At 43.9% G+C, this 142,371-nt stretch overlaps 10 protein-coding genes across 14 annotated transcripts in view; 7 read left to right on the top strand and 3 right to left on the bottom strand.

The window, feature by feature from the left end:
• Positions 1-664, top strand: part of LOC131261123 (uncharacterized) — a 5,779-nt gene extending 5,115 nt beyond the window's left edge. For both annotated transcript variants that reach the window (XM_058263041.1, XM_058263042.1), the window contains one exon: positions 1-664. This exon is cut by the window's left edge and continues 1,803 nt beyond it. The gene's annotated coding sequence lies outside the window, so the exon portion shown is untranslated.
• A 1,511-nt stretch (positions 665-2,175) lies between these two features.
• On the bottom strand, positions 2,176-17,620 carry LOC131271778 (myosin light chain kinase, smooth muscle-like). 4 transcript variants are annotated; one of them, XM_058273349.1, is made up of 9 exons: positions 17,266-17,620; positions 7,792-8,680; positions 7,394-7,721; positions 6,993-7,319; positions 4,106-4,380; positions 3,232-4,027; positions 2,710-3,150; positions 2,515-2,608; positions 2,176-2,430 (listed from the first exon to the last, which is right to left on the bottom strand). In XM_058273349.1, coding segments are annotated over exons 2-9 (3,141 nt in total). In that variant the 5' UTR covers positions 8,670-8,680; positions 17,266-17,620; the 3' UTR covers positions 2,176-2,428. The 4 variants fall into 4 exon arrangements, with proteins under 4 accessions (XP_058129332.1, XP_058129491.1, XP_058129570.1 ...); XM_058273508.1 differs by lacking the exon at positions 17,266-17,620 and adding an exon at positions 16,813-16,816; XM_058273587.1 differs by lacking the exon at positions 17,266-17,620 and adding an exon at positions 15,663-15,695.
• A 6,063-nt stretch (positions 17,621-23,683) lies between these two features.
• Positions 23,684-26,980, top strand: LOC131260435 (hepatocyte nuclear factor 4-gamma). Its single transcript, XM_058262149.1, has 7 exons — positions 23,684-23,801; positions 24,100-24,313; positions 24,395-24,489; positions 24,573-25,115; positions 25,278-25,377; positions 25,451-25,587; positions 25,671-26,980. Exons 1-7 carry the CDS (start codon positions 23,684-23,686, stop codon positions 26,240-26,242), a joined length of 1,779 nt encoding a protein of 592 aa, XP_058118132.1. The 3' UTR covers positions 26,243-26,980.
• Positions 26,981-28,513: 1,533 nt separating this feature from the next.
• LOC131260484 (adipokinetic hormone/corazonin-related peptide receptor variant I-like) lies at positions 28,514-30,725 on the top strand. Its single transcript, XM_058262222.1, has 7 exons — positions 28,514-28,665; positions 28,747-28,870; positions 28,945-29,093; positions 29,159-29,258; positions 29,334-29,541; positions 30,346-30,469; positions 30,533-30,725. Exons 1-7 carry the CDS (start codon positions 28,514-28,516, stop codon positions 30,723-30,725), a joined length of 1,050 nt encoding a protein of 349 aa, XP_058118205.1.
• Positions 30,726-31,066: 341 nt separating this feature from the next.
• Positions 31,067-39,056, bottom strand: LOC131260483 (cartilage oligomeric matrix protein). The gene is made up of 17 exons (XM_058262220.1): positions 38,969-39,056; positions 38,412-38,475; positions 37,530-37,633; positions 37,208-37,419; positions 36,936-37,092; positions 36,729-36,866; positions 36,485-36,661; positions 36,309-36,426; positions 36,107-36,228; positions 34,645-34,745; positions 34,146-34,507; positions 33,859-34,078; positions 33,501-33,788; positions 32,346-32,580; positions 32,038-32,266; positions 31,461-31,969; positions 31,067-31,388 (listed from the first exon to the last, which is right to left on the bottom strand). The coding sequence occupies exons 1-17, from the start codon at positions 39,054-39,056 to the stop codon at positions 31,312-31,314; spliced, it is 3,201 nt and encodes a 1,066-aa protein (XP_058118203.1). The 3' UTR covers positions 31,067-31,311.
• Positions 39,057-59,172: 20,116 nt separating this feature from the next.
• Positions 59,173-69,687, top strand: LOC131260104 (uncharacterized). Its single transcript, XM_058261773.1, has 7 exons — positions 59,173-59,411; positions 62,988-63,199; positions 63,299-63,594; positions 63,671-63,804; positions 63,870-64,010; positions 64,089-65,784; positions 69,634-69,687. Exons 1-7 carry the CDS (start codon positions 59,173-59,175, stop codon positions 69,685-69,687), a joined length of 2,772 nt encoding a protein of 923 aa, XP_058117756.1.
• Positions 69,688-71,323: 1,636 nt separating this feature from the next.
• On the top strand, positions 71,324-73,188 carry LOC131260485 (uncharacterized). The gene is made up of 3 exons (XM_058262223.1): positions 71,324-71,425; positions 71,599-71,799; positions 71,999-73,188. The coding sequence occupies exons 1-3, from the start codon at positions 71,324-71,326 to the stop codon at positions 72,083-72,085; spliced, it is 390 nt and encodes a 129-aa protein (XP_058118206.1). The 3' UTR covers positions 72,086-73,188.
• A 2,816-nt stretch (positions 73,189-76,004) lies between these two features.
• On the top strand, positions 76,005-101,356 carry LOC131259984 (RAC serine/threonine-protein kinase). The gene is made up of 6 exons (XM_058261604.1): positions 76,005-76,404; positions 92,492-93,297; positions 93,378-93,575; positions 93,674-93,825; positions 97,072-97,690; positions 98,500-101,356. The coding sequence occupies exons 2-6, from the start codon at positions 92,743-92,745 to the stop codon at positions 98,644-98,646; spliced, it is 1,671 nt and encodes a 556-aa protein (XP_058117587.1). The 5' UTR covers positions 76,005-76,404; positions 92,492-92,742; the 3' UTR covers positions 98,647-101,356.
• Positions 101,357-103,499: 2,143 nt separating this feature from the next.
• On the bottom strand, positions 103,500-105,513 carry LOC131272835 (zinc finger protein 70-like). Its single transcript, XM_058274701.1, has 3 exons — positions 105,301-105,513; positions 103,928-105,228; positions 103,500-103,848 (listed from the first exon to the last, which is right to left on the bottom strand). The coding sequence occupies exons 1-3, from the start codon at positions 105,451-105,453 to the stop codon at positions 103,656-103,658; spliced, it is 1,647 nt and encodes a 548-aa protein (XP_058130684.1). The 5' UTR covers positions 105,454-105,513; the 3' UTR covers positions 103,500-103,655.
• Positions 105,514-105,906: 393 nt separating this feature from the next.
• On the top strand, positions 105,907-108,448 carry LOC131272675 (dynein regulatory complex protein 9-like). The gene is made up of 5 exons (XM_058274497.1): positions 105,907-106,149; positions 106,208-106,587; positions 106,659-106,929; positions 107,001-107,425; positions 107,505-108,448. The coding sequence occupies exons 2-5, from the start codon at positions 106,509-106,511 to the stop codon at positions 107,870-107,872; spliced, it is 1,143 nt and encodes a 380-aa protein (XP_058130480.1). The 5' UTR covers positions 105,907-106,149; positions 106,208-106,508; the 3' UTR covers positions 107,873-108,448.
• The last annotated feature ends 33,923 nt before the right edge of the window (positions 108,449-142,371 follow it).

Below are 142,371 nucleotides of genomic sequence, written 5' to 3' on the forward strand. Positions count from 1 at the left end.
GCTGGAAACGGGGGAAATTTCCAGTTGGTTTCCTGTATTCTTCGTTTGAATGATTTCAACGTAATTGATTGACCGGCTGGTACGTTATTGTATTCCGTTAACCTTTTCGATGAAGGTTGATTTTTGTATGCAATGATTGTATAGTCTACATTAAATCATTTTATTTGTCACAGTGCCAATAATAACGATTTACAGTGTAGACAGCGGTGACACAAAACCACACACACGTAGCTTATCTTACCACCCAACTCTTATCCTGCAGATCCCGCACAGAAGATCACGCTCTCTTCCCATGTCCCCTGATTCTCGATAGCTCTTCTAACTTGTTATTTCTTTAAGCACTTTTCCCAAGCTTTTCTTTCTTATTGGTTCGATACGCACAATGTTCCACTGAAGGCAAGAATGTTATTTGAAATAGTTCCCCCTCAAAAGAGGCAGCATGTTATTCGCATCGGGGCTTTTGACGAACGAAGGGGCATGAACGTAGGCGACATAAATAGCAAAAATCGAGCAGCGATGCTATAAATCATGCGGGTGTCAGAATTAGGTTCACTTCTCATCGTTTCTCCCCACGGCGTTCCATTCGAACAACTTTTGGTGTAAAATTACCTGTTCCAAAAAAATACAACGGCGTACAAGCGTGTACTATTATTGATTTACCGAACTGATATTTAACGAATATCCATGTCACCCCTAGTTATCGAAATGCTGCAAACGCTCGCTCTATCATTATGAGATCTAAGTAATTTCCTTCGGCTAACCTGCCCACCCCTCGCCAATCAATCCAGCGAGTGAATTTCCCAGGGAATGCCGTAGTCGTGAAATAAACATACTTTTACCTTGTACATATCTGAAATTGTAAAATGGAAAATAAATGCTCCGTCACAGGTTAGAACTAAACGAACGGTGTACGCTTATTTAAGGATACCTCCGAAAAGGATTTCAAATACGGTTGGAAAAGTATTACAGAGATAGTTGTTACGGACGGACGATAGGTCTCGTTCGATTACGCCCGCATTCGAATAAGAATAAGAAAGAATCGAAAAAACTACCATAACAGCCATACGAATGAGGGCAAAACAACCCAAAACATGCGCTCTGGAAGGATTTTAGGTCAAGTACGAGCAATGATCGTACGTAGGATGTTTGTTAGTTTAGGACAACGCGAAGGTTACGAGAATAGCAAGAACGGGTGCGCTTGTAGATCGCAGCAGGCGAGAATATATATATAAACATGAAAAAGAAAAGGATACGACGCTTCGGTACCAAGAGGTTTAGGCAATGCGAGGGAGCGATAAGCAAACTGTAGCGTAACGCCTATATGTACGCAGTTAGCTAAACAAGTTTAACGCGTTAGAAAGGGAAGTAGCAAACGCTAGAAAGGACCCACGTATCGATGCGTACGAACGACAGCGAGATCGGTTAAGATCACAAAATCAACACCATCGGGATTCCTGCAAGGATGCTAGGAAAGCTCAGGAAAATGCTACACTAAAACGAATTGTCCTAGGTGATATCCAGACGCCCATGTAGGGTCGCATTTCTCACAAGGAGAGAGTGAAACGAATAGAAAGAAGAATCGTGTAACAAAGAACAAACATTGCGTAACTCTCCCACGATGCGTATGGAAAATTCTGGATTGGAGATCCTCTATCTCGCTCGCATTCGTTAGAAGATAACATTGAAATTAGTATATAAGCAATAGAAATTTTGAATAAAGCAGACATTCTCGCCAGGACACCTAGAGAATAAGGAATACCCAGCCTTATTATTTAAGCAACGTCCATCCGAAAGTAGGATCGTTTGCTTCAGCCAACGCCTTATTATCGAGATTCCTCCATTCTCGGCCTGGGCCGAAACGGAACTGAACCGTTCTCAAGGTTTTCTTAAGAAAGACTTGTAGTTTCTCAACAAGATTTCCTCCGCCTCCGGCTTAGACCGGGTCGGAACTGAATTTCTCGAGAAAACTCATAACTCTTGGCAAACGTTCCACTTGTGTTTCCTCCGTTGTTGTTTAGTCCTTCGCGGAACTGAACACGGTGGAATCAAGCCTTAGGAAGGTTGAGTCCGAAAGACTTAGAATTCCGTCTCCGGCTTAGACCGGCACGGAACTGAATTCTTCGCGCGATTTCTCAAGCTTAGGAATTGGGAAAGCCTCGCGTGACGGACGACGACGCATGCGCTCGGTCGGATAGCCGGCTCGTTACAATGGGCGATGCGTTTTAACACTAAAATGATCGTTTTATTCGCATAATAATTTCTGTGAGGCGATAGTAGTCGATAGTTTTAACAATTAACATTTGAAATGGGGACGATTACGTATAACATTTGAAGTTTGAATTTGGTATTTAAAACAATTAACAAACTGCAGCGTTCAACGTAACTATCGCAGTGCATCTGCAAAGGTACATCATGATCGTGGGGTCAGCTCTGGAGGGAAGGAGAGAAGAAAGGCACGTGTTAATAGACCTCGGATACGCGGTGCTTGGTGCACCGGGTTTGGCGGACACTTACACTCGGGGTTGCCTTCTCGTGGCACAACCGAGACTCGCCGGGATGCGGATAAGTTTGCCATCCTACCGAGGGCCCGTATGGCATTACCTGTTTTCTGTGGGAGGAAATGTATTATAAATAGTATTAGTTAGACCATGTGTTGAGTTCGGATGGCGATGGCGTGAATTAGGCATCCACCACCGTGGCATTAATTACCTGCCACTTTCTACGGATGATAAACTTCTTCAGCTTATCCGTCCGGATCTGGTTGACGCCGACATTGTCGCCACCCTTCAGCGACAGCCACTCGGACTGCAGGCACTGCTGGGCACTGAGCCGTTCCTCCTGGCGCCCCCGTAGCAGTCCCGCGATGAACTCCTTCGCCTCGTCCGACACCAGATCGAAGGCTTCGTCATCGAAGTCGTACTCGGCCCGCGTAATGTTGCTGAACGTGTCCACGTCGTTGTCGCCCATGAACGGCGACAGCCCGGACAGCAGTACGTAGCAGATCACGCCGATGCTCCACATGTCCGACTGCACGCTGATCGGCTCGTAGTTGATGATTTCCGGTGCGATGAACTCCGGCGTGCCGAAAAGGACACGCGTCGGCGTGGAAGCGCACAGTCGCTGGGCCAAACCGAAATCGATTATTTTGATCTAGGAACGAAGGTGAGAAATGAGGTTATTATCGATGGCGTGACGTTTTGTTCTTGGCTTCCGTCCGCCCCGTATCCCCACCTCATGGCTTGTCTTGGTGGCGCACATGATGTTCTCCGGTTTCAGATCCAGATGGACGATCTGTCGGCTGTGCATATGCTCGACGCCCTGGCAGATCTGCCGCACAAAGATCACGCAGTCCTTCTCGGTGAGCGTAAAATCGTCCGCTACGACGCGCTCGAACAGCTCCCCGCCGGAGATGTACTCCACCACCATGATGATCTCCTTCGGCAGCTCGAACGTCGCGTACAATCGCAGCAGCTTCGGATGCTCCAGCCCCTCCATGATGGCCGTCTCCTGCCAGACGCGTTCCTTATCCTTCTTGCGGATGCACTTCACCTTCTTGGCCGCCATCACCGTTTCGCCCTGGCGAGCGATCACCTTGTACACGACACCGAACCGACCCTTGCCGACCTCCTTCACCACCTCGAACTGCTCGTCGAAATTGCTCCCCGAGGGGAAGTGCATCATCGTGGGCGAAGGTGACGTCAGTGATTCGTCGTACTGTTCCGCGGTCAGCTCCGGCGAACCATACTCGCCGATGCCCTCGCTACTGATGCTGCCCCCGCTCGATGTTCTGCTCGTCGACGGAAGCTCTACCCGACTACCGGAGGTGTTGCCGTTCGCTCGCCTTATCTCGATCAGTGCGATCCGATCGCTCGCCGGCGTTGGTGGACTCGAACCGTGCACATTTTCGGCCCGTATTCGAAACCGATAGTGGTCGCCCTCCTGCAGACCGTCGATAACGCACGAGAAGGAATTCGGCACACGCTTGACGCACACCCAACGCTCATCCTCTCGTTGTTCCATCTCGATCCTTAAAACGAAACAAACGAGACAACATTTATGAGCATGTCAATTGTCAACACTTTCTTCCCGACCGCGTCTTGCTTACACAAATCCAGTTATGGCACTTCCTCCGTCGTACGGTGCAGGATTCCAGGATACGGCTATGGCGGTCGGGTTTGCGACGGCAACGGTGGGCCGCCCGGCCGGTGCTTCCGGTGGAGATTCGACGCGCAAACACATTGACAGTTCCGTCTCCGGGCACGCGTTGTCGAGCTGGACGGTGTACTTGCCACCCTGGGCCGGCTCGACACTCGTCAGCAGTAGACGCGTCCGGCCGGGCAGGTTGGTTGCGGTTGCATTGCTATCGGTGATGGATCGACCCTGACGAAAGTTAGCGAACGAATTCAACGGGGTCGTTAAACAACGGTTTTGGGTTATGGTAATTAAGATAATACAGTTTTTTATCGCATCGACGATACCGACTGTTGCGATCGCCAACGATGGCAATCGAATTGATGAGGTTCATAGATAACGAGAAACGATAGTGAACCCCATTCAGTTTACACTACACACACTGAGGTCGATGAAACAATATCGCATACATAAGAGCGATTATTTCTTATGCTAAAGGCACCGAGCTACAGAGTTCTACTTAACCCACCAAAAAAGTTTTATTAACAACGATTTAAATCAATCTTTTCAAAGGGTATCAATTGTAATTACTGATCAAAAAGTAGCGAAATGGATGGAACTTTTGCGGCACAACCCCGTAGGAGATATTTTAAAAATTAATGGTTAAATGAACAAAATATCTTGTGTAACTAAATAAAGAGTTATGCATTGAATTTGAAGTTATAATCTGATAAAAGTACTCAAAGTTGGAGAACAAATCCTGTATGTGATCAAACCACACAAATTTCGATAAACAAGGTCACCATGATTTTTCGACGATACCTGTCAGTTTTAACGACGCTGTCCCATACAAAAAGTAAACAACACGTTGAAAAAAACGAAAAATGGCTGGCCGTGTCGATATCGATCCAAAACGACGTCACTTAAGCGAGCCGTAGACGTTACATATTAATCTGTACAGATGTTTGACGTCTACAGCTTTTCCTTAGCTCTTTCCAACATCCCTCGAGATATTCGGGATATCTGGAGGGATGTTTGACAGACGATGGGTACGAGAGAACAAAGGAAATCTGTAGACGTCAAAAATCTGCACAGAATAATATGTGACGTCTACGGGCTGCTTTACGCGTCGAGAATCTACGCGGAAACGAAAAGATGCAGCTAGCCATGCTTTCACTTTTTTCAATGTGCTGTTTACCCTTTTGTATGGGACCGTACCGAAAAAACTGACAGATCCTGACGGAAAATCATGATGCCTAAAAAATTAAACACTTTCTAAATTCTTATGGTCTAAAAAAAGGTGATAAATAAATAATGGATCGCAATTTAAAGTGAATTATGTGGATAACAAATCTGAATATATGAATACAATCATAGGTAAAAGAGTAAATGAGGCCCCGGGCTAGATTCTCCTCTTCCTACTGGTTCACATTTAGCGCCTGAAGCTATGCAAAGCGCGACACATGCATTCGTTTCGAATTTTTGAACGCTAACGGTTCGCTTTAAAGACCATAACGGTTTAAACTAATCACGCAGTGGAGGTTGAATGCGGGTTAATATACTTTTACATGTTAAGTTACTAGTAAAAAACTATACCACACATGATGGACAGCATGAAACAATGAGTTTAGCCGAAGAAATGATTTGGAAACGGCGGCGCGCCCGCAGCGAGCGAAGCGAGCGGACTGCGCTAGGTCTACCGAAAAAGAGAGTTTGTTATAGTTTTGAGAAATAAGGGGGGCCCGTGGGCCCCCCTCATACCGCACCCATAGGTTGATTGCGTAGCCGAAATTAACGGTACACACTACGGTTCAAATACTCGTAGGTTGAATTTAACGAATTAATGTATCACCAATTGCATACATTCAGTTTAAACGTCCACAAGAGGTGTAGCCACGATCGAAAACATGGCGGGCGGGGCCTCATTTACTCTTTTACCCAATCATATTACCACATACCAAACTACTGAACAACGAAAGCAGGGGTCGGCATACATTTCCTAAAAAGGGCCAGATGATTAAAAGGAATCCGAAAGCGCCGGTCGGATACCTTAAACCAGGGGTTTCCAAACTTCGGCCCGCAAGACCCTCTCCTCCTTGGGTAAATGTGGCCCAACGCTACGGTTATTCCACCCAATGCGGCCCGCGTTAAAAAAAGTTTGGAGATCCCTGCCTTAAACGATTGTTTCATGTTTTCAAAGTACCCTTTTCAATTGAGTATAGACTTTCTAAACTACATTAAAAAGGGGTAAAAGATAACATATTTGAAATTGTATCGTTAAACTTTTTTAAACATTGTAATACTTTTGTTCATTGAATTTTAAATTTTTTTTCAACAGAAACACGTAGTTCAACAATTTTAATCTTCAATTTTGGGAAGAAAATAAACCTGACATCCTAAACAAATCCGATAAAAATTAAGTTGGATTTTGTTAACGGAGCACTAAAATTATCTTACGGGCCGTATAAAATCAGTTCGCGGGCCGTACTTTGCCGACCCCTGAACTAAATCAATAACCACTACAGTTATGCTCAATTTCATTCATCCCAAAACTAATCAAAAATCCAATGCCGGTAAAAATTATCCAATGTGTTTTAAAATTTAAAAAATCATAATAAAAACTGCACATACACAGGATATAAGCGCAAATTTTTTAATCTAGTCAGTCAGTTGCTAAACACCTCAGTGTCGATAATCGTGTCTGTAAGTAACGCCATTTTGCCCCACTTTACGCTCCCTGTGGTACTGCGTCTTCGCTAACTCGACGGCTGGAATTACATTCCACTTTCCGATATGCAAATTATGCTTTTACCTTACGCAACTACGGAAAAAGTAAAAGTATCCGAAGTGGTGCAACTTACCGACCGCTTCCACCGTGGCTCCAGCGGTGGCTGACCCTGGTAGCAGGCCTCGATAATCACGTCGTCCCCTTGCAGAACCACCTCGTCCTGGAGGCCGTGCAGAAAGCGCAGCTTCCTCTGTCCCAGCCCGTACCGTTCGATTTCCTTCCGCTCCGTCCCACCTTGTGTGGCGTACGCTTTCGGCAGGACGCACAGGTCCGCATAAGCACCGACCTGCCGGATGGATTCGCTGGACGCACAAGGAATGCAACACTTAATCTCGCCGCTCTGCTTGTAGCCGGTGTTGAATATTCGCAGAATGTTGCCACCGTCGTCGCGGGACTCGAGCTAGGGAAATAGTTGGGGGAGGGTCGTGTGGTGAGTGAGAATACACAGGCGATTAACAATGGTCCTAAACTCACCGAGAAACCTTTGGTACCGCTGGTGATTTCCGTTCCGCGTACAAACCATCGAATGCGCGCGTCAGGTGGCTGCACGCAGGCGTAAAACTCCACGTTGTCCCCTTCGAGGGCGATCTGTGGTAGTGGAAAGCGTACGAAGCGTGCGGATATCCGGGAAGAAGCTTCCCCCGGTGGATGCTTCTGATCTTCCAGTTCCAGGACGTCCACATAGCAGCTGGAGGTAAGCTGCTGTTTCGCGGTTTCGATGACACACTCGTACAGGCCGGCATCGTCCATGAATAGATCCTTTAACCGCAGACCAAGCTTACCGTTGCCATGGTCGACGTATCTGTAAGATATAGGGACTAGCGTTAGGGAACAGACTAAAAACGGATGTCTAAAGGCTCGCAAAGGCTTACGCAAAGTCCGCCGAATCCTTCACCGGGCGTCCGTTTCGCTTCCACAGACACTTGAACAGCTCGGAACAGTACACCTCCAGGGCCAGCTCGACCTCCGTACCCTCGGTGACGGTGATCACCTTCGGTAGCTCGCGCACGATCTGCGGCATTTTCTCGATCGGAACGGACCACTTGGGATCCTGCACGTCGATCTCGGCCGACATCACCTTCATGCAGCCGTCGATCGTCTCCAGCACGCACGTGTACGTGCCCGAGTCGCTCGGCTTCGCCTTCTCCAGTATCAGCGACAGGTTGCGCTGGCTGACGCTCCGGTGGAACACCCGTCCATCATCCAGCTCTCGGCCATTGTGGAAACACCGCACGGACGGGATGGACGGTGCGTAGTACTCCGCGTTCAGGATGATGTACTCGCCGACCTGGGGCGCGTAGTCGTTGATGTGCCGGTAGATGCGTATACTACCGACCGCGGGCACACTGTTCCGCTTGATCCGGTTGATCGTACGTATCTTCTCCAGCACTAGCAGCTCGATCGTGCGCTCCACCCGCCCACTGTCGTTCTCGATCACCAGCTGGTACTGGCCCGAGTCCTTCGGCGTGACGTTGTGGATCTTCATCGTGCACAGCGAACCCTTGCTCTGGACGGAGACGGTGCGGGATGGCGTGAGGGGGGCACCGTTGCGCTGCCAGCACATGGCCGGCGCCGGGTAGCCCTCGATGATGCACTGGAAGATGGCCGTCTCGCACTCGTACACCTCGATCTTTTGCGGCACGTAGACGAACTTTAACGACGCCGCCGCCGTCGCCGCCGCACTGCTCTGATCATTACCACTTTTGGCCGGTGGCTTTGTCGCCTGACCGAGCGTCCTGCCCTGGATCATGTTTCTGGATTCTGCAGGGCAAAAGAAAAGTCATGAGAATGGTTGTTGTTTCTACTTCAAGCTGCCCAAACATGGTGTTTGCCTGTAAAGCGCCACTCTGTGTCGTGAAGACCGTACCATTTTTGGAAGGAAAGTACTACAGATACAACTTTCATGATTGTAACCGCTTTTGTACTTTAATGGTTGTAATTTAACAAGTGAGATAAATTATGTTACTTTTGATATTCCAATTGAACCGCTTTATGATTAAATTTAATAGAAGATGTATAACACCAGCGCGTTTCTTTACCCAAAGTCATAAGATAGGCATAAAAAATATCCTTCTTTGTCAACCATTTTATGGTTAGCTTAATAAACAAATCGTTCCATTCAAATTTCGATTAAAATCTTTCATAACAAAATTACGCAACTTAGAAAACGTTTAAGTATAGCCGTTGAAATAAAAATATGAGCAAATGGGTAAGAGTAAAAGGCAAAACGTATAACACTAAAAAAGAGTTTTGGATTTTACACACAGCACAAAATACATACATGCATTTTTGAATTTTGATTTCATTTCCTTAAGCAATGCCGTCATATTATAAGTTATATTATGTTACATGAAATAGAATAAGTTTTAATCAAAAACATAAAAATAGTGTTGTTGAAAATCTCATTCTAAAAAATTACATTGGAATAATTTGTCAAACTCGATTTCATCTTCAATCAAAATTGTGCTTTGAAATTCATCAAATTCTAATCACAATTTCACGGTCGAATATTTCGAATTAACCAATAATATTTTCCAATTTTGTTCCAAGAGTATTTTTTTAAATATATGTTGCTCATGTCAACAAGAAAATTATGTTCAAAATAATACTAGAATAAATAGAATCATCCCAATAGCGCATCAATACTATTGAACTTTTTGCCCTTCTTTTCGATACCGTAATTTGACTTACATTTCTACTCTACATACAAAAGTTTGATTTTTCTGGTTTAACAAGAACGGACGAATGAAAACTGGTTATTTTGCAAACATTATAAGACTAATAAGAGATTATTTAGTAAATTCCATGAAAGTAGATCACGGAGAGACGTTTCGTTTCTACGACGTTCCTACGTTCGTCTTGCATGTTTGAAAACACATTTTAACATTTCTATAAACTGTTAGCTATTACGTGGAATCTTTACACATATCTCACACCGTTAAATCTATAGATATTGCTTCAGGTAATACTTTCTTTTACGGGGACTGTGTCAGATGATAAAACATACAAACAGACTTGTGTGTTCTGCTGGTGCCTCCTCAGTAAATAGAATAATATTGATCGTGAATGCTTTTGAGCAATAGACAAACAACAACAGCGCTGATGATGAGCCGAACCTATCGTTGGATGAGTCACGTTGTTTTAATCATAAAGTGATTCATGTTCGCTAAAGAAAAATAAATGTTTTTATAGTGTTTTCCCCCGGCGGTCAAACGGAAACAGAATAAAACATGCTTCCCAGACCTGACCGCAACCCATTTACATTGTTCATGTTCATGGCGCGGTGCAAAAGAAACGTGTACGCTGTACAGCATCCCCATCGCTCGCCCGTCCGCCCCGAAGTGCCGCGTACCGGGTGCTCTCTGTCCCTGAACGGATATGGGAATGGTGCGCGTCTTGAGCCCCCCATAGACAGTTCACAACACTTTCGCGACATTCGTCGGGCCGCAGAAGAAGGCCGTACTTTATGGTTTGGCTGTCGATGTTGAAGGCGCTAGGCGGGAGAGCATGTCGCCAGGGTCAACGGAACAACAATCCGGCCGTTAATGGGGAAGCGGTACTCTGCGCGGCTTGTCGATCTTATGCCGAGGGGTTAAGACATCTTTGCGTTGTGCGTGTCACGAATGTACATTGGCATTCACTGTTTTTGGAAATAGAATTCTCCGATGTCAATGCCAACGGTGCCATAATTTATTCCGTGGAAACCGATCGGGGTTTTTGATAAAATACGAACGAATTATCTTTTGAATGAAGCTGGGGCCACCATTAAAAGGGGGCTTATCTTGTATCGTTGCCGCTGCGTATAACTTCAAAATTAAGCTCATGTTAAAATATTTTTTTTTGTTCTTTTTTTTATTACTAAACAACCAACATTTTTTTGAACTGAAGTGGCCACACGCCATAAATTCAATGAAATTTGAATAAGCAAAGGGTTTTCATCAACAAAGAAAGTAAAGCAGCAACGTTTCAATTTCTACTCATTTTGAAGAAACACGCTTGGGAACATTTTGTTAGTTGCTTCCTTATGGTGAGGGCATTGGAGTTCACACAGTACTTTGCACCAACCGAAGGTCTGTGCTCCATGACAAAAAGGTAAAGCGAATACGTTACCAATAACGATCACCAACCGTGTCATCATCACGTTGTGACGAAGAAGTTCCGACAGTGACAACGAAGCGAAAACATGACTCAGATGGGTCCAGGGCAAAGTTACCTTCCTTTGTATTGCAGGAGAAAAATTTCAACTATTTCATCACACATAGAAACCCCTACGCAAATGGAACTTCCCGTGCGAATAGAAATTAACATGGGATACAGTTCGAATGTTGTTGTCATGATAAATTGTTTACTTAACCCCTAATGGCAAGTAATGTTGAAACAACATAAACATGATAGCCATTTGATACAAATACAAAGCATTAAACATTGGTAGCTTGTATAATCAATTAGTAATTTCAAACAGTTTTAGTTTTTGTAACATCGATGTTTTTTGTTTGAATGATTTGTTTCTAAAATTGGTTTTTAATTTGCGCGACAGTGCAACATAGTTGTAGGAAAAACAAACATCAAAAACCATCTTTCTGGTTCAACGATTTGTTATACAGTAATACCGCAAGGAAATACAAATTTATATCAGACATAAATTAAAAATGTACTAATCTAAGTCTTAAGTAGTTGGGATGGGATTTCATCGACAACATCGAATCATTTTGACAAATACCAAGCATGAAGGTCTTAAGCTGCGTTTGTGTACATTTAATCGAACTATTTTATAGGAAGAAGAAAGTGAACTAAAATTTCAATGCAAAATTAACTGCTTATTACTTTTGTAATAAAATGAAGAAAAGAAATTCAGAAACGGTTAGGATTGATTATGACAAAGCAAAACATTATAGATAAAATGCCTTTATCATAAACCTTTGTTTTGCACATCATTACAAATAATATTACTAATAGATTAATTCTTTTCAACCATGTACCCAGGACATCCCCATTTTGCATTTTTTTTAACGTTTATGTGCACAAATAATAATTTATCCTAATTACTTTTCATGAATTCTTCTTTTGTGAATTTTATTTTTCAAGAAAATATACATATTTAAAATTGATTTTTCCTAAAATAATATAATCTGGTACTTACAGTGACCGGCAGGGAAAAGTGCCCACTTCGAATTTTGTTGATTTTCGCTCAATATTTTTTTCTCAACCCAACTAAATATACTGCAAGTATTTTTAATAAATTGTTTAACATATTTCATATAAGATCCACTAATGAGTAAGCGAAAACAAACATATTTTGATTTCGAGAAAAAAATAATAAAAAAAAGTATCTAAAAAAACAGTGACATGGAAAAGTGCCCACTTTGAAATTTCGAGTTTTGCATAAACTTTTCCATTGAGGGCCAACCAATTTATTGTGTTTTAATATTTTTTAGGTTTGTTAGCACCATTTCTGATGTTTATACATGAATGATCACGTGTTTAATTCATGTTTGGTTGTTGATATACAATTTGTTAATATCAGGTTTTGGTATCTAATTAATTTAAGTGTTTCAAGAAATTATATTGCATAAAATATGTTTTATGACTCTCATTTACATTAAAGTAATTCACTCAAAGCACGAAATCCACAAGGCAGCGGTAGGAAAAATCACAATGAAATTTTAAACGTAGGCGGATCGCCCTGGTAGGGGAGACATGTGCAAAACAGATGCACGCATGGTCACTAAGATCATTCGTGAGATCAAAAAAATCCAAAAGTAACTGTCAGAGAGGTCATGGAAACACTTCACTCATCAGTTTTCGAAAGAACTATCCGTCGTCGGCTTGTTGCATACGGGTTACAGAGCAGACTTGCTAGGAGGCTTCTTTATACCAATAAGGCCAAGCGTCTTAAGCTCGCTGAGGAACATGCTGCTATGCCTCTAGAGTACTGGAAAACGGTTCTGTGATGTAACCAATCAAAATTTGAACTTTTTAATCGAAGATGGCATGAACGTATACAGCGCAGATCGAAGGAGGCAATGCTGCAGGTTCGCCACATCCAGGGCACAGTATGCCATGAAGGAGGCAATATGGTGTTCTGGGGTTGTTTTTCGTCCGGTGGGGGGGGGGGGGGGGGGGAGCCTTGGGAACATTAACGGTGTTAAAACTGCAGATTACAACATAAACATAAACATCCTGCAACAAAATCTGGAGATTTCACTGATCCTGACGGGCCTTGAAGAGAAGTACGTTTTTCAGCAGGACAACGACCCAAAACATACTGCCAAGAAGACGAAGGCTTTCTTCCGGTCTTGCCGTATAAAACTTTTGGAATGGCCTCAGAGCCCGGATCTTAACCCGATTGAGAATTTGTGGGCAATTCTTGATTCCAGGGTGAACAAGACTGGTGTTTCAAACAAAAATCAATATTTTGAGGCTCTTTTGCGCGCTTGGGATGAATTAAATCCCGTACACCTTAAAAACCTAGTGCAGAGCATGCCAAAGCGCCTTGCACAAGTGCTAAAAGCTAAAGGAGCGCACATTAAATATTAAGATGTATTTATTATTATTTGTTTTTATGTATATTAATAAATAGCCTTAGTGGGCACTTTTCCATGTCACTGTTTTTTTAGATACTTTTTTTTATTATTTTTTTCTCGAAATCAAAATATGTTTGTTTTCGCTTACTCATTAGTGGATCTTATATGAAATATGTTTAACAATTTACGAAAAATACTTGCAGTATATTTAGTTGGGTTGAGAAAAAAATATTGAGCGAAAATCAACAAAATTCGAAGTGGGCACTTTTCCCTGCCGGTCACTGTAAAATCAAATAATTTTGCCTTACACCTTCAAGGGTTAGGGTCTAGATTTTGCAAGGTCATTATTCAGCTGTGACTCACGAGAAGTCAAAGAGTATTTCAACAAAATTAAAGCATTTACGCTCTTCCAAGGGCCGATGCGTTCCTCCCCGGTGTGAAACAGTTTGCGGAAATACACAAATTTCGCTCATTAGCATACAGCTGTTGGCGCGATCTCATTGGAAAAGGAGCAAGGGGTGGGAAAAGAGGGAGGGCGAAACGCGGGAAGCAGCACTCACCACTGACGAAAACGTGCACCGTCGCCGCGGCCATCCCGTGCCCGTTCTCCGCCAGGCAGCGATACGAACCCGTCTGCTCGCGACTGGCGGCCGCGACCTTCAGCGTGGCGACGGTGCCCGTGAAGAGCGCCCGGTAGCAGCCGGCCCCGCCATCGTTGGCCGCCGCTTCGCCGGGGCCCGTTACGCGCGCACCATCTTTCTCCCAGCTGACGCGGGGCGTGGGCGTCCCGCGCACGTCGCATTCCAGCCGGAATTCCTCGCCCACGGCACAGCGCACCGTTCGGTGCAGTTTCGTGACTTGTGGCGGCACTGCAGTCACCGCCGCCCCGGACACATCTCCGGCGACGCTCATGGCGACGGCGGATGACGCGTGTTGCCCCTTTCCGTGTCGTTTCGTTCCGTTCGCTCGCTCGAGCTTCCCGTCGTCGGTTCGGCCCTGGGCGGATCGTGTTTATGCCCTGGAAAGGGAATGATTGAAGGCAACAGTGAAAGCGCTACGATTCGCGATTCCAACTGCGGGCTGGGCCGTCAACTGGTGGCGGAATTTTGCGTTGTGTAAAGTACGCAGAGGGAGAAAAAAAGAACTACAGTAAAGCGGGTGTTGTCTCCCCCCGCTTCGTCTTTAACTCTATAACAACTCTGGTTACTGCGGGAAGGTTGGCGTTTGTTTTGCATGAGTTTATTGCTGCTTACACACACACACACTCTACACTGAGGCTCTTCTTAGACTGGTGGAGCCACCATTTTCCCCCCCTAGAGTATGCGTGTCACAATAACCGCGCAACACAATATACCCCGCGAGCCGAGGAGAATCGGTGAGCCAGCGAAAATTGCTTGCAAACCAACCGCACAAACCACACACCGACCGAAACCAACCAAAGGTCACACGGAGGATCGCCACTCGGATCGATCGGAGCCTTCCGGAGCGAGCCACGGCGCTTGCCACCGTCGGCACCGGAAGCCCCCTACCGGGAGGTCAACTCGATCGTGGCCAGCCGCCCGTTTACACTCTCCCCGATCGGTCGTCCTGACCCGGCCACACACTATGGCCCCGGAAATGGCCACAAACGGGACGGTTTGTAACAGATTGTACTTGTTGCCCTCCCCGAAAACGCGCCACGATGGTGGAGCCACGGCGAGCCTTACTTTTTTCTGTTTGCTTTTCTTCGCCTTACTGCCTCGTAGCCACAGCGGAATCACTAACACACAGCACAACACAGCGAGACACCCGCATCGCAGCGACGCGCAACACAAACTGGAAATCGGTGGCCACCGTCGTCGTTGGAGCCCATTTCACGGATGCTGCGTTCCAGTGCGGGTTGCGATTTTACGCTCTTTCGCCTGGAGTGCACACACACACAAACAAACACACATACACAGCTACGTACGGTGGGGGGAGGCTCTTTTCTCCTGTTGATTCACACTCGAAGATCGCAACGGACGAACGCCTTCCTTTACATATGCTCTTTCCGGTAGCAGCAACACTTTGTACTCTATGCCGTCGGACACTGGTGCTAATTGTTCAATTAATGGTGATCTTCACGTTCTCGTCCGCTTTTGGGCACACACAAGCGCACGCAAACCCCTCGACACCGTTCGCGGTTTGATGGCCCTTTCCCCGCGCGAAAAGATGTGTGGTGAAGCACACAGTCGCCTTACCTAGCACGTTTGCGCGGCAATGGCGCACATCTGGTGTGCAGTGGCGCACTGACGTTCGAGAGCCTGCCTGCTTGCTGCACCGATCGCCGACTGATCGCGATCTCGATCGCCCGTGCTGTCGGTATCTAATCGATCGAAATTGACGTAATGAGCTCAACGGGTTTCGTTCCCCAAACGTTGGCGAGGTGGAGGGGATATGTACAGGGTGAGAGACAGAGGGGAGGGAAAGGTAATGGAAAGCAGGAGAAGGGAACCAGCCCTACCAGCTCCAAAAACGCTTGCCTCATGGAGTACAAGTGCACCGAAGATCTACAGCAGAGGTCGGCACAAAGTTCAACCCGAGAAAAATAAATCTTTTCTGGACAATAGCTAATTGTTTCGCAGTAAATGGAATCGAATTAATGAAGAAATTGGGTAAAGGTTTACTTTTTTTATATATTTTTAAATTTCGTTTTACTTTTTCATCTTTTATTATCTAGTTTCTAACGTCGAGCCTTATTTTGCAGCTGATGCCATTAAAAAAACAAGTTACGTGAGTTTTCCTTCACCTATTAAAAATCGTCCGAAAAATTTCGCTTGGTCCGTATTGAAGTATGATGATGATGATGAGTCCCACCTCTTACCCCAACATAGGTTTGAGAATGACGGAGTTATCTTAAGATATTTGTAAGCAATAACCAAAGCAAATCACGAAGTGGTGGTATGGACATCTGAATTTAGCTGAATTTAACTATCTTCAATCCAGATTAACTTGTCAATTTACTTTTATGGCCTAACTGGGACTCGGTGTTCCTCATTTTCCTCAGCCTTTTGATTGCCGATCGGTGGACAGCTGTTCGCTATACCGGAGGGATGCCAGACTCAAGCTTCGAACGCAAGTAGTCCAGGTGTGTTCTTGTGCTAGCGCTGCGGCCGGGCAATTATTAAATAAAGTTTAAAATAAACAAAACAAATTTAATGAAAGCGCAGGATCAAGAACGGGAAAGCACCATAACATTTTCAGATGAAAATCCAAGTGTCTCTCTCTTTGGCTTGAAGTTTGAAAAAAATGATCCTCCCAATCGGTTATTATCAAATGCACTGTGCCGACCCCTGCATGGCGGCCGTTCAGCACTCTTCTTCGATATAATGATCGAAAACGCGATCGTACCCCCACTAACGGCTGTGAGATGCTGCGACACGATCGAGTGCTCGTTCAGTGTGTCACTTGATATCCCCAAGATTCAATTGGAGCTATCGCGGTTGCCACAATTCGCTACATCCGCTTTCGAGGGCTGGTCAGGACTGGACCACACGCGCACACACGTTCACAAAGTAGCGCACCACAATTAACAGCATCGTTTCGGCCATCGATTTTAATCATGAACTAGCCATCAGTTACCAACAGTCTGTTTGCGGTTTTCCACGCAAAAAAAAGCATACAGTAGACCCCTAAGGTCTCTCCTTTTTGCCTAAAGTTGGTAAATGACACGGACAACCGGATGGAGAATGTGTGGAGTTCGTGTGTGACGAGTGCGTTTCGCAACACTGCGTACCGCCCCGTGTGCATAGAGAATCATAAGCATTTTGTGTGACATACTCTATCATTCCAGTGAACACCTACCAATATCAGGTGGCAAATAATTTACACGCACTCGCCAGCCAGTCTAATCAGCAGTTGCACCTATAACTAACCAAGACCAGCCAAGAGTCGGACAACCCCGCGGGGGGCCAGGCGTTTGGGGTGCTCTAGAGGGACCCGCCACAGAAAACTGGTCTACAGTTTTCGACACTTTAACACTTCCACTAGAGCGCGGCTGGCCGGCTGTAGAAAAACGATAAATAGCGTACCGCAAATGGTAAACACCAGTCCCGCGATCGTCACCGCGACCTTCAATGTCGGCAGTAGGCGAAGTGCATGTTGCTCGGCGTGTTTAACTTCTCCGTTCCACGGCGCCTTAGGTTCACTTGCCCTCTTTAACGCCGCTGCTTCACGAATTTCTTTGTGTTCTTTTTCTATCACTCACTTCAGGTAAATTATATTACTGTTTAACGATGCTTAATGTTACGACAAGTAAAAAAAACGATGCAAGGCGCGTGTCGTGGCGCCTGGCCCTTAATGGTTACTACCTACAAACCAACGCGAGCCACAGACGAACAACGAATGCCACCCGATGGAGGCGCCACCTCCGCAGGGAGCACAGCATTAATGCACACACTCAACCTCACAGCTACACGAGCATTGTATGTCTCTATCCCACCGGTTCCTTCATTCTTTGTCGGTGCGCTTTTCTCTCGCTTTTTCTTGAGCAAGCAGATCGATGTTTGGGAAGGATCTCCGCGGGGGCCGACATTATAGGCTGGTGTGGGTGCACGAAGATCATCCGACGTTCAGTCATCGCTTTCATTGGGGAGTAGGTGGAAATGTGGTGTAATCCGTAACGAAGGGAGGGTAGAAAGCACTGGAAATGAACATGGAAAAACAATTTAAAAATGGCTCAGTTGTTAAACTAGTATATGGTATACAAATTTTGTGCCAGTAGAAATATTAATGCACACGTATTCAACCATCTGCTAGGATGTAAGATTTCCAACCATGATCACCTTTTCAAAACCAGTTCGCATGTTCCGTATCATGCTGCGAAACATCCGTTTTTGTTCGCGTTTGCTTGCTTATGTTAATTTCTTGCACAAACCCATTAACATGACTAAAATGATCGAATGAATTCAACCAGTTATTACACAACTCGGTTTCCGTTTTTGAATTCGTTTCTTTTGATAATCCTTGTTTTTAAACATTTATCTTACTTTACACCGGATATCAGAACGATGTGAAGGTTTTTAAATTTCATTAATCGATTCATTTCCCTTCTGAAGGATTTTCGGTTGACCGTCATGCATATCCCGGAAAGACAAAAAAAGTGAAACAAATGTGTGGGAATGGGCAAATTCAGCGTTTTTTAATGTTTCTTTTGTTTCTTGAAAATGCGAAATTTTAATCCAAAATGAATGCGTACAATCCGTTTCATCCAAAATAAATGGGTTACAAAAAAATTTTAAAACCAATTTTATTTTAAACTTTCCCATGGTCGATAAGCAAACTAAATGAAACTAAATGAAGGAACAAACAAATGAAATCAGATACACTAAACCCTAACCTATGTAAAACTAAAAAACAAGAAGGACAAATTGAATGAAATAAGTAACATTGAAGAACAAAGTTATATTATTTGAAACATTTAATTTATTTATTTATCTTTGCAATCAATGTGTCAATTGTTTGGACGTACTTTAAAAAACCTACGATATTTTTAGTTTTTCACGTTATTGTGATAGATACTGTTACCTATTTTCAATGATGTAATGAAAAATAGCATTTTGGTTCAAAAATGGACCGATTCCGATATTCACCTCATAAAGCATGTTTGAATTCACCACAAATGGAACAGCATGTTTTAACCAAGGTGGGTACTACGAGAGGTAAGCTCAAAGGCTTGATGGTGGCAGCCATATTGAAATTGATTTCTGACAATCGTTTCTAGTTTTGTTTAACAATTACAACTCACAACAACAATGCGTAAGCAAGTTACCTGAAATAGTTTAAACGATTATTCTCACTGTTAAGTTATCTTAAATGTGGTCGTGGTATCACTTACGATAATCTGATGATGCGAGGCAATCGTATGCCTCGCACGTCCAAACGACCAACGGCCTCAATTGATCTTCTGGAAATTGATATAAAGTAACATTGATCACACGTTTTTTCCATATTCTACGCACTACTAGGGGAAAAAATAGCTAAACATGGTATAAACAGCAGTATCATTATTATTAAAAATAACAACAAATTTAGAAAATAAAAACTGACGAATTAAATACTCAAAAAACACAGGGAACGATTGTCAAAAATTTCCCTTATTTCTCTTATAAAATCAAGGCGATTTGTTCGGGATGAACCTACCTGGATAGTAATGAATTTAACAACCGTGAAATTTGAACCGGTTGAATAAATTTTGCACTAGGATTGGTGAGTCTTCATATTCGCCGATCGGTGTTTCGACTTTTCACACACACTGTGGCATCACTGATAGTGTATACACCACATGAAACCTACGATGACGTCACATGAACCGGTTTAAACGGTTATAGAGCATCTGATGGGGAGCCTCGTTGGCAATTAAACGGTTTTTGACAACCTTACTTTTGACAATAGTTTTGCGCAGCTGTACGACACGCAGTTGTGTAGAATGTCAAGTTAAGCCAGTGCATCGGAGAGACGTTTGTGATGTCGGTTGTTTTATGTAATTGCTTGTAAATATTCCTAGTGCAATCCTAGTGCAGTGTTGAGTGATTGCGTTAAACTGGAAGGTAAATGTCCCCCCACGTCAGTCGCCATGGAATTAGCTGCAGCAGCAGTTCCTAGATTTGCCTCGGGTGCCGTAGGGTCCGTGGAGCAGAGATCGTCGTCGTTGTGTACTGTCGCGTTGCGTCACTGATGAGCCCAATCTTCCACTCGATCCCTTTCCGTTTGTCCGATTCCGGAACGAACCACTTGTCGTGCCCAGCAGCGCGGTGTGGTATCTTTCCGTCGTAGCAAAAGAGGTTGAGACGTAGGAGAGAGGGAGCACTGATAAGGCAAATTGTTTAAACCCCAAGAACGAAACGGTGCAGAGCAGCGTTCGGAACCGGAACGCAGTGTCCCAGTTGGTGTGTCCGTGTGTGAGGTGTCGTGCGGTCAATCCGCCTGTCGATAGTTCGAAGCACCCTTGAGAGCAGGGAATACGTTCCGGGATCAACACTCGGGGCATTAAGCGTTGTTGACGGAGGGCTCACGGCATGGGTAAAGCCTTGCGTCGCGATCTCGGGATGTTCGCGCATAGAAAGCTGTTTCTTTCGTTAGTGTTGTGGCTGTTCGTGTGTGTTTGTGTAGTGTGTTGTGCTATTTTTCTGCAGGAATCAATCGAGTACAGTTGTTGTGTGACTATTTTCGCACTGTGTTGCTTCCGGTGGCTGTTGCTTGTAAACAATTAGCTGTGATCGATGGTGGATCTGTGGTGTATAAATTGATCCCATCACCCATACGATTTAATTCTTTAATAATTCCTACCCCAGTCTTAACTTCTTACTAAACTGTTTGAAAGACCCTTGCTCTGCAAATTAATAAGAAAAATATGAAACTCGGATCACGTAGATAATCACCGCAACGAGTGGGAGTCTTATTATGATTAGTTTGTTAATCAAAACAATGATTAAATCTCGCAGATTTCTGTGCCATCCAGTCCTCCAGCGGAATGGGAACGTAATTATCCTCGAAGCGGCGGGTGCTGTCGACAAGCAAAAATCAGCAAGAAGAAGCATGACGAGCCACTCCACCAACCTCCCGGCAGCGGGAAGTATGGCGAGGAAATGATCATGAACAGAACTACGGCTCCAACTTGATGTGCTTGTTTGCACAACCTTTTTTGTATTTTCTTTTAAAGAATAAATTGCCACTAGATGGAGAGGCCTTATGTGCACATGTACGTGCGGTTTGGTACCAATGCTAGTGTTTCATACGGTCGAAGCAACAGGAGGACCACTGCGTGACTCGCGTTGTTTTCCGAGCAAATACAATTACGCCAACTCAGCAGGCGCAAAATATGTAAAGAGCAAATGCAAACGACCGGCAACGATGGTCCGATCCGCGTCGTACGAGCTCAAATTTATGCTTTTTTGGACGGTCGATCCTCAAAAACGCGGATCCGATGATCGTGTCGTTTTACACCGGGTGGATTATGGCCGTACAGATAAAACGTAGCCACACGCGGCAATTTGAGCAGGGCGGCGAAGCTGACGACGAATGTGCGCTCGTCGATAATTACCGATAGCACCGGTAACGGCACCGCACCCCACGGTCATTGCTACCCCCGGCCTGAGGGTGGGCTTAGGTTTGCTTGATTCCTCTATCTGGAGGTCGACTTGTGCGAATCCTGTGTGCTTATTATATTATTTCCCGCTTGCACACGCCTCGAGTTTCCATGTGAGACGCCGGTCTGAAACCCTGGAAACACAACAAAAAAAAAACTTCCCAATCTTCCTAGGCTTTTTATTTGCACCATATCGCAATTGCTCATCATCGGCAAAATTTGCAAACGCTGAATGAACAGTCACAGCCATACAATGGGGTGGCTTCGTGCACCAGTCGACCAGCTCATTCGCACATACTATGCGCTTCACGCCCATCAACGCCGAAGATGGACAATTTTTCAATGAAACAAATGATCCAAGTTGGCCCACGCTTGCTCCAGGCTTTGTCTACGATTCTCGCGTTGTTCGCGAATGCTAGGAAATCATCGGCGCAAAGGGCCCGGGGATGAGGAATGGCGCTGATGACAACAATCCCCACCACGATCACGTTCCTTATTGCCGTTCTCAATTGGACAGAGATAAAGGAACGGATGGGCGGGTGGAGTGAAGCACTGGGGCAATGAGTATGTAATGGAAAATTTAAAGAATTTCCAACGGATGCGCAGAGCCTGAATACATATAGGCTTAGTGTATCAAGCATTGACATTGATGTAAAGGAAATGGCGTATGCTAAATTACGATTATTGTACTAATCATTGCCGAATCAACTATTTACTAAAATGATGATTAAATTATTATCCTTATTTCAAATATTTTCCAAAAAATATGATTGAAACATAGTTACAAAAACACGTAGCTTTTGAGTCCATTTTCCTTGAATAATAAAAATAGCTTTACTAATAGTGTCGTCTTGTCGTATCATGTCTCAAGGAAACTTGTTGAAAACGCACTTGCTTATTGATCCACAAGGATTTTTTGAATTTGTGATCCAGTCGTTTGAATTACCTCTCACCATAAGTAGATGATGGGTAGCGTGTAGTTTGAGTAATGTTCCGATAAGGAACTCATTTGTCTAAACCTGGGGAAATTATTGTAAACTTCCATTTATTTTTCCAGCATTTTCCGATTTTCGCAAAATAATCCTCGGAACTAAACAGGTTGGATGGAAATTATTCTATACAAAAAATATTAAGTTTTGCTAGCTTTGGGGATTAAAATAACCTGAAGCAAGTTTCACTATTCTAACGCTATTTTTTACTAGTCTGTGAGCCGTTTATTATTAGCGATCGTTGTTATTACCATTTTCTAATATTACCATAACCGAATTGTCGAGGCGGCTTAACACATAATGCATAGGAAAGTATGGCCGGCTTATCTCTGCATCCTGGTTGATGTGATTAAGGATTGGTAGGAAAAGCAAAATGTACTCAATTCCAAAAACTAAAAAAAACAGAACGTTACATAAACGATGCAAGCACACCTACTGGTCAGGCAGCACACGACCGCCACATATGGAATGCGTGAGAAATTGACCAATGAAGAGACGGGAGGGAGCAAAAAACAAAAAAATAATCCACTTCCATCTCGCTCCCGAAAAGATAAGAGATAAGCCAGAAGAAGTATGGCGCTATGATTCTCGAAACGGCGTCGAGATGAAGCGAAAGAGTTTCACAACCAGCCAGTAGGTGGGGGCCTAGTAGGTAGCTGTGGGGAAGGGGGGTCGGGCAAATCAGTTGTCGCACTCGCCCATTAACCGTGCGACGTACTAGTTCGGGCCCGCGGCCACACTGATTAACATCCACGAGCCGGACGGACGGACAGTATTGATCCGCGCAGGCTGCGAGCCGTTCGTTTGGTTGGGTGGCTTCTCGGTTGTTTGATTGTTTGGTCGGCTGCCAATATATAGTAATCTCGAAGCCGCGCGGGCAGGTCGGGCCCCATAATAATCACCCTGGGTGTGTGACCCGTCGTCTTACCACGCTTACAAGCACAGCAGGGAGCGATCGGTCGTGTGTGCAAACACACACACACACACACATACGAAGACACACAACAACAGCAACAACGACGACGACAAGGAACCTGTTGCCTGTGCTACACCCGGCCGAAAGGGTCCGCGGGAAGTGCCGACCCGAGCTCGGCAGACGATAGATTACTCTCAATCGCGGAAGGTTGCTTGTGTTCCGTTTGTGGTGATGATGATGCAGTTTTTGCCTCTTACAGAATGTGTACCACTCCTCGCGAGCCAATATGCTACTACCAAAATGTCTAACACCGGAATAGAATACAACGAGCTGAACGACGGGACGCGAGGTAAGCGGCAACGTCTCAATGGCAAGTATCGCCGAATAAGGAGGTGTCTAGAAGTGGGGGAAAAAGTGCACAAAATGAATCGAAAACACCGTGGCCACCGATAGGAACCCGTTCCTTTCAAGGAACCACGACACACCGTGGCTGCATTGTGGCTTCGACTCATTTTGGCGGCAAGCTATTTTTCGATTTCCTCCGAGATCGAAGCAACCCGGCTTGGCAACAAACTTCCCACGCCAAGCATTATCCTTTATCTTACTGTGTCTTTTTCTCCCTCTTTCTTTCTCCCTGCTCTACACAGAAAGCCACGACAGTCCGAGCCATACGTCCGATACGGCGTATGAGTCATGCCTTAGCCCCTTGCACCCCGGTGATAGCGGGAGCTTCAGTGCAACCAACTCGTGCGCAATCTGCTGCGATCGGGCCACAGGCAAACACTATGGGGCCGCGTCTTGCGATGGATGTAAGGGTTTTTTTCGGCGTAGTGTTAGGAAAAATCATACATATTCCTGTAGGTAAGTCGTCCCGCGCCCATCGGTTGTGAGGTCACTGTGGAGCTAATGGCCAATTAAATGTCCGTTTACGTGTTCCTGTAGATTCTCACGAAATTGCGTGGTGGACAAAGACAAACGCAACCAGTGTCGGTACTGTAGACTGAAAAAATGTTTCAAGGCTGGTATGAAAAAAGAAGGTATGCATCGTCTCGTACAAGAGTCGTTGTTGCAAGGGTCAGCAATGTGTCATAATAACGACCGGTAATGTTGTGCTTTATAGCTGTCCAGAATGAGCGAGATCGGATCAGCTGCCGCAAACCGAGCACGGATGATAAGAACACCATCAACGGACTGTCGGTGAAGTTTCTGCTGCGGGCGGAAAACTTTAGCCGCCACTTCGGGGCCGCCCTGGACGATACGAATGATGCCGACGAGGGCGACCTGTCGTCAAAGCGATTCGCCAGCATCAACGACGTGTGCGATTCGATGAAGCAGCAGCTGCTGATATTAGTAGAGTGGGCCAAATCCATTCCGGTCTTCGCCGAGCTGCAGCTGGACGATCAGGTAGCGTTGCTGCGGGCGCACGCCGGTGAGCACTTGCTGCTGGGCCTATCGCGCCGCTCGATGCACCTGCAGGACATGTTGCTGCTCGGGAACAACTGCATCATCACGAAGCAGTGCCCGGACGCAAACCTGTCGCCGAATCTGGACATATCCCGCATCGGGGCGCGTATCATCGACGAGCTAGTGAGTGCCATGAAGGAAATACACATCGACGACTCGGAGCTGGCCTGCGTTAAGGCGCTAGTTTTCTTCGATCCAAGTAAGTTTTAAATCATACACAGATCAGGAGGGCTGCTTGGATGGATTAGATTGCATGAACAAACTTGAATGCTTTGTTCTGTTGAGATTGTGCAAAAGAAAGAACGCACACCACGCACCGAAACGAAAAACATTACCCATACCTGATTTATCTAACCACCAGGTGCTAAAGGACTGAACGAACCCGCCAAAATTAAATCGCTAAGGCACCAGGTACTGAACAACCTCGAGGATTACATATCGGATAAGTTATACGAGTCAAGGTAAGGAGGGGAATAATGTGCGAACCATTGTGTCCCGCGTACAAACGACATTCCCCATTCTTTTCTCTCTCAGGGGTCGCTTCGGAGAGATTTTGCTACTACTCCCAGTGTTGCAGTCGATCACGTGGCAGATGATCCAGCAAATTGAACTTGCCAAAATGTTCGGTGTGGCACACATCGATAGCTTGCTACAGGAGATGCTGTTGGGAGGTAGGCCAGCGCTACTCATTCGCGCGAATAAAGTGATCACTCAAGTTGTCCACGATGTTTCAACCCGATTCAATTGTCTTTAGGTGACGCAATAGACACCTCGTCGACGATAACGTCGCCCGTCAACATCATGAACACCAACAACAGTCCGTCGGACTCGTGCGACACAACGCAGCTGGCGTCGATGGGCACGACGGTGGCCGAGCACGAACCACAAGACCCTCTGGTAGAATTGTACAAAGATGACAACGACATCTTGCTCATGTCCTCGATGGACGCCGTATCCGGCACGGTATCAGCCAATGGCTACTGCCATCGCAAAGGTCCCGACCCGGCGACCGATTCGCTAGGTACGCAAATGCATCCCTCAACGGTCGAGACTGGAGGATCGGGAGAATACATGCAGCAGCAGCAGCAGCAGCAGCCGCAGCACCATCCGGTTCAGCGACACTTCAATGTTAGTGCGAGCGATTCCACCGTGAACGATATCTACTTCCACGCGCCGACCAGCGTCGGTGCGTCATCACTGCAGCTCGACTCGGACGTCACCATGTACAACAACAATAACCTAAGCTGCTGCCCGAGCGAGTTAACCACCGGAAAGGGCTGCGAGACGGTGAAGATTGAGGCGAAACGTGAACCAGAGAACGCATGATTCCAAATCTCTACACCATTCACACTAAGCTAGCGGACCGTGCTGTGCAACATGCATGCGCAGCCGTTGTCATAGTAACGCAAAGGGAAACACTACTGATATTTACGGTGCAAGAGGTACTATACAGGCTACTACTAGGATAGTTTTTTTCCCCCCGATTTGAGTTTGCGTTAGGTTTTCCTTTTCTTTATTTTTTTGTTGTTATGGTATTTTTTGTTTTCGTTACTTTCGGTCTCTTTGGTTATGGGGCAAATTATCGCAATATTTGACAAGATAAGTCCACGATAAGAACGCGAGAAGCGAAATGATAATTGAAGATAATACAACGGCCGTATATTTTTCTCGGCCGTTTTTGCGAGTTTGGCGGGTTTGTGGCCAAAATGTTGCTGTTGTTTTAGGGTGCGGAGTAGTAGGGAGGAGTAAAAAACCGTTAGGTAGTAATTAAACATTAGGCGTAAAACGTAAAGTCAAACTCATTCTGTGAGGCAGGATTTTTTTTATGTACATACAGGTGCATCGGGAGGTGATTGTTATACTCTTTTCTTAGGTAAGGTTTTCCCCTTCACGCTAACGTAAAGGAAGGTACCATAGACTTGTTTTTCTTCTGTGTTTTTTTTCCTGGGACGAAAAGTGCAAATAAAACGACTGTTATTTCTGTTTCTGTTTCGGCCTATGATAAATGCCAAAAAAGACAACTATGTGTGTTTTTATTGCTTTCAATAAAATGGACTGGTATAAGATGAACAGGTTGTTTTTGTAATTATAATCATTGGAATAACCAATTTTGAATGAAACATGTCTAATACATTTGCATAAATGAAAAAAAAAAATGAAACATAACAAGAAATTCAACAAAATAATCATAAATTCAACAAATACTATATGTATATGCTTTACTATAGGAACATTTAAAGCAAATTACAGTAACCACCACCACCACTGTGGTAACTTTGAACGGTGAAAATGCTTCTTCGGATGTATGTACAGTTCGGAACCGTAGTGTACATTTCATCCCGACTGCCCTTACTTATACGGATGGCTCTGTTTAGCTCTTGCTGTGCTCTCGTAGCCGTGTAAGCAACGCGGAGGAGAACGTTGATAACCGTCGATCGCGACCCGGCTGCGACAGAGACCGATCGCCTGCAGTCGGTAGATGCTAGCCTTAGGAGGTAGCCTATCTTGCTTCCATCTACTCGTCAGTGTGGACAGGCTCGTTGTAGTCACCGATTCACTAAGGCACGATAGGGATTGTTTTCCCATTTTTTATTCACAGCGGAAAGAAATATAGTTTGTCAGATTGTAATAACAATATTCCTAGTTCCAACTGTTCGGTAGTGGAGCCGTAAGTGTAGCAATTACCCCTGAACATATGGACTAGGAGCGAGCTTCTTGCCAACGGTGCTATAGCTTGTTAAGCTCAATTGCTCGAGTGATTTAACGGTTGATCAACCAAAGGACTCGGAAAGCCAAAAGTGGAAACCTGTATCAGTGATATCCTTTTGCCGAGCATACCGAATGATTCGACTTGCTTCAAAATCCCTCGGGTGAGCCTTGCCTTCCTCAGACCTTGCCGACGACCATCACGGTAAGTTTTGTCTGACACTGGACTCTGACTTCTTCGGCACGCGTTGAGTGAGTGTTCGTCCTCTATCGCACAACAACAAACTGCTTAGCGGAACGATCGTCGTGATCAGAACCGTGTCCGGGTTTTTGCTGATCACCATTCCGCCCCCTCCCTTCTGCCAGTGGTCCTTCAGTTCTATCTCTATACTTTACGCTCCACACATACGTGTGCCTGGTTTTCTGGTGTGAAACAAGCGTGTGTTCGTGCATTGTAGTGATTGAGGTTGTTTATGATCTACGGGTATACCGAGCTGGTATCAATAAGATAATCAATTATTTTGCCTTAGGATCAATGTTACTTCTTTAAAAAATACTATCATTCTGTAAAGTAACCATATTTTACTGAACTCATCATAATATAAAGAATGGAAATCGTGTGGAGTATCTGCAATCTTTTCCGTGAAGAACACGTTGTCTTCCCTCGCTGAGGTGCGTGTTGTATAAAGCAGTGGGGATAGAAATCGTACAACAAATTGGTAGTAATACTTCGGTTTAAAGACATGCGTGAGAGAACCGTAATCGTAGTCGAAGCTTCAACGAACCTAGTAAAAGAATTCTTTTACAAGTGCAGTGTAGTGGATCGTTACGAGTAAGGTATGAAATGAAACTCTGGCACCGCTCAACGCCTCAACAAAGTGCACGAAAATAATGGCCGACGCTCAAGTGAACCAGCAAATTGAGGACCATCGGAACCTTCCCGACTGGTCGGTTTATGTCGGTAACTCGTCGGACGAGTACTTCCCGCTGACAATCGATATGCGTTTCAACTCGGGCCACTTCCTATCGATTATGGTCTACAGGTGAGTGGAAAGAAATGGATCAACATCCGGCGGAGGAGTCCAGTGAAAATCGGTAAAGTGGCGCATGTTTTTCAATTCCAGCACATTGATGGTATTCTCGGCTACCGGAAACTTCACGGTACTCAGCATCCTGGCGCAACGGAAGGTTCGCGCCTCGTCCAGGATCAACATAATGCTAGCCCATCTGGCAATAGCGGATCTACTGGTATGATACTTGTGGGGCAGCCAGAACTAGTCCGAACTGACTCCTTGCCAATCCCTGTCATTCCTGCCAAACAGGTTACATTTCTTATGATGCCACTGGAGATCGGTTGGGCGTACACTGTGCGGTGGAATGCCGGGGACCTGCTGTGCCGCGTGATGGCGTTCTTTCGCACGTTCGGGCTGTACCTATCTAGCTTCATCCTGATCTGCATTTCGGTTGATAGGTGAGTGCCTTGTTTGTGACCATTGTTTCAGTGGATCATGTAACGACTGGCTCCTTCTTCGGTAGATACTTCGCCGTGCTGAAGCCACTGAAAGTGCACGACAATCGGGCCCATTTAATGATTATAGCCGCTTGGGTTGCGTCCGGCCTGTGCAGTTTACCACAGGTAAAGATACTACATAGCACGATCATGATGTCGAACCGCTGTAAACCGTTGCGTACTATTTCGCTTTGCTTAAAGGCCTACATCTTCCACTTGGAACAACATCCCAACATCACCAACTACAAGCAGTGCGTAACGTATCATGCATTCGAAACGGAAGTGTACGAAATAATCTACAACGTACTGGGTATGTGCCTCATGTACACGTTCCCGCTGATAGTGATCCTTTTCTGCTACGGGTCGATATACTATGAAATCTTTAGCCGTACCAATCCAAAGAATTTAGGTCAGTAACTTGGAATGCTTCATTGGTGGTTGGCAAATTACTCTAAGCGTATCTCCATTTGCTTATTTATTGTGATAATTGTTTGAATGTTCGATCAATGCTATGTATCAATGTTTGCTTAACTTTGTTCGGTTGAACTATTTTTGATGATAAAGGGGTTGCATATAAGATCGTCAAATTTAACGCCGGTTAGAAAATCGGCCCATGAGCGCCGAGGCTCACCCCCGCGACGCCGCGGGTTCGAATCCCAACCGAGACCGGACCCTCCCCTGTACGAGAGGACTGACTATCCATGTACAACAGGGAAACAAGTCTCGTAAGCCCTTAACGGGCAGGCATGACTGAGAGGTCGTTACGCCAAGAAGAAGAAGAAGAAGAAGGAAGACCAGCCGCAGCAATTGACGCAATTTTTAGGTCCTTTGTAACTTATTTATCTTTTTTATTTTTCAAACAGCATTTGAAAGGTAATTTTGGGCTCTTTCAAATGATGTTTTAGTTTAGCTTCTACGACGAAAGGACACATAATCAGCTTGTTAATTTAAATAGTTTTGAAACTCCCGAAGAAAAAATATTCGATCAGAAAGTAACTGAGAGCTGCAAAGCTGGTATTAAACCGGTTGTTTTAAATGATATTTATACATGTTTGAAAATACCTTGGATATATTTTAAATTTTGCACTAGCGGATAGTGCTTTAAAAAGCAAAGTAGGATGGCGCTTATGAGTATTGTTAACCTTTGTATTTTTGAGCAACCGAGTATAGCGTAATTATTCATACCAAGCAATTAAAATTCCACCCTTTGCAGAAAGTTTTCGCCGGTCAAGCATAGACGTTCTCGGCAGGGCGAAGAGAAAAACTCTACGCATGACTATCACGATCGTGATCGTATTTGTCGTTTGCTGGACACCGTACTACGTTATGTCGCTTTGGTGAATAATTTATTGTTTGAAGCATATATTTCCTAAGAAAGACTAATCGACGCTTCTTGCCAGGTACTGGTTGGACAAGGAATCGGCCAAGAACGTGGACCAGCGGATACAGAAAGGATTGTTTCTGTTCGCCTGCACGAACAGCTGCATGAACCCGGTCGTGTACGGTATCTACAACGTACGGAAGAAACGCACCGCAAGCCCCTTGAAGCAACAGGAGAAATCTTGCGGAAGTCACACAAACGTAAAAGCGTGATTTTGCAAAATAGCGTTTAGGTTATAGGAGTATCGAAAACAGGAAAACGATTACGATTACATAGTGGGGCCTGAAGAGCCAATAATTTGGGTCGCATCTTTCCTACTGCCAGAAGTTCATCAAAATTTCATGAATTACATTTCATTTCAAAATATTACATCCCTCCACAACCACATGGAATTGTACACAAGACAAACGTTTACAATGCAAATAAAAACTTATTAAGATCCTCTAAAACAAATTCTCCACATACAGTCGAATCTTTCTTCTATTTTGATGATGAAAACGACAATTTAACGTTTGCACTTCTATATCGTTTATTTTAATTTTTTTCTGTAACATAAGTTCACACTAAAAAGTATTGTGAAACGGGACAAAGAAAATCGTCACTCTACCGGATGTCAACGAGTGCGTTCCGAGAGCTTCTGGAAAGCGGAAAACGCTGAGGTAGCAGCAGATGCGGAGTGATACGATAGCCCGAAGTAGGTAGCTGTGGAAGCGGTTGTGTAAATACGCGTACTTTAGAGGCTACTTTTAGTTGTACGTTGTTTGATTAGATTGGCTGAGGTTGAACCAGGCGGGCGCTTCAGGTTCGGTGATCCACCTGGACTTCCCGCTGTAGGCGTGGTGGCAGTTCTCGATAAATCGCCTCCGGTACGTTATCTGGAAGAAGATTAAACGGTTCGAGTATGGTTAAAAGTGGCTTTCAAAGACGGGTTCATCAGCGGGTCTTACCATTGCATCGATAAACCAGATCGGACCAAATGATCATCTCCTGCGAGAAACAGAACACACCCAATCGACCGCCCTTGAGCGTGGTGTCGAAAATGTTGCCCGAATCGGCCACCATCTGATCACCGTCGAAAATTCGCAACCGGATCAGTCCGATCTTGGGACGGTGGAGCAGCAACCACCGGTAGGCGGTACGCTCCGTCCAGCCAACGTTGCGCGGATCCTTCCAGAGCAGCTTCACCTGGTCCTTGGTGTCACCGGTGTGCCAGAGGCTGTTGCGCAGCATCTCACCCGGGCCAGTGTTGCTGTTGATCAGCTTCAGTTGGATGCCGGGCTCGGCCGAAGCACGGAACGGTGTCGCCTGCCAGTACGTTTGGATGTTTTTCTTCCACATCACCGCGTAGAACTTGTGGTTGTCCTGGTAGCTGAAGATGAACCCGACGTAGTCGTCGTCTATTTCCGTGTCGACGAAGAAGGTACCCTCGAAGTCCACCCCACCGAAGGCATCGTAACTGAAATCGGTACCGGTTCCAAGTTAGGCTTAAGGGCCCGCATGCTTTCTCACGCCAATCACCCTTACCCGACGGCAAGTCCCGGATCACTGTTTTGCGTTTGTACAATTTCCGCGCCCTTGTTGTAGATCACCCAGTTGGGATCGATCTGAGAATCACCCTCCGGATCGAGCACCACCGTCTGGTACGTGCGGAAGTCAGTCGAAAAGATCTTCGAATTGTTCGGACAGTTGTCCAGGTAGTTAGGAATGAGATCCAGATCGAAGTCCTCCTCGCAGATATCACCAATACCGTCGTCTGCAACAGACCGTTAGTAAGCATTAGAATCCCCGGTTTTGGAGAAAGATACTAATGAGTATGGCTCCCATTCGCTTACTATTTGCGTCCGTCTGGTCCGGGTTGAAGACGATCGGGCAGTTGTCCTCGTGGTTTAGGATGCCGTCGTTGTCCGCATCCGTGTCACACAGATCGCCCCGACCGTCACCATCCGAGTCGAGCTGGTCCGAGTTGGCTAGCTTCGGGCAGTTGTCCCGGCTATCCTGTATGCCATCCCGGTCGCGATCGACATCACTATCGCATGCGTCGCCGATAAGATCATTATCGGAGTCCAGCTGTTGAAGGTTAAGCATGTTTGTTTATTTCGATAACTGTGGTATTTCTTGCAGCTTATCGAATATGACGGGCGAGATAATAAATCATAAATCATTAAATATATTTAAGCGAGTGCTACCATATGTGTGCACATCGAATATTTTCACTTACTATTGCAGGTTAATTGTATGAAAGGTTTTTAGGATAGTATCAGATGAAACAAATACTACTGTATCAACAATACGTTAGAAAGTGTTGCAGTAAGATTTCGGGTCCAGTGCATGAAAGCCAGATGCGGATCATAGGGTAAGCAGACTAAGCAACTGCTTGGGACTCCGAGCTATCCAGGACTCCGTGGTTTTCACATTTTTTTTAAGGAAATCCTATTCATTATTTTGCAAAAGGGGTTTTTACTTGTCTTATCAAACACTTGATTTGATTTTTGATTGACTTTCGAAATAATTTTAAAAGGTAGAGAATGCAGCAACAGATCTATGTAGAATTTGATGGATTTTTATGATGAAAATTGTCATTAATTATACCACAAGCGAAAGTTCTAAAATGAAATGAAATAATTTTACAAGAAAAATTTCAGTGTTCACCTAAAACAAAGTGCGCAAAACTAGAGATCAATTCTAGAATCTTGTTATTTGTTTTAGGAGAAGCTCAATACACTAACGTAAATTGGAGATAACACTTTTGAGAAGTCATGAAAGAAGAGGAAATTTCACAGAATGGATCAAGGATTAGCAAAATTCCTTGTACATTTTGAAACTTGGACATAAATCTCAACGATTAATTTTAAACGCTTCAGAGAAATTGTAGCACTGGCTATTCACGTACACAAAGAGAAAAAGTATTCACCAATGACGGTCGTAGGGGGTGTCCAAGAAGAAGAAGCTCTTGATAATCCGCCTCGCGGGATCATCTCATATCTTACCTGATTGGGATTCGGGATCATTGGGCAGTTATCGCACACGTCGCCAACACGATCGCCGTCCGTATCGAGCTGATTATGGTTGCTCACTTTCGGACAGTTATCGTCCTCGTTCCGAATACCATCGTTATCGATGTCTGGATCGCAGGCATCACCCAGGCCATCCTTGTCCACGTCGTTCTGATCTACGTTCGAGACGGTCGGGCAGTTGTCACAAGCATCACCCTGCTTATCTCCACCGTCGACGTCGCTATCCATCTGATCCGGATTGTGCACCAGAGGGCAGTTATCCTGTGGAGAACAGACAGTCAAAGTTCACGTTTATAACCACTGACGACAATCACTCGCGATTGAGTTGTACCGGATTGTTCAGGATTCCGTCGTTGTCCGCGTCGGGATCGCAAGCATCACCGATGCCGTCGCGATCGGCGTCCTCCTGGCCGGAGTTGGGAATGTTGACGCAGTTGTCCGCACGACACTTTTCATCGCTGCAGAGCAGGTTGGTGTCCGGCCAGCCGTCGAGATCCTTGTCCGAACCGCAAAGGAATCCATCTCCAGCCCATCCTACCTTACACTTGCACCTGAAGAAGACGCATGGTATTTGACAAGATCCCAATCGCGCGAATAGATGTGGGAGATATACCATACCTGTACTTGTTGTTACCGGCGTGCTTGCAAACCGCATTCGTGTCGCAGATCGTACCATCCAAACACATGCGGTCTGATGGTAGACACTCGTGCGACGAATTCCGGATGAATCCCGCCTTACACTGACACTCGTACGAGCCCTCCGTGTTGTGACAGATCGTGCTCACGCCACAGCGAGCCGTCCCATCGGCACACTCGTTCCGATCCGTGCACCTTTGCCGCTGCATCGAACCATCGAACCCTGCCGCCGAGAGGCCTTCATAGTGGATGCCCACGTATCCAGCCGGGCACGGATCGCAGCGGAACCCAGGCGATGTGTTGGTACAGCGGACGCGCACATCACACGGCTCCATCAGATCACACTTGTAGAGGGTACCGGAGAGCGAAAAAAGAGCCATCAGAACCATGGAACATGTGCGTCGAATCTCTGGCTCAACTGGCAACCAAGGCTTCCGATCTGTTGCGATCCCGGAGCACATACAGTCGCACCACTACCTACCTCGTCCACGTCGTGACAGGCAGTACCGTTGCCAGTGAAACCGGCCGGACAGGCACCGCAGCGGAAGAACGGATGCTGATCTAACCTACTGCAATGTACACCTTCATGGGGAACGTTCGGAAGAGTGGGCGAGGGGTGTAAACGATGGGGTCAGACATATAATTTTGCAAAATGGTTAAGGTTTTGGTTTTGTGATTCACTCTTCGAAGTAGTTGACGGTGCGATCTTTTGTGATCCAAGATCGGATATGATCTTTTTTATTCACTAGGATTTCTTATTGCATGAATTATAGAGATTTGAAAAACACTGGTTTTGGAACCAGAAGAAATTATATTTCTGATCAAAGTTAAACATCATACGCAGGAAGGATACAAATTGCAACAGATAAAAGCAGCAAATATGCATTGATGTTAACTCCTTTCAAGATTTAAGCAAAACCATAGATTATTTGTAAATGGTTTATATCGTATTTGATCATCAAATCTTGTTCGACATAATCGAGTCTGAATGTCTGAATCGTCTCTTTTATGATATGCAACTCGCGAGGCGCTTCGCTTTGAGAAATACTATTTCAACAGTCTGTTAACATATCCAGTAATGTCGACAGATCTTAACTCGTTAAGCGCTATGCGCAAATTGCACTGCTTTCCGTTCTGCCAACGATTCGTAGAAACGCTGGCCTACCTAACGGGCTCTGTCGGTCCAAGCAGAACGACGCCGGCTTACGAGAAAGAACACTGTCGGCCCCACGGGACCGACGTAGCGCTTTACGTGTTAACCAAGTATTGACTGTTTACCGTATGCTAAAGAATCCGTGAATACTGATCCATTGAGCGGCTTTATAGAAACTGCTTCAAATATCATTTGTCACAGAGGAACGATGCATGCAAGGAGTTGGATGATTAAGCAGGTTTCGGAACAAAGCTGTTAAAAGTGACTACAAAACTACGAGAAACAAAAAAAAAACAAGTATAATAGACCAACCCATTAACCAAAGTTGATGAACGACGATCGGTTTATTCTCGGGATTTCGTAAATATTGTGGGTAGTAAAGCTTAAGGTTAAGTACATTTAGCGTCGCCGGCTAAAATTAAGGTAAACAAAATAGTATTATGCGTATAAAAAGTTCATGACAATATTTGTAGTATTTGTAAGTCGCCTGCATGTTCAGGGGGAGGGAATATAAATCGACGCAACGTTTCGGACACTGTTGTCCGCCGAAGTATTGGGAAAGAACACAACACCTTTTCCACATTCACAACAGCGCAACTTGCGCAACGGATGAGTTTGCATGGGATGAATTGGGATGTACGTGAAACTGTTTCGTGAGAAGCCCACAGCTCGTGTCGCTTGCTTAGGGATCTCCTCGACGGCAGTCTCCGTACGGTTTGTTCAGGTTGGTCAACGTTGGTTAGGAGGTTCAATCAATGGCAATGACTGGGATTTGACTATTACTTCCTACCTGGCGCGCACGGCTTGTCTTCGCAGGCGTCCCGAAACCGGCAGTGCTTACCGTCACCCTCGTACCCGGCCGGGCAGGGTCCACACTGTGCACCCTCGACCGTGTCATAGCACTGGACACCACTAGAGGAAAGGAACGAGCAACCAGAATTTATAGGTCCAATACCGAGAGTCTGCTAGAGTTGATCGATCGAACCACTTACTTGAAGCATGGCTGGTCCGCACAGGTTTGACCGGGGCGACAGCTGCGACCATCACCGACGTACCCCCGTGGACAGTGGCCACAGCGCATGCCGGTGGACGTATCGTAGCACTGCACGCCTGCAAGACGATCACCACGTGAGTACTCATGGCTTAGTAGGTCCTCGTAACTGCTTACCTGGGAAGCACGGATTGCTGTACTGACAGTTTTCGCGCAGCGGCTGAGCCTGCTGACAGCCGGCACAATTCTCAATCAGGCCGCGCAGGTAGGTGATCTCATGCCGTTGACCCTTTACTTCCTCCTTCAGTTCTTTTACCAGCTTCAGAAGCTCGCCCAAAAGCTTCAGGATGTTCTCTGTCAATCACAATATTATCAATCATACCATCGCGACTTCGAGCAGCTCACGCCAAGCCAAACCTACCGTCACAGTCTCCATGAATGATGGGAATGTCCCCACGGTTCGACGAGAAGTCGGTGTGGATCTCTTGCTTGTACTTTTCCGACGTGTGATGCCAATTGCGGATGTCACGTTTCTTGTTGCGCTCCGGAGCAACTTCCCCTAGATTTACGTCCGGTATTATTAAATCATGTGCAATCTGAACGTTTGAACTGATGTTCCATTTCTTACCTTGCGCCTTATTCTTCAGCATCTTCTCCACCGTTTGCTTCTGGCGCGGGTGGATACTGTTGTTGCCATTGCGACGCAAAATCTTCTGACAGCTGGCCCGGCTCAGCGCCTTTTCCAGCTCCGAGTCCAAAAACAGGGGATACTTACGCTCGCGGAACTACGCGACGGAGCGGGAAATGCGTGAAAAGTAAAACAATCGATCAGTGGTGCCATTAGGAAGCATCGCCCGATTTGAGCCGCGATTATGATGAATTCGCGTAGCAATTAGTTACCAGCTTCACGGTCGGCTCGTCAGCGCTGGTGAACAGCTTGGACAGATTGACGTCCAACTCTTCCGTGGACGATTGTTTACAGTTCATGTAAACGGTGATCGAGCTCTGGTGGAACGCGAACGCAAGCGATTTGATCGTTGTTGACTCGTTCAGGTCGTTCAGGATGAGATTTTTTGAGTACACCTTCGCGTGGGTGTTGATGTCGATGGTCACTACGGATACGGGGCAAAAGGCGATGAAGAATGGCTGACGCGGGGTGATAAATCAATCCCGGTGGAGTTCGAGGGATCGGAGGTGGGAAATAGAGCGTGCGCCCACTTACCTCGCTTATTTTTGCGATCCAAATAGAAGGAGAATTTGTTCTTCGACTCGGGGAAATCGATCATGAAAAGTGCCTCGATCGTTATCCTAAACTTTCGGCGCGGTCTGCAAACACATTAACGTTGATGAGTTTTTGAGGTGAAATTCTATGTAAACAGTTTATGGTTCTCTTCATTATAACGACATGGCGTTATTTAAATTTTGAGTATAAAACACTGGCTTATGTGATACAAATTGTGAAGATTTCTTCCAAACGAATCTTATGGTATGTTATGTTTTATTTAACAAAATCTTAAATTATCTTAAAAACATGAAAATCATTATAGATGAATGGCTTACGGAAGAGTGTTTTGTTTATTTTTATGATAATTTATGTTATGTTAGGGTTTATTTGTAATTCAGATCCGTCGAATAATCCTCGATCATATCTTTGTGAATTGTGTGTGACAACATTTGTTAAAAGAATATGGGGTCTATTCTGATAGTCGAGTCGATCACCACTTTGCCGACTGAGTCGATTTCAAATTCAAAGGATCACCGAGGCCGAAGGCATCTGAGATAAATTTGTCAAATCTATAGAGAGTGGGTTTTTTGCGGTTTCGTGGTAATCGAAATCGAGACGTCGTCTACCGCAATAAGATTTTCGATTTTACTCGATACACCACTCAGTGTTGCCCACTGCTCGACTTAATTATCAGAATAGGTTCCTATGTATCCAAATCGGTTTAAGGATATTAACTAATTTCAAGATATGTTTCCAATAAATCTCCAGATTATTGAAGAAACTTGCGAATAAGTGATCAAAATATAAAAAGTGTTATAAATTAACGTACTATCTTAGCGTATTTTTAGACATAAATTTTCCAATGTAACAGAAACTTACCTAATATGTCTCAGAGATATAAGAAAATCATCCTTAATATACTCTTCCAATTCGGTTGAAGCGACTAATGACACGGGGACCGAGTTGAGAGAAACAGAGACATAAATGGGCGGTTAGTTGGATGTACAGTACAGATCGTATGAATGCACACGCTTTTCTGTGGTCATTAACAAATATGGAAATATGGAAATTTCATATATGGTTTTGCAGTATGAGTATTAAGATTCCGTTTCAATTCCCCAGCAAAACCCCCAGTGGCGCTCCAAATAAGAATTGAATTTTCATAAATCAATCAATACCACTTTGTGATCTCACTGGCGAACCGTACGGGTGGGAAGTATTGTTTCAAATGTGGGCGCACACGTAGGTTTGAAGTGCGTGGATTTTTGAAACATTATTCAATCGCCATTACGCGGAATGGCTGGACTGGTGACGCCGTGAGGCGCCATGGATCGGTAAATCGATCTTCCGGGTCGATCAGCACTGGAGTTCGGTTTGGACTGCGCCCCCATTGTGTTTTGTCACTTAAATTGTGTGCAGCTGAGTTGTACACTTACCGGGGTCAAGAGATAGTGGTTGCACTTGCTGGACGATTGCGCAGAGCGCCAGCAGCAGCAACAGCCCCGCTGCCAGGGATGATTTCATTTTGCTCGTTTATACTGGAAAATGGGAAAGATGGAAACCGATAGGAAAACAAATTCTCACTTTAGGTCACTCGGGGCGATTTTTAAATCGTGCTGGTATATATGTTTTATCCACACTTGTAGAAGTATCTTGTTTTACTGGCTAATAGTTTCAAAAGCAATCTCACTTAATCGCCTTGGCATCATTTTCACTGTCGAGTTATTGTAAACCCATGAAGGGCACGTTTTGAAAGCAACCGTTACATTACGAACTAATTGACACATGTTCTCGAATCGGCACACATGTTCGGCGGTGCGCCACACCACCGTCATTACCGCCACGGCATCCGAAGGTGTTCCCGTTTCATGATAAATGAATGCTGAACGTCGTTTTTATATCTCCAGGTTTTTGCTTTTTTTTTTCTTTCCTGGTGCCACAGAAAGGATCACTTTTTCGGGTTTTCGTTCGTTCTCCTTTGCGCTGTTCGATGCGTTTCGTTTTTCTGAGCCTTTTATTTCCTCCGATATCTTCGGCGTCGAGCAGCTCTTCCTTGCCGCCGTATCATTTGCATGGCCGTTCGGGCACTGTCTGGTTTTATTTTATTAATTGTTTGATGTTGTGATTCCATTTTAATTTCCAACCACGGGTAGCTTCGGCACTTGGGCCGTCGCCGTCCCACATGTCCGCGCACATGGTGGGCTGCGAACCTGAACCGATCGGGCGCCCTGTCACCGATGTCGTCGTCGTCGTCGTCGTCGGGCCGTCGGCGGGATTCCGGGGCGACAAAATAGGTGACTCTTGAGTGACATCGTAAATGGCGTCTCCCGATAGCGAGGCGGGTCGTCGTCGTCGGCTGCGCAGGTAGACACAAGCGACAGGCCTTTGGCGTGCAGGGATACACCTATAAGAAGGTGTGGAACGCCACGGCCGAGCGCGGCGAAAAAACAGGAATTTCCGACCGAACAGAAATGTGAAATAAATAAAGTGGAAGGAAAAAAGCGGGTCCGTACGCACGTCCGCCAGGCAAGGCGGGTGTTCGGGCCGGGGACGCGATCAGAAGCAATCAAAACCGAACGGCGACGATCCGAACGGAAAGGAGCGTAACCTGGACTGGAGCAGCCGGCCAGCAGCGGTTGGCGGCGGTGTGTTGTTAGCCCGGAGCTTCGGAATTGTGGCGCGTAGGCGTTTTGAAAGAGAAGAGTGGAGTAGTAGGAAAAAAAAAAAAAAAATGTGTGGGCAGCCCTCGCCGTGGAGGCTGCCTCGCGGCGCAGCACATACGGACACACACAGACACACACACAAACACACACACACATAGAGACCGCGTGGAGGAGCGGTGGAAATCGTCTCGGTTCTTCCAGCTTCGCGAGCCCCATGGAGTCTCGACATCCGCTGCAACACCGCGTTGCAGAGCTTGCATTCCGCTGTTGCCTCTCCCCGGTACCCACCCGGTCTATTTCCATTCCCGACCTGCCCACACCACCCTGTGCTGTGCCGTGCGTGTGTGTGCGGCAGCGCGCGCGCCAAACCCCCAACCACGACGGGGAGAGCCCGCGAAACAGATGGGATTTCGAGCGTCAATTTGCCAATTTCGGAAGCGGTCTGGGCGAAAATGGACATGCGGTCCGGTCGCGATGGGCCCGAAATTACCGGACGGCGTGAAAACCCGGTCCCGAACCGTTACCGCGAACGATCGAACTGGTGCACTTCGGTGCACTTTCGGCGATCGATCTGGTTCATCGCACTTCCACACATCACTCTCGACTTTGTTCTGGTCTGGGTACTGGAGCTTTTTGGAGGATCAGACTATTGTTCACCAGTTGTTGCTGAACGGGGAATTGCGATTTATCCTAAAATCCTGCCGAACGATTCTCAAGCGTGTTTTGTACAAGTGTCACTCTATGGTTCAATTTTTCCGTTACACAATTTCCACCGAGGGTAGCACAAAACAGGTCACTAACATTCGACACACCAATAAACCCCGATTCGTCCTTCGGTTCTTCGCACGAACCGGAACTTCCACGCGCAGAACCTCTGGCACGTACTCCGAAAAGGTCCTTTCGGCTACAGACGATTGCGACCACGACTCACCAACTTCTTATGCGCGCCAGCAGCAGCTCCTCAGCTCCGGATACAAACGACAATCCAGCGACGACGAAGCCCACGAAGCGGCGGGTGAACAAATATCGACCAAACGCTGTGGGATCTCACAGCAGACTAAGCCGCTGCACGTACCACCGACGTCTAGACGCGAGATCGCGAGAGATCCAAGTCGCGGTCCACGGACTGCCTTGTGCCCGCCGTTTGCCTGCTTTACGAGCTTCCTAGGTGGGCGGTGTTGCGATGAGGGCTGTGTGCGTGTTTCGTATGTGCGCATCCGTTTTGTGGGTGGGGTGGAGAAGGGCCCAGGGAGGCGGTCTCGCGCATCTCGCGAGGCGAAGGTGACGATCACGGATGCTGGCCCGCTTGTGAAACAGATTATGATTGCCGAAGAAGGGGCTTTCCCGTCCCGCCCCGGGTGTTTGGAAGTGGTTGCGAGGGGAGAAGAGGGGAAGCACGGATACCCGCAGACGGGAGTGGCCAGTGGACGTTCCGGTGGACATCTGAAAATCTCTCTAAACGCCTCTCCAAGCGTCCGGCTGCCAGGTCGGAAATAAAAATGTCACAAAACGCTGGTATGGCAAAATCAGCTGGCCTCCAAAGCCGGGAGGTTACGACGGTGCGGTTCCACAATGGTCATTACCATCTAATGGGTTGACTAATAAAATCAAAAAACGTCCACTGACGTCCGGGACGGCGGGGGAAGCAGGGGAAATCAAGTGGTGCGAGCAAAGGGACATAAGCATAACACCAGCGGACCGAATAAAAAAAACCTGTCCAACCCCCGCGCATTGAAATGGTTGAGAAGCTAAGAGGGCTGCCCTGACTTTGGCTTGAAAAAAAATAAAGAAAAGATATACACACACACAGATTACCACCTAGCCCGCCGGTAATGACGATGACTTGCTGCGTTGATCGTTGGTATGGCGATCGGGCCGTGAAAACATGCTGATCGCGTTGCGTATCATCGTTGGGATTGGTACTTTATGAACCACATTATCAAAGCATCACGCGGCGATGGGGTGAAGAGGAGGGTGGATGTGCCATCCAATGCGTGGTAGAGCATCGGCGGGACGATCTTAGTCGATCACAATGTTTTTCTCATTAATGTGAGGAGCGTTGCAGGATGCCGACAGCGACGGCGGAACGAGTGAGTTGGTATTCTCTTTTTGCAAGAAAATTAAATGGAAAAACGTGGGCCGAGTGACGGGGATACGGGTTTTGCATGCCGTTGGTCGAGGCAGACAGCAGCAGCCGAGGCAGGATTTGCATATGTCGCAGATGTCATTCAAATCCTCCGCTACGCCCAGCTCGTGGCAGATGATCTCAAAACCAAAAGTCCACCGAAAGCTGCAAGGGAAAAAGGACGAGCTGGGCTGGAAACGGGCGCCATAAGTTCGTGGTAACGTCTTTATTTGGTGCCTAAACGTTGGCTTAATTGATGTGCCGTTCCGAGTCTACGGGATACCCGATCCGGTCGGCTGCATGTTTACGATCTCTGGCCCATAGATTCGCAGCGGCCATCGAAGCTTATGGCAAAAGCGCATGAGAAAAACGGTTTTCTTTTTGAACTCTGAAAATTCCTTTGACGTATTAAAATTCATAAAATGAAGCTTTCTATCGTTTGCGATATGAGTTCATATCTTACTTGTTCGAACTATGCAGGTTCTTAATCCTTCTTTAAAAAAACAATAATTTTGTCAATCAAAGCATACAACCCATTATTCAATGAACGAATAAGCAAAATATCCAAAAAGGTGGAAATAGCCCGCACTTGCAGTAAATTGTGTTCATTAATATGTCTGAAATATGAGTCATATTTGATGATTCTTTGAACGATTCTTAGTTAAAGTATAACTGAGAAAACGAAATAAAGAAGAATTGTGTTTACAATCATATTCGATTTTATTGCCGTTTGTTTTGTTTTATTTAAGTAAATACACAGTATGTTGAAACACTGATAGAGGAGGTAATCCTGCTGCCGGTTTTTATTAAGAACATTAGTATGTTACTTAACACATACTACAAACAATTAAATCCATAATTCTTAAATTATTTTTGTGGAATCTATAGCTCGAATAACATGCTAATGAATTTTCGATATATTATATCGAAAGCGCATATTGAAATTTATGATGAAAAATTCATTACATCCAAACGAGTGTTTGTTTGGCATTGTTAATACATTTGATTAAATTATTTGTGTTATTAAATACCATTTAACACACAAAGATACTTCAAACATGCCGACACTTTTAAAATAGTTAGTTTTATGATCATCATTCTTTACCTCTCCCGCAAACCTACACAATACATTATTTCTAAGCGATCTAGCAAAAGAAATCAAAGAAACATCAAATCGTGCTTAAAAACATAATACATAAACTCTTCAACTCTCATAGTTACTTCATGAATTGGTTTATCATTGTTTACAGCTGGACCTCGATTATCTGTTGTTCTGGTCCAACTGTGCACAGTTTTTCTCTACTTTCAATTTATTAATTTTAAGTAGTTACACTAAGGTGTAAACATAGTTAGAAACGCCAAAATTATATTAACATAGTTTCGTCGACTAAAGGTCAAACTAAAAAATAGCATTTTTAGCAAATAGAAAAATTTAAGATTGTAAAACTCAATATTCCGAATGAAAACACTCTTTCGTTTGAAAATTCTTTCTACCCAGATGAAATCAGCGTAATCAGCTAGTGCACCATAAAATTGAGGCATAATGCTCCATTACATTGAGGCAATGCCACAAAATGGAAGAACAATCCACAAATAGCCAATTTTGCATGAACCAAAAAGTTAAAGAATTTCCTGTTTCTGGAAATAAATGAAATTCAAGAAATCAATGCTTTCATTCATCATATTTATAACTAGGGTAAGTGCACCCATAGTGGCGCTAGTACCAATAGTGGTTGTAGTGGAATAAAATCCTAGCTCTACGCCGATATATGTACAATGGAGTTATTTGTTCTTCTATGAAATGTTCTTTGATCTTCTGCGGAGTGTTAAAACGATGAACCATCTCATTCCGTAATATATAAGCTCCAAAATTCATATTTTCTAAACAGGTTGTCCCAACATGCTGCATTCCTTAAAAATCTATAACGGATATCATGATTTCCTTAAGGCCATAAATCACTGCAAAATCATTAAAACTATATGATTTCGCTACTGACATACCCCAATATAATTGGTTTATACGAATTTAGTGCATTTTAGCATAATTTTATTATATTTTCATAGCTTTAACTATAGTGCCACTATAGGCACAAAAACCCAAGTTGTTCCTATAGTAGCCATAGATTTTTTCACAAGTATATTTTAGTTTTATTCCGGTTTTGGCCAATATAATCAGGTAAATTTAGTGATTTTATTCTGTTTCTACAAAATAAACAAAGCGGAACTGGAGAGAAGGCTCAGCAGAAGAAGCAGAGGAAAGAAAAAAGAAAGCGGACGAAGGATACGCTATAAAGCATATACTATAGTTTTATCTGTAATATTCAGAGCATTTTTTATTAATTGAAATTGGACATATTTCGGTAAAACAATACAGTTTTTTCAATGACAACGCATTGGTCAAGGAGTATTTTACCGTTTTGTTTGAAATATGCTTCAAAAATAAGTCATAGTCTAAATATATTCAAGTTTTTCGTACTACCACCACTATAGGAACACAATACCACAACTATAGGAACCATACCACCATAATAGGAGCAACCGACTAGGAAGAAAAATACGCTTTTTTTCGTGTATTTTGTATGGTTTACGGTGAAAATAGATGTTTGTCAGAAGAAAAGCCATGTTTCGATCATAATTGATTCAAATATGTAGAATATTGTGTTCTTAACACTCCTAAATTACACCTATTTGGTATTTACAGTACTAAGTGCACCACTATTGGTACAGTTACCCTATATATTCTTATCAATCATATTGATAAGAGTTCTTTTCAGTTTGTTTACAAACTGATGCATTTTGCCCCGACCTTCAAGAGAAGGTGCATTAAACCCCAACTATAAGTTGAACACATTTTTAATTAAAATACGAGTAAATCTGCATACTTACAAAAATTTTCATAAAAAGTTTGAAGCTCTTATTATTAAGAATATATAAAAATAGTCTCATATATAAAAACAACAATTTTTGTACTATTTATTCCTTAGCGGAGTGTTCAGCAAAATTACATCAGAACCTGTCCGAAGCAGTGATGTGTTTGTTTTATATCGCGTTTCCGTTGATTTAGAGCTACCAAACTCGCAGGGTGACCTTATTCACTCTTGCAGGGCGACTACAGTTTTCGCGACCAAACAAGCGTTTTCCATAAGAAATTGGAAAGGGTACGTTTTGCCTCAGGAATGTATATCGCTCAAGTCACCCCTATCTATTGCGATTTACAAAGTTGTTTAGATAATTTTTAGTACCTAAAAAAAGATAAAAAGATAAACAATGTTGCACTGACTGTGAGAAATCAATTTTTTTCACTTAAGTGACGCGTATTGCCCCACCTTACTTTAATGGCAACTAAATTGAATTACTATAATGTCAACTAAATTAAACTAAAAAATCACAATCCAGTTTCCCAAAGTCATGTGACAGAGAAAAACCACTGATGGAAAGAGATGTAAAGTTCTGGCCCCAGATGGTCACCGATAGCAAAATAACCACCACCAGCACAGCCTCGATGCTGCGGGCGAAAATGGAAATCGCTTTACGACAACCTCCAAAAACCTGTACCGATAGCCCTTGCTCCCCACAGACTCTCGATCCGGCCTTCAGATGGCGGACCGTCGCAGGGGTTAAGTCGCGGTCTTTGTCTTCTTCATTTCGCTCGAAGGCTTTCGCGGTCCTACCGAGTCTGATGATATGCAGCCGTCCATCAATCCCGTTTTCCAGTAGATGCCGTTGCAACGATTAATTGCAAAGGCTTCGAACGGCGATAACTCGAGTGGCACGGCAAGTCTTTTTAAAGGCGAAAGTCAAGCCAGTGACCTTGGGCGATTGAACCATGAACCGAAGGTGTAGCAAGCATGAGACTGAGTGAGTTCAAATAATAATTAGTTTAAAATACTCGTATGTAAGTTTTCTATGCATCTTGCTTTTAGATGTTGATTGAAAAGTTGGTTTACTATTTTAGTATTTAAGGTTCAGGTATGTATCAATACCATATGGCTTTAAGTACTCACCAGATTCTGAAGACCAGATGTTTATGTAAAGGCACCAGGAAGCGATAACATCTTCCTGGCTTTTCTAAGAGGTCTGCGACAGCTGAGTGGTAACGCTGCCTACAAAATCGCTGAGGTTGTATACTGATATACAAGTAAGCTACAGTCATTATAAACATATATCCTTTGGGTAGCTTAGTCTGGGCTTGGTTTCCAAAAAATGTTGGTTTAATAAATTGGTAAGCTGACCGTCCCCTGGCTGTATCTTCTTCTTCTTCCTCTGGACGTAATGACTATCTTGGTCATGCCTGCCCCCATTAAGGGCTTACAAGACTTTATCCCTTTATGTACGTGGATAGTCAGTCCTCTCGTACAGGGAAGATTCCGGTCTCGGTTGGGATTAGAACCCACGCCGCCGAGGTGGTGAGCCTGGCTGTATATTTTGTACTAAATAAAAAAAATAGAATGTCCGAAACAGTTTAACTTTGTATAATCAGATAAAATTTGATTATAAAACAAATGGTAAGATTTGCTTTTTATTAAATTATAAATAGAATAAATTTCGCTCAATTTACAATTTCAATTCACAAAATCTACTACTCATGAGTTTCGTGGCAAGTCCCGAATTGTCTGTCATCCACTATGCGGGTCATTGACGACGTGTTAATGTATTTCATGAACTGTGATAAGTTTTAATACATTTTATCCACGAGATCGTTTCAATACCTTTGAAGTCGTTGTCAGTCTGTAACCTTTTATAATGAATTAAAAACATTTTTGTTATTCTGGAAATGGGAAGCAAATATACCAATCATAATATCATTTCAATCGATTTTTTTCTTTAATTACAGTCGAGTTTAGTAAACTTTAAAAACTTTGTCGTGTTCCCTTAGCATCAGCAATATAAAATGGACATTTTTATGGTTCACAAGGTGCCCCAACCGGGTTGTAAGTTTACCAGTCAGAAGACAAAGTTCTAGTATGCCTCCATAAACCGTATGTGGCCACTTATTTGCAAGGCACTGTGTGATGTCATCCCCCCAACATTTGTGGAGCGGGGGCATCAAAATACGTTGGTGTTGGCGACCGTGGGTCGGTGTGTTTACATTCCGAGAGCGGTTCTTATGTTGCAACTGTCAGAGTACGTTCTCTCGTTTTCCCTCCGAAGCGCCAGCAAGCGCATCATAGAGCAGTGCTATTTAGCCACCTGTGTCGCAATGTTGGATCTTCGCGATGTTGACGCCCCTTGCCGTCGAAGCTCCACGGATCTGGCCGCAAAGTGGATAGCTAGATAGTCAGCCCCCGGCGAACACACTCCATTGCGGTACAGTGTGCTGGGACTGTAACCCTCGGAAGCGGGGGAGGGCTGAGATGCTGGTGGAATGGTACGGCAGAAGATGTTCAGCTAAGTGACCGAACGAGAGACCTGGAGCATATGAACGGGGGGCCGACGCCTGCGCGAATACGTGCGTTGAAGCGTGTGTTTGACATTTGTCATATGATGTGTGTAAACAAAATGTAACTCACGCACGGGCACGATGGCCGCAGGATGGCGTGACGTTTCGCTGCCAGGTGTGCGCGCGAGTTTGTAATAGTAGCGGAACGCTATACCCGTCCCGTCCTTAGTGGCGACCGAACAGCTGGTCCCATTTACATACTCCATGCTGTTCGATACTCGCACACCAAAACCGTTGATGTGATCTCCATCCATTTCAACGCGATCCCGTTGACTCACAGTCTTTCGGCTGCGTCGTTCCATTGCACATTTTACTTTCGAATATAAGTGGTCGCCAAAAAAACATGTTTCCAACTGTCAAACGAGTGCATTGTTCGACAGACTCGGACCGAAAAAAAGAATACCGACAATACAGAAACAACGGCCAGCAGCACAAAATGTCATTCGGCAGCGAAACGGCGGCCCATTCTCAAGGAAAATGGTCTAATTTTACTAACTCACGACGCGCCCTGTACGCTGCCCGAGCGGTGTATCTGATTTCCTGCCCGGCTGCGTAATATTGTACGATCAGAATCCGTGCTCTTTGCGTGGCGAGCCGAAAGATCATAGTACTATTTCGGCAAAAGGGTAGTAGGTCTGGGTCTTGCGGGGGCCCATAATGGCGGCGTTCCTGGTGCCGTTTAGTTTACGACCTGCTCGGTACAGTTTAGGTTTGTCACTTTGTCCTTTTTGGTTTCATACAGGAGTTGTTTCTCATTTTTATTTGACGAGCAAGTATTTTTCCTTTTCATTGTAGCCATTACTCACCGCGGCTCGATGACCAATGGCAGTATTTTTACGCCATGCGCCACCGGGAACGCGTTGCGGGGGCGTTTCTGTGTAGCCGGAAACGATGAAACATCCCATTTTAAGTAAACGCCCGACGGCGGCGGCGGTGAGTAAACACCACCTCTAGGCTCATTTCTTATTCATCGATCGATTCGAGCAGTTGCTTCCGCCGATGACGATCGAGTGGGGGTGATCGTTTTGAATGGCCCGTTTCAATCGGAAGCGACGATTTAAATAACAGGTTGCGGCGTGGTTTATGAAACTTTTTCCCGACAAGGGGGTCACGTTAGACGCCCATCTGTTCATATTTCTACGCTACGGTTCAACAGTTCTTGGGGAACCCCATACCACGAGCGGACGGAACGATTTCGTCTAGCATATGTCATCATAGTTCACCGGGGGATCAATTTCCCTGAAGTGTGTTTTCTAATCCGTGGACTAAAGCGAAAAGAACGGTGAAAGAAGGAGGAACACCGAAAGAGAGCAATTGGAAACGGGGTGGAATCCCTTTTCCCCTCATTCGTTTCTTTCCCTCTGCTATCCCTTATTGAAAGGTGAGCAAAGGAATTCCCACCGTCGGAATGTGGCATATGGTGAAATATGATTTCAGTATCGTACTTTTCTTCCTCGTTAATGCTATTCCACCCAACGCATACTGCGGCCCTCAATGGGATTCTTCTTCTTTCTCACACGTGAGGCAAACTGCTTTCACCGCCCCTTCTACCCCCCACCAAAAAAGGGGGCTCGATTCGATCGTAGCCGTCCTGCGGATATCTCTAGGGGGTTATTCCGTCCCTATGATGAATTTACCCCCTTTTCCGAGCCACGATGTGCTAGCGAAGAGCAGTAAAGTGAGTAACCATTTCCCTCGGAATTTTTCTCCGAATTTCTCGTGGCATTTTCCACCATCGCCTCTCTGTCGGGACTCTGTTTGCTATCTTTATTTTTCCCGCTGTACATTCGACCCCCTCATGGTTTGCTTTCCTGCTCGATGGGATTTTCTTTCGCACACTCTGTCGTCAGGTTTACTCTCTTCTTTACGAATTTTCTCACTTCCATCGCGGATTATTGGGAGCACAATAATGCTCTCGTGGCAGGATTATCTTCGTCTCACTCTGCCCACCGTCTATGCTATCCCATTTTAGCACCCGTACGCGCACACATTCACACATACACGTGTCCTTTCTCTCCGGTACTTTCGCTCGCGCTGCTCTCGCCGTTTTTCCGGCCGCTCGCAACGGGTTTTCCCGTGCCGCGCGAGCGGTTTTCACACGTACCGCCGACCGGACGAGCATGGGCGATTTTTCTCGGCGGGCGATTCTTTCTTTTTTGACAGCGGCCCATCGACGAAACGGTCCCTCATTGTGTCTCCGTGTGCGCGGACAGGACAGACAGTCGCTCCCGTTTGATGGTTTTTATATATTTCCGATTTCACAATACAGTTTGTGTGTGTCCTCCACCATCCAGCGAGCCGTCTTTGCTTGCGAGGATTTTTCCCTGGTAGCGAAGGCAATGTGGCTGGCGCTGGTGGGGAGTGAGTCCTGACCGAAACCTCTCTCCAGATTGGCCCACGGAGGGCAACCGAAAGGTGGGTGGACTAAGGAGCAACGGGCAGAAACGAAAACGGCAAAGGTTGGAAAATATCCCAAATAAGATCAAAGTGACGAACATCAGTGGCACTCTCCTCTCCGCCATCATACGTGTGTACTTCGACGTTGTCCGTGTGACCCTGTGCGAGCGTGTGCATGTGTGTGAGTCTGTGGACAGGTGGAATGTGTGTGTGTGGCTGTGTGTCCGTGTCCCGTATGTTTGCGAAGTGAATGAAGTGGACGAATCTCGGCAGTGTCGAGCAACGTTTCGTTCCGCAGTCACGGGAAAAATCGTTCGATTGAGCCAAAGAGAAAAGGAAAAAAGGGGAAAAGGTTGCCCGCACCAAGACGAAACGAAACGACGAGCAAACTAATAGTAACGAAACGACGAAACTATTTTAACGAATCCAGTGCAAGTTCGAGCGGATGGGATTTTGGCTTTTCCGAAACCGACCAGCTCCGCAAACCGAGAAAGCAATCATCAGCGGCCGCGCAGCAGGCTGTCCCCAACGACGACGAAGAAAAGTGGTAGATCGAAGTGCAGAGCAAAGGAAAGCGTTGGGAAAATTGTGAAGCAAGCAGCACCCTCCCCGCAACTTGGGTCCGGCAAGGTCGTAACCGAGTGGAAGGTAGATGAATCTACGCAACGTATGTACAGTGTCATTGTAGTGCGAGGCAGTGGAAACTCGGTTCTGCTCCTCCATCGATCCCGTGTGCGCGATTGTGGTGGTGGTCAAGAGAAGCGAAAAGTCGGTGCGGTGGATGAGGGACAGGCCCACCAGAAGCCAGCTGCAATACGTACGCGTACCTCATCTTTGCGTGCATGTGCGGATAGATAGAAACGGTAGATATAGCTACAACGGTTTAGAAAGATAACGAAAAGCTTCAACTTCATCCGTCACCATCCCCCAAAACGACACCGCAAAACCTTCCTGCATAGCAAAAGTGTGCGGAGATCCGTGGCTGGCGTGCACCTGGCACCTTTTGTTGGCTCCATCCGTCCATCTATTCGTCCCAATCCGTTCACGAAACACGGTACGGAAAACCCTAATCCCGGTAGTAGTGTTTAGTAGCGACAACGACGACGACGACGACGACGACGACGTTTGACAGCGTTGACAGTATTGCTGTTTCCACTGTGTTGCCGTGGGAGAAAGTAGGCCAAGCGAAGCCATCCATCCCCGTCATCTGCATCGCACGCACTACTGCGATTGTGTTTTGGGACGGAAGTGTTCGAACGACGGCGGATGAGGTGCTGCCGCACGGTTCGCCGCAGTCCTTCCGTCACATGCATTTCCCCACCAGCATGGGAACCTTCTTTTTTTCTTGTATTAATTGAAAACAAACGAGCAACATAAACACACAACCCTTTAGTACACAGCCGTTCGTCTAGCTTCCGGAAGCCATTGTTCGATTGCGTGCAGCGCATGGTCCTGTCCGTTTTTTAGTGTGTTCCTTTGTTCGTGTGTTTGTGAGTTTGATAGTGTGTGTGTTTATGTTATTGTTCCTCTTCAACTCATTCGCCGCTATCCGTCCCGCTGTCGGTGCTCCAAACGACAACCGCATCTGTAGCAGATTATCCTTAAAATATGCTCTTTGTTAGTATACTAACCGTGGCCCATCTTATCATCATCCATCAGCGTCCTAAAAGGTGGCACATTGTTGTAATGTGGTCCGTCGGATATTGGGCAATTTATTAACCTTGAGCAGTATCACACGCATACCACAGGAAGGTATCATCATCGATACGTTTTTTTTTCTAACCGTAGTGGTGCTTGTGCATGTGAACAGTGGAGTGGACAACGTACGTGTTTCAAGTGGTTTGAAAAGTCTTAGTCTGCTTAGTAGAAACATTGGCCTCACCGTGGTCCGAGCATCCGGAAATACCTCCAGCGGGGGGTGATGCTTCTGTTCACGCTGCTCGAAACTGCTCGAAACAAAAACATCGTCGATCGAGCAGCGCTCGGATGGCAGGTGGTGCTAATGGGTGCTGCAATATTTCGATTATAGTAAACAGAATGTGCTTAGGCGTATAGAATTGCACGCCTGTCCAAATTGTGGACCTGAGGCCAATAATCAATGTCTGACTGATCGATTTTCTTACGAAATGTTGAAAGTATCCTAGTGGTATGTCCTTGTGTGGTTCGGTAGTGGTTCGATGGTATGCGGGTCTAGGTCCCATGCTGGTGGTGTATAAGGCGACAAAGTTGATCGGTCAGCTCGCTGCCAACATCTCCCATGTACTCTGGGTCGACCGAGACGTTCATGACCAATTCGATTGTATTACTTTGTATAGCGCGCGCGGTGTGGCGACCGTTGGTGGTGAAGTCCGCAAACGTCAATCGCAGGCCGTATTTTCGACGGCGGCTACGATGACGACCATCGACAACCTGTCATGCATATGCAGCTCCCAATACCATCGGACGCGTAAAAGCATTCCACACCACGAAAGCGCACCCAGAGCCAACCAAACGTACCCATCACACATCCATTTAATGTTCGGTGTGCTTTTGCGGAAAACAATGAATATCCCTGCTCTCAACGGACGTCACGAGCCATACTAAATTGGTGCCGAATCCCGAGCGGGTGCGTGACCGTTGTGTAGTGTATTCCTTTTTTTCGTTTTTGTCCGTAATTCTCGCTGGCAACCAAGTGTCCCAACGTGCACTGTTCGTATGTACACTGTTAGCAGTCCCTGGAGCACCGTTAATCTCGTACCATGCGTCTCCACTACCATCTTTCTTTTCGTTCCCCCTTTGTTGGGGCCAGGTGTTTTAGTAGGTCGTTCGCACACCAGGGGGCAGTTTGTGAGATGCACTTCAAGTGTTACCGTGTGCCGGTGCCCCATATTGACCTTCCTCGACGCGTGCCACTAAAACGCATTATCCTCGTCTCATCCTGGTATATGGAAGCCGTTCATCATTCCATTCATCGGTTTATGCGACTAAGAATGGCTCGAAAACCGTTGGGTTGGCCGCGATAGCGGATGTACTAAACATGTCACGTTGTGGTACGCAAAACAAGGATTATGCATGAGACGCATTTTGTGGCTCTTGAGCGCAGTCAGCGAAAAAGGTCGTGAACTTGGGCGACCACTAAGTACGACATTTGCACCGGGCAAACATGGTGTGCAAGGCGCTTGAATGGGACCGAAAAAGGATCTCGGCAAGACAAAGAAAGGTTGATGAAAAGCAAATGAGAAAGTGCAGGATTTTTTTTTTTTTTTGGTACAGGAAAACTTGTGCTGGTGCGGGCAGTAGAATTGACAGCATTTGTCGCTGCTGTTGGGAATGTGACAGATAGAGTAGCAGCATAGTTAAAAGTGATCGTCATTCTTTGTGGTCGGTGACGTTAGAGTACGAATTTGGGCCTCGAAGAGAGAAGAAGCGGCGAACTGAGGAGGTAAAAGAAGCGGATTGTATTAGTAGCATCCTTCCGTCTACTGTTGTTCCAACTGGTCCGACGGCCGTAAGCGGTCGTAGCGGTTGCCGCGGGGCTAGCTGTTTCCTAAAATACTGCCACTCTGGGACCGCGTGAGAGCATATATCGAGGAAATTTTTAAAACGTATAGTACGCTCCGTTTTTCTGTCTCTTCTCACCTATACCAATGCCCCGTGCAAGTTCTCCCGTACGCACACCTCGTGAATTGTTCACGTATTTCCACCATTCGATCGCTTTTTGATCGTGAACAGGTCCGCAATGGCTGGGCATGGCCAAACAACGGTCGTGCAGACGTTCCAAGTTGTCTATAGGACAGGGACGGGACGTGTTGATTTTCCAGCCAATAGTCTGCGTTGTACCATTAACACGTTTAACACGTTGAATGCCAGGTCGCCCACTAATATAGATGTAAGCTACAGTAATTACAAACATATACTAAGCGATACTTAGTCTGCCAATGACTCACTTAGTTATCATTTTTGATAGCCAGCTTTCGTTCATCCTAAAAAGTTTTTTTTCCCCCATAAAAAATCAAAATCCAACTATATTTATACTGAAAATTAATTCTGGGAAGCTCATTCTTAGCTAGGTCTTTAAAAACCGTCGGTTTAATAAATTGTATAAACAACTTTCATAAAAAAAATATTCTACCAAAATGTTTTAAAACCGCCTGGCAGTCAATATTTTAACACAATCAAAATACAACATAATCAGCCTTAGCACGGCTTTCGATCGAATGGATGTACTCATCATTAGGTCTAGTAAATTATGTTGTTTTAGGAACTCATACGAAGAGGATGATGTTCTCATCAATCCATGTGAAAGTAGACAAATTTTAATGAGAATCATTTCTATCTAAATTCCACTAGTTACTTCTTCTTCTTCTTGGCGCAACAACGACCTCTTGGTCATGGCTGCCCGTTAAGGGCTTACGAGACTTGTTTCCCTGTCGTACGTGGATATTCAGTCCTCTCGTACAGGGGAGATTCCGGTCTCGGTTGGGATTCGAACCCACGCCGTCGAGGTGGTGAGCCCCGGTGCTCATGGGCCGATTTTCTAACCGGCGCTACCGCTCGGCTATCGCGGGCCCCCAGTTCATACTAGTCATGCCAATATTTTTATAACAAACGTTATGCATAATTGAACAAAAGAAAAATACTTGTCATTTTCTTTTGTTTTTTTTTTTAACGGGTCCCAGGCCTATTGAATATGCTCAATTACCTTGGTGTTCCAGTTATTTGTGCGGATTAATTTTTGGCTGTTCAATTTCCATTGTACGGCATTTCGCGAAAAAACATAGTACAGATCTGAAACATTCACAACTTGATTGTTACTATTTACTAATACTACTAAAAATTTTAGTTTCCGGATGACGCCACTAGAGCCGCCACAGTAGCGCGCTTTCCTTGGTTCAATTTAATTACGGTCATGCTTTAGGTCATCCCTGCCTGATTAGAGGTTTTCTAGACTTTTTTCCTTTGCGAACGTGGATACTTAGTCCTCTTGTACAGGGTAGGGTACTCACTCTGTTGGGGTTCGAACCCACGCCGCTCACACAGAGTCCTTTAGCTCATTTGGGCGTTTCGGGGGTTTCCCAACATGAGGTGATTTTAGTACAACTATTGTTTTCGTAAAATTGTTTTTACACGTTGTCTGCCAATGACCCACATAGTGAGTGACAGGCGATGCGGCACTTGCTACGAAACTCATGAAGTATTGAACTAATATAGTAGTAGGGTGTAGAAGCTATAAATAATTTGTCTATTTGTAATGGAATAAAAAACAAGTCTTAGCATTAACAAAATTTCATCAAAAATTATTGTGCTAAAAAATGTTCTAAACCATTTTTTATCACGTAAAAATGTATTAACACGTCGACTGGCACGCTGTTTTAGTACAGCAGACGATGTACCTAAAGACAAACCTTTTGGCAATGGGTGATACAAATACCATTGTGTGAACCATTTAAATTAGATGTCTTTTTGGCAGTTCCAGTTCGGCATTGCATCAGAGCGGATCGTTAGCAGTGCACGGGGTTCCTGAAATTGGTAGCGAAAAGTAAGGTTATCTTACGGTACGGCCGCATGATGACGCCGAGCTGGAGCTCAAGTCAGATAAATCCTAGCTGCCCCACATCTCGTGCTGTTTGAGTCACTCAAGCGGACCACCAGTTTTTGTGTCCTGACAAATGGAAGGAATTATCCCTCCCGTGGACGGCGGGTGGACATATGGCTATTATAGCCGGTCCCAAAGGACGAGCCCCTTCATAAGAGTTCAGACAGAGACTGAAATTTGTTTGACTTATCGTAGGAGGATATACCCCGACTCATATAACGAAAGAAGAAGAAGAAGATGTCTTGTTATACAAAATATTATGGTTAGACTGGATGGACAACTTGAACTCCATCATGCATTCCTTGCATATGTTTATATAAATTTGGTTGCGCAATCCATCTAAGAGTGCGATATGATGAAGGGAGCCCCCAGACCTACCAGGCAAAGGCTTAGATGACCAATAGTGAATTCATTGTAGTCATTTTTTATTTTTGGTGTAAATCCATTGCAGAGCTCATGCCAGTCCAACGCGTTAGTGGCTTGGACAGTGATCCGTTGAGGGAAAACTTCAAGAAATCATTCCAATCAATGATAGTAACCCCGATCTAGTGCGTCACCTGCATGAACCACGTTGTTTTCTTGGTACCATACCACTCTCCTAAAAAGGACCAAGGGAAAGTATTCGAAACTGTCGTGTGGCGCTTTTCACCACGCTGCTGTCAACACCCCCGTCGAACACCGTTTCCGACCTTGACGCTATTGTTTTTCATTCCATTTGTTTGTACCAGGGCTTCCTTGGTGGTGCTGTTTTCCTTCACGCACTGTAGTCGCCTATCAGGCAGTACACTACCATCTGGCTGTAACGCACTAAGGTTGCTCTCTCTCTCTCTTTCTCCCTCTCATTCGTGTTTGTCCTCTCTCCAACTCTCAAGCTTTCTCTCTCCTGCTCTCGCAAACTCCCGCGGTGCGTGAGTCCTCGCCGTGAGGTAATCGACGAAGGGAACAAACGCAGCTCCTGTCAAAGTCGCTTGGGTACAATTTATACACACAGTTTAGTAGTCCGTGAATAGGCTAGCCTACAACTCACCCCAAAGTCGTAGTCGATTCCGTTAGTGTCCCCGTGTACCGACGGTGTCCCTTCGTGTGTCGGTTCCCTCCGGTATCCCTTTGCGGTTTGCGTAGCCCTTGGGCACCCCGCCACCACCGCTGCCACCACCTTCCTCCACCAGGTGGCTCATCTTCGTCCACTAGGAACCCGGTGTGGTGGCCACTAGCGGTCCACCCTGTCGGACAGTGGGGCGGCAATGCATGTGTATACGTAAACGCTACCAGTTGGGTTTCTGCGTGTGTGTTTGTTGCTTGTGGTTATTATTTTATTTCCTATCCCGCACATATCAGTATTGAACGAATCCGCATGCATGCATGTGTTGACGAGCATTTTGTGCGTGTGTGTGTTTGTCCGTCCGTGTGAGTTGGTTTGTCGAATTTTTGGTTCAACGGTGGTGCTATTTTTAAGACTAAGCTTACTGAGACTCGGGCCTATCTTCTACGCTGGTCTTTACTCTTTACTTCACTCGTAAAAATAAGACGTGCATGTGGTTGCCTGGCTACCGGACCCCGTCCCTTGGGCTGCTCGTCCCAACTGGGTGATGGACGGTACCCCCCGACCATATGGAAATGCTAATTGTGTTCGCATACACAATGGCCACCGTCCGCTAGCTCGGTGCTAGTGTACCGAGCCATTTCGCCTAGCCCGACGTCCTTAGGACTAGCGGGGATCGCTAACCACCTTCACCCGCCCGGTGCGATTTGAGTGAAAACGCAACACGCGCGGAGTGGAACGCAAAGGACTCCGTGCGTCCGTCCGTTTCGCACAGAAAGGAAACCGCACACCGAGTGATCGATAAATGGAAAAACCCACGGTTTGTCGTGCCCCAAAGGGAACATAATTTGATGGTCACGAAATGGCAATATTTAAGGAGTTACTCCCTGGAAACCCTACTCTCATCATGCAGCCTGAAGCATATCGGGCGGACGAATTGATGGGATCTATTCGGTTCTGGTCCGCCACCTGGTCCGCGAAGATGGACGGAAGCAAAACAGGGAACGGCCCGAAAAGCCCCGTAATAAAACTGGGAGCGGTGAAACGCACGGGGAAAACCTGCAAACCCCTATCGAAATTAGTGTAAACGGCGAGAATAGCCCGCACGACGCAGTAATGCTCGAATGCTTTAATTGCTCGAATTTTCACTTTCTTTACTCCCGAGATATCGTCTCCATTTCCACCCGTGTTCTGTGCGCGTCCCCTGCTTGCACGTTCCTTCCCTGCGCTCCACCCTGTGCGAGGAAAGTGGTGAATTTTCCTTCCGCGCAACATGATACGATACGATCGTCAGCATCATTATTAATACCATCGATCATCATGCAAACTATTGTACTACCACCACCACTGAGACGGGTGAAAATTAAAGACCACAGGAAAAAAAAACCACGCAGAACAAGGAACGCTTACGTAGTGCTGCCGTACTGCCAACCATTACGCATCGCCGAAGCGCCTGGTCCGAACTCGATCTCGAGAAACACCTCTCTCATGCATGCCTTGCGCGAGTTTTCCTTGCCTCTGTCCCATAAACGCGCATCCGATTTCCCACAGTTTTCCCAACCCAAGCTGCTATTATGCTCCCGAACACACGGGCCAGGCTAGGAGTTTTCACAGTTTTTCTCTTTCTCTTTCTCTCCTTTCTCTCTTTCTCTCTCGTTCTCTCTCGTGGGGTCTCTCGGTCTCTCTTTGGCTTTCTCTTACCAATTTTCGCTCCATCGCTGATCGTGTTCTGTGTACATCCGCGGGATCGTCTGTGCCGCGCACATAGATACGCACACCGAGCACCGCGAGGCCTCGTGATCTAGGTTAGGTTTTCGGCAGCAAGCGCAGCGAATCGGATCGGGAACCACCCAGCAAAACCAGCGACACCGACCGGACACCGTTGTGCAAGTTGGGAAAGTTGGGATTGTGTGTATCGGGCGTACGAGAACGCCACCAACGGTGTTGTGTTTGATGTGTGCATAGTGTGTACAGTGCGTGTGTGCCGATATTCCCTCCGTGTGCGCTTAGTGTTTCCGTCCGGCTGTTCGCTATGATCCTGGGCGATCGGCTCCGCGTCATCCGCCGTCGCGTCCCGGTCCAGCTAATGCGATGAGTCGGCCAGATCTGGTCCTACTGCACCATTTCGACGACGACGCCGACGACGACGACGACGAGGAAGAAGAAGACGACGACGGGGACCAAGGGGGCGAAGGACGACGCGAGGGTCGCGACGCGGGGCACGAGCAGGAAGCGGAAGCTCACGGTTCCAGTCCAGTGCCGATCGACGGCGACCTGCCGACACGGGCACCATCTATTGCTTATTCCCGCTACGACGACTATTGCGCCGATTATCAGTGCCAGTGGCGGCCGGGAGCGAGCCGCGTGGTGGACTACTGCTAGTGACGAGAAATGAAAGATGGCGCACACGGCGGCAATGCAGGCGGGCGGCAGTTCGGCCGCGGCGGCCGCTCGTGCCGATAGTACGCACATCAGCGGCGGTCGGTACGACTTCGAAGATGGCGGAACGTTCTGTGGCGGCTGGGAGGACAACAAGGCCCACGGCCACGGAGTTTGTACGGGTCCAAAGAACAAGGGTGCTTATTCCGGAGCATGGCATTACGGTTTCGAAGTATCGGGGATATATTGTTGGCCAAGGTAAGTAAAGCGCGGGGCTTTTACTTGTACCGCTTGCATCAAAGAGTGTGCACAAATCCAAACAAATCTTACTAAAAATAAAACCAGAAAAATCTTTAGGATCTACTAATCTTTAGTACAGCTTGTAGTCTCCATCAATCAATGAGTCATATCTTACAAAATTATCACATTGAATATATGAAATACAATATAGTATTGATATGTGACACTTTCTACTATCACTATCAGTTGGACAATCAATAGTTTTCATAGTTGAAACAGATTAGTTTATTTTGTTATATTGCTCATATTTATCCGGCTTCAATTTGATCAATACATCGATCGATTGAAACTAAAATTATTGTTGATCTTTAGAATTAATACTCTGATCGCGTTTAGATAAGGATTTAGATTTTGTATACTTTAAACTATTCAAATAGTTATCTGAGTCCTCAACAGCCGAACGGTTACGCCAGTTAGACATTCGACCCACGAAGCACGTAGGTTCAAATTCCAGCTGATTCTGGACCACGTTCTAAAGGGAAAAGTATGGTAGGGGTATGCATACGTTACGCCTAGGAAGAAGAGAAATCCTAATAGAATATCCCAATAGAACCAATAAGAGCACTATCTGTACAACGTCTTCCCAACAACATTAATTGTTTGAATAAGGCGATATTATTGGAAAATAACATATGATATAATAAGATTGAATATTACCAGAGGCCCCCGATCATTAGAAAACACTTGGATTTGGCATTTGGCAAGCAATTGTTTTGAACATTTAATGTCATGCAATACTCCCTTTTATCTGACTTAATTTTGAACTTAATCTGACTGCTGGCTTATGTAGTACGCAGATAAGGCATTTCTTGTGTTAAGCAGCTAGCAGACTTCACTGCAATGAAATAAAATCTGGCACTTATGCTGAAAATGACACTCATTGCAATTCGTCAAATTTTATGTTATTGCAGTGAAACATTGGATTCGTCCTTCTAGCAGCTTTCAATTTAGTTTTTCCAATATTAGACGTACAGCTAACGAACGATCAAGATCATTAGGCCAAACATTTAGGCTCCCAAATTCTTAGCTCAGGTGGTAGAAGCTGTTTTTCTGTCGATTTCTGGAAATAAAAATGTGTGGAATAAATATAGCAGAAATTCTTTGCACCCGTTCTTGACCCTTTGCGAAGTTTAAAAAAAATCTTTTAAAGAGTATAGATAAAGTTTCTTATATTCTTAAAAAAAACATTCAGAAATAATATGTTCGTCGATTTCCGCCCTTCCATTGGTTTCTACAACACTCAAAATTAACTTTCACTGTTTACCCCCTCCGTTGGATGTTGGGCGCACAACGTGTGTTTGGGGTAAAAATTAGAAGCTATGGCTGTCGATTCTTTTTCTAGCGCTTATTGCTCGAATTACAAATCGCGCCGTACGCCGGCCCAAACCGAAACCGAATTTCCCAACAGGGTCGGCCGTGCACGGACCGAGTGCGCCGATTAAAGACCAACGTGCAGTGGTAGTGAATGCGCTGCCAGAATAAAACACTTTCACGACCGATGACGCCACCGTGCTGGCGCCACGGGCAACCCGAAGGCGGCCCCACCGTGTTTATTGCGCGAACAATTCGGTCCTCGAACCGTCCGTTACTCACCGCACTTTTCGAACGCACACGCAACAGGCATACGCGAACCACCGGCATCTTTTTCCACCGGTCTGACCGCCCCATTTATTGAAACAATCGTGCAAATATTTGACTCCGGCCATCCAGGGCAGAGAGGGTTCCGGTGGTGGCGGAATACGACCGTTTTTCCGCTAGTTTACTCCAGCCACACTCGAGTCCTTGCTTGCCATCCGTAATGATCATATTTTGAGTGCAGGGCAATATTTCATCGCGCTTCGTTTTGTTCGTTTCCGGTTGGGGTTTTTTTACCCCTACTTCCCAATTGGGGCGGGGGCCTGGTTTTTGGCCATCGGAAGTGTGACTTTTTTTCAGGCTAAACGAAACGAGCGGCAAGATCAGTGCCGAACTGCTTTTGCGTGCCCCGATGACTAATGGAGGATTATTAGGATATATCAACAAAGATCGATGATGAACTTGACTTTATTAACTTGACCGGCAAAATCAAACAAACATTTTTACACGCAGTAATTTATCACGCTTGTGAGCGCCGTGTTCTGTGAATTTTTAATTACATCGGCTTCTTTATGAATCCAACTCAGTATATTATAAAATTTAATTGTGAATTAGGAGGGAAACCATAAAAATGGAAACTGCTAAGATCACAATTTCCGCTTCGAATGGTTGTTTTACAACTTAAAAATCAGGGAGTGTATTATTTATCTAACATAGGGATATTTGAAAAATTATTTGTTCCACTTTTTAAATATACATCCAATGCATCGTTCCAAAAGAAAATATCCCTAGAGGGATAAATATTTAAACTTAACATTTTGAATATTAAACTCATGATCGACATATCAAAAGCAGGAAATTTATTTTAAGCTTTGAGCAATGTTGACTGAAAAATCTCCTTTCTTAGCGAAACGACCGTCTTCGGTCATGCCTACCTTTAGCGGGTTTACTAGACTCTTTTATATTTCTATTCTTGGAGATTTATTTATTGAATTGTATAACTTTTCTAACACGTGGCTTGAGGTCAGTTCATTTGCGCTTTGAATATGGCCCTTGTTGTTCCCAATCATTTAAAGATGTATAAATTGAATACTTAATTCCATCTAATAGTTATTTGTATTGATTGTATTTATTTATATTACGTGAAAACTATGCACCCATGAAATTGTTTCTTGTTAACTGTTCTTCACAGTTATAGACAAAATACAAGAGTTGTACAGTTTAACTTATTTTTATTTCTAAAATTTTCTTCCTTCTAAAGTACATTATTTGATAAGAAATTGTGCTGGAGAATAACATGTTACATAAAAATCAATGTTTCTTTATCTATTCTTTGTTCAACTCTTTGATGAATGAAGTAAAGCTACACAACAGATTCTAAATGTTCTAAACCTTATCGAAAGACAATAGAGATGGCAATTAGATGATGATTTCCACATCCAAATGTTCATCTTATCAGAATTTATATACTCGTGGCTGTTTTTATTTAATACCCAAACATTCACATGAAAGTGTGGATCGTGGAAAGGCATGAGAAAGGAACGACATGGATAATCATAATTTTCATTTAATCTGACTTCATTCGAATACATTGAAATATTGCATAACTACAACGTGCAATATGATTAAAGGTGTTAGAACGTTATTTAAAAAAAAACCAGCGTTAGAATTGGATGTTTTATTTAGCATAATTTTATTTCAACAAAATTAAAACCATCATAATATGAGCAATCTTTCGGAACTCCTTTCAAAATGGTTTAATTCAACATTCGCATGAATAATGAGCTAACCAAGGGCAATGAGATAGCGCAATGTAGTTTCATCGTTATTAGTTAAAGTTTGGAAAATATAATATAATCTTTATTATATTTTGCTTCCTTTATTTATGCACTAATTGAATATTGTTATTGTAAATATATAGATAGTAAAACGGTTGTATCTTTATCTCTTCCATTGCAGTGGATCCACGTACGAGGGACATTGGCAAAATGGTAAAAGACATGGGCTGGGTATTGAAGTTAGAGGCAGATGGGTGTACAGGGGCGAATGGACGCAAGGTTTCAAGGGCCGCTACGGTGTGCGACAAAGTGCATCGTCGACGGCCCGATACGAGGGCACATGGGCCAACGGTCTACAGGATGGCTACGGCTCGGAGACATACGCCGACGGAGGTACGAGTTTATACTCCGGCTCCGAGTTGACAAGCGGATCGGGGAAAATCCTTGCTGCGAACTAACCGTTGCCTTTCTTCTCCGGTTTTCCGGGAACAGGAAGCTACCAGGGACAGTGGCAGCGTGGCATGCGGCACGGATACGGCGTCCGCACGTCGGCACCGTTCGGGATGGCGGCCCGGTTTCGGCCAAAGTCGGTCCGCGTGTCGATGACGTCGCTGCGCAGCACCGACGGTGCCGGTGGCAACAATCAGGCTCCGACGCCGGATCCGGGCGAAAAGCGCAGCCACCGGATCGACGATGCCCGCGGTGGCTTCGTGCTGAAGGCCAAATCCGACGAGACCCCGGTCCGGCGGAACAGTTTAGTAGAGAAGACGAAAAAAGGACTTTTATCGGTGAGGACTCGTTGCAACGGGAGACCGGGTGAACTACTTTCTCGCTAACCGTTCGCTTCCTTTCTTTCCTTTTCAGGGACTCAAAATTAGGAAACAAAAAAGTACAGGTGACTTGGAGAAACGAGGCACGGGCACGGGTAGTATTCGGTCCACGGCATCGACAGCATCCTGGTTGAGTACGGAATCATCACAATCGGGAATGACAAATAAGTGAGTAGCACCCACTAAACCCTTCGACCTGTCCCTCCTCAACTCTTGTCACCTCTCGTTCCCAGGACAATGCACACGGATTCCAACGCAAGCTTTATAGTAGAGGACGAGCAGCTGGACGCGAGCGTCGTAGAAACGTACATGGGCGAGTGGAAGAATGACAAACGGTGTGGATACGGTATTTCGGAGCGTAGCGATGGATTAAAGTGAGTAAAGCTTGAACGAAGGAGAATGGTTCCGGCGGCCGTGGCTAACGGGTTTCGCTTCCGGTTATTCGTTTACAGGTACGAAGGCGAGTGGTATGCGAATAAGAAGTACGGTTACGGTGTGACTACGTTTAAGGATGGCACCAAGGAGGAGGGCAAATACAAGAACAACGTGCTGATCACGAGCCAGAAGAAGAAGCACCTGTTCCTGATCCGCTCGGCCAAGTTCCGGGAGCGGATAGACGCGGCGGTCGACTCAGCCCAGCGCTCCTCGAAGTACGCGCTCCAGAAGGCCGACATTGCGATATCCCGCACGGCGACCGCCCGCGGAAAGGCGGAGCTGGCGGACGCGGCCGCGGACGAGGCGCGAGCCGAGTCGGACCTGGCGATCCGGATCGCGCGCGATTTCGCGCCCGACTTCAATCCGTCCCTGCTGGAGCGGTTCGATCGCTTGCGGCGTACCAACCGGGCTTACCCACTGCCGGACAGTGCGAAGCTGACCATGGGCCCGATGGGCGCCGGCCAGGACGAGTACGGTGCGCACCACCAGCTGAACCACAGTGGCGCCAAGAAGGACGTCGAGCTGGCGAACATGAAGAACGCGCTCAACAGCCCGTTCTCGATGGGGCACATGAACGCGACGAACCAGCGCATGTCGGGCTACTACGACCAGAAGGGACCAAACGGACCGGGGGCCAACAACATGCAGCAGTCCCAGATGGGACCGTACGGGTCGTCGATGGGAGCGCAGGGTCCGCACGATATGCACTCGGCGGGCTCGCGGCTAATAGACGATGGCATGCAGTCGATGTACAGCAAGCCGGGCCAGGGTGGCCCCGGTCAGTACGGTAGCTCGGCCGCGGCCTACTATGGCTCGAGCGCGCCAGCGAAGGGCCCCGCCAATCTGCCCGGTGGGATGATGTCGAACGCGAAACTTTCCTACGAACAGAGCTTACAGGCACGGGACGAGATGGCGGGTGGCATGGGTGGCATGGGTGGCATGGGCACGAGTCCCAGGAGAAACTCGACGCTACAGTCGGCGCAGTCCTCGGGCATGTACGGTGAGCCACCGAAGATGGCGAACGCATCCCGCACGGCTCCGTCGCTCGGAGCCATCGGCAGCCAGTCGTCGATAGACTATTTTGACCACTACAAGCGACCCCCTAGCAGAGACGGCTCGGTCGATCGATACACGCGGGCGGCCAGTAAGCTTGGCGGTGCCGGTTCGTCGCGCCAACCCTCGGTGGAAAAGACGACGGGCATTGGCAGCTACGGCATGGGAAACTCGACCGGTCTCGACCGTGGCGTCGATGGAGCGGAAGTGGCCGAGCGGGTTAGCACACTGCGCCGTGGTTCGCAGCTGATGTCGGGTGGTGGTGCGAACGGATCCGTCCCGTCGGCGTCCGGTATGGGTAATGGTAGTGTCCGGCCCGGCTCCCGAGCGACCACTCCGCTGCACCAACTCCACAGTGCGGACATGGGACAGCAACAGCAGCAGCAGCAGCCGTTTGAAGATGTGCTGCTGCGGCAGCGCACTCTTGGACAGGACATCATCCCATCGATGACGCAGCCGAAACGCACCGAAAGCCTTTACCTGTCGAAACCGGCCATCAACAGTGTGCCATTGGGTGGTGCAGGTGGTGGTGGCTTTGGTGGAGGAGGTGGTGGTGGTGGTGGTGGTGGCGGCGGCGGAGGCGGAGGCGGTGGCATGCGGTCCAGAGGTGGTGGCGGTGGCGGAGGTGGAAACGGAATGGCGTTTAGTAGGGAGCCTAAGGTATGTAGTGAAGATTTTACATGTTGTGTATTTTGTAGAGCTGTGTAATTCTGATTCAGATTCTTGAATGTGAATTGCATCGTTTTAAATTCATAAAACTTTTAATTAGTGATTCAAGAATCCCAAAGAATCATTCCAGTTAACAAAACAGAAAACTAAACACCAAACAAATGGGTAGATAGACCCCCATTGTGTTTTGGTCGCATGATCGATGCCGAAGAAAGAATCATGAAGATTCGTGGAAGTTCCATGAAAGATTCATGATGATTCATTATGTTTTCGAAATGTTAATCAACATTTGAAGATTCGAATCCCAAAAGATTCATGAATCAATCTGAAAGAATCAAAGGGGAAAGATTCATATGAATGAATCTCGCCTAAAGATTCATAAGGCAATTTGTATTCTTCGTGAAGAAGGTCTATTTCGTAAGTTACATATTATTCATCAATGCATGCGTTGATTAACACTAGAATCCAAATTGGAGTCATTTTGACCCCAACGCAGTTTTCGATTTTAATATCTCGAAAACGGTTGAATATTTTTACAAAAAAAAACCCCTACTGACCCCTAAAAAAAAAAACCCCCCCCTTGACCCCTACTTGTAAAACGCTATAATTTCAGTATTTTTGAAAATTTTTCAAATCCGTAAACTGTTACTTTTTAGTATATTTTGTTGACTATCTTTTGCTGTTTTTGGATTTTCGATGCATTTCTTCATCATTCCGCTAGCTCAGTGTATAGCAAAAACGGTCGAAATTGCGTTTTTTTAGCAATTATTTATTCAAAATCTGTAATGTAAATCTAGAAAAAAAATGTGTGCTAGAAAGTTAGTATGTTGAGCAACATTTCAAAAATAAAATCATATTTTATCCATTATAAATGACTCCATAAATTGGCCTCAAAGATTAAAAATAACGCTAATTTCCATAGTAACGCATCGCGCATAACGCTTCGAAACGCTCGCGTACGGAATAACGGAACAAAGCGCAGAACGGAAACAACCTATGGAAAATGTTAAAATCAACATCTTCAAGATCAATTTGTGGCGTTATTTGTTAATTTAAAAATATGAAATTATTTTTCAAAGGTGGCCTAATTTATAAACATCATAGCGCCCACTTTTTTTTCTGAATTTTCATGATAAATTTTGAAAGAATAAAAGTTGAAAAGGATTAAAATTCAACTCATGTCGATCTTTTTTGCTATACACCGAGCTAGCGGAATGGTGAAGTGGTACATCAAAAAATTAAAAACGCCAAAAGATAGTCAATAAATATACTAAAACGTAACAGTTTACGGATTTGAAAAATCTTCAAAAATAGTGAAGTTATAGCGTTTTCAAAATAGGGGTCAAAAAGACCCCTAAAAAGCATTCGGGCAAGTTTCCAAAGCAATGTATTCTAGTGTTAAACACAGGTTCACTTCATTCTGCATTGACTAACAGAATTGGGCTTGTCTTTACAGTGCCAGACATTTTGAATCGGATGTCGGGCTAGTCTTAACTTTGTGAACTGCTTAATATCCTTTTTTTATTAAAGAACCCATGTACTCGAGAATATTTAGTAGTATCTAACGCGTGGTTACCGTTCCATCCACGCAAAAAAGTTGTTTGTTCTTCCATTAACGTTTCTTCAACGTTTTAAAATTAAAATGTCAATCAGCTACCGAAAGGGATGGTCCTTCTGGACAGCCTACAAGGACTTTACGGGCTGAGTCCTCTTCGCATATTAGGCCAAAACCCTCACCTGAGCATTTTTCAGCACGGTTAAAAGGGCTTCGTCAGATTTGGACAGAGTCCATATCTCGGAGACGTATGTGAGCACTGGAACTATAGATGGCTGATATAGTCCCAGCTTCAGCTGCCTCGACAGGTATCGTGAGTGAAAGAGGTGTCTCAGAGTACCTTAGAGTAAGGTACTCTTACTACCTTATAGCACCTTAGCGCGAATTCTCCAACATTGTTGTCGTCACTGGCTTTTGACCCAAGATAGGTGAAATTTTAGCCGGCTTCAAACATGTGTTCATCCACTTGTAAGTAACCCCCGTTTCACCTCAGCCATATGAGACACAAATAAATTTAATAATTCAGAAATTCGAGTTGGTGATAGAACCACGGATAATCTGCAACATGTTCAAAAGATCAACAAAACCATACAAATCAGCTTTTGGTAAACAACGATAGAAGATCCGTAGAACCGTTATATTCTTTTGTTTTAATAAGACTGCTTTAAGAACTAAACTAGTGCTATGACAACGTACGGGTTTAGAAAATTAGTTTAGGTTCTAGGTTCAAGGAGACATTTCAATGTCCGGCACATATTGTCCGTTGACTTCTGGGTAGAACGTCTATAAAATTTGTTTTCGTTTTGCTTAATTCAAAATGGATTTGAATAGAAGCTTACCAGCGGATTTTCATTTCGATTCACTAGAACTTGTCAATGTACAGAGAAATGTACTCCAAATATATCTGTTTATGTAATGATATTTAAGAATACATATTAAATGTGTTTAGATAATAGATATCAAATTTCAATTCAATCGAATTCTTATAACCCACTCCTATGCCGGACGATGGAGTGATGAATCCATATTTTCTCGAGCAAGTGGTACTTAGTAACATTGTAATAGCGATCGCGATCGCCCCTCGGAATGTGCTGCGTAACCATACAGCACGTAAGGAGTTGCGAATGGTGGTCCCCATATCTGCTTGCCCGTTCGGAAAAGGGGCTCAACAAGGGAAGGTTCCCAAATTTTCTATTTTCATTTAATAGCCATACAAACAATTACGCAGTCGAATGAGGGTGTGCGACTCTTCTAGCCCGTTCGGCAATGGTGCAAGGGGAGAACCACGGGGAAAACAAACATGGCTGCCGCTGGGAAATCGATAGACCACCGTAGGATTTGTTCGCTCTTACTGTTTCTCATGTGCTCTCTGCCGCACTCTCCGGGGTTTGCTTGCACAGGAGAAGCAATCTCTGCCGTGCTCCGGCAACGAAAAACAGAACACCATTCGACCTGCGTTGTTCTCGGTCGACGGAAAATTTGTTCGCTTACACGGCTGACACTGATCGTGAAACTCGGCACGCCACGGTCCGAGGGTGAGCTATGCACAGCTCGCTTGGCAGACCCGAATTGACCACCCGCCTGCCCGGTGCGATACCAGTTGTGCCAGTGCACTCGATGCCCTCGGCGCACTGTCGGTGTGTCATTTGCCAGATGCCGCTTTCGGGCCACACTGCGCTCTTCTCATCTCCTCCCTCCTGACTGCCCTTGCCGGACGACCGGGCATCTCAGTCCCAGGGCAAACCACCAACACACTCGCTGGTGCACCTCGTCGGTGTCCGTGGAACGCAGGCGCAAGTTGAGTCATGCGCTGAAGTTTTCCGACGGGGGTGAATTTTCTTACTACATCCACCATTCGCACATCCCGATCGAGGGGTGTATTGGTGTTTGCCATTACGATCACCTACACTGACACCGATCGCTAGTGTGCGCGAGGAGGCGGACCTGTTGACGCCTTCGCGGAAAAAAAATCCGCAGCTTAAGCCCCGGGAAAATCGATAGAAGACCAACCAACGCAATGGGGGGGGGGGGGAAGGTTTGCAGCACATGTTTTGCTTGCACGAGTGTTGGTTTGAAAAATACCACGATGGTCTTTGGTGGTCACGCTTTGGGGTGAAGAATTTTCCTTTTCCCCGCCCGCAGGATGTTTCGAATTTTCTTGGCCGAAATCCTAGGCGAGAAACAGGAGAGAGGCAATATCCGAGACTGAGACATATAGAGGAGAAGAGAGATAAATCGTGTAGAAAAAATAGAACTCTAATGATGTCTCTGTTATTGTCCTATAGGACAATGGGAAGGCACCACCGCGATCTTTCGAGAATCGAACTGGTTTCGGGTGACGCGGAACCACAAGGCAACGACAAAACAATCGGAGCATTAAGAGTCTCTGAACTCGGTTTTGGCAAACGTATGGTGTCCTTGGCGGGAACTCGACACAATCTTACCCTTTCTCTTCTTCCGGGGAGGAGGGGGGCACTAAGGATGAAGGATTCTTTCGGGTTCGCTTTCCTCTCGTCCGTAGCCGTTGCTTCTTCGAATGTGACACTCTCCGCGAGGAGAATCCCACCCGGGAACCTCAACCACAACCATCGAGGTGATGGTCGTGTCTTTTGGTGGCGGCTCTCTCCCGCCGCACCGAACGATCCACAAATAGCATTTTCTACTCAGCTGCGGACGGTGGCTTCCTTTGACTTAGTACATTTTTAGAACTCAAGACAACACGGTGGTTAACACGGGTACCGTCAAAAACCGTGGGATCCGTCTGCTCTTGTTCGCTCGTTTCAGCTCGTCGGATCGCGGGATAGGTTAGGATCTTGCGGTGCACTGAGCCGGCGGACGGATGCGGACACGTCTGTGGGGATACGCAGGGATAGCCACGGTTCGCACCAGCGCCCCAGCGAGTAGTGTTTTAGACATTGTTCGATGGAAACATTGTTATTCTATGCTACCCCCTCGGTAGCGGACACCCCAAAAACTGTGGGGAATGTTTCTTTGATGTGATGTGTGACCGTAGCCACTGTCAACCGATGCTCGCTCGTCCGTCCGCCGATGTCTATCGGCTCGCCCAAAACCCTTCCCCTTTCGCCGTCGATTCCGCCCCCCTTTTGGCGAACCGTTTGACTCTCGGCGTCGGCCACGGTCGGAACCTAACGCGATTTTAATTCTCCTCTCTTCGGTTAGGGGCTACACATTTTTTCCTCTTGCTGTCGGAGTACGGCGACACATTAGGGCGACCCGTTTTTGGGGACGGCCCCATCGTACGGGCGTGTGTGAACCCCGTGTCGTCGCCGTCCGGCAGCCAGTGGTAGTTCATTCATCGACCGTGGGAGATCCCGCAGGGCCATCGCGAAGAAGTGCGTCGCTAGTACGACGGCGAGTCATCTGAGTCGTGAGAGTGACGATCGATCAGCAGGGCGCCGTTCGGGGTTGATAAAGTTGGGCTCCCCCGGAGACAAACAGTATTAGCGGTAGTGGAGTTGGTGGTGTTGGTGGTGGTGGTGGTGGTTGTGGTGGAGGTGGTGGTACCGGGACCGCAGCATCAAAAGGGGAGCATATGATTTTATCCCTCCCTGGACCGAGTTTCCACCACTCGGTGCCGTCGTGTACTCAGTGCCAGTTCCTGCGCCGCTATAAATAGGTTTGCGCCCTGGACCTTGCGCGCAGCTTATGCGATCGAACACTGCACACCGACATACGGGGGGTACAGCACCGTACGCACACGGACACAGGACACGCGCCGATCGTGCTCGATCGTGGCCTTTTAGCGAATTAGTCCATCTTGCGATCGTCGAACATAACAGACCGGTAGTATTGTTTATGTGAAGCGAACAAGTGGAGATCGTGTGGGTGTGTTTGCGTGTGTGAAAGAGAAGGAGGAAGAGTAGAGAAGGTTTCCGGTCAAGAGAGAGAGAGAGAGTTTATTGAGAATCGAGTGAAGCGGGGTTAAGTAAACACACACACAGTTAAGGCGGAAGGATGCAGTGGCAACAGGAAGTGGACGATGAGGACCTCATGTACTCTCCGGCTCTGCTGGCCCGGCGAGCGTCCGAGAGCTGGATAGAGTTCCCTCCAGTAGAGGTGCTGTATGATAATCTGCCTTTTTATTATTATTCTCGTTCGCTCGATCTGATTGATCTACATTCTATGTTTTCCCGCTTGTCGGATGTGTTTTTTTCCGACCCGAGCACCGCATCGCAACCACCTGTTTTTCGAGAGTGTCTCTAACCACCGGCTGCTTCCGTCCTCCACAGAGTATTCCAGTCAATGCAACTCTACAGAGGAAGAAATCATTACCAGATGTACAACAGCTACCGCGCACGACCGGGGCCATGAGCCGGGAGGAGGTCTCGCTCCTTGGTTCGGCCCGCCGCGAGGAAGTCCGGCGACTGAAGGACGAGCAGGAGCGCTTACGAGTTAATCCATTGTTGTATCTGGTCAGTCCACAAGTGAAGGTAAGTGCGGGACGCATTTTGCGGGTTTCCAAAGTAAAAGTTTTCCTAGTTCCTCCGCACCACGGCGAACGATCCTTTTTGATCGGTATTATTTTTAAGTTCGTCTATAGGAAGTGGCTTACTATTTAATTACTTCTTTTGAAGAAACCGTCCACTTCCGCTCACTTACAAAACCGTTTCTGTTTCCGTCTATTCGCAGGATTGGTTCTCGCGCCAGCAACTGGTCATGCTAGTGCTGATCGTTAATATTGCCTTGGCTATTTTATTCTTTAAAATACTCACATAGCGTTGGCTCAGTCCGTGTTTGCATTTCAGCATGTTTCTAAGAAAGGTGACACTTTAGAATAGCCGACAGCAGAAATGAAGATAACATTTAAACGAACATTATGGGATAACTCTTGTCGCAGCGGCGGTATCCACAAGCGCACCCGCAGCCCGCTTTTCCGCCTCGGTGCGCCTCCCTCCGGGCACCGTGTGACCACTTTTGATGGCGGAAAATGGCAACAGAAAAAAAACAACAACAACAACAACAAACAAACCAAACCAAACCAAACCAGACGCCAGAGGCAGAACCAACACGTTAACTACTAGCAGGAGCAGAGGATGACAAATATTTCGAGATAAGCAACAACCCAAGTGAACAGTGAGGCAATCAATTAGTGTGCATGTTTGTGTGCGCGTGTGTGAGTGTGCGTGTGTGCGTGTGCGTGCGTGCGGTGTGTGCGTGTGTAGGTGTGCGTGTGGAGGGGGTGCGTGCGCCTAGCTGGCCACAGCAACCAGCCACCATCACCCACGACGCCCCACACAACACCACAGCGGCATGAGAATGGAGAGAAATCAATAAAATTGTTTAACTTTGTGCATTCAATCATCAATCTTCGCAATTACGATCCATCCTTTACCTACGTAAAAAAATATGAAACAAGTTATAAATAAACGTGTAACACCGATAGTTGTGGGGAAGCAAGGGGAGCAGCAAATTCGTAACACAAACACAAATGAGATGGAGGGTAAAAAGAGGTAAACGCTAGAAAAAATAAAAACTTTGAATGCAAATCAATGAACCAAAACATTTCAAGTTCTTAACAAAAAGTAAAAAAAAAACACAAATAAAACAAGCATGAAATGCTAGTAAGGGATTAGGAAAATTTCGAAAAATCGAACGATACACGTGGAAGAGATAGCAACAAGATGAAACATATAGAACGAGAGCAAATTATAGGAAAGTTATACAACCGAAGCAAAGAAGCAAAAAAAAATAGATAAAAAGAGATACATTAAATTATAATGCGGAAGAACCATGTGCAGATAATGCGAAAGCCAAATCTTACGAAAAAAAAACTTTGTTAACATAATTTTTAGCAGATCGTCTAAAAACGTAAGGAAGAAGGAAGGGAGAGGAGAAGAAAACCAAATCCAGTTTAATTATTTCTTTCTTTTTTCCAGACCACAGGACTATTCACATTTGCTTAAGGTCAAACTCTTAAGATTCTAATAAACAAAAAGTATGTTGAATTTTTTCCACCACGTGTGTTACTTTCTCCGAAATACCGCCAAACGTATGTTCACAATGGCAATGGGAAAGAAATGAAATGTGACAAGTGTTAATGCTATAGAAGGTGTCGTCTGCGGGTAAGTGTTATAGAATAACTAACCGATTTCGTGTTATCATCTAGGAAGATTAAATTCTACAGACGAACAAGTCCTACCATTCAACTTGTTATGGAATGAAAGGATATCCACATAGTAAACACATCTTTCTGAGAAAGTTCAATTTGCACATTGGAAGCACGGTGATTCTTTTTACCATTAGTGATCCTCCTTATGGGGATGAAATTTTGTTCCATGATGTGTACCTATTTAAATAGCGTGTGTACATATGATTGTGAAATTTCTCCTATGATCGTTCGTCATTTGTCATTTGCATTGACCTACCATTTTCGGTAGACCTAGCACAGTTGTTGGATTATGCTGTCCATCTTGTCTAATTTAACCGATTAGTTCAAACCAATGCAGCTTCTACTGGAAATACAACTTTTGAAAGATACAAACTGATTTGATGTTCCACCTATTGCATAACCCTCAGGCGCCAATGTAGAAAAATATGGCGATGGCGCGACAAGCAGGGAGCCTCATTTGGTATTTTACCACTCTTTTGCCGTTGATTGTCTTTAAAAATTTTTTAGATTCAATCGCTGCAATCTGTTCAGGGATTACAAAATTTTAAACAATTTGCTAATTCAACCATTATTTCAAATTGTTACCAAGGTACTTAAGGTTTGTTCAACTAACCTTGACCACGGGGAAAAGTTTTTATTTTGCAGGCAACGCTGCTGTCAGTGTTTCATTCCGTCTAGTGATGAAAAATCCAAATCTAGTGGTGTAAAATATAAAATCCTTTTCAGGAATCAATTCTATTGGGACCTAAATGCTCAAAACTAAGTCCCAATTCATCACCACGTGACTACACTAAACCAATGTTAGTCCTACTTACCTCAATGCTATGTTCCGTTCTGCTCGGCTGCTAAGTTCAGATGGAGTCAAGCAATTTTCGGTTACAATAGATATGATACAAACTTTATCTCCTAACCCTGCTTCTATGATATATGCAGTGTAGTCTTATAATCGATTTAAGTTAGAGTTAAATCGAGTTCAAAACGAAGAGAATCAAAATCAATTGAGCTCGAAACGGGTAGAATCCGTCAAATACGATCCAATCCGATTGATTCTGCAAAGGGATCGAGTCTTCGAATCTTCAGTCAACACTAGTTCATTCCTTCCCCGACATGTTTGACAACTTTGCTCAGACATAAATTGGACAGTCGTGCGTGAAGAGCGTCTTTAGCGTTGGGAAGAAAATATTTTGCCTTGCCGTGCTTAAACAGTGTGTTTGCCAGTGAAAATTTTAACGAAAATACTATAATTTCAACACCTAAAGAAGGTATTTATCAATGGTCTGCGATACATGATAGGAAGTTTGCAAACGACGGTCGAAAGCACGTACAAGAATGGCGGCAGCATAAAGTTACATAGTGCGTGAAGTTGGGAAGAAAAATGAAATAAGATTGTCTGGCATCCGGTTCTGCGTGCCCCGTGGCGTTTGCCTTGCACGATTCATTTGCGTTGCTGACAAAAGTTCGACCCATCTTTTAGGTTTGTGGAGTGGTTTTGCTCGGTGAAAAGTGTGGCTGGCGTTGCTTCTCTTTTGCGTCTTTCTTTTTTTATGCGTTTTACCCACGAGGGTCGTTGGTCCAGCAGCAGCCCCGGAGCAGGAGCAAAAGTAGAAGCAGAAGCAGACGTCGGGGAACAGTGCGACGACGGAAAACGAAACCCGTCCGCGGCGCTTCAGACAGTGCGTGAAACGTTCGTCTGGCTGTAAATGGCGCTCGAGCGAAACGAAAAATAAGACGAACCTGCGAAGAACGGCGATGGCCTACACGGCCAGGTAATAACAATCGACAGAAGGGGCGAAGAAACGAATCTCGCAAGAGCAATACGATCGCGTGTGGCGCAACGTGTGCAATGGGAAAAGGAAGGCAGCGAAGAGAAGGAAAAAGTCGTCGAAGGAACGTTCCAAGAAAAGAACGTCGGAGAAAAGACGAAAACAACCACCAGCTCGCGACGGTAGAATGAAGAATATCCGGCAGTAACGGAGGATAACTCGCCAGCGCAATGGCTTCGCCGATGGCGTGTGTTGATTTTCTGTTTTCGTTACGTTTTTACCTGCGATGATTTAGTACTGACATCCGAAGGACAAACACACAGTGGCTACCCGTTTCCCGTAGTCGTTTGTATTGTGACTGCGGTTTGTAAATTTGTGCAACTTGACATGCTACATCTCAGTATATTCATTTCGCTACGCGGATTTGCATCATTATGGGCTGTAACTGGAATTGAAATAGTACTTGTTAGTTTTTACAACACTGAGTTGTCAACTAGTAAAACACGTACCGGGGTCAACACAAACTCTTGAAGCTAAATTTTATCGTATATCTTTTTGCATATAACTTTTTAAATTGTTTCTCAATCCTGTACACTAATTCACTGCGTTATATAACTTCATTTCAGTGTGGTATAGAGATTTGTTGATAAGAAGTCCGTAATAAGATAAGAGTATTGTTGATAACAAGTCCTACATGTTTCAAATCCGCTAAACTTGTTCCATTTGTTTTTTTTGGTTAACCTTTCACAACATAGTAGTCTACAAAAACATGAAAGCAAGTGGTGTAGTGTATGTGTTCCAAAATTAAAAGTGTCAAGTGTATGTGTAGATGGGTGTTCGATGTGTGTGTGTGTGCTACGGTGATCGAATGGTCTCCGTAATATCATAAAATACCAGATTGTTGGTAGCTAAAAATTCAACTACGCAATCAAAACTAGGTAGCAGAAATTATTCCGTGCAGTGTTGGAATCTCGTCGAGCGAGAATAGTTAAATCAACGTATAGCTGGATCCCTGGCCTACGGTGGACCTGCGTTGGTGTTACCAGTTTGTGTGTTTGTCTAGCCGCTCTGGCGAAGAGAGTGTACTATTGCGGTTGCTGCCGCAAGACGGAGTCCTAGGCGGTGCGAAACGGCGGAAGTGACTGGGCAGTATTTCGTTGGAGGTAAGATGTCGGAAGGGGAACGCGCGGTTGGGCTAGGCAGGTTTGAACGTTATTTGGTCAGCTTTCCAGGGTGTTTCCGGGTGAAAGAGTTTGGACTGGAAGGATTAAACATTATTTCCCGAATATGGATTTAAATGATGCTATTCTCGGTTCTGCTTAATCCTGTGAATATTGTATAAAACTCTTGGAATTATTTTACGCAATATCTATTGTTTACGATAGTTTTGAAGTGGCAGAGAAAGAAACAAGCTAAGTTTAATCTTGAGTTTAGTTCACCATACCTTTTTTACGGTCTTCAACGTTGTTTTGTTATTTCTAATGACCTTCTTTGTGTAGCAATGTAAGAACTATAAAAAACAAACAAAGCTATTAGACCATGATTTTAGTCGAAATGTGCATAAATCAATGTTATTTCATTGGCAACTGATATTCCCAATAATAAAAGAAATACTTTAAATATGCATTTCTCGTACACCAACCTAATTATTGGTACCCAAATATCAAAAGAACATGATTCTGCTCCACAAAAATGCTTACAAGCTGTTCTAAAACTGTTAAAAATACTAAATTAAAAGCGGATAAGCTATAAGATCACGAGCATACTAGCAGAAAATATGTTTGATTGCTCTTTCAGTGTGAATATCCTGTCTAAAGAGCGACTTGGTTGCACTCAGTTTTCACCCAATACTTTCCGGCGATCAGTTAGATATTGATAAAAAAATATGTTCAGCATTGTTTTTCTTAGATTTTCCACCTTAGTGTATTCTTTTTTCTTAATTTCGTTACTGTTTTTAAAGTGATTTGATGTAAATAGACCGAAATTACCAATAGATTGTACCAGAATGTTTTCGAAAGATACACATATCCCCCGGCCCCATCGGCGCAGGTGGGTGGTGAAGAAAAAGGCCCACCCACCCACCCGCACGTGGGTGAGCGTGTGTGCGCAGGATCGCGGTTGTTTTGGGTCGATTTTACCCTCTGCTGCTAGCTGCTCCGGTTTGTAACTGTTTCATTTTTTTTTTGTTCGGTTCACAAATTTCTCCACGTGACGACGTTTGACAGCCTATTGGTGGTCGTCTGGCTGTCAAATTGGGGGAAAATAGGTCAAGGGTGTCTCGTCTTTTCGGAAACACATTGTTCGTGTGTGCGCGCGTGTCTGCTGATGGCCCCGCAATTGGATCGAAAGTCCATGTTCGCAATGAAATTAAATAAACAAAACCGGAAAAAATGTTTCGAACCGAACAAAACCGGGCAAACGCCAACCGTGTACAAGTCCACCGGCCCAGAATTGCGCAACAGTTGTGAAAATAATTACACCACGTCGCTGGGGTCCACTTGGTAACAGAATCAAAATCGGTCCGGTTGTCACACGCCGAACGAACGGTGCACGCGAGGTCGTCTATCTGAGTATCGTCGTGGCGAGGCACGGTAAGAAGAAATTAAACGCACCGGATCGCCGAAGACACTGTGTGCCGATGGTGCCGCAGTCTGCGAAGCCAGTCTTCTTTGCAACAAAAGTGTCCCATGTCTGCCTCCGTTTTGCTAGGAGTGTTTGTTTTTGTGTGCTGCTGTTGTTGTTGTTGTTGTCTGTGCCAGACGCGGTCGAAGATCATGTCGCACTTCTTCCTCCCGTCGAGGTCGATTCCCCACCAGAAGTTCCCTTTGGGTTCGGTGCGTCGAAGATGTCTATGCCCTCGATTCGATGGTAGTTGTTCGTTTTCTTCTGTTTCTGCCCCGTGCGAAGCGCGTAAACAAATGTCACAACAGGGTTAAGTCGGGCGGTAAGGGATACCACTACGTTCCCACACACCCCACACCACCATTCGTGGCGAGCATGATCGTGGCGCGTGTTACCCGGTGCCCGAGGTTGTTCTTCGTATTTCCCTGATAAAGCAAAACAAACGCCCTGTTTTTTTATGTTTGTTCGGTGTTAGCTTGAGAAGAAAGCGCTCCTTTCGACGTGGTTAAAAAAATGGTAAAACACCGAAGAGTCACAACACTCTTGGGTTTCCATTCTACCCGTCGCACAACGCAGGAAAAACACAACAATATCCGAATAAAATCTAGTTGAATCCGATTGTGACCGCTAACGGTCGGGATCGCACCGCCACCCTCGAGGATTTCACTGGCGCATTCTCTCTTGCCACGATCGTTGACGGGCGCCAATGCCCCTAATGAAGGGGAAAGCGCAAAAAGATTTGCAAATTAAAAAATAGAAACAAAAACCCCCCGATGGGAGGGTGAAGTGGTCCGGGGAGAGAACATGCAGTGCTACAGAAATAACAACCGCCCAGAGGCTGTGACCATCGTGGCCACGACGGTGATTATCGTATGGGGCCAAAAAACAACAACACCGATCGGCCATCGAAAGGAGCAGCAGAAGAGTAGAGGGCTGGTAGGGTGGGGTCTAGCTTTGCATAGGATGAACGGAGGGGGATGTGCGGAGGAAGTGATGATGGGGACGCCGCCATGCTATGAATACATCGTCTGCGAATGTTTTGGCGTCGCGCCGCCATTGGGGCAGAGTTCTAATTTTGAACCCACAGGTATCCCGCACACCTCCGGCAAGGTGAAGTGGTGGTGTGTATGTGTGTGTGTGTGTATATATGTGACGGTAGAAGGGAGGTATTACATTCAGCACCCCGTTGGGAGACCGGCAAGCTCCCGGCTCGCGACTAAACATTAGTATCCCATTCTGAATCACTTGAACCGGGGCGGGCAGTCGTTAGGATTCCTTTGCGATCAGTTTTTTGCTAGAGAAATTGTTTGGTCGAATAAAAATAAAACTACCCAGACACAGCATTTCGAAGAGAAGTAAAGATTTTTTTATTGCAAAGTGTTTACTTTTGATTTTAATAATTTATTCGTCATGAAAATATCTTTATGATGTGTGATACTTTTCTACAGGCATATGTATTGTTATTGGAATTAATTTAGAATGAAGATGAGTTATTATTCAGGAATTGAAGTGTCAAATAATAACTCAGGTTAATATTAGAGCTGTGTACTGGAGATTTAGCTTTGATTGATTTTGAACGAAAGATTTATGAATCACAAAGATTTGTTGATTGATGTTTGAAGAACAGATGGGAAAGAATCACCTAGATTCATTAGATTCATGAAAGTTTCAAATGATTCATCAATGTTTTGGTGGATCTTCGGTGAAAAGTTCATATGAATGAATCTCGTCAAAAGATTAATAAGTCACAAGTCTAGTTGATCCCCCTGGTCTACTTTCAAAAAGATTGGTACAAATATTTCGTAGACCATAAGTTTATTTTTCTTGATCTTCACATTTTTGTTTCTTCAATAATACTTGTTTTCAATATTAATTCGTGGTCTAGTAATACTGTAATACTTGTTTTTTTGCATTCAGTGCCGCTTCAACATTGCATAGGCTGTAATATTCGTACAGCCTGTAAAATTCATCGTATTTGTAGTTAAGACTAAATTAAAAATCATAAGAAAAACCAAACGCCGCTTGGGAAAAAAGAGATACTCTACTATTACATGAACGGTTTTGATCGATATTCTACGCATGATGAATTGCTGTCTGGAGCATCGTTGATGTTGATTTCGAAAATGGATTTTTCACGTACGCCTTCGTTTGGGAAATGAATTGCTCTAAGCGCGCCATGGTTCGTGCTAAAAATAGTGGAAAACGGGTGCGCACAAACACAACCGTACGGCGCCCGTATTTATCGTACCCGGTCTTGTTTATTCTGGCCAGTTGAATGAACCTTTCGGGAGCGATAATCCCCCGGCTGAAACAATACAACATCTCCGTTATGAAATAAAAAATGGTGACCTAGCACGAGGCGGAAACATTATGTTTGTTATTAAAGACATGCCGAAATCACTTTTTGCCGATTGATAAAGTTGTGAAGCAAACGGATGTTGGATTTCGTGGAACTTCACCAGATAATGGGCGAACAAGTTCAGTGGTGCTTCAATGGGGTCCGGTTCTTAGAACCATGGACCATGTTGTGTCGAAATTTAGCGGCAACAAAACAAGACATTTTGCAATTGTCTGCGTGGACCGAAAGTATAGCAGTGGACACACGATTCGATTGAGAAAATGAAGAAACCCCCGATTCGTTGTGAAATGCGCATCAATTTTTTGTACCGCTCATGAATCGTCACGGCGCTTCCGTGGGCTTCCTAGCGCTGCCATCGTTTTGATATGACCTTTGACCGCTACGTAGTATGTCTATATTGTTTCGGTTTTTAAGGTGCGAGCTTTGAAAGTGTTGTTTTTGTCGCCTACTTTGACCATCTACACTTTACACGTCCGTCCGATCGTCAATATCGCGTACTGTTCCCATGTAGTGTTGATGATCGCGGCGCGGTTTCCGTTCTGTGCCCGGCATTCGCTGTGGCGCCACGAATACACACCCATCTCGCCTCGACCTTAGTGTACATACACCAACAACGGCAACGATGACGCGGCCAGTTTCTGCTCTTCACACGTTGCAATCTACGACTTGGCGCCACCTGTCGCGGCCGCCGCCGCTGCCGTCGCTTTCGACATTAATACGTTTTGACGCACGCGAATGCAAGCGAGAGATGGACCCCGGGGTGGTGGGCAGTGAAAAGGATGGGTTTGCACGTTACCTCACACTCTCTCTTCCTCTTCCCTCCCGGGACGGGAGATAAGCAGTTTTTTCACCACAAAAAAAAATTCGCTAGCAGCACCTACCGTCGTGTTCTGTCCGTGTTGTGGCCGGATCGAAAGCAAAACAAACCCCTCCACGAACCGAGCACTCGGGATGTAGCACTTTGTTGCAATTGCGCTTCAGATATGTTTGCCGTAAGGTGTCCGAACAAAATGTAGCGTTCGGATGCGTACGTTACGGGAAAGCGGGGTACTATGAGAGACAGAGTGTAACTGTGTCAGGAGTTTCTTAGTTTTATGAATGGAATTTATAAAGTTGAAATTTATGGGAGTCCGGGAATCCGAGCCGGTTAAAAAATAACTCACGAGTGTCGAACCCAGCCGAAACCATACCCTCTCCTGTACGAAAAGACTGACAATTCACACTGAGTTTTTCTGACAGGGAAAAACTCTAGTAAGCCCATTGCCACTGTTCTCGGATCCTCGTCAAGAACTCTCTGTTGCTTCGAGTCAGCCGCGAACTCAATACAAACTTTAGTGGCATAATGCACATTTCCAATCTACTTCAACACAGGTTTACATGTTGATTATTTTACTTTATATTTTCATTTAGTTAGAGCTTAGTTTAATTTGGATCCTATCCGACCATACAATCTTCTGAGCAAAATTTCGATTGATGAGCAAACTTAATTTATTATTATGTTTAACTCGACAGCCATTTTTAATCAAATCTGTCTGGCTAGCCTCGGTGCCGTCCACACGCAGAAGCTAAGTTATATTTATATTACACCTTTGTTTTAAATCTCCTTGAATATGCAAGCAAAATGAATTAAACAAACACTTTGCTAAAATTAGACAAAGAAAGCTTAACGATCCAGCTGAATCTTTTTTCTCTAGACAAAATTATATTATGATATTTTGGTATCGATAGTTCTCTGTTTTGGCATATATCATTTCGAATAACTTAGCAGAACAAAGTTAGTTATGATGTTAAAAACTTCATCCGAAACCGGATAAATTTGGTACATTCACTTAAAACGTCATAAGCTGGACCAGGAACTTTTTTATATCCTAAAAATTGCCAGCTCTTTGTAAAACGTGCGTTTTGCGAGTGTGTTTCGTTTCATATTGTACCCTGGTTCCCTTTGTGTTTCGAATATTAGATTAGACCATAACAGTACAACATTTTAAACGTTTCGGCAAAACGAACTACACGGGCGCTCAGCAAACGTTATTTATGACCGTATTTACATAGCTTTGATTCGAACACGTTACCAACGAATAATCATTATGCCACAAACATCTTCTTAATGTTTCCCGTTTTGTTTTCGCCCGGTTTGGAAAGAAATTTGGCGATAGCCTATCACCTTGTTTTTGGCATATGCCAAGCGGTGCGGTCAGATCGGAGCTCTAATCTTTCTGCTTGCAGAAATGTAGCGTTAGATCATAGATTAATATTTTCGAGCGCGATCCGCTAATCAATTGTGTAGAGTTTGTTGTATTTTTTGTCGAACGCGTTCTTTCGATTATGTTAAAGCCTGGTTTTGGCAGCAGTCGTTAGGTTGATATTTGCACAACTAATTTCTATGAGTGATTTTGTTTTGTATGTTTCATGTAGTTGTCCTGTATATTTTGGTATTACTGTAATTTTGGCCTTTTTCTCTAGATTATTTCTTATTATTACCGATACCGGAACCGATACCGATTTATTGATGCTCTCATTCACCTCGTGCACCATGTGTTGTTTATTCACATAATTAGTGCGCCATAAGGAACGCAAGGTTATCGACGTGAGAACGCATGGCCGCGGTGTGCAGTTGATGCCCTTCAGCATCGCTAACGGACTCACAAAACGTGCCACATTCCCGACGAATGTTGTCAACATGTTCACAGCCTGCAGCCGCGACACGTGTCTTGTCACTGCTTGTTTATCAATTGCGCTGCGTCAAACGTACAATCCGTTCCGGTTTATGGCGCATCGAGTGTGTGTGTGTGAGAAAACCTGATGGCGCAAAGTGAACAGTTATCAGCAGGCTGATAGCGGCGCCTAGATGAGCCTCTCCATTTTTACAGATAGCGTTTCTGGTATGAACCAACGCAATATGTTTGTACTTTTTTTTTGTTTGGCTATCATTGCCTTCAAAACGGATAATCGAACAGCTGGATCTCGTCGAGTGTAAATCAATTGGTGTTAATTTCGTATCCTTGGGATAATATTTGACGTAGCAGTGTACGTTGGTCATAAGTTATCGCTACGGGGTACTTATTTTCTAAATGTTCTCGTCGCCGGAGTATCGTCATAGGGCTTAACTGGATATTAATAGAATAAGCAAAGACCAAGCTACACTAATTATTGGCTGGACATCTTGTTTGCGTCGAATCTGTTGTTAATAAAATTCAATTGGGCTGTAATCAATCAATTGAGTTGCGATCAAATGAACCAATCGCCAATCAAAACTAACCTATCTTTTTGGTTTCTATGTAGCTCAGATTGGAGAACTCGTATTTTTACAACGTATTTTATAACTGAAGTGTAAAAGTACTAGTCTAATCCTCCGCCCCAATGATTGTTTTTGTTGAATGCACAATCTATCACACAGTTGAAACACCATGACTGTGGCTCTTACCAGGGGTCGGCAAAGTCGGGCCCACGGGCCAAATCCGGCCAACCAACTGATTTTATCCGGCCCGTAAGAAAATGTTAGTGCCTCATGCCTTAATTTTTGTCGCATTTGTTTCTTGTCACGAAATCATTTTTGTTTTTTCCTAAAAATTTAAATTACAATTGTTCACCGAGGTGTTCAATACCAAGTGAATTCCTCCTACACTTTTTAATAGACTTTGATTTGATGATGATGAGTATTTGCATTATTGATCGTGCTAAAATTTCCTACTCTCGTGAATTTTATCCAAAATCCGAAGGCAAAAATTCATTTACTTTGTATACAAAATAGCTTCAAATCATACATCAACAAATACAGTTTGTATTCTCATTACGATGTAAAATAAGACTCGCAACATTGAAAAAATGCTCGTAGCTGAGTTATTTTCACTACTAAGAGTAAGCCAGCAAAACAAAAAGAAAAATAATTTGTTTTCGTTGAATTTTGATCGTTTTTTAACAAATACATTTTGTTTAAAAAAGTTTAATGGAGATTTTTTTAAATGTTTTTCTTACGTCACTTTTTAATGTAGCTTTACTATTTAAAAAGTTGATACTCTATTCAAAAGGGTTAAGTATTACTTTGAAAATATGAAATCATCATTTAAGGTATCAGGCCCGTGATATCAGTTTCTTTTTAATCATCAGGCCCTTTTTAGGAAATGTATGCCGACCGCTGCTCTTAAGGTTCGTTTTTTGTATCGTCGCATATTGTTCTGCGCACATGTTTCATAAGTTTTTATTGGGATAATTTTTTTTAACTTCCCGCCAATCTATATTTACTCTAGCACTAACTGTGCTTTAATTCGAAACTAGCAAACATTATGCCTCCACCTCTCGGAGCACTTTTGCCCTAAAACAAGCCCAACCATCGGATTTTCCTGTTGTTGCGTCATAGTTTTCGGCGCGTTCCGTCCTAGTCTGGTTTTTTTTCTTATTTGCTAGGCTACTTTATCGAAAGGTTCGCTTCAAGCTGCAGCATCGATTTTTTGTTATATTCTTTGAGGAATTCCCCATGCGCTAGAATGTCTCTCTAAAGCAGGGATCGGCACACGTTTTTCAAAAAGGGCCAGATGATTAAAGAGAAACCGAAGGCGCGGGCCGGATACTTTAAACGATGCTTCAATATTTTAAAAGTAATACCCTTTGTAATGGAAAGTGGAACTTTCTAAATAGCAAAGTTGCATAAAAGGTGGTAAAAGATAAAATATTTAAAATGTTATCGATAAACATGTAACAGAAACACCTCGTTAAACAATTATCATCTTCATTTTTGGGAAGAAAATAAACCTGACATCGTGAACAAATTCGATAAAAATTGGGATGGGTTTTTAGTATGAAGCACTTAAATATTCTTACGGGCCGGATAAAATCATTTGGCGGGCCGGATTTGGCCCGCGGTCCGCACTTTGCCGACCCCTGCTCTAAAGCGACGATGGGGTTTTCCTTTTATTTATTTTTTTGTTATTTTTTAAATGTTCGAATCCATCGCCCCGCGCATGGCAGATGATGGTTTGTGATGGTGGGATGGTGGGAAAAAAAGGTTATGCTCGCGTTACACCCACATTTGGTCATAAGAGTATGGAGGCGGAAAACACGCCAGCGAGTGGATGCTGGAAGTATCGGAGACCGAAGAGTCGAGAACGTAGGAGCGGTATTTATTTCATCCTGACCTGACCCAAATCGTTTCGTTGTGGCTCGTAATGTTCAATCGACAAGCTTTTAAAATATTCCTCTTACCGGTTGAAGGTATGAAATGTTTTTAAATAATGAATATTGGAATATATTTTTACGAAATCACACTGCGGTACTGACAGCATTTTAATGTGTCATTAAAGTTCTATCATGTTAAACAATTACTTATCCATTACTTGTTTCAAGATAAAATATTACTTTTTTTTTAAATAAAGAAACCAACCCATTTATTAACATAATTATTTATGTGTACGGTAGAGGAAACACAGTAAAACATACTATTATTTATAACCGCAACCGCTTATCCTTAATGCGTTGCGTCATACGTCGTTCGATGAATCAAGCGCTGTTTTAAGTCGACCATAATAATAAAGTCTTGCTCAGCATAAGAAACGTCGTGAAACAATCCAACCGTGGGAGTACCACCAGTGCGTGGTGGTGGCTTCGTCATCGTCTCGACAGCATTTTATCATCGTATTGGACATTTTCTGTACTCCGCGCCCGTACGGACTAAAGACCAAAGACACAAACTGCACATGCATTTATGATCGCACAAGCTGTGGTGCATAAGGCAACCGAATTCACCCCACTCACCCCAAGGCCGAGTGAGGAAAAGAGTAGGAAAGGAAGGAAGCAAGAGGTCCGCGTTTCGTCCGGGCGGTCGCGTGTTCCGTCGAAACGAGATTCGCCTTCGGGACTCCCGGCCGGGGCCGTTCCTCTTCCTGTACGCAACGAGAATGACGTTCGGTTAGGTCAGGGTTTTGCTACTCGGTAAACCGCCGTCAGACGTATTTCTCCAGCTCCTCTCATTCTCTTTCTCTCTCTCTCTCTCACACACACTTTCTCGAATTGTTGGGTGTGGTTCGGGCTCCATTCTGCACCATGGCGTGGCTTTTTCTTCCCATTTGGTTTCCCTGTTCTTCGCGGTTCTACAATTTTCCTCCCGTGCGCTTCCCGTAGAAAAACCACGCTTGGTTTGGCGCTTTGCGGTTCTGATTGGCCTCGGAAAAACCTCAAATATCCGCTGGCGGGCGACCAGCAGTACCGCGAGTCAGCCGGACCGATGTGCGAGTGGAAGATTGATGAATGAAGTTTGCTGTGGACGAGAGGAAACCACCACCGTTCGGGTTGGTTCGCTGCGAAAAAGACCGTCTGGTTCGAAGTCAATTTGCCACGCCACATGCCGTGACATGAACCTGGTTGGGGGTGGGGGTGGGATGCCTGTGTGACGGGGGGATAGTTGGCGTAGTGCGGACCGTCATCGTATCGTATCGCTGCTGCACACCGAGAGCATGGCATGGCACATTTTACGCTCACTTCTAATGAATGAATGAACGTACCTTTTCCGTTTGGGGGGTTGCAAGTTGAGGGCTTTTTTTTTTAACTGCCATTTTTCTACAACGACCAAGGGAAGGGCTCGCAAACACACCGCAAAAGCCCCGACCGTGGAAGCAACAATGTAGCATTTTGTATACTTTGCAATAGCCCGGAGTGTTTCAAGTACTGTTTGTTTCGTTTGGGAAGTTATTTATAAGCTGTGCTTTTTTATCCTCAATGCATTCTGGTTGCAGGCAATATTTTGCTTCAGCAGTTATGCCACTTCTCATATTCTTTTTATGAGTGTGTTCATACCGAATTCATCTTTCTATACATGTTGCATTCGTGAGAGAAAACCTAATAGTCTCAATTTGTCAATGCAGCTTTTATATATTAATGTGTTTGTTCAGCTTTTATATATTAATTTACGTAATATAGATACGCAGTCGCCAATTTTTTAAGTGGAATAGCAGATTTCTGCAAACATTAAAAGATTCTTATGCCAAAAACTGACTATTAGTACCAATTGGTCTACATTGGAATTATCATGATTTTCTGTTCTAAATATTCTACATCGGTACAATTTTATCCAGGCAAGCAATATTATACACTATTATAATGTTTGCAAAAGCTTTTAAAGGGGTAAATCGAAATCGTCATCTACTCATTACTTTCATTTTTAATTAATCTAAACTGAACCCACCAATGGTTTAACGCAGCGGTCGGCAAAGTCCCGCTCGCCAACTAATTTAATCCGGTTTGGAAGTAAATTTTGGTGCTTTATACAAAAAACCCATCTCAATTTTTATCGGATTTGTTCACCATGTCAGGTTTGTTTTTTAGCCAAACATGAAGATTTTAATTGCTGAACGAAGTATTCAATACCAGGTGACCTCCTCGTATACTTTTTGTTAGGCTTTTTCTAATGTATTTGCGTTATCGATGGTTCTTAAGTTTAATAATCTCTTAAATTTAATAGACTCATGCGTCTAAATTCCGGCGGCAATCACTCGTTTACTTTGTAGCAGAGGTTATTTTCACTACCGAGAGGAAGCCAGCAAAACCAAAATACTTTAAGATGATTTGAGAAGAGAAAAAATTAAAGAAAATAATCAGCAGCACATAGAACCAAATGTTTTACAAAATTTAATAATTAATTTTTTTATGTGTTATCTTACACCACTTGTTAATGTAACTTAACTATTTTAAAAGTTGATACACTGTTCATAAGGGTTAAGTATTGCTTTGAAAACAATAAATCATCATTTAAGGTATCCGGCCCGCGCTTTCGGCTTTAAGCCGTTGACGATGCCGTCACCTTAACGATTTGAATTACGATATTACCATTGACAATATTATAAATTTAAGTTACTAAACTAACATGACTTTTACACTAATTCTGCAAATATATTGTAGAACCTAAAGTGCGCACAGAAAAGGAACCACGGATTCTTCCCCGGGAAATTGATATAAAAACCATACAGTTACCATTTACAATGTTTCCTGTAATTGCGTACAGTTTTTTTTCTTCCTTCCGTCAACTTCTTGCTTGCAGCGTTGGTAAACAAAAGGCTTCTCAGGTCAAGTTTTGTTTACACCCTCACACATTACACTACGGGGGTGTAAGCCACCACCCATCTGGGCCCACGATGTTGAGGTGCTGTGCTAGCCGTGTGTAGGTAGTTCCAATGGCCTAGTTTCTAGTTTTTCACGCCGAACAGAGAATGCCGACCCGAGCGCACCAGAGGGAAGCATGGAAAAGCGGCGTAATGGCTGGCACAAGATGTAAACAAATAACAACCACATCACGGAGCACGGGGGTAGTGAAGGAGGGTGGGTTCGGTTTGGTTTTGTTGGTGGGAACTGGTGCCAGGGACACATGAGGCGAAAGCGCTTAGATTTTGCAGTTTTCTTTCGCCCTTTTTCCGATACATTAGCTAAACGTAATATCCTGGAAATTATTTAAAAATAAGCCAATTTTTCACAACCCACAATGTTGAAATGCACCCATAATAAGTTCCTTTTTTGCAAGTAAGCTCGGCCAAGGTTTAAAGAAAATATCGCCATTTTCTTAGTATTTCGTCATTTGCTGCAGATTCAAAAATCTTCTCATTTGGTAGGGATTCGAAGGGGGAACTCGGAGGAAGCCCGACGGTCAACTTGAACAGGCATTAATATGGGGTATGCCAGCAACGTGTGCATGCGTAATAAAATCAGGTGGGAGTCTCGTGAGGAGGCGCGCAGATTAGATACGCCCGGTGGTCCGTGGGTTCAGCGAACGACCACGACTACGCCGACGAATGATTTTTATTGCGCAGTAATTTGTCCCATGTTGCCCCTCACTTCCAGCGAAAACAACAACCCACCCTCGACTTCGATCCGGGAGCGATGGAACCAGGCTTTTCCGAGTGTTTGCTCTCGCTCTTTTCATCACCCACGCGCGAGATATCGCGAAAATCACTGCCTCAAGTGTTGATCGGCAATGGTTGTGAACTGGATTTTCCCGGGATCGATCATCATCGTAAGCGAGCGGCAGAGGTGATGCACCGAGTCGCCGACAACAACATCTCGCAGCGCATTGTTTATGTATGCTAATGGACATACGGTTTGTTTGGTGGCGGAGGCGTCTACCGTCCGGGCTGCCGCTAATCGCAGTTTGCTGGAACCCATTACGTTTCAAAACACCCCCTTCCCGTTGGCATTTGTTTTCCTTGAAACTTAGCGGGACCATAAAATGGTGTCTGGAATGACCGCACGTGCAACCCATTGGCTACTACAATGTAACGGAATGAGTTGCAGCGTGGACAGATGGGTATGACGGTATCACAAGCCTTTTTAGTTTTTACTTTTATTTTATATTATTACCAACCCGATATCTACGATGTTATACCGGTGTGAATTCACTTCAAATATTTGTTTTGATATTCACTGAAATGGTAAAGAGCATGAGCCGAAGCCTCAAACATGCCTTACTCTTCCATCTCAAAATAGAAGCAAACTATGTATAGAGGAACAATTTTATCTTTGGAGGTATTTTAATGCTATTTCGGTTTAAATCTTGGTTATTCAATAAATGTTAATACTCAAAACGTTGTTGTAATCCTTCAGCATAATTTATTCGTAATTAGATCGATAAAACGATCATCAAACGTTTGAAAACAACGTAATGAGTTTATCTTTTCTTATGCAATCTTATTTTTTTTTTATTCAACCTTAAAAACTTATTTTATTTCTGCTTATGATATTTAATAGCAAAAATTATTGAGTAGATATACATTTGTTATTGCACCTCTCCCATTGTGATGCTATGAACCAGGGGTCGTCATACATTTCCTAAAAAGGGCCAGATGATTAAAAACAAAACCGAAAGCGAGGGTCGGATACCTTAAATGATGATTTGATGTTTTCAAAGTAATACTTAACCCTCTTAAATAGAGTATAAACTTTTTCAATAGTAAAGTTACATTAAAAAGTGGTGATAGATAAAATAAAAAACATTTCTTCATTAAACTGTTTTGAATAAAATATATTTGTTAAAAAACGATCAAAATTCAACGAAAACAAATGATCTTTCTTTTTGTTTTGGTTTTGCTGGCTTCCTCTCAGTAGTGAAAATAACTCAGCTACGATAGTTTTTCTATGTTGTGGTTCTTATTTTACATCGTAATGAGTATTAAAACTGTATATGTTTTGTATACAAAGTAAACGAGTTTTTGCCTTCGGATTTTTGATTAGATTCCTGAGACTAGGAAATTTTAATACGTTCAATAATCTTCTTCTTCTTCTTCTTGGCGTAACGACCTCTTGGTCATGGTCATGCCTGCCCGTTAAGGGCTTACGAGACTTGTTTCCCTGTTGTACGTGGATAGTCAGTCCTCTCGTACAGGGGAGGGTCCGGTCTCGGTTGGGATTCGAACCCACGCCGTCGAGGTGGTGAGCCCCGGCGCTCATGGGCCGATTTTCTAACCGGCGCTACCGCTCGGCTGTCGCGGATCCCGGAATGCAAATACGATAGAATTATTAAAAAGTATAGAAGGAACTCACTTGGTGTTGAACAATTGATCCTCGTTTAACAATTGTAATTTTCATTTTTGGAAAAAAAACAAAAGTGATATCGTGACATGAAACAAATCCGATAAAAATTGAGATGGGTTTTTGTATGAAGGACTAACATTTTCTTACGCTATAAACGATCGAGAGTGGTTCAAGTGTTGAAAGTCCCATCATTTTGATTAATTATTCAAGTTTTATAACTTTTTTTTCTTTGAATATTTCGGATGAGATTTATATTTTGAAATTCTGCGTTAGACACTACAAGGCATCGTTTGACGTACGTAAACACCCATTTAACGTTTTCGCTCAACTGCGAAGAGAGAAAACTGCGGCTTGCTAGCCGTTGCTGACAGTCACATCGGTTTGAGCGAAAACGTTAAATGGGTGTTCGCGTACGTCAGACGATGCCTTTTAGTGTACTTTACACTTTTGCTGTCTGAATACTACTAATGCATGTTACTTGAATGTTTCTTGTAAGATTAATTTCAGTATTCTTTCAGTATTTGGAAGCTCATGGTAAAAATATTGAATACATCTTTCTATAGTTGTAGTAGCAAAGATATGTATTAAGTTAAGTTTTTTTTTAGTAATTTTGCTAACTTAAATATTTTTCACATAACAACTTGATAGATAACGTTCTATGTGGCTAGACAATGAGGTATATTTTTCTTCAGAAATTGTAGTTGAGAGATAGTAAAGATCATATTTAACTAAAAGTTAAAAGTCGAAAATGATTGATGATTAGCACCGTCGCTGATAACGGCTTTTGCGAAATGTGTTCATTATAATTTCCCGATAACATATTCCTGTGATAACCTTTACAATTTCATTTTTTTGTTAGATCATTTTCATTACACGAACATTCTTAGTAAATTTTCTTTAGGATGGTTAACATAAGCTAGCGGCATATAAATTATTGAACGATGCATTTTGTTTGAACTAACCATCAATATTTTTCAATGCAAGCAATCAAAGCTATGACATGTTTGTGGCCCAATGATGAGCATTCCAAACGATTGACTTTCCTATCCTACGGCGCCGTTATGTTTAGTGGATCTTCCCATTTTCAACGCGTCTGAAAACGTGTTCCATTTGTTACTTCCGAGGTGTAAATGTTGCCAAACACTTAGCATACTGGCCCGGATCAAACCAGTCACTGAGCTGGGACGCACGCAAAATGTCCTACGGGCTTATATGAACTCGGGGCACGCGCGTATTGCGTACGCATCTTCGTTCCGCAAGTTCGTCGGTGACGTAGCGCATGTCGCGTGCCAGTATCAATCGTTTATTTGCTTGTCTAGTGATTCGGGTAGTTGATTGCGAGGGAGTTATCTCAACGTCGGATGTACTGTTTGCTGTCCTCATTTACATGCATCCGTTGCCGGTCTCTTACCGTAGTTTGTCGCACAAATTAACGAAAATGTCGTGTCTCTGTTTCGCTGTGAACTTTGGGCTTCCTGTGTAATAAAAAATTGGAAAATTTTACTCAACGCAAAATCTTCCACTGGCAACTTGTATTATTCTCCGCTTTCTTCTATCATTAGGATTGTCATGAAAAATTTGTTTTGTTTGATTTCTGTGACCTATCACTGACAGAACGGAAGTGCAATTGTGGTTTTGATAAGGGCTCGTTGCTTCTTGTTTATCATTCTATTACTCTTTTCATGTCCGGGGTGCTTAAGTCCGTCCAGTGTCATAACAACCATTCACTAATCAGTGTGCCATTTGTTGCACCTTTCTTGCAGGTTTCGATAAGGGACGTGAAAAATTACACCGAAGAAAGAGAACAGAAAGTTGTGAACGCATCGGTGCTTTGTTGGATCACTCAAGACGTTATACGATAGTGTTCAATCATCAGCCGAAATTGTGAGGACAAACGTTGTACACCAACGATAAACGTTGCATCTCCTCGCTACACAGCCGGTAGGCCACTTGACAGAGCTTCCGTGGAGTGGACTTTAAACAAAAATTTACCCAAAACACACAACACAACATCATGTCCAAAACGGTACCAAATTTGCACGCGATCGCAATCCAAACGCCATCGTCGCTGAAGGCCGAGATCATGCCGGCCCCGGCCACGACCGCCACGGTGGTGAAGGAGGGCTGGCTTTACAAACGGGGCGAACATATCAAGACATGGCGCTCGCGGTACTTCATCCTGAAGAGCGACGGCACGCTCGATGGCTACAAGACCCGGCCGGACCTGAAAACGTTGGCCGAGAAGTCGAACGAGTTCACCGTGCGTGGCTGCCAGATTATGTCGATCGACCGACCGCGACCGTTCACGTTCATCATACGCGGGCTCCAGTGGACGACAGTGATCGAGCGGATGTTCCACGTGGACGACGAGGAGGAGCGCAAGGGATGGGTCGATGCGATCCGTAGCGTCGCGAACAAGCTGAACGAGGAGGAAATGTACCAGACGGACCCGCCCATGCCACCGGACGACGACTGCGAGATGGGCTCAATCGCTGAGGACGAGCTGCTGAGCGAACGGACCACGGTGTTCGGAACGTCCACGGATCGCGTCAGCGGCAGAATGAAGGTGGTAAGTATTTGGCGAAAACATTCCGTCACATGCGAGACATTTTCTAACGTGTGTTTCTCCGAACTGTTGATGCTTGATAGACATTGGAGAATTTCGAGTTCCTCAAAGTGCTCGGTAAGGGTACGTTCGGAAAGGTGATTCTGTGCCGCGAAAAAAGCACCGCCAAGCTGTACGCTATCAAAATCCTGAAGAAGGACGTCATCATCCAAAAGGACGAGGTCGCCCACACGATGGCCGAAAATCGTGTACTGAAAACCACAAACCATCCGTTCCTGATTGTAAGTACTTGACGGCCACGCGTGGTGTCAAACACCCGAGAATAGGAGGAGGAGCGCACAGTGTATTTAATTACCTTTCATTACTGTTTCTTTTACAGTCGTTGAAATATTCGTTTCAAACCGTCGATCGTCTGTGCTTCGTGATGCAGTACGTCAATGGGGGTGAACTATTCTTCCATCTAAGCCGCGAGCGAATTTTCCCCGAAGATCGTACCCGGTTCTACGCGGCAGAAATCATCTCTGCGCTTGGGTAGGTGGCTTTTTGAAACAAACATTTCACTAACCGAACGAAAGCTGCAGTATTTCTCTCGAACATAAATTGTAGGTTTATGCAGATGGTTTTGTGTACCGACGAATTAACACTTTTCGAAATATTATGTCCTTATTGAAGTCCGCGTTTTGTTTGTGAAAGTTTTTGTTTATCGCGGGAAGGCACGCCTTAGCCTGGATATTTCATTACGCAAGGGCGACAACCTTATTTTCCACACCCGGTTCTGTACACTTCAACAACGGACTTGTTGTTTTTCTGTAAGCCTTTATTATGCAACGCGCTCACAAATTTCAATAACAACATTTGCCAAATGGAGCGAATTACCAGCAAAACAGAAGGAAAGGAACAAATAAGCCGCAACACAGAAGTACTGACTCAGTACTGTTTTGCTAACTTTTAGCTGTGTGATCCATTAAACATGGAAAAAAAAATGAAAAACAGGTTAGGTTACCCCATTTCGTGGCAAATCGGTTATCAGGGTTGCTGTTATCAGCAGTATCAACAAAATGCATTAAAACACTGGAACACCAGGAGGGAGCGGGACGTAATAGATTGTTTTTGCAATAATTGCAACACCCAATATGCAATAATTTTCGCGTAGGCTTGCACAATGTGTGCAGGTGATCCCCTACACACTGCTCCCACACCTTCATGCTACCACCACCACCCTGTGCGATAGGATCTATCCTCGGGGCTTTCCAGGAGTTTAAAGAACTGCATACAAATGATGCGGCAAGGCTTTGGAGGCATGTATGGAACAAACAGAGCATCCGAGGCGCCACTCTTGTAACCACTTTGGCATGGAATGAAAATAATAACTTTTACTGAGAAAAAAAAAGAAAACATCCAACGTGATACGCCTCTACCGCGTGAAACCCATTTGTGTTGGCAATCGTTGCAAATGTGATCCGGTTACGTTCCCACATTTCTGGACTGGTTGAGCAATAATTGCCTTAAAGGCGGAACAAGTTTGTTGCAACCGAGCGGTGTTGTTGTTTTCCAATCGCATATAAAGTCGTTGTGAAACATTTCAAGAAGAGATTTGTTCAATCGTTTCTTCAACAGTACAATAATGACTCAAACTCCAACAGTACAACATGCGAAGATAACATTTCGCTTAAAATTATATGGAGTGTTCTAATACATCCTGTTCGAGTCGTACAGGAGATGCTGCACCGTATACACTTTCTATAATGTTTATAACATTGCACTATCTTTATGGATTTCAGCTATCTGTTTCGTTTGATTATTGTCATTGAGTTTTTTTTCTAATTTAAGGGATTATTTTTTTTATGTGGCACGACATCCCCAAGTGGGACAAGGTCTCTCTCCGAAGAGAGTTTTCGGTGACCAAAAGACGGTATATTATAGATCGGTGGTCAGCCGTTCGTAATACCGGGAGGTGCCAGACTCGAGATTCAATTCCACAGGGTGGATTATAATCAAGTAATAATACATCTTTGGGAACCACAGCGCTCAAGTGTTTTTTCCAATTGTTTCAAGAACCACCTAGTAAAACGTGGAACTTTTCTCATGCCTCGGAAGAGATCCGGTCCAAGGACTGTCGAGAGTAAATAACCAAAATGTGTCCTCCTTGTCTGATTTTTGTAATTTGCTCGATTGTCTGATTTTTTCTAATTTGTAATAATTGAATAACATTTGCAGGTGGTAAACAAATCTCTTATTCACATTTTGCGTTCTTTTATCTAAAAATATTTATATGCTGTCATTTATCAATGTAAAATTGCTAATTGTTGAACTTTTGTGATTATATTGGACACTGTTTGGACTTTCTGAAATACTTTCTATGTATCCATGTAATAAGAAAAAATAAGGCAAAACTAAATAATAAATGTAACAGGGTTTATTTTTATCATTTGCCTTATACTTCTCAGATTGAATCAACTTTCAATCGATCTGCATAGGTGACTTATTTATTGATAATTTACATATTTTACTTCAACATCGATGATGATTGTGGGATTTTTACGCATATTAGAATAGGGTAAACTTGTCTGGATTGGCAGGGTGACCAGGTACTATGCAGCATCACGTGGCTGCAATGGGAACCTGTGTGCCATTGCGTTAAGTGGTAGGGACGGGAAAGTGTATGACCTAAAGAAAGAGTTGGTGAGTTGTTGTTGCGATGATACAAACAACATCGTCAAAACAAATGAATCAGCCAAAGGGGGAGGGGTTTTGGAAAGCTAGAAATAAAAAAATGTGTGAAAATGTGTGAAAAATGTGTGAGTTTGTAACAAACAAACAAAGTGCTGAATGCTTAAAAACAAAGTAAATGTCTCACAAAAGGCATAATAAGTTAGATGAATAAGACAATAGCAATAAAAAAATTATGCGCAATTTTAACATGCTTTTTTCTTGTTTGAAGGAAAAAAATGTAGTACAAATATTTTAACGAAATGCACGTTAAACCCTTTGGTATCATTCATTTTTCATCCGACCATCTATGAATCCACATGTTTGCCAGTTTGCCTGCGCTAGAAGCATTCTCGTTCAAATTATTTGTTGTATTTCACGAGTATGACTCAATGCGCCAACTATTTCCATCTTTGGATTCGTGTTACCATCCACCCCCGGGCGTGGGGGACAATGGCAACTAATATTGTATTCAACCAGCTCTCTCTCTCTATCTGTCCCTCGAGAAAAGAGGAAGGCCATCGGTGGGGCATTGTTGTTCAGTGTCAAGTACACCCAGCCACCAGGTCCCTGCGAACTGCGTCAGAGACCCGTTTGTTTGCCCCGTATTTCCGGTACGGATAGTGGAATGGAAAGCCAACCGATTCATTCATGAAAACTTGGCAGTCCCGCTCGTGGGAGTATGCGGTAGACTAAGGGAAAGAACGAACCGGGCGGTATCGCTTGAGGTTGTTTATTTGCTGCGCTGAAGTCTGCAAGCGTGCTGGCAGTGAATCCGTACCGTACGGACAAGCAGAGGCGTCCTCTCCGAGCGAAAAGGGTATTGACAAACAGTATTGACGTCAATGGTGGGACCAAGTATGTGTCGTTATTTGTGGTCGCCGGCACGCGTGACGATTAAAACTTGTGCTTGTTTTGATGCACACAAATATGGGAGGCAGAAGAAATGACATCATCTGATTAATTGGCTTACGCTCTGGATTGTCCGTTGTTTAAATGTGTAAAAGTAACATTCATATTTGCTTCATTTTTTAAAGAATGTTGTCGTTTTGCTTTTTTTTACTTCAGGTATCTACACTCGCACGGCATAATCTATCGAGATTTGAAGCTAGAAAACCTACTGCTGGACAAGGATGGCCACATCAAGATCGCCGATTTCGGCCTGTGCAAAGAGGACATCACGTACGGCCGGACGACGAAAACGTTCTGCGGTACGCCGGAGTACCTCGCGCCGGAGGTGCTGGAAGACAACGACTATGGGCACGCGGTCGACTGGTGGGGTACCGGTGTAGTCATGTACGAGATGATTTGCGGCCGGCTACCGTTCTACAATCGCGATCACGACATCCTGTTCACGCTGATCCTGATGGAAGAGGTTAAGTTCCCGCGAAACATCAGCCCGAACGCGCGCAGTCTGCTGAGTGGGCTGTTGGTGAAGAATCCGAAACAGCGGCTCGGTGGTGGTCCGGATGACGCGAAGGAGATTATGGCCCATCCGTTCTTCGCCAGCATCAACTGGATGGATCTGGTGCACAAGCGCATCACGCCGCCGTTCAAGCCGCAGGTCACGAGCGACACCGACACGCGCTATTTCGACAAGGAGTTTACGGGCGAAAGCGTTGAGCTGACCCCGTCGGACAATAATGGACCGCTGGGTGCAATTCAGGAGGAGCCGCATTTTTCAGAGGTATGAGTCGTTGCAATGGCAACATTTTAAATTTATTTCAGAACGCTTTATTTGCTCTACGTGAGATTGGAAGCAACATTTGCGTATAACGTTTGTATCAAAAAAAAGGTCAATGATTTTCAACGGGGGGTCCGCGACAGCCGAGCGGTAGCGCCAGTTAGAAAATCGCCCCATGAGCGCTTTGGATCACCACCACGACCGCGATGGTTCGAATCCCAACCGAGACCGGACCCTCTCATGTACGAGAGGACTGACTATCCACGTACAACAGGGAAACAAGTCTCGTAAGCCCTTAACGGGCAGGCATGACCAAGAAATAGGTCGTTACGCCAAGAAGAAGAAGAAGAAGAAGTTTTTCAACGATTTTAATACAACAACGAAAAACGCTAGCAACTTGCTACTGAAAGCATTATCGAAATTTGCATTTCTTTTATGTGCAGAAAAAGTTTGACGGCGTTATAACTTATAACTGCCAAACAAGAACTGAAAAACATACCTTCATAAACAGTACTGTCGGCTATGGGTTATCCGACCAACTACCGTTATGATTATTTTTTTAAATTACCCTACTGATATAAAATTACGTTCACTCCATTCAATTATCTCACATAATTTTTTTCCTACCGTTGATGAAAGTTTGACCATGTTTTTTTAATGCTAACGTTACAACCACTGCAGTACACATGAGCAAGTGGATTTTTTTATCTTTATTTTAACGTTAAATGATTAAAGTTGAATGATTAATAAGCAGAGAAAGTATCTTCGTTACTAACTTTTTCCCCAATGATTCATTCCCTTCTACATTACAGTTCAGCTACCAGGACATGGCGTCCACGATGAACACGCCTAGCTTTATCAACTCGAACTATTCGCACCATTCGAGCAACTCGAACCATTCGAACCACTCGAACCATTCGCACCACTCCGGTACCGACCGATATCCTCCGATGCAGTGAGAGACTACGATGGCAGAGCGACCCACATCCAGTGGATGGGTGTAACGTGAACTATTTGTCGCAGAGTAAAACCAGCAGGACATCACGGAGGATGAAGTCCGCATTCCGGCCCGCTCCTCCGTCCTTGCTTTCCCGGACCTAAGAGATACTGTGGGGGAGAAATCGATCCTAATGAGAAAAAAAGAGCGAGACGAAAGAGGAAGAAAGAGAGGGAGAGAGAGAGAGAGAAACAAAGAAAAAGAGAGACAGAAAGAAAGAGAGAGAAAGAAGGAGAAGAGCAACGGACGGAGCAACCGCAAGCAGATGACCGTTAAGTTATAATTGCGTTCCATAGTGTCCAGTTTTGTGTCGCGTACCGTTACGCTTACTGTTCCATCACCTACTGTCGGCCGACGTCCGGTACGCCGGGAACTGAGCAAAGCGGGGCAAGCTCCGGTTTTCCAGGATGAGGAATTGATTTCCGTCAGCCAAATGACGATGGTGACAAAATATCGTCATGGCAAACCGGGTGGTGCGAAGCTTCCCGCAGGAAGGTGCAACACAACACTCTACCATGATCCCCTTGGAGTGTGGATCTGCGTCTCCTTTCGCAGGAGGAAAGCCGAAATGGCTTGCAACGGCTTAGCGATGCGAAGCATCTGCAGCAGGTATGGGCAGGGGAGGCGCGCTGGCAGAAGTCACGTCCCCCTCTCCATCACCACTCATTCACAATCTCCCCAAACCCCCCCATCATCAGCAAACATACCATGCATCCTAGCATCCACAGACTCGACAAGTTTTACATCGACCACAAAATATCTACCTATAACCACCGTGCCAATTTTTGCCATAGCCGCCAACCAGCGTGTATTGATCTCAGAACGAATAATATGTAGCTACAATGCAAAACAGAACAGGAAACACCGAACAAGACAAACGAACTCACACATTTAACAAAAACAAAAAAAAGCATTGCAATAGGTCATCAATGACGAAGAAAAAAAAGACATAGAATAGCAGAAACTAGGAACACGAAAGAATAGTCCTGTCCCCCGTATAACCTATTCCGTAGAACAAACAGCAAACCGAGCAACTCTCGTTGTCATCAATCCCGCATGCATCCGGTTTAACTGCTGCGTTTCGTTGAAGAACAGTTGGGGAGGAGGAGAATGTAGGGAAGGTTGCAAAGGATCAGTACGCGACATGTATAAGAAAAAAAAGTACAGAAAACTGGGTATAGGGACAAAATTTCTACAAAAGGAAATGCGTTGATTTTGGATTATTTTAGTGTTACAATTAAGCTTAGACTTATGGGTATTGGCATATACTGTAGTAGTGCGTGTTGCAGGGGAAGCGGAGGGACCGAGCGCGAAAGAAGGAGGAACAACAGTGCAGGAGAATGAGAAGAACACGAAAACGGAGATTGACGACGAAACGGCGCACTATCGTTTTTATCATGTGTTTCTAGGCAGACTCGTTAGAGTAATTTAATATTTTGTTCTACGTGGGGTTGTACGAAAGTATATTCAACCGACTTTACCCTTCTTGTGGCGTACCATGCTTTTATAGACACACTGTTATTGTGAGCTCTCGATATTCTGCATAAAGTTGTCCACTTTTCACTGCCACTTGCAAACTTTTCAATTAAAATTGACAATTCTTTGTCTATCGTTTTCCAGTGGTCAGTATAGTTTCATGTGAAAGTACGATAGTTGAAATCCGACTACGCATTCTTCTGGCGAACCATAAGTTACTTCTTCCTAACGGTTTTTGGTAATAACAAAATATTGTCAATTTAAGAAATCTTGTTGTCATTTACCGATATCTGGTGGGGGAATCGACTCAGTATCGTATTGTTTTAACTGTGTTAACTCCCGTCTTTCTGGCTTGCAAAAGTAGAAAAAATGTTAAGTCACTTAAAAATTTGATAAAAGCAAAAGAGGTTTGCCACAGATACAGTAAGAAATTTCTTTTCCAATACCACAGAGGGGGATAAGGCGTGGTAGGCATAAACTATGGTTGGAAAATGGCGTTCAATTAAATTGCCAGTAAAGAATATTACGTTAATCGAGAGTTTGGCAAGCGACCATAGGTGATGTCCGAGGATGCTTCTGACCAGGCTAATGTCGCTATTGTAGCTGGCTAAGCAACGTAAAGGGTGGTCGTTTTTTGTTAGTTTGGACGAGATAAAATTAAACCGAACGATAAGAATATGTACGACGCCTGCTGCGAGCGAGCCTTACGTTAAGTACTTACGCACTCTCTGAGAAGGTGCCGGACATATTTTTATCGTTGTGGATTTCAAATATTTTTTCAAGTCTGTTTTTTTCCTTTTTCGTAGATATTTTCGTATCCGTTTCGATACGATTTAGAAGTTTCTTCCGAAGGTTTACAGAGCATACAAGTAAACAATATAAAACGTAAAATGAGATAAGTGAAGATGACGAATGGATGAAATAAAAGATGCAAAGAAGAAAAATCACGAGGATAAAAAAACCCTCTTTATACATATATATTGAGCCGATTTTCGTGAAAGTTCCCGGAAGGAATCTTTAACATAAACAGTTAAACGCAAAGTGCATAAGCATGGGAGAAAGCAACGGGCTGTGATAGAAAGAAGTTTATAATACTTGTAAGTAGTACATAGCTGTACCAATACAATTAGCAGTAACATTAAAGCATGTATCAAGAAATAGTTCCATAAGAGCAAGAGGTAAAGAAAAAAAAACAACACGTTACTGCATCCATCGCATCTATCCATAATGTTACGAAACGACGCACTAGGGTCGATAGAAGGATGGTGCGTGCAGTAGTCCCGGGAATTACACTGCAAAGCGAATGTGGGGGAAAAACTTGCAGAACAAATGTTGCAGAGCGAATGTAAGAAATTGACCATAAATTCATTAATATTTGCGACGATTTAAATGAACGGAATTACATCGTTGCCTCGTAAAAGCCGAATTGAAACGATAGTAACTGTCACTAAATGCCGCCTAAAACGAAACCAGCACTTATAAACTCAAGTAACCATGGCAACGTGAAACGTTTCATTCGTTACCAAGGCAATTAGGATTTACAATTGCTAGTTTTGTGATGGAGAAAGCGTCATCTTTAAGTGCAAGTTGCTATCGTTTTCCATGTGTTTGGTGGTCCTTCGGTGAGCACAAAACGAATACGATTGTATTTTTCTTTTGTTTACAACTTCTTTCGAATTGCGCTGAAAAACAAATAACCGTTGCTTTAAAACATACGCGTGTTCCTTTGTAGTGTAGTTAAGTTAAGTTACTTTATGTTTGGATTGTTATTGTCAGAGTGTAGAGAATGTAGTGGCAAAACTGGATAGAAAATACAACATTTCCTAGGTTTGTTACGAGGCCTACCGCTACCGGAGAGAGTGCTAACGGAAGAAAAAAAAAAAGGGTCACATAAAACAGATGCAACCACTGTCACGGATACATACTTGTACATCCCGTCTCTTATGTGAGGGTCTGAGCGCTTCCACGTTCCTGTTTTTTTTTTATGCCGCATCATTACTAACTAACCATAAGCACGACAGGGCCCGTTATTGCCTCTGTTTTCACAAATGTTCATTAAACAAGATGAAGAGTAACGGCAGCACACATCCCCCCCTGCCAGTTACTTTTTAGTATACTACATAAAACTATTCTACCAAGTAGCAGATAAATAGCGTAGCTAAACAGAGGAGATGTAAAACGAACTTGCAGGAGCAGCTGCTGCCGTTGCGGCGCATTGTGGAGGACTATTTGACCCTACTAAACGAGAAAATATCACTGCCTTAGCTAATGAGATATATCGGTAAAAAAGTGCAACACTAGATATAGAGAGGCGTAACACAATACTGTGAAAAAAGAACGATGCATAGAAGAGGTTTAAACATTACAATATAATCTAACAGCTGCGATTCTCATAATTCAAGAGGGGCATGTCGATTCGCTGATCGATACGTGCTGAAACTAAGTAGGCGAGGAGCGACGTACACGGCATTACCCGATGTTGACTCGTTCCGGACTCGGAATCGATGTTCCTTCGGTGGACCTGTATCTTTGGAAGTAATGAAATAGAACCGTACGACAACACCGTACGATAACAAATCCCTACAGCTAATGAATGTAACTTTGGCTTGCATATGATAATGGTGCTACGGAATCAAGTTGATGGCGTAAAATTTTCCCGCGCATGTCACGCTACAGTTTTACATGGAAAGCTTATCGTAGCGCTCAGCGGTCCTCCCGCGTGGGCCGTTACATGGAAATTTAATAAACATACAAACGCTACCGGAAGGGAAACATTCAGCAAATGAGAAGAGGACGATAATAATGCGAAAGCCTGCAGTCCTTCGGTAGTGTGTAACATAAAAGGGAAATTCAAACGAACCCTTCTGCGTATCACAGTTCAACTATATATGGATGACGACGGCCACAATAGCGTTTAATGTAATCACTAAAACATATTAGATAAATTTAATAAAAAAAGAATATTCAGAACGAAGTAAAATGTAATGCATTTGTTATTGTATTGATAAGTTACGGAAGAAAATAAAATGCAACGGGTAAGGACTATATTACAGGAAATTTAAACTACAACTTTGGACAAATTCCTCCTGCTTGAGTGCCATATGGTCGCATAACAACAATTGTTTGGTATGCGATTATTTCTTTGAATTCTTGCGTTGGTGATAACCACGGAAATTCATTCATGGACTGTTTTTCACACATTCACACATTCACATTTCAATTTTACTACAAAGGACTGTAGTAGTTGAATAGACTAGTTGCATTTAAATAATATAATATAAAACATATTTGTATTTTACTACATCGAAAAGAAGAATGGTAAACGATAGTTCGTATTATTAACAACAACAGAATGTAGAAAGTGTTTTAGTTCTTATGTGTATATTTATCCCTATTCCATGTGAGAAAAGGATAATCTACAACTGGCATGAACTGCTAAACATTCCATGTCTGAAGATGGTTTGCTAAGCATAATGCTTGTTACACTTTATTTGATCAACTTTCGCCGCTCCCACATCGCCGTATTCGGTGGTTTCGAAGCGTTCCCGCCGACCGGAAACTGTCCCCACACACGGGACAGAGATATGGTTTTTCGTTTGTATGCGTCCGAAGGTGCGTCTTGAGGGTGCCCTTTTGCGTGAAACGTCGCTGGCAGTGGTCGCATTGGTACGGTTTGATGCCCTCGTGCCTGTTGATGGGAGAGATTGAAGGTATGTTATACAAGAGCTCATTTACCGCATGAAGACACGTCGGTGTACCGCTATTACCTTAGCTTGTGTCGTCTAAGTGTGATACCCTGGGAAAATCTCCTACCGCACACATCACACTCGTGGTGTACCGATTTCCTACCATCAATTAATATCTGTTGCTCTTCGGTAGTGTGTTCCGCTTCGAGGTGGGTTTCCAGCTGGGTACGCGTCCCGAATTGCCGCTTGCATATCGCACAACGGATGAAGAAAGTACCAGCTTCCGTAGATTGTTTGTTACATTTGTAATTAGCATGGTATGTTGCGGCCGTCTGTGAGTATAGCATTTTGCCACAGTGCTCGCAAGCGTAGGGCTCGAAAAATTTTGCCACCTGATCGTGTTGCTTGAGTTTATGAATTTTAAGACTTTTTAATGTTTTAAAACGCACCGAACACACATCACACCTATTATTGGCCATTTCGTTGTGCTGTGCAATGTGGTTCCTTAAATCGTGTTTTGTGGGAAACGTTTTTGGGCACAACTTACAACCGTAGGGCTTCTCCTTTGAATGGGTAAGTTCGTGCCTTTTCTGGTGGTGTTGGTACCGGAACGATTGCGAGCAAAACCTGCATACGTACAGGCTGTACGATTGGTGTATAGGGAGGTGTTGTATGTACGTTTTTCTGGATTTAAAATTACGCTGGCAGATGGTACAGTGGAGTTGATTATCGGCTTTTCTCATGCAGTGGCTCTCAAGAAAATGGTGCCGTAATGTTGGCATGTGGTGCCTACTCTGCACACAGCTGGCACATGGCTCTGCTTGGACGGTAGCAATGTTTCTTTGTTCTTTGTCGGCCTCAGTTTTATCATCCGGCCAATCCTCATGTGGTTCGATATTGTCGATATGGGAATCTGTACCTCCCGTTTCGGAGTATGTAGATGAACATTTCTCCGGATTCCATTGCTGATTGTTGATGTTATGCTCTAATTCATCCGATTCAACTAGATATTCCTCCTCGAATGTTTCTTCGTTACACGTCCCATGTACCAATGGGTCGGATTCGGTTTCTTCGAGTACCTCAAGGCAATTAGTTCCATATGCATCTTGAATTTGGTGGCCAATGTTTCCGTCTTCTGGTGCTCCTTCAACACAAGCTAGATGAACGATTTCGCTATTGAACTCCACGATTGTTCCATCAATATTTGGTTCGTTTTCTGATGTCGAGGAAACGATAGTATTTTTGCACATAAATGAGATGTCTAGCAAATGTTTAGCCGACTTTATGGCTTGTTGTTGAAATACGTAGCACGTATTGAGCTTAGTGAAGCAAATAAGACACAGTTTGAGATCATTGCGACTGATGTTTCCGATTGCATCGTCCTGTGAAGAAGGAGAATTTTTGTGATGAATAAAAAATAGGGAGCTCTCTCGGTGCGAACAAAATCACCGTACTTCCAATCCGATAAATCTTTTGTACATAACGCCACAATAAATTTGAGTTCCCTCCACGTCGATCGGTGTGGTAAATGACAACGTTGTCGATGGAGAACACAAACAAATTACACATTTTATCTTTTCTCGAGATTTCTCTACAGGTTCGTTCATGTTATAAGCACTAATGTTAAATTTATTTATCAGTAAATTACTAGAAACTCGTTTCACTGTGCAACTGTTTGGTTTTCGATAGAGGAATGAAATGTAAACATAAACAAACGACCAGCTGTTTCATTTTTGGAATACACTGCGTTCACACCTGACGCTTCGTTAAAATTTGATTCAAGAAGATTAATTGCTGCACATTTTCGAATATTTTTGAGAAACGAAATAGTATTATGGTAAGTACGAGAATATAGTATTTCTTTTGCAACGGTTACGGAAAGTATTTTTCTGGTAGCTATAGCTACCTACTATAGTAGGATTTTAGATTTAACTTTTTTGAAATATTTCACTTGCTATCGGACATGTGTGGACCGTCATTATAACGACTTCCAAACGTCAAAACTGCATCTACCTTGCCTTGGGTCTCTTTGGTAATCTACGTCAAAAATCGACGCGCCGGTTTGTTAAGTCGGAAGCAATCCGCTATGGATTTTGAGCCAAAAGAAATGGCGAATGGTGAAACTTTGCTGGCGGAAGTAAGCAAAAATGGGTCCACTCAATCGTTCGACCTGGTTTTACGTGGCAATAAAATAAGTGACCTTATAGAGGACCTGAAAGCTGTGAAAGAGCAAACCAACGAGTTGTTGACAAAGTTCGTAGATGAACACTCGAAGCAAAGTGTTGTACGAAAAGCCGTGAATGGTAAGATGAGGATAAATTGTGGGTCGAATTATGGTTGATTTTGTACGATTTTTTTAAGACCCTGCCGATGACGATGATGAAAGTGATGAACCGGAGGAAAAAGATTCTACCGAAGCGAAACGTCTCAAATCGTAATCGGAATCGTTTCGAGGAACTGAACAACTGGCAAACGTGATTGGTGCGCATATTCGAACGGCAAAATAAGGTTATAAGGCGTTGCTAGGATAGCATACAATTGCTAAACGATAACAAAAGAACTTCACTGTCGGAGTACGGCGTCTTTGCAATTGTCTATTGTCTAATTGTCTGGTCTATGGAAATAAATCATACTGCAAGCTCGTTGCAGTTTTGTTTCTGAAATGTGTGATCTTTCGATGCCGAATTTTCACTCAACGGAATCGTCCGAAAGTGAAGATGTTAGCGAGACAACTACACGAGGTACGCATGCCAGCATTATCAGGAGTTTTCTTTTGTCGAAACTAAACTACGCTTTCCGTTGCTATTTCTAGCTTCTACGGCGGAGTCGCACAGCCACTTCGAGGGACCGAAGGCGATGTTCAACGAGATGGAAAGTGCTATGATCAATATCATAATTGAGGAGGCCACGTACAAACTGATTGTCATCAATCGCGATGGCGACAAAACGAGTGCCCCGATCGTCCGGAAACCGCCAATGCACGTACGCTTCGATCCCTCGTACAAAAATCAGCTGCTGAGCGAAAACATGGTCGTCGATTTGGCGATGGGGAAAATGATTCTAGTTAAGTTGCAGAACGATATGTAAGTACCTAGGGGCGCAAAGCATTGTTCTGCCGATGAAAGCATGTCTGATCAATCGTTTCTACTTGCAGCTCAAATTTAAGGAAGCTGCTCTCGGATACCCATTCGGAAATGGCGGAATTCGGTACCTTCGAGACGTTGCAAACGTTCATGGATAACGATATCCAAAGCGAGCAGGAGGAGCTAATTCTCATTCGCGATAGTATACTGAACGATAAGAAGCTGAAACACCTGCAGACCCAACTGGAAGGCGTCAATCGGGAGTGTAAGAACGTGCTGAAGCACCTTGATGATGAGATATTCGATCTCGAAACGAAGGTTAAGGATGCCCGCATCGAGAACGACGTCAAAAGCAAGCTCGTCCATCAGTGGGAACGTACCCGGCATGAGCAGGCCCGTATCATCATACAGGGCAAGGAAAATGAACTGCTCCAAACGTCGGAGCAAACGAAGGCTAACATCGAGCGCGAGTTGCGGTTGAAGAGTGAAATCGACGGTAAGGCATGCTCGGATATTTTATGGTTTCTCGGAAAAATTCAACACCGGGTGCTTTTTGTTACAATTTTATTTTTCAGTGTACATTAACTACTGCATCGATCAGATCAGCGAAAAGATCGCATTCTGGGCCGACAAGTATCAGCGCGAAATCAAAGCGCTGGACGCGCAGATCGCCGAGCACAAGGACAAGATCGTCAATCTGAAGGTACAGTTCGAGGAGATGACAATTCTGTTTAAACATCGGGAGAAGGATTTGAAAATCTGTGCGGAATTCATGAAGGAACGGGAGCAGCAGCTCGCGATCGCCAACAAGCAGATGCGCTCAGCGATTAAAATTCAGGCTTGGTGGCGAGGCACGATGGTCCGCAAAGGGTTGGGTCAGTTCAAGCGGAAGAAAAAGCAAAAACCACAGAAAGCCCCGAAAAAGGGTAAGAAAGCAAAATAATTTGCCTGCCTTTCTTTTGGTTGCTCGTGTAAGGCACTTGGATCACATCCTTGAGTCTTATTTTGTTGCATATGGCATTCTGGCTCGTAGTGTCTAGTTTTGCTAAGTGATCGGCCTTTTCATTGCCAGGAATACCGATATGACTTGGGATCGATTGAATTTTCGCGTAGAATTCCAAGCAAGTGTGAGTGATGTTGCTTATGATCATAAGCTCGAGTTCGTCCATGAAGAGATCTTCACTAGCTTCCAGAAGTATATGACAAGAAGACAGACTATCAGTGCAAATGATACGCCCCTTAAGGCTTCTTAGCTTGGAATCTCGGAAGCAATTGCCATCAAGGTATTTATCGGTGTGGTTTTGGAGCAACCTGTGACCTTTCTTAGGGATTGGTTAATTACGGTGTTGACAGATGCGATTTTATTCTTGTTTGCTCTACTGGTGCAGGCGATGCCATATTCTAGGGTGCCTCCAATAAGTGCTCTGTGAAGTCGCAAGGCTTTTTCCGGATGGATCGAATGATTTTTATTGCTTAGGCACTTTATGATGTTCAGTCGCTTACTTGCTTTTTGCTTAAGAGCTTCAATGTGTTCGTGGAACTTCAATTTTTGATCGAACACCATGTCGTGATCTCCACGAAACATTTCTATATTTTTATTTTAAACTCCAAATTCGACAATATTATTCTTGCTTCTTTTCTTTCTAAACCTCATCCGCTCAATTCAACTTCTATCACAAGAGTAGTAGTAGTAAATATATTTTATAGAGGCTTTGAGCCGGGTGGCCTCTTTCACCTCTTTGGAAACGGGACTCGAACACGGGTTTAACAAGAGCGAAGCCGTAGTCTTGCCGAGGAACCATAGCACAAGTTTTCTATCACAAGACTGCTCTTCGTTTGTTCTCGTTTCAGTATATATATACTTTTTCTTCCTTTGATCCAAACGCAGATCTATCTCCGTTCAAGTAGGCTATAGTTCCAAATTATCATTGCCATCTAGCTTGCGAATAATTTCACTCATTCATTTGTATGTTTCGATCAATTATTTAATTTCTCTCTTATGTCGGCTCAATCCCTACACACCACACCCAGAATCTTGTGCTGGGTGTTAATTTGCACCGCTGCATTGTTTATTTTAATTCTCAGGCCAGGATCGTACTTTTGGGAAAACCATAGCACAGCATTTGTCTATGTTGACCTGTTGTCAATGTTTATGTTTAGCTCGTCTAGGTGGTCCTTGAGCCTGTCGACCGATGCCTGTAGTTTCGTTGTTACCGCTTGTATCGATTGGCCTGAGTGGATAATAGCAAAATCGTCAGCGAATTGGATTACTTCTTCATTTGGAGAGTAGCATTGGCTTGTGTTGATATTAAAAAGCGTTGGGGACATGATGTCTCCCTGGGGAAGACCGACGGACACAGTTCTTCTCAGGGTTTATTCCATTGACGCACATTTCAATTGTCCGGTTCAGAAGGAAGGCTCTAATCCATCGCACTGCCTCTGGAGGGATCAAGTAGGCTTGGAGGATTCGGAGTAGCTTGCTTATTGCGACACTGTTGTATGCATTTTTAAGGTCAATAAAAATGATACCAGTGATTTTTCTTTTGGCGTTGTTAAAGCATTAAGATTTGGTTTACTAGGATGTTGGTAGCCAAAGTAGTCGCGCAGTTTCTCCGGAATCCCACGGAAGTGTTCGGGAAAAAACGGTATTTCGCCATTGTCTCCAAGATGATTTTGTGCACTTTCGTGTTTGCCTCCTTAATTATTGTGGGGAGTAGCGAAATGGGTCTTAGATTTCGGACGTCTTTGGGGTCTTTCCCAGGCTTGGGGATGGCCACGATCTTGATTGTCCTTAATACCTTGGGAATCCTGCCCTGTGCCCACATTCTGTTGAGGTCCTTTATGAGCATCAGGGTGGTGTCGTCGTTTAATTGCCTCAGAATCTCATAGCTTATTTTATCGTAGCCAGGCGCGGTGTTTTTCTTTTTTGTCACAATGAGGCGCCATTTCTTCAGGTTTAGGAATTCTCCCGCTCCCGTAGAGTTCGAGTTGACCTACCTCGCTCAGGATTTTGCTCTTTTAATAGGGGTTTCAATCGTAATTGCCCTGTGATCGCTCATGCCGATGTGTAAATCCTCCACCCTTCTGGTGGTATAGGGCAGGATGTTGCACGAACACGCCATCACGTAGATTGCCGTATTCCGTTGGCTGGTGTTGGTAGGGATGTATGTGGCCTCCTTGTTGGTCACTATGGCAAGGTCTGTTGTTAGTGGAACTTTTAGAGAAGCACGTGGGTTGCGCTTGAAGAAAATACTATACACGTCAGCTTTGTTCGGAAGGCACTACCCGACTGCCGACTCTTTATTCAATTCAATCCATGTCAAAAAGGCAGTGTTGCCCGAAAGACAAAATGGTATGGAACGTTATTATTATTCCAACACCCCAACTCGGACCATACCATGTAAATCTTTTATTGGGAAGCGCACATCCTGAAGCTCTCTGTACAAAATTTCATTTTTGTTCCGTTTACTCCCTTGGTTAATCCGTCTGCAATATTATTCGCGGATGGAATGTATTCGAGATGTACTAAGCCGTTACTAACATATTCACGAATAAAATGGTAGCTGACATCGATATTCTTTTCTCTAGGACTGTAAGCTTCTCTACTAGCCATTATCATAGCGCTTTGATTACCGCAATACAGTTTAATCATCTTTTGCTCCTCGAACTGATTCACAAAACGAAGTAACCATATCGCTTCTTTCGTTGCGTGGGCCATTGCTACGTATTCTGCTTCAGTGGTGGAAACTGCGACGGATGTCTGCCGTTTACACAACCACGACACAGCTCCTTCTGGGTAGCCATTACAATCAATAGGCGTAGCGAGCCATAACGAACTACTGGGGAAAATGTTTCAACATAATCAACGCCGTACTGTTGACTGCATCCTTTGGCAACTAGGCGTGCTTTATGTCTGACTACACTGCCATCTTCTGCGCGCTTTCTTTTAAATACCCATTTCGTTTTAATGGCCTTGCGCCCTTGAGGAAGGACCACTAATGTCCTGGTCTGATTGTTCTGGAACGAAGATAACTCTTCAGTCATTGCCCTTTCCCAGAGTTTCGCCTCATGCGTACTCAACGCGTCATTTCGATCTTTCGGGTCCTCTGGATTACAATCTCTGGTGAAATATGAAACATAATCATTCAATCGTTTGGGTAGTATTCCTCTTGTCTTTCGTTTTGCCGAGTGATTTTTAGTTGCATCGCTTTCCTTGGAGAAACTAGTGTCTTCGTTGCCATTGACAACATTACAAATTGTTTTGTAGCTATCGTCACTTTCTGTTCTTCACAGTTCTCCAACTGTGCATCTTCCAGCATGTACATCCCCATCTCTTTTAGGTATCTGTTTTTTCGTTCCGCGATACCGTGTTGTTGCGGGGAGTACGGTGACGTGAATTGACTCATTATGCCTTTTTGCGTTAAGAATGTTTGTAGTACATTGCTTATGTATTCGCCTCCTCCAGCAGAGCGCAAGATTTTTTGTGTCTTTCTTAGTTGGGTGGCATAGAACGAAACAAATTCTCTTACTTTAACAGCGGCTTCCGATTTGTTTTGTAATAAGTAGACAAACGCCATTCTGGTGTAGTCATCAATGAACGTCATGTAATATTTGTTACCACTAGGGGTACGTTCAAAAGGGCCACTTAAATCGGTATTTACCAGGTGTCTAGTTTGGAGGTTGAATTCACTCTGAATTTTATTCTGCTTCCTCTCCACAAAACGTCAACCTGACATTAAACGACAGTGCTGCCAGGAACACAGAAAGTGCAATGTATTGGAATACTAACACTCCTCCTCAATACATTGCTGGATAACGCTCTAGTTCGTCAAATTCATGGCTTCAACAAATCTTTTTTGTTTAACGTGCCCTAACGGTTTCGTAAGGATGTCCGCAATCATGTGTTCTGACGCACAGTGACGTAAAACTGCTTCACCTTTCTCACACATATCTTTCGTAAAACACAAACGTATGTCGATGTGTTTCGATCGTCGTGACAGCCGCTCTATCGCCACGAAGTTTATGCATCCTACGTTGTCTTCATATACAACCGTAGCATCATCCTGTTTTTCGTTAGCCACTTCCAGTAGAAGTCTTATCCAGAAAAGCTCTCGGCACGCTTCCGATAGCGCCACGTATTCCGCTTCCATACTTGACAAAGAAACGCACGATTGCTTCCTACTTGCCCAGCAAACTGTAGCTTTGCCAAGCTGGAACAAGAAACCAGAATTAGATTTTCTGTCTGACGTGTCACCACCCCAGTCTGCATCACTTAGACCACAAAGCTTCAATGGTTCACTACGATTTGATGCCAACGTCAGCTTGTAGTTACTGGTCTTCAACAGATATCTGACCACACGCTTCAATTCCACCATGTCTGCTTCGGTTGGGTTGCTGACCTGTCTGCTCAGTATGGATAAACTCACAGCTATGTCGGGTCGAGTGTTCACGGCTATGTACAGTAGCGCTCCTACCATACTATGATACTGCTCATTATCTGCCAACTTTCTGCTTCCTTCGCGAACGCGATAGTAGCCGGTATCCATTGGAATGCTTGAGCCCTTAGCCTTCTCAAGTCCAAATCTGCTGGCAACCTTCTTGATAAACGTTTCCTGGTCCAAAGAAAAGAATTCTTCTTTGTCTTTGGTCACTCGGATTCCCAGGAAATGGTTCACTTCTCCAAGTGATGATAGCTCGATGTGTTTCTGTAGCTCTTTCTCTACTTTCGTAATTTCACTATCACTAATGCTGGCTACCAACATGTTGTCAACGTAGATCAATAAATAAACACGTACTCCTCCTGGCAACGTCTTTACATACAAACAAGGATCGGATCTGGATCTTCTGAAACTCATTCCGGTTAGAATTGCGCCAAGAGTGTTATGCCATACTCTGGCTGCGGGGTTTCAAGCCATACAAGCTACGTTCCAGTTTGCACACAAGCTTTTCCGTACCAGGCTTAATGAAAGGCTTAATGAATTGTTTCATGTAGATGTCTTCTTCTAGTCGACCATGCAAATACGCTGATTTAACATCAATATGCCGCACTGACATTCGTTTATGTCCTGCAATTGTCAACAGGATTCTCAGCGTTGTTTGTGTAGCCACTGGCGCAAACACGGCATCATAATCTTCACCATAACGTTGTGAAAAACCTTGCGCTACAAGGCGAGCTTTGAAACGAATCACATTTCCATCGCTATCTTCCTTTTTCTTGAATACCCATTTGCTACCAATAGGTATCCGTCCTGATGGTAATTCTACTAGAGACCAAGTTCTGTTCTTTTCTAGCGATTGATATTCTTCAGCCATCGCTGCTTTCCATAATTCTTCTTCTGCACCACTAATAGCTTCTTCATAGCTGGCGGGTTCATCATTCATAGCAACTGCTAAATTCACCTCATAATCCTTCAGATATCGAGGACGAACTCCTCTGGTGCTTCGCTTAGAACCTTGTTCAATTGTCTCATTAGTCTGTTCATCATTTCGTGGAGATTCATCTTCTGCACTCTCCCATTCACCATCATCAGTGCTATCTACTTCGTTAAGCCTTCTTCTTTGTGTATTAGCTGCCCCGTTGGGCTCCGATTCAACTGCATCGTTCGACTCCTCCTATCAATGTCATCTTGTTGGCTGGTGTTGAGGTTAATACAATCATTGACCTCTGGGGTAGGCGTCGTATCATGTTCTGTCGACATATCCCTCATCTCCAAAAAACGAGCGTCTCTACTGATAGTTATTCGATCGGTTTCAGTATCTAGAAATCGATATGCTTTTCGGTCGCTACAATATCCCACAAATATCAGCTTACGAGCCTTTTTGTCAAAACTGCGTCTATTTATATCTGGGATGTGTACGTATGCTATGCTCCCAAAAACACGCAAATAATCTAGAGCTGGCTTACTTCCAAACCACAATTCAAATGGTGTTCGATTTACTGAACGCGTCGGCAGTCTGTTCTGCAGGTAACTCGCGTTCATTATTGCCTCACCCCAATACTTTTTATCAAGCCCTGCATCGAGTAACATGCACGTGGTCATTTCTTTCAATGAACGGTTTTTGCGCTCTGCCACGCCATTCTGTTGAGGAGAGTAAGACGCGGTGTACTGAGGCTGTATGCCCTCTGCTTCATAAAATGCCTGAAGCTCACGGTTTACATATTCACCGCCTCCATCTGAGCGGATCGCAACCGGTTTTCTCCCAAATCGGGTCTTTACATGAGCTACATAATGTTTGATACAACTCACCACATCGGACTTTTGTCTCAAAAGGAATATTACAGTGTATCGGCTGTAGTCATCAACCATCGTCATAAAGTACTTGTAACCACTGGGAGTTATATTGGGCATCGGCCCACATACATCGGTATGGATTACGTCGAGGATGCGTCTGGAACGGTTTTGAGCTGTTTTGGGAAAACTTGATGTGGTCATTTTTCCACTCAAACAATACTCACATACTTCCGTTATTCCGCAGTCTTCAATGGTGAATCCTTTACCAAGTCCTTCCGTCTTGATGCGTTGCAGCACATCCGGATGTCGGTGCTCCATGCGTCGATGCCAGGTATGCTCGCAGTTGACCAAATGACGTGACTCCACGATCATTTTAACGCTTTCTGCAGTTTTCAGTGCATACAGATTTCCGCATAACTCGGCAATAGCTGCTACTCGCCCGTTAAAAGTCGTGATGTTACACTGCGTCTCATGGAATACGACTTTCAAGCCCTTTTGTGTTAGCTTGCGCACTGACAGCAAACCGCCATCCAAATCTGGAACATACAAAACTTCTTTCACGGGAATGTTGTTCAGGTTACCACCATCATCGTAGCATTCTAAAATGCCCTCTCCGATGCCCGCTGATGTCGTAGAAGCTCCGTTCGCCAACCACACCTTTACGCGCACACTATCGTCAAACTTTCGGAAGAACCCACGATCGTTTGTCATGTGGCTTGAAGAACCGCTGGCGACGCATCACACATTCTTGGAACCGATCCTAGCCTTAAAGCACACTGCACCGCATTGTTCTTCGTTTGCTTGGCGCGCTTCAGCAGGCTTTCGATTTTCTTCCTTCACTTTGTCATTCTTGAACTTAAAACAGTTTCGCTTGACATGACCACTTTTCCGACAATAGTTACACGTGAAGTCTTTCTTGTGCTGTTTTTGGTTTCGGCTAAACATCGCCTTTTCACTAATTGCCTTCCCTCCGTCTCGCTCAGTTAACCTGTTGCTTTCGTCAACGATGCGCAGTTTGGCTGCTTCTATTGTTAACTCACCGGGTGCATTGTCTAATGCCGTCACCAAACCATCGTATTGAACCGGCAAACTTCTGAGAAGCATACATACTTTTGTTTCTTGGTCCAGTTGCGTACCCGCGGCATCAAGTTTGTCGAATAATCCTCGGAACACATCCAAATGATTTTGGGCGTCACCGCTTGATGTTAGATTTGTTGAGCACAATTTTTTCAATAATGAAACTCGCACGGACCTAGTTGCTTTCTCGTGATGGTTTGTTAATGTTAGAAACACGTCTCGCGCATGCACACAGTCCTTAACGAGAGAAAGCTGGCTGTCCTCTATCATCAGGACTATCGTTGCTTTTGCCCTGTTATCCGCCTTTCTCCAGGTCACTTTTTCCCTTTCCTCGACGGACGGCAACTCACTCGACACTACTTCCCATAAGTCATCACGAATGAGAAGCATTTCGATTCTAACCTTCCACTGCGCCCAATTGGCGTTATTCAGTTTCGTAATGGCGAATCGGTCAGTCATTTTCTTTCACGCATACGCTTTGCGGATTACTGCTATCACACACGCTTCGCGCTTCTTTTAACGCTTGACACAAGTACGGCGAATTATTGTTCGTTCTGCAATGGCACTGGGAGCTGGGCCCATAACCTGTTGGAGTGATATCTCTTCGGAGTAGTGAACGAACACACGCGTCTAGTTTGAAGGTTGAATTCACTCTGAATTGTATTCTGCTTCCTCTCTACAAAACAAAACCTGACATTAAACGACAGTGCTGCCAGGAACACAGAAAGTGCAATGTATTGGAATACTAACAGTACCCGTTTAGCTTCTGACCATTCGCAATTGGTTGGGTTCTCGACTTTTCTGCACAATAGCGATGTGCTGACGCAGATATCCGGGCGAGTGTTCACCGCGACATACAACAAACTTCCGACCAATGAACGGTATGATGCATTCGTGTCGAGAACTTTCTCCTCCTTTTGTTTGATGTAGCCGGGGTCAATCGGGATTTTTGAGGGTTTGGCATCCTCATGCCCGAACTTGCGTGTTACCTTCTCAATGTACGTCTCCTGATCCAAAGTGTAATGACCATTTACTTTTTCGATGTGGATCCCAAGAAATTGGCGCAAGTTTCCCAGGTCAGACAATTTGAATTGGTTCTTCAGCGCGTCTCTGCTGTTTTCGAACTCTCTTTCCGAGTTGCAGAAGACTACCATATCGTCGACATATATGAAGCACTGCTTGCCTCCCTCATCTTTGATATAGAGGCACGAATCAGCTTTGTCGGGCTGGAACCGCATGTTCTTAAAAACACCGTCGATCTTCTTGTTCCAGACCCGCGCGGACTGCTTCAATCCGTAGAGACTTCGTTTAAGTCGGCATACCAAGTTATAACCCTGGAGGCTGCTTCATATATATTTCCTCATCCAGGTCTGCGTACAAGTATGCGCTTTTTATGTATGTATTTTTTTTCTGGATGCTACTGTCAATAAAGTCCGAAGAGTGGTCTGCTTGGCAACTGGGGCGAACACTTCGTCATAGTCGGTGCCGTACCGTTGGTTGAATCCTTGTGCGACTAATCTCGCCTTGTAGCGCACGACTTCACCTTTCTCATTTTCCTTCTTTTTGTACGTCCATTTGCACCCTACAACTTTTCTTCCAGGGGGAAGCGGTACCAGCTCCCATGTGTTGTTCTCCTTTAGCGAACTGATCTCCTCCTCCATGGCTGCCTGCCAATTGGTCTTATCTGCGGACTGCTTTGCCTCCGAGTAGCACCGAGGCTCGCTTACGTCTTGCTTTACCATCCCGGTCATTTCAGAATAGCGTTTTGGAGCGATTTCTTTCGTGGGACGTTCTGATCTTCTTGACACCTTCTCAATACCTGGTTTTATAGACGGAGTTCTTTGACTGGAAACTACATCTTCGTCTTTCGATTCGTTTGATTCATCGTCCTCGCTGTTAGCCGAATCAAAACAATCATCTCCGCTTTCACAGGGGGTTGTTTCCGAACGCGTTACAGACTTCTTCGGCATGAATTCGATTTCAATCTCTTTTCCAACAGCTTCTTTCGTGGCTTCAGTTCCTTTTCTTCCTATTGAGCAGCCTGGATCTTCTATGAAACGAGCGTCTCGGCTGATGGTTATCTGTCGTGTCTCTTGATCTAGGAACCTGTAGGCTTTGTGTTCCGACGAATACCCGACGAACGTGAGTTGTTTCGCTGTGTCGGATAGTTTCTTGCGTTTTTCCTTCGGCACGTGAACAAACGCATGGCATCCAAAGACCCTCAGATGCTTCACATCTGGCTTTACTTTATGCCATATTTCGAATGGCGAGAGTTTCACTGCTTTTGTTGGTAAAATGTTTTGCAGATAAACAGCGGTATTTAATGCTTCTGCCCAATAGCATTGGTGCAAGTTGGCGTCGGAGAGCAGGCATCTCGTCATCTCTACGAGGTAGCGGTTCTTCCGCTCCGCTACTCCATTCTGCTGAGGACTGTATCCCGCCGTGAATTGCGCCTGGATACCTTCTCGTTTGTAAAAGTCCCTCAACTTTTGCCCTCGGAACTCTCCTCCTTGGTCCTAGCGGATTACTTTCGACTTGCGATCGAACATGTTCTGCACCATGCGTACATATTCTTCGATTTTGTTGGCAACTTCCGAATTTTGCTTAAGGAGGTACGTTACGCAATATCGAGAGTGATCGTCGATCATGGTCATGAAATATCGGTATTCTGAGACCGTGCGACCGAGGATACCGGTCAGAGCTTGTTGTGACCCGCCTTGTTGCACTGATAGCATAGGAGAAGCTTCCTCTGCTACTGGCGCTTGTACCCGGCGCCAACCTTGAGCACTGAGTAGTTGCTCGTTTCCTGATGCTTGTCGACCTCATCCAGCAACTTCCGTTTCACCAACTCCATCGTGAGATCCACTTCGGCGCGAGTCTCCAGTGCGGTGGTGAGCGTGTCGAACGAGCTCGGTAGGCTTCGCAGAATCATCGCGACTCTGAGATTTTCTGCCAACTCTTGTCTGGCGTTCAGCAGGTGGTCGAACAGTTCTTCCATCGCGAACAGATGCTCGGCCATGTCGTCTCCTTCGGTGTATCGTTTGTCGCATATTCTTTTCAACAGAGACACCTTTGAGGTTAGGGTCGTCTTCCGGTGATGGCTTTGTAGCGACAACCACGCCTCTCGTGCTGTCTTCGAAGATCGTATTAATGCGTGTTGGTTGTCCTCGATCAGCAGGCCGATTGTCGCTCGAGCCTTCGCAACACCGGCGTCCCAAGCAGCTTCCGTTTCTGCTACCGGCTTAACACCCGGATCTACGTAGCGCCAGAGCTCCTTCCGGACGAGTAGCAGTTCCACCTTGAAGCGCCAACTATTGTAGTTGCTGTTGTTCAGCTTTGTCATGCTGAATCGGCCTTCCATTATGGATATGGGATGACACGGTCGACGCGAACACAAATTAACACCAGGAAATCTTTTTCGCACTCCGTCCTGGGCCCATAACCTGTTGGCGGGACTTAATTAGTGGAAAAAGATAGAAATGGGGACGTTGGAGAAACACGTGCTTTCTTGTGAACGAGGTGACAGTTACTTTATTTAGTTCTGACAGATTTACATGACATTTGAAGGGTGGTCGAGAAAGAAGGTTGGATCGCATGACGTTAGCTGTCATTAGTCTTCGTTGCGCACAGGGTGATGGGCAACACGAATGACGTTAACTGTCTTCGTTGCGCACAGGGTGATACCCAACAGCTCTGTCTCGACGAACGAAAAATCTCGCGGATGTTTGGGAAGCACAAAATTCGCATAACATTCATGTTCCGAAGTGCCTAGCTTTCGCAGTAGCACCCTAACTTTGGCGGAATCCTCTACGTGTGAAGCATCTTTCTCAAAAAGCTCCTCGTACCTTGAACACCACGCGGCAAACGTCTTGCACTCTTCTTTATCGTAATGGTACTCACTCAATGTTCTTGCAATGAAATCCAGGCTCGGTGATTTGGCACTCGGGTTTGGTGCAAAACGCTGCATTAACTGCATTAAAACTTCCTTCCGCTGTGCCAATTGTGTCTGCATAAGCTGCATCATTTGCAAAATGGTGGCGTTGTCGCTCGGGTTGGGCGCGGTAGTGGTTGGTTGAAAAATATTACCAGCGTTGAAAATATTTGAAGCGCTAGGTACGGCTTACTCCCTTTTGGTGGCGACTTCCGCTAGGAAGCGGCGTCGGTTTCGTCGGATGATCGGCGATGACGGCTTCCGCTAGGACGCGGCGTCGGTTTCGTCGGATGATCGGCGATGGCGGCTTCTGCTGGGACGCGGCGTCGATTTTCTTCTTTTTTAAATCCTCGTCGCCAGTTGTTACGTTCGGGGCTCCGGGTAAGGTGGCCAGTTTCTCAAGGTTTTGTTCTATCCCTGAACACGGTGGTAGCCCGTTAGCGTATGGTTAAAATACACTTAACTTTATTTAACACTTTAAAACGAAAAGGACGAGACGTGAACACTTTAAAACAAAGAGGACGTGACGTACGGCATGCGTTGCCGGCACGTCTGTCCCTGGCCGATGCTGAACCCGAAGTCCCCCTGATAAGCTTGGGACTATCGTTGCGCACGATAAGCGCTGCGGCCGACCCCGAACCGGTAACCGATTGAACCCCGGTCCCAAGGCCGTCTTCCTTACACGCACACGTCTGCATGTTCCTCGCAATGCTGTGAGGAACCCAGAGTGCCTGGTCGTGCGACGCAGCCCGCGTACGCAACAGGTGGCATAACGAAACAAATTCTGGTAAAAACAAAGTATGATGTCCCCCCCCTCTCACGAGAGCGGCGCTGAGTGACTTCGAGCAGAATTCGAGCTGGAAGCGAGCGACATTATTAAATAGCCGCATTGTATGCAAAGCTGTGTCTTTGATGAATCGGTTATTGCTAAATTAGCCGCGCATTCACTTGCGCACGCCACTAGATGGCAGTGACAAGGATTTTCAAATTGACCGTGTTGGTAATGACGTATTCTAACCTAGCTTGGCTAATATATTTTATTTGTTTTAAGTTGGGTAAATGTGGTATAAGTTTAAGTAAAATAAATTTTGATGTTCTTTTTTTAACTCTCAGTCCTTTCCATAAATGCCTTAGAATGGTTACATGCGTATATTATTAATGTGCAAATTAATAATGGATTGGTCGTATTCATTATACGATCAATCCATGAATGTTTCAATTTTCGTCTTAAATTATTGACGAGATTGTATCCATATATGTTTTTGTATTATTTATGTTACTCAAAGCCAACATGAATATATTTAAATTCTTTTTATTATACAACGAAACTCATTACCCAAACTCAAAAGTATTTATAATCTGATTTACAAGGATTTGTTGGTATAGCTACTATCAGCTTAGCATTTCCTTTCAGTCAGCATATATGAATCTGACTACGAAAATTTCACATAGTTTAATATATTAACCGCCATGTATAGGACGACTAACAGTTTACAGTAAATATTCCGTTCAAGTCGAACCATTCCCTGGTAATACTTGAACGAAAAATTTAATTTATGTCATTTCAAAATGTCGCAATAAAACTTAATGTCATTTAAGATTTAAAATATTTTACGTTGATATTATACTGATCACATTATTTTCAATAAGTTTGTTATGGCTTAGGTCTTGACTGATGTGAATACTTTTAGAAACTGGTAAACAAGAAGCTTCCATACAATATGCATTTAAAAGAATATTATATTCATTTTTTTTAAGCAAACACGTTGTTGATGGTAAAGTTAAAACCGGCTTTATTATCGGTATTCTACTATAAGAATTAGTTTGTTGAACAGTCTCGTTCTATAAAGGATTCAAATGTCTGCCTAAATTGTACTATGGCTGGCTGGCACAAAACGGCACAAAACGGCACAAAACGGCACCACTTACGCGTCGAGACTCTGCGCGAAAACAAAACGACGAGGCTAGTCATGTTTTCCCTATTTTCAAAGTGTTGTTTTCCTATTGTACGGGACACCGTCGAGAAAACTGACAGTTCCCGACGGAATAATCATGCTGATGCCAACTATCTGGAAAATGTTTGCACTTGGAGGCTCAAAATCTGCATATCGTGAACTTTGTGAAACTTGTGCAGGACCAATGTATTAAATCGAAAAAAAAAACAAAAACGTAAAAATGTTTCGATTGTCATCCCAGTTATTGTTCAGGTTTCTTGTACATGAACTATTTGCAGATATGAAGTTCATTAGCCATTTTACACAAATAAAATATTTTGTTTCGTCAAATGTTTTCGGCAATGGTATCTGTTGGTTGTGATATTTGAAATATGTTTTGTCGGAGCTTTCTGGTGAAAGAACCACAAAATTAGTGCTTTTATTCCGACCTAATTATCACGCCAACTTATCGCGAAGAGCCCTTATGATGGCTTGCGCAGCCCTTTTATCCCCTTCGTGGTCTAAGCCCCATCGCTGCTGCATGAGTCGCGGCTACTGTCACATTGACTGCTGGTGCAGCTGACAGCGACGGTGTTGTGATAAATCTTATCGCAACAGTATCAATAATTCATTTGCGTCTATCTCAAAGTATTCAGTTGGATCATTCCAAACGTTTTGATGAACATAGATCAGAAAAGTGTGGCATGGTGTTTGCATAACTCCTAATTTACACCTAAGATTCATTGAATATCAATATGTAGATCTCACAAATTCTTGCCATGACTGATCAGCAGGTCAAATACAGTTGAACTTGAATAATTGTTACCCGTGAAAAGCCATCATCTATTTTGGCATGGCTTCACACAGCTTTTCACTATTTGTTTGATGATGTTTTATCTTCACCAATTTACTGTTGGGATCATAATATTATACCATTCCAAGAATAGAAGAACACGGAACTGATGTAACGTATGCATTAAAAAAAAATAGACATATTTTCATTGTCGATAAGAAAAAAGTTAACCAAGCTAATTAAATGAAGTAAACTTTGTTGTAAAGTTTGATCTTTTAGCTACTTTCAAAAAATATTTTGACGCCCACTAAGCCAGCCTTACGGTCCTTGGCTGAAACTTTAGCCATAGCCAACAAAATCATTCATGTAGAAGTTTTTTCAGCTGTTGTGTGGCATTCACGATCAAATGCTACTCCGTTTGGACTTCAGAATGTTGGAATAGGTCCCACATTTGAATGCTGTACATGTTTTTTCGATTGGTTGTAGTTGAGAGGCATGCGGAGGGTTAGCAGTGTTGGGTATTTCGATTATTTTTGACCCGTTTAATACTTCCGATGCTCTTTGCGCAGGTTTACTGTGGCCAGGTATGTCCAAACCACTGAATCATACTCTTTATTTCTGATAAAGTTGCTTAATTCCGGAAGGAACTACACACTATACACTTCTCCAAACGCTGCAAGTCTTGCCAGGAAAAACAACGACTTTGTGCATAGTCTTCTCGCTGGTATTCAGCCACGATATAGCGTTCTATGGGACTTAAGTGACCCCAAAACATTTAAAATATACTGTAACAAGCTTCAAAAGGAACATAAAGTACCAGGGATTTTTCCCACTTGTCGTCGTCTGGCTTTAAATAATATTTGGTCACGTGGCCCACGATAAAGCTGGATGTTTTAACATATAATCAAATGTAGTTGGTTTACTGTTTTGTCCACGACGGATTCAATTTAAATGACACATGTTGTCATACTTGTACTGAATTTAAAAGAAATGCTACGCTTTATTTTTGTTTAGTTTTATTGTACGCCCTCACCTTTTTTCTGCACTTTATTTTGCTTTCAACAGAAAGTTGCTAGCGTATTCCGGTTTTACATGAATAGTCGTTGAAATTTGTCTATTTTGGTTAATGCAAACTTTATTCCTCGGATCTACCGAGTATTGAATGCAAACGTCATAAGAAAATTTTAAGCTGTGATCCAATGAAAATATGAAAATGGAATGCTAAATGAAGTTATAAAAAATATGTTTACCGCATGATGAAACCGTGTCATACGTACAAAATTAAGAAACGTGTTTTTGAAACATAGAATGACATATGCTTCAATGGGAAGCAAGGTTTGAAATGAGTTGAATCGTATTATATTGGTGTGTCTTCAGCATAATATCATTTTGTTTTTAAAATAAAAATTTAATATAACATCTAGAAATCTCATGATGGAATGCAATTCTAAAATCAAAAGAAAATGTTTCAAATGCTTACTTTATGCGTTGATCATAAAACATGATCCCTGTCGGTGGTAGCAAATCGTAAACATATGGCATGTGTGACGTCATTTTGCAGCCGCCGTAGCAAAACGCAGCCGCTGCTCGAGAAAGGTAAGCGGCCAAGTTAACACCGCGATGTATGCAACAGTCCTAAGTTAACTCCGCAAAGTATGCAACCAGACGAACCTTCCGCACTAGCCCGTACGCTAGAGCAGGACAGAAAATTGTGTACAACACAAGCAGCTTTTATGAAAGTTAAACCAAGGCGGCCAGTTTTCACATTCCGCAAGAAAACTGCTTCAACCGGTCAGATCGGTTCAGTTTAAAAAAACTCATTGGTTTGAACATAACGGTCATACTAAACCATGCGCCTCCTACTTTGTGTTGATAAAACGTTGATGATGTTTTGAATGGGAAACTAATGAAAAACATAATGTAAAAGAACAAAAGAAGAATAGATTAAATAAGAAAATAATTACGTAAAAGTCTTTGTAAATAATAGTTCGGCATGCAAAAGTGCCGGACGTTTTACGAATTTTCTGCTAGCAAGGGCGTTCTTACTGCTATGTCAAATAAGGTTCGTAAATGTGTCCATCATTCTTATTGCTGCATATATGAGCTATTGTTTCAGGAATATTTTAGTCATGTTAGAAACACTTTTCGTTTCTAACACCTCCTTCCTCAATTTGGCTCAGAAAATACCGATCGGCATGGCCGATAACGCAAACACCAAAAACTGGATCTTTAGTGATCACCTGGCTGCTTACTGGGATCGTAAAGATTAATTATTTGTGAGGTCGTCCATCGACACCGAACTGAATTTGTAAATGGTCGTGAAGTTTGGAAAAAAAACAAATAAAAGAACTAGAATTTTTGTTCGCTCTAGCTATCGTTCCTAACTATTTTCTGTTGATTACATTTTTTCACGCTCGTTACGGCGAGTCGTAGAAATGGTAATGATCAATTCGTCGACCGAACACAAAAATCGAGTAAACTACTTTAGCAATGTTTTTATCAAAACGAAGAAGAATTCAATTTTTAGTGTGCATGCATTAAATTAGTTTCCTCTCCTTGATTCGTTTATATTCCGTTATTCATATATGGATGCGGGGCTTCTCTCGTTGCTAACTTGGCGCATCTCTTATCGCGCATTCGCGAAGAATATGTTGAAATCGGCCAGGGTTGTATAATTGAAACGAAGGAATGCCTTTCATCATTCGTTGATTATTGAGGCAGCTTCCTCCTTTGTGCCACCTCCAAATCAATTCTCCACTCCTCCATCCTCCAGTACATTCGCTCGTACATTTCTCCGACCCAACATGGTTTTATGATTCAACCAATGACGGATCATAGGGTACGCAAACTAAGCAGCTGTTTCCGAATGTGTTTGTGAATTTACTTTTGGATAAAATAAAATGAAAAATATGAAAATGCGTGAATGATTCAAATTATCCTAATTATGCTTTGATGCATAAAAGTGGTTTTTGGATAAAAATATATGATTGGCGCCTTAACGTAAATTAAGAGATCATTGTAAAGATATGTTTGTTTGTTGTTTGTTAAACAAGAGGAAAATTCTCAAAACAGTTTGAGGATGTTGGAAATGAATTAACAAAAGAAATGTCCAGCACATTTAAAAAAATAATAACTTTTCTTAGCATATTTTTGTACCCTTCGTTCAAGTAACATTTTTTGGTGTGCCATACTGTGGTACCACACACAGTTCGTTGTGCTGTGCATTCGTGGTAGCACAGTAAAGTATCATACAACATCTTTATTTATTCAGCAACACCTTTTCAATTAAATAGTGTGTGCAATGTGTTTGATTCAACAAGCACACCCTTGTTTTTGACCCACCCCACATTTCACATCCATGTTACTCTGCGCGCAAAAAAAAATGTACGCGCATCACAAAAGTGTGTAAAAATATCCAAGAATTGAACTGCAGAAACTTACCATGATAAGAATGTACAATTTGGGTTACCAGAAGAAACAAAAGAATAACACAGTGTTAACACAGTTTTAGTTTGAATTACGTTTGTGACTTTTCTTCTTGGATTAGAACCGTTCCTTTCGAACTTCAATCAGTGCCTTTTATTCCATGCTTTTCGTATGGTGCCAGTTTTTTTTATACTAATGATAATGACAAAATTATCGTTTTGAAGTTAGACATTCATTGGAAAAGGTGACACCTCATTGGTCTTTTAATATGAGCAAAGAAATCAAATATCTATTTCTTTTTTCAATTGTTAGATCAAATAATTTAATCACCAGTTTTAGATCAAGTATGAACAAAGACAGTTAGCTCTAAAACGAGATTAAAATAGAGATACATGTAGCAACATCAAAGAATGTTAATCATAAATGTAAACCTAGTAAACGGTAGCTAGTGGGCAAGGTTGGGCGAGGCAGCATATCCGCTCACCAGACATGACGGTACTTATATCTACCGTTGCTATCGTAAGGAGACCAAGAGATGATCGATCGGTAGATTTTCGGTCGGCATAGGTTGACCCGACTGACTTTATTACTACTTTAAAATATATAGAAAGAGAAAATGATACAAGTGAATTCTTCCTCGATTCTGCGCGGAGAAAGTCTTTCAGCCTCAGCATGGACTTCAATCGAATTAATCCGAGCTATCAATTTTAATTCATCTAACGTCAATGGAAACGAATTGTAACAAGTGATTCGTTGAAACGCCGGCCTACTAAACCGGCTCTGTCGGTCCGAGCGAACCGGCACCGACATGCGGGAAAGAACGCTGTCGGTCCCACGGGATTTTACCTCATGCATTTTTTTCCAATATATGCATTAAAAGACATATTGCAGTAGAATAGCGACAAGCTTGGGTAGTGGAGTGAAATGAAAACTAAATTATTGACGAATTGAAACTCATACTGCCTGCTTATTCAAACCAGCTTAACATAGCAAATGAAAACATTTATTTCAATGTCGATTGTACTTGTATCTACTTTATTATCTCCGGTTATTTGGAGTAAAAAACAAAATTTCTCTTCATTGGCAATCAATCATAATTGGTCGTGGGAACAAAATGGCAGTGGTACCAAGCGATAAGCCAATTACAGCGCTAGAAACATAACAAAAAGGAAGTGCGATAAGCTTAATTTTAAAAATAAACTTTCAACGTTAAAAGTTCAACCGGTTGGTATTAGCGCCATCTATAGGTAGCCTTTTGTGTATCGGCTAGATGATAAGTTGGCCGCTTGATGTGTCGAAGCGCTCACGCACGCGCCCCTTTTTCCACGGGTGTGAGGGAGAAATGAAGAGCATCTCCGTTTATATAGCCGCCGCACTGGAGGCTAAAAATCATTGTTTACTTTTGTACGGCGGCTAGATGCGCTACATGTTTATGCACAAATTCCATTTCTTTTTTAATTATTTACGCATTAGTTGTTTTTATGCCGAATAAAGGTAACTAAAATATATCAACGTTTAGTGTACGACAGGCAGGTCAGCATTTGTTACCTCCTTTCTTTTAAAAATCGGGAGTTCTGAGCAAAAATGTTCTAATGTTCTGCTAAAGAAAACCAGAAGCTGCACCGAAAAATGAAATGAAATATAGAAGATTGTACGGTTGCGAATCATCAATCTCGATCCGATGTCGTCGCTATACACTGAATTTACGTGTGGTAAAAAATATGCTGCTTTGGTATTTGTATCAACAACTGTTGTGGGAAATCGTTCCTTTATGAATGAAAATTGTAAATTTTGCATTCAGCACTGCTTTCATGTATTGTGACAAATTAAGATCATATAAAAAAACATGTTTTATGTGTGCTCTGGATCTTAAGTGCTTCAATATGGGGTTGGAACAGGATTTGTTGGACAAAACTCTTTATGTTTAAACTGTTCATTTTGCATTTTTTTTTTGTCTCAGTATTACTATTTAGATTGAAGCAAACTTAACCGCAATCTATGATCCTTGCAAGTAAGAGGGTGAAAAGAATCCAATGGGCAGTACTCATCCAAACACAGTATGGCACGGCATAAATGTTGTTTCAAGTTTGGATCACCTACATTTGAAACCCAACTGGAATAGCCTATTATAATTTTGAAGTATTCAAACATTCTGCTTTTAATCGTATTCTTCTAAGCTACCGACAATGTAGATACATAAACATAAATGTATATTATTTATGTTCGATTTTTAAACAAAATAAGTTTACTTGCAAAAGATCTTCACACTGTTTAACAGCATTAAAAACTACTTCCTGTACGAACTTATAAGCAAACCTAAACTAAGCAGATTTAGTCTGCTTGAATGTTTTATGATTGATCCAAATCAAATCAGAATTGAAACACTACATCAATCGATGTTTGTCGAATAAATGTCACAACAAGTCTGCACATCTTTTAATATTCAATTCGTATTCGTTAATACATTCACTTATTGTTGGAAAAGCGATTGGAAACGCTCAGTATGGAAATATGTTTGCTCAGCTATCGACAATTTTTATTAGGTCTAACCAAATCTCGAGTCTGGCACCCTCCGGTATTACGAACGGATGACCAGCAATCTGTAATATACCTTCTTTCGATCACAGTAACTCTCTTCACCCCCACTAAAGTAGGAGTCTGCATAGTACGGTCAAATCCGGACAACCAACTGATCTGGCAAGTAAGAAAATTTTCGGAGAAAAATTCGAAAAGAACATGTAAAAGAACAAATCGATCGAGTTGGCGTTGAAACTATTGTATGAGGTGTTCAATACCAGGCGACATATTCATAGATTGTTATTAGACTTTCTCGATCACATTTTACTCTTGATCGTTTTAAAAATTCACAGCTGCGTGAAACTCGTAAACAATCCTGCGGTAAAAGAATATGTTTACTTTGCATCCACAATAAGGACCTTCAAATTATACAATTCATATTTTCCTAAGATCCGTTTTTTGTACGACTTTGTGTTTACTCGGTTGTCATTATTTGTAGCTGATGATTATTGTATGTGATAGTTTACTTTTAAGGATATCAGTCAGCTTAACAATACGGTAACGTCCGTAATATCATGATAAATATAAAATAAATCAGTCAGCCTCAAGTGCCGGTGTCGGGATTAGAAAGGTGTAAGTGTCGAAACAGTTAGAAACTCAATTTGGAAGTATAGGTTAATCGTTAAATCTGAACGTAGACCAGACCCTGTGAACCCTAAACGTGACTAAAATATTGTGATAGTTATCGCACGTAAAAAAGGGGTTAAAGTACAAACCGTGGAAGGTGGACAGGTGACAAAAAGGGTGTTTCCGTACCATATGGAACAACAAAGCTGGTAACCTCCAGGAGTACAATCGATCACGCAAAGGCATAATGGCACAACATAGTCAAATTTGATAATAAGACCCTTCCGGGTGATCTGTACTACACGATTTGTTCTTGACAAATTGTTTATGTTACCAATACATAATTATTCTTTATTCTGAGTCAGTCTGACAACTGTCTATTGAATCGGAAGCCTAATTCAGCAGCTATAATTGATCGCGTAATTTTGACCGAAAAAACGGTAGAAAAAGAAATTGTTTGACAAGCGATTTGTGACTGTGGTATACTTTGATATCCGTTTGTGAATACCGTTACAATCTTTAGATAAGGGAATACTTGCAACGACATCTTCTTCCTATAATTAGAAAGCAAGATCATCGAGTACTGTTCTTCGAATTTGACATCATAACATTAAGCGAATCAAACAATAGCGTGTTACCAAGCTGAAGGACTGAAATTCAAACCCAAAGAGCTGAATCCGCTAAACAATTCCAGGACCCGACTCATAGTAACTATTTGAGCCTTGAGTTATTTGTGAAAACATGTCAAAGCAGCACATTCCATGAATAAATATCAAAGGTTGGAGAAAAGTTTCCAAAAACCTCGGAATTAAATGGAAATAAAATCACCTCAAAATGTAGAAGAAGATATAGGAGGATCGAACAATTAAAAGGAAACTAGGTTTGCTCTCAAAACAGGGAGACACCTTGTTTAACTATATATTAACAATACTTGGTTTAAATTTTTTGAAATTACTTACTTACTAAATACTGCTTATTACATTTAGTTAAACAAAATCGTTAAACAAATGAACCAAGCTCGAACAAATTTAGCCGATCGTGCTGTCTATTTCAAACAACCAATTATTTTCTATTTGAAAACTATTATACTATCATAAAGAAAATTCGTGACAAAATTTGTACACTTCACTATGATTTGATACACTACAAGTGCTTATTTTGCAATTCACAAAAGTAATGAATAAATTAATTTCAATTAGTTGTAACTGCGAAACTATTTCAGCTACATACAATAATTGATATTGACCGATGAACATTCATAGAACGATAATATTATTCAATACCAAATGCGCTGGCTAAACTTATGCATCATATTTATGATGTGTTAATGTCAAACAAATTAGATATTTACTGTCTGCTGGCTGATTATGATGATCAAATAAATCCGGCAAATTGTTCGGGCCTCCAAAACCTTTAATTCATTACAGCTTGAAAAAGAATTGAAACAAAATAACTAGCTTGAGAACCAAACATTCACATATTTTGATTGTAAAAAATATATCAGTAAAATAGTTAGGACATATTCATTCAACATGGTAACTATATATCAAGCAATCGTTTCAAATTTTATAAGCGAATTGTAGGATTTATCAGTGTCACTTAACATGCTGTACATCAATAATCATGTAATCCCAAACAAATATGACACACAATCATCACTCCAAATTTGTTGCGCATGTATCCATCAGAGATTTGGAATTAATTATGCTGTATTTAAACATTAACAAAAGAAAATGAAAGTAAACAAGTAACTACAAACAATAAATATACATTGCCCCGCCCAACGAATAAGGCTTTTCCGTAAGTTTCTTCGTCACGCGCTTGCGCAAAGTGCCATCTGTTGGGCCAACCGATTGATACTGGGGGCTTAAAATATATAACCGATTCGTGTTGCACGCAATATGACGGCTATATTAGCCCCGAGAGCCTTTGCGTACAACATCGAGCAGAATCGAGCAGAATTTATCAGTGCTCGACTTTCGTGAGAGGGGGGGACATCATACTTTGTTTTTACCCAAATTCTCTTACTTTAACGGCGGCTTCCAATTTGTTTTGTAATAAGTAGACAAACGTCATTCTGGTGTAGTCATCAATGAACGTTATGTAAAACTTGTTACCACTAGGGGTACGTTCAAAAGGGCCACTTAAATCGGTATGTACCAGGTCTAGCGAACTCGAAGATTTTCTTTTTGCAATCTTTGGGAATGGTGTTCTGCTCATTTTCGCTTTGAAACAACATCTCCATGGCAGCTCCTTTTTGCATTCGCACATTATTGATTTCATGTCACCTTTTTTGAAAACCTTTTTAGCTGTTTCTATATCGCGATGATGCCCCATTCTCCTATGCCATATATGCTGACAATCTTTAGTTTGAAACGCAGATGCGTATGTACAAAGCTTGTACAAATTTCCTACAGCCTTCGCCATTGCCACACATTGCCCGCTGGCATCATTTACTATTGTTGGGATTTTTAGTAAGAAAACACACGTGCTATTCGTTTCGTAGTCCAGCAGCAAGAGGGCGAGGGACTTTTATTTCCTGTCATATTGACAGCCAAAGAAACAGTGCTGCCAATCTTAATTTAATTCTACAATTCACGATGGCAGTCACCAAGATGATTAGAACAATGGACTATAGGACGCAATAGTTTCAACACCCCAACTCGGTCCATAGTCAGAATAACAAATAGCTCTAGGCTTTCTTCATACCAAATCCAATGGTAGAGCTCAACATCTTGGGGTCACATACTCCCTTGGTCAAACAATCCGCAAGATTGCTAGTAGTCGGCACGTACTTCAACGTAAGCGATCCGCTCTTCACTAATTCCCGTACAAAATGGAAGCTTACGTCGATGTGCTTTGTTCTCGGACTGAAAGCTTCTCTTTTAGTCATAATCAGTGCTCTCTGGTTATCGCAATGCAGCAAAACAGTTGTTAGCTCGTTGAACTGTCTGATAAAGCGATACAGCCACACTGCTTCCTTCGCTGCATGCGCAATAGCCACATATTCAGCTTCAGTACTGGAGACGGCTACACAATGTTGTTTTTTAAATGACCAGGCGACAGCACCTTCAGCTAGTTTGAACACGTATCCGGAGAATGATTGACGCTCGTCTTGATCGTTTGCCCAATCTGCATCAACAAAACCAGTCACTGGCTCACCTGAGCCTCGTCGATAAACAATACCGAGATTGGTCGTTCCCCTCAAGTAGCGAAAAATCCTTTTTACAGCTGTACAATGTGTTTCGTTATGTTTGTCGTTGAAGCGACTGACATTGCTGACAGCAAATGCCAAGTCCGGCCTGGTACCTTGTACCAGAAACAGCAATGCCCCAACTGCCTCTCGATAGGGTACATCTATCTTTCGTTCATCATCCGAACGAGCCGTGAGCTTTTGGGAGATGTCGCATGGTGAAGCGACAGCTTTACAGTCTCGCATCCCGAAACGCTCTAGTACTTCTTCGGCATATCTGGTTTGGTTAATGCTTATAAACTCCTTGTCATAAGCAATAGTCATCCCGACACACGTTCGGGCTTTCCCCATATCTTTCATCTGGAAGACACTGGCTAACTTCAGCTTCTCGTTCGTATCACGAACATTAGCATCCTTCCAAAAAACCAAGATGTCGTCTACATATATGGCAATGAAAAGACTGCTCTCATTGTTGTGATAAACACATGGGTCTTCTGCTGATTTTTAAAGTCCAAAAGACTTTAGCGCGTTGTCAAGACAATTATTCCAGCATCGATCGCTTTGCTTAAGCCCATACATAGCTTTGTTAAGACGATATACTCTACCTGAGCCATCGGCGAAACCTTCCGGTTGCTGAACGTATATCTCTTCGTCTATTGGGCCTTGCAAATATGCAGAAACAGCAGATTTCTTATTTTGGTCGAAAGAACATATCTCTTCTTTCATGGCATTTTCCCATGCCGTAGCATCATGTGCTTTGGACGCTTGCTCAATGTCCTCCGGATCTTCTGCATTACAGTCTCTTGTGAAATATGACACAAAGTCTTCCCGTAATACAGGACGCTTCGTTCGAAGAGATCTTCTCGGGACGTGGGTTGGTGACGTAACCGCATCTGCGAATTCTGACTCTCCGTCATCTGATGATTCGCTTTTCGCTTTCTGCGTTTCTATCATAGGCTTACCGATCTCTCTTGAAGGAATTGATTCATCAGAAACGTCTTCAGTATTTACAACAAACTGATTATTTCTATTGTTATTGATGAACCTTGCATCTCTGGTTACGTATATCTTTTCCTTCTCCGAGTGGTAAAATCGAAGATTTTTATCGGTGTTCATATAGCCTACGAAAATCATCTTCACAGCTTTCGGATCCCATTTAGAACGCTTCACATTTGGAACACTAACCATGGCCTGCTCTCCAAACGTCCTTAACGAAGACAAATCTGACTTACTGCCTGTCCATATTTCTTCAGGGATGCGGTTGCCCAGAGACCGGTTCACAGATCGATTTACAAGATGGGCGGCATGGTTGACGGCCTCTGCCCAAAGCCTCTTGTCCGCCTCTGAGTCTTGCCGCAACACCTTATATCTTTGGCTGTCATCTGACAAGATACTCCGCTATCCTGGTACCAATCATTTATGTACTGGTACTTTTTTGGTGAAACTAGAAACGCTGACGCACATCTTGCATCAGCCGAATCTGCTGCTTCTCGATTTCCCGAATTTGACGCGAGTTTCGGGCATTTGTTTCGATAATGTCCCACTTTGCCGCACCCGAAGCACTTTACCTTCTTTGGGCCACTCGTTCCAAAGGGTTTCTTTGCTGCTTCTCTACCGGATGTTCCAGAGTAAAACGCCGTACTCGGGTTCTGCCGATCTATGGGAGTCAACTCCAGCAAACCGGATTTCTCTCTCTTTACCGTGATTTTCTGTCCACTCCCGATCAAGCTTTGGCGAAACGCTTCATAGCCGGGACCCAAGTTTCCCACCATAAATAGCGCCACAATGTTGTCCTCGAAAACAATGCCTACTTCGGTGCAACGGCGCCACGCCTCCATCATCCGTCCGATGTACTCATCGTTTGTATCGCACTCCGTGCGATACGTGTGCGACAGCGTCATTACCGCCTGTAGATGAAGACCCTGGCCCGATTCAGCGTACGTCTTACGCAGCAGCTCCCATATTTGAAGAGGAGAATCGTCCTTCCCGAAGTGATGCGTGACATGATCTTCGCATGCTAGGAAAATCCATCCTACTGCCCGCGATAGTGTATCTTCATCCTTCTCGGTGTTCGGCGCTGGTTGTGTACAACTTGTACAGATCTCGCGTACGAAGAAACGATAGCATCTTCTTCTCGCAGGTCGAAAAGTTCGATCGACCGTTCAATTTGTCGAAATTGATGTTATCTTGACCCATTGTCACACACAATTTTACTAACAAAAAGAGAAGGTTCACGATCAATTGTGTAACCCACACAACGCGCCAATACTATTAGTTTTCTATAACTTCACGGCCTAAGCCCATAACCTGTTGAGATTTTTAGTAAGAAAACACACGTGCTATTCGTTTCGTAGTTCAGCAGCAAGAGCGAGGGACTTTTTTATTTCCTTTCATATTGACAGCCAAAGAAAACAGTGCTGCCAATCTTAATTTAATTCTACAATTGGTGATGGCAGTCACCAAGATGAATAGAACAATGGACTATGAGACGCAATAGTTTCAAAAAATATGTCACTATGACAGCCAACTCCTACTCTACTTGTCCCATATAGCAAACTGCTAGTGTCAACACCTCTGATAGAGGTGGTAACATTGTTGTTACCGCAACACTCCTCCTCAACGATTGTTGCCACCTCTCGACGAAAGTCCCATCATCTTGCAGAATTTCAGTTGATTGACTGCACCCAGCGGCTTAGTCAGAATGTCGGCGGCTATCTCCTCAGTTGCACAATATTCCAGATTATGTACGCCACGATCACATAGCTCCCTGACAAAATGTCCACGAGTTTCTATGTGCTTTGAGCGACGACTCGACCGTTCGGAACCGACGAACTTGATGCAACTTTGGTTATCTTCAAGCATCCGGGTTGGCTCCTCCTGGCGATCGCCCATTTCATTCAGCAATCCTCGGATCCAAACTAACTCCTTGCTCGCCTCACTGAGAGCGACGTATTCTGCCTCCATTGAAGACAGTGATACGCAGGTTTGCTTCCTACTCGCCCACGAAACCGCACCGACTCCGTAGCAGAAAACGTACCCCGAAGTTGATTTTCGTGTACATACGTCACCCGCCGAATCAGCGTCGGTATAACCGACCATACCTGGAGCTTCGTTGTACATCAGCTTCCACTCTCTTGTCGCCATTAGATAGCGGACTACTCGTTTCGCCGTTATGTAGTTTGCCTGGGTCGGGGCTTCTGCCTTCCGTCCTAATATTGCTGTACATGCGGCGATATCCGGTCGCGCACATACCGCAATGTACAGAATAGCACCGATAAGGCTTCTGTACTTCGACCCGTCCGCAAATGCTGCACTTTTGTCATCCACTTTGACAAAACCGGTATTCATGGGTGTCTTTGCCCCCGTTGCGTCGTGAAGGCCAAATTTCTTCGCTACTCGTTCAATGTAACCGCTCAGACAAATGCTGTAGCGTCCATTCTCATGTCCGATCTCCATACCCAAGAACAAATTCGGTTCACCCAGGTTTGTTATTTCGAAGTTTTGTTTTAGTGATTGGTACACCGCATTCATGAGCTGCTCATTTTCAGAACCAACCAATGTGTCGTCGACATATATTAAGAGGAAAATTCTCTTTCCATACTTGTCTTTCATATAAAGGCAATGATCTGCTTCACTCTGCTTGAAGCCCATATCTCGAAGGACACCATCTAACTTCTGGTTCCAGCAACGTGCTGATTGCTTCAACCCGTAAATTCCCTTGTTCAGACGACAAACGTAGTGGTTCTTGCCAGATGTCACGAAACCAGGGGGCTGCTTCATAAAAAGTACTTGATCGAGATCTCCGTTCAAATAAGCGGTCTTGACATCGAGGTGTGTCAGCTTCATTTTCTTCTGTGAAGCCATAGCAAGCAACACTCTAAGCGTTGTGTAGCTCGTCACTGGTGCGAACACCTCTTCATAGTCTTGACCGAATTTTTGCTTATATCCCTGAGCGACCAGTCGTGCTTTATATTTTATGATCTCTCCGGCCGAGTTCCGCTTCAATTTGTACACCCAGCGACAACCCACTATCTTCCGATCCTCACGCAACTCAACTAAGTCCCATGTTTTGTTGTCTAAATGCGACTTTAGTTAGTCCTGCATGGCAGCTATTCATTGCTCCTTCATCGGACATCTGATTGCTTCCTCCAAATCGGTGACTGACAAACTTGCCGCAATCCCGCTTTACGTCCAACCATACAAAACGTTCCGTAACCAGCCGGGTAGTTGTCTTTACTCCTGGGTGGCACATGTTGTGGATTGCCTGGAGTAAAGGTTGGCGAAACTTTTGTGTGACGTACGGGCGGATGACACCAGTTGGGCAATCACAGATCAGTTTACGGCTGCTGCCCGGGACTAATACACTCTGCAGGACAAGATTAGTTGGAGTTTTCCCACTAAGGATGTTTGCTAGTTCCAAATCGTGGGACTGATCCTCAGCTAGAGCGTCAAAATCAGTCAGTAGATCAGCGGTGACGTTGGACTCCCCTTCTACATGGCGAATATCCGTAGTGAATTGGCCAATGAAGTCGAGGTGTCGCGCTTGTCGAGGCGTGGCTTTGTCCAAGGGTCGTTTAAAGGCGAACACCAGCGTTTTGTGATCCGTGTAAACGTGGAAGCTTCTACCTTCCAATTGATGGCGGAAATGTCGAACAGCCAGGTAGATCGCTGTTAACTACCGATCGTAGGTGGAGTATTTCTTCTTGGCCTCGCTGAATTTCTTCGAGAAGAAACCCAGCGGTTGCATGGGTAGCATCTTATCGTAATTCGATCGTTTGCCAAGCCCACAAAACGGTAGCCTTTTTGTTGCTCACTATATCCTATGAATGTTAACTTTTTCGCTTTGCTAACAAACTTCTCTCGCTTTTGTTTTGGGATGTGTACCCATGTTTTAACCATTCTCTCTATGTCTGCATCGATTTGTGGCCAATAAACATAGCTTATGGCTATTCCTTTCATCCTCTCAATTCCAGCGTGCCCAATCTGCATCATTTGTAACACCATGTGACGTTGCGATGCCGGTATTACTAAACGTTCTCCAAAAATGATGCAATTTTCTGCCGTTGAAAGGGACTCACGTCTTACAAAGAACCTTCCTAGCTCCTGTCCTTCCGCTTTGACTGGCCACCCATTCTGGACGTAATAATGCACTAACCGAAGTACAGGATCCTTTCTAGTCTTACGAACGACATCATTGAATGACAGCGGTAAGAACGTCGCTGCATTCTTCACTAGGGCTTCCATATCGTTTTCCAACTCCATGCTCGCGATGATGAAATCTTCTTCTGGCTTCTCATGTCTATCTATTAGCCGGGATAATACATCTGCATTTCCAAACTTCTCTGTAGGGACATATTCTATGTCAAAATCATAGAGAAGTAATGTCAATGCAAATCTCTGCAGTCTATTTGCAGTGTAAACTGGAATTCCTTTTTTACTGCCAAATATCCGAAGAAGTGGTTGGTGGTCCCTTTGTAACCGAAAATGTCTGCCGAATATCAATCGATGAAATTTGGTTACAGCATAAATAATGGCAAGTCCTTCACGATCAGGTTGACTGTATCTCTGTTCTGCAGCTGTCAATGCCCGTGAAGCATGTTGAACTACCTTAAGGGTGCCATCTGGGAACTTATGGGCAATAGTAGCTCCTTCTCCAAATGATGATGCATCTGCTGACACAATAATCTCAAGCTTCGGGTTGTAGTGGGTCAATAGCAGATCTGAAGATAATATTTTCTTGAACTGCTCAAACGCATGTTGACATTTTTGAGTCCACTGGAACGCAGTACCCTACTTGAGAAGATCATCAAGTGGCTGACGTAACATCCGCATGTTACGAACGAATTTGTCGTAGAAGTTAATAGCTCCCAAAAAGGAACGCATTCCTGATACATCCGTCGGTGGTTGAAGTTTTGTAATGGCCATTACTTTATCAGGGTCCGGACGCAATCCTTTTTCATCTAGAATATGACCCAAGTTTCTTATTTGAGACTGATAAAAGCTGCACTTACTTGGTCTTAGCGTAAATCCGTACTCTTGAAGCCTCTGCAATACCGCTCGTAAATTCCGATCATGAGCATCCATAGTGTTTCCTCCGATCACAATATTGTCCATGTACGCAACTACTTCTTCTAGCCCCGCCAGCATTGTATCAATGAGCTGTTGAAAAGCTCCTGGGGCTGCCTTTACTCCTGGGGGCAAACGGTTATACCTATATAAACCGCGGTGTGTATTAACTGTGAGTCTCTTGGGGTTTGGAAAATTTTGATTTATAATTCACGTCTCGCACGACCGCAATACTTTTCTCTGATTTAGCTATCATAGCGGTGTCACGGTCATCTGGGCCAGGGTAAGCACTCTCCTTTCTTCCAGGCAGCTTAGTAGCCGGATGCGTGTCTCTGTGTGGGACTCCTCTTTCAACCCACACACGAACATTAGACACTTCAGCTCTTCTTCCGACATCCCGTTCATTGTGGACTCGATAACGGCTCTATTAACTCCACACGAATACATTACGAAATCTTCAACTGGTAGCTTTTGCAGATTCAAACAACGGAAACATTTTTCAATCTTCGACGTTGGGGAACCAAATATTTTTTTCAACTTTTCCACCGTGGTTTTAAAATCGAATTCGTTTGGTTTTACCGGTAGCACATGGCTTGCAGCTGTACCATCCGGTAAAGGTTACGCGATTCTCCCGGTCGAACTGGAATTCTTTAATGTTGTTCGCCAAAGACTCGATCGTTCTAGCCGTGTCCGTCGGTTCTTTAACTTTTAAAACCGCAAGGTTATCGTTTCATCAATATCTAGTAGTAGTCGTTCATGATATCTTAGTGCAATATCAGTGCCATTGTATCGATTTCGTTGAGAGCCATTTGATTCATGTTATAATTTTCTGTCAAGTGGTTTACCGTCTCGCTAAGCTGTTTCATTTTTCTGTTGAGTGCCGTGGGCCCTATCTGGTAGTACTCCCGACGGCAAGATAAAAATACTCCTATCTGGTAGTAAGTATTTTTCTACTTAAGAAACCCAAGAAGTGTTTCTTAAGGACGTAAGCACTTTAATTTTACTGCACTTAAGAGAAAATAAAAATTACTTACGATTTGGTTTCGCTGTCGTGTCGCGGGTTCGTAAATCGACGATGCTGGTAGTCCAGGTGAGTGCATACGTGGGGGATCCTCAATTCCTCGGCGGAGTTTGCTATAAACTCCTTTGCTGCTCCGGATGCCGTAGCGGGAACTCTTTACTGGAAGTTTATTAATCTAACAGTTTTCCACTTTTACGTTACACTACACTCGATTCACACCGGACGGCTGCGCCAATAATGAGTTGGACGCCGTGTTAATAAAATAAAACTAATTTTTATTCTTCATTAACTTCTGAGGCGCGTCCTCACTCGTTGAGTTCTAACTTAAAACTAAAAGCTAATCTTCTCCCCGACCCACTCGGTTGACTGGCCTAACCAGCTCCTATTTAGTTTACGCTAGCTAGCTCCTATTACGCGGCATTCTTTCCCAGGCTCACGCTGGAATCTGCTGACGCGATGTTGTGTTTGGAGTCTGGCTGGGTCACTGTCATAACTATATTTCACTTCTTCCAAAGGGACGAGCGTTTCGAACATGGCCTTTTTATTAACCATATGCTCAGTTGCACCACTATCGAGGTACAGATCGCAATCCATGTATGTCGTTGCCGCGAACGCGAGAAAAGTCGCACCACCATATTTTTGGTTTTTCTTGAAACGGCAGTCCACCTTTTTGTGTCCGAGTTTCCCACAATTGAAACATGTCAATCGCTTCTCACTAAAAAACTTTTTATGTGAATTTCCCGCGAACGCTGCACTTTCCTTCACTTCCAAGTGAACCAGACTTGAGGACTTTTGTTTAAGCTCCTCATCTAATAAGCGGCCTTTTACAAATGCCATCGTAAGCGTTTCTTCTGGTAGAGATTCCAAAGTCGTTACTATTGTGGAGTACTGCGAGCCCCAGCTTAGCAGTAATCCACAGACAACATCTATTTGTTCTACTTGTGCACCCAGTTCTTGGTATTGACGGTCGTAACGCAAAAAGAAGTCTTGGAGGCTTCCATGTTCATGCCTCAATTCTTTTAATTCCCTTGCCACGTGCAATCGTTTCGCTATACTTTTTCGGTCGTATACAGCTGACAGAGTTGACCATATTTCGTATGCTGACTTGCAATATTGGATACTCACAATTTGCTCGTCAGACATAGCACCTAGCAATAACGATTTGCACTTTTTGTCCTTTTTTGCTCTGGGAAGTTTCCCTTTTGTTTTAACGCCCGAGTCATCAGCATTTGTCACTTCTTCTTCAGTCGATTCTTCTGTAAGGAGGCGCCAGCACACGAATCTTCCATGCCGCATAGTTATTTCCGTTGAACACCGGCACCACAGAACTATTTTTGATATCCACCATTTTTATTCAGTTGTCGGGGTACTGGGCCCATAACCTGTTAAGATATTGGTTGTAATAGCCGACACAAATGGTCTTTTCAGTTCTGTCGATCAACTCCGACTGCACTCCGACGTACGATCGTCGTGCCTTTTATTATGCTCATACCAAGATATATACATACATTTCAGGTTGGATCATTTCCCCCCTTACGTCAGAGTGACGTAAGCAACTGTCAGTTTGAGGGGTAGGACCAAGGTTACTAAACACTAGACAGGTTGCGACAGAGCAGTTTTGCTCGGAACCATTTTGAATATCTTGTTTACAATTTGTCTGTCAAAATAACGGTGGTGTTGTTGCGGTTTGCAGGAACGATGGAGATTATTTAGTGGCTCGCATAAAAATGCTTCTCTTTTAATATTCTTTTGGTTTGCTTGGACCATGGCCGTATAGGTTGTGATATGCGTAAGATGTGAGAAACAACATTGCTCTAAATCGTAGAATCGGAGGAAGGATCCAATGTGTACAATGAGTTGATCTTGAAGAATGATATGAACTTCAAAATCGTTTACGAAGTTTATCGAGGATTTAGCCCGGCTACAGGCACACCGGTACTCAAAGATTGTGTTCAATAAATTTCGAGTTCTCTTAACGCCTGCTCTCGTGGAACTGTGAATATGTCCCTCCGCTAACTTTAATAATCTGGTTAAAGCCTTCTTTGATTGAAAATAGCAGTGCAACAAACCATTCCAACTTGTTTGTCAAATTTTTCTTTCATTTTTTTATCGTCAAGCGGTAAAAATGTTCTGCTTGTCGCAACCTGTCTAGTGTTTAGTAATCTTGGGTAGGACATTGCCTCGTTTCAACAGTATTAACGTGTGATGACGTCCGGAGCACTGGCGACACACAAACTTGCTGGTGCATTGAGCTGCCGTATGGTTTTCACGTAAACAGTTTGCACACAGTTTTTTATCACGCACTATTTGAATTCGCTGCTGAAGGTTAGCGGTTGTAAAGTTTGTGCACTGATTTACGGAATGGTTTTGTCGACACACACACTACACACTGCTTCGTTCTGGTGCTGCTGCTGCTGCACTACGGCTGAAGCTGCGGCGTTCATGTGAGAGCGTGATGTCTGCTTCCTTCGTTCGACGTTTGACGAAGATGTCGAACGGTTTACTTCGATGCTCTCCATGGTTTGTATTCTCCTTCGAAGAAATTGAACCATCTGAGCGTAAGTAGGCTGCTGTTTGGGCTCGAGCGATTCTTCCCAAGCAGTTACTGTACCATCGTCAAGTTTGTCTGCTAGCAGGCCTACGATGATTGTGCTTATCGGGTCAATCGGTTCACCGAGCTGTTGTAACACTTGCAGGTGTAGAACAAACTTATCGACGATGTTGCGTAGGGCTTGAACGCTTCCATTTGTGATTTTTGGCAAGCCCAAAAGGGAGCGCACTTGTTTCTTCCTCAGAAGAACTTTGTTGGAGTACCGCTCAACCAGTGTCGTCCAGGCGATGTCGTAGTTCTCCGACGTGATGCTTAGCACCTGGATTTGGCTAGCGGCTTCTCCTTCCAGCGCGGCGTGGAACTTCTGGAAGTTCGTGTAGCTAGTTACGGGAGCGAATACCTGGTCATAACAGGTTGGCTGATAAGTCCACGGTCTATCAAAGAAAAACACATTGTTTTGTCAAAATTCGTTTTTATTATTCAACATAGTTCCCTTCAAGAGCGATACAACGATTATAACGACTTTCCAATTTTTTGATACCATTTTGGTAGTACTCCTTCGGTTTTGCCTCAAAATAGGCCTCAGTTTCGGCGACCACCTCTTCATTGCAGCCAAATTTTTTCCTGCGAGCATCCTTTTGAGGTCTGAGAACAAGAAAAAGTCGCTGGGGGCCAGATCTGGAGAATACGGTGGGTGGGGAAGCAATTCGAAGCCCAATTCATGAATTTTGGCCATCGTTCTCAATGACTTGTGGCACGGTGCGTTGTCTTGGTGGAACAACAAGTGGCGTTCACAATAACAAAAGTTACTTGACAAAAGACGCTCTGTCTCACAAACTAATTGACATACAGACGTCAAATTTTGACACGAATCATTTGAAGGTTGGTACTATATAAAAATAATATGCATTTAATACTAGCGGCGCCATCTATGTGTCAGACCGGGGACTTATCAGCCAACCTGTTAATCCTCGCCGTACTGCTGAGAATAGCCTTGAGCTACCAGACGGGCCTTGTGTTTGATTACCTTTCCAACTGCGTCCCGCTTCTTCGTCCCGCAGCTCATTTTCCATT

Source organism: Anopheles coustani, chromosome 3 (genome assembly GCF_943734705.1).
Source record: "Anopheles coustani chromosome 3, idAnoCousDA_361_x.2, whole genome shotgun sequence".
In the NCBI taxonomy this organism is placed as follows: domain Eukaryota; kingdom Metazoa; phylum Arthropoda; class Insecta; order Diptera; family Culicidae; genus Anopheles; species Anopheles coustani.

Excerpts from the sequence above, each read along its gene's own strand:
- LOC131260485 (XM_058262223.1), top strand. The coding sequence starts at position 71,324 with ATGCAGTGGCAACAGGAAGTGGACGATGAGGACCTCATGTACTCTCCG. Across the intron at positions 71,426-71,598 it reads TAGAGTTCCCTCCAGTAGAG|AGTATTCCAGTCAATGCAAC; the intron begins GTGCTGTATGAT and ends CGTCCTCCACAG. Across the intron at positions 71,800-71,998 it reads TGGTCAGTCCACAAGTGAAG|GATTGGTTCTCGCGCCAGCA; the intron begins GTAAGTGCGGGA and ends GTCTATTCGCAG.
- LOC131260104 (XM_058261773.1), top strand. The coding sequence starts at position 59,173 with ATGGCGCACACGGCGGCAATGCAGGCGGGCGGCAGTTCGGCCGCGGCG. Across the intron at positions 64,011-64,088 it reads GAGCGTAGCGATGGATTAAA|GTACGAAGGCGAGTGGTATG; the intron begins GTGAGTAAAGCT and ends ATTCGTTTACAG. Across the intron at positions 65,785-69,633 it reads CGTTTAGTAGGGAGCCTAAG|GACAATGGGAAGGCACCACC; the intron begins GTATGTAGTGAA and ends ATTGTCCTATAG.
- LOC131260435 (XM_058262149.1), top strand. The coding sequence starts at position 23,684 with ATGATGATGCAGTTTTTGCCTCTTACAGAATGTGTACCACTCCTCGCG. Across the intron at positions 24,490-24,572 it reads GGCTGGTATGAAAAAAGAAG|CTGTCCAGAATGAGCGAGAT; the intron begins GTATGCATCGTC and ends TGTGCTTTATAG. Across the intron at positions 25,378-25,450 it reads GATAAGTTATACGAGTCAAG|GGGTCGCTTCGGAGAGATTT; the intron begins GTAAGGAGGGGA and ends TTTCTCTCTCAG.
- LOC131260484 (XM_058262222.1), top strand. The coding sequence starts at position 28,514 with ATGGCCGACGCTCAAGTGAACCAGCAAATTGAGGACCATCGGAACCTT. Across the intron at positions 28,871-28,944 it reads TGGCAATAGCGGATCTACTG|GTTACATTTCTTATGATGCC; the intron begins GTATGATACTTG and ends CCTGCCAAACAG. Across the intron at positions 29,259-29,333 it reads GCCTGTGCAGTTTACCACAG|GCCTACATCTTCCACTTGGA; the intron begins GTAAAGATACTA and ends CTTTGCTTAAAG.
- LOC131260483 (XM_058262220.1), bottom strand. The coding sequence starts at position 39,056 with ATGAAATCATCCCTGGCAGCGGGGCTGTTGCTGCTGCTGGCGCTCTGC. Across the intron at positions 37,634-38,411 it reads ATATCTCTGAGACATATTAG|ACCGCGCCGAAAGTTTAGGA; the intron begins GTAAGTTTCTGT and ends ATGTGTTTGCAG. Across the intron at positions 37,420-37,529 it reads GGATCGCAAAAATAAGCGAG|TGACCATCGACATCAACACC; the intron begins GTAAGTGGGCGC and ends CCGTATCCGTAG.
- LOC131272835 (XM_058274701.1), bottom strand. The coding sequence starts at position 105,453 with ATGAACGAACCTGTAGAGAAATCTCGAGAAAAGATAAAATGTGTAATT. Across the intron at positions 105,229-105,300 it reads AAAGATTTATCGGATTGGAA|GACGATGCAATCGGAAACAT; the intron begins GTACGGTGATTT and ends CCTTCTTCACAG. Across the intron at positions 103,849-103,927 it reads CTTAGACGACACAAGCTAAG|GCACGAGGGCATCAAACCGT; the intron begins GTAATAGCGGTA and ends TCCCATCAACAG.
- LOC131259984 (XM_058261604.1), top strand. The coding sequence starts at position 92,743 with ATGTCCAAAACGGTACCAAATTTGCACGCGATCGCAATCCAAACGCCA. Across the intron at positions 93,576-93,673 it reads CAAACCATCCGTTCCTGATT|TCGTTGAAATATTCGTTTCA; the intron begins GTAAGTACTTGA and ends TTTCTTTTACAG. Across the intron at positions 93,826-97,071 it reads GAAATCATCTCTGCGCTTGG|GTATCTACACTCGCACGGCA; the intron begins GTAGGTGGCTTT and ends TTTTTACTTCAG.
- LOC131272675 (XM_058274497.1), top strand. The coding sequence starts at position 106,509 with ATGTGTGATCTTTCGATGCCGAATTTTCACTCAACGGAATCGTCCGAA. Across the intron at positions 106,930-107,000 it reads GTTAAGTTGCAGAACGATAT|CTCAAATTTAAGGAAGCTGC; the intron begins GTAAGTACCTAG and ends TTCTACTTGCAG. Across the intron at positions 107,426-107,504 it reads GTTGAAGAGTGAAATCGACG|TGTACATTAACTACTGCATC; the intron begins GTAAGGCATGCT and ends TTTATTTTTCAG.
- LOC131271778 (XM_058273349.1), bottom strand. The coding sequence starts at position 8,669 with ATGATCCAGGGCAGGACGCTCGGTCAGGCGACAAAGCCACCGGCCAAA. Across the intron at positions 7,722-7,791 it reads AAGGATTCGGCGGACTTTGC|ATACGTCGACCATGGCAACG; the intron begins GTAAGCCTTTGC and ends TATATCTTACAG. Across the intron at positions 7,320-7,393 it reads GCGGTACCAAAGGTTTCTCG|CTCGAGTCCCGCGACGACGG; the intron begins GTGAGTTTAGGA and ends CTATTTCCCTAG.